Below are 144,179 nucleotides of genomic sequence, written 5' to 3' on the forward strand. Positions count from 1 at the left end.
CATTCTTGGAGATTTATCCCACAGAAATAAAAGCACTAGAACATTACAAAGATGTTTACTGGACAGTGCTTTCTGTTGCTAAAAATTGAAAGCAAATAAATGCCCATCGATCGATTGGGAAATGAAATTGTAGCCTACCCATATGATTACAGGTTAAGCAACCATTAAAATGATGAAGGTAGCTCTGTACCAGTTAACTTAGAGTGATTACCAGGATGTGTTTTTATGTGAGAACAGGTAGATTTTAACAACACAAACTTTTACAATGTCATGCAAGTCCTCCATAGAGATATATTTTATTGTGTATATATATCGCTTTATGAGCATGGTTAAAGTTGGAGGGTTGTTAATTATGTTAATGTTGATTAGCGTGTCTGGTCAAACAGGGAGAAAAAGAAGATAAAAGGAAAAACACTATTTCAAAACTAGTCTGTACTATAAACACATACTATGATTTATGCAAAACTGTGTGTCTGTCATGTGTACACTCAGAGAGTAATATAGAAAGATAGTCACCAAAATTATCAATAGTGGTGGTTTTTCAAGTGTGTTTTATCTCTTCATTATGCTTTTATATATTGTTCGATTTTTTCCCCCCAAGAGACATTGTGAAGAGTAAAAGCAAAACACTGATTTTGATCAAGCCCTTCATTTTAAACAAGAAATCTAAACATCTGAGATGTGTGGTTGAACTGATTTATTTCTGGTCAAATAATAGGGGAATGACAAAGCATGGATCAGAACTTTGCTCCCCACAAGAGCTACCGATCAGCATTATTTGCTGATGCAATAGCTCTGACATCCCTGGATTAAAATCTTAGGGAGAGACACCACATCTTACTCAACTTCCAGTCTCTGGTGCCCTGCACATGGTAGCTAGAACCTTGTAAATGGTATAAAACAAATGATTTTATATAGGAAAAAAAAGCCCATAAATACTGTTTTGAAGAGTACACTTGAATAAAAGGTAAAATGAATTTGTATGCATTTTGTATATATTGGGCAAATGTCTATCTGTAATCCCTTCTCATTGGTTTAAAACAAACAATGAACTTTATCCTATCTGCTTAACTGCCATCTAAACGCTTCTGCAGGATTCAAGAAAGTGTCAGACCTGAGATTATGGTGGAGTCCATTAATATGGCAAACTACTTAAATACTAAGAGATTTTTAGTGTTAGACTGACCTTATCTTTTTTTATTATTATTATTATTTTGCAGTTCATGGGCCTCTCATTGTTGTGGCCTCTCCCGTTGCGGAGCACAGGCTCGGGACGTGCAGACCCAGCAGCCATGGCTCACGGGCCTAGCTGCTCCGCGGCATGTGGGATCTTCCCGGACCGGGGCACGAACCCGTGTCCCCTGCATCGGCAGGCGGACTCTCAACCACTGCGCCACCAGGGAAGCCCCTGATCTTATCTTTTCAATGAAGTTCCAGATCCTAAATATTGCTTAATTTTTTTTTAACCATATTACACTGTTTCATAGGCTTATAGTTACAAAAGTTACAAGATGTGTTTTTAGGCTGTGAATATTTGATGATGTTGCCAATCTTTCTCACTGTAGGAAACAATTTTACAGGATAAAAAGATATTCGAAGAAGTTCTCAAAACAATATTATCAGTCCTATTCAAAGACATTGTTTTTTTTAACACTGATTATTGCCTTTATTAACCTACAAAGTAATCAGATGATTAAAAAATGAAGCAGTTTAATTATTTTGGTCCTGATAATGAGAGTACCCCACCCAATCAGGTGTCAAACCCTAGGTAGTTAGACTCCAAAGCTCAAATTTCCCGCTAATTCTACTATCTGATAACCCTGGTAACTGTTAATGTCTATTAGTTCAAACCTTAATATACATGAGATTGAATCAACTATGTGGTAGCCCCATTGACTTGTTTTGTAATTCCATCCAGGTGACAATTGTATATGTTCTCCAGCCAGACATGCTTGATAGGCTGCTCTCGAGTTTTGATCTGCAACAAGTTAATTACCCAAGTCTCAGTTTCCTCATTTGTAAACTGAGGATGATAATATAACTTGACCTCATGGAGTTATTGTGAGGATAAAATGAGATAATAATTGTAAGGTGTTTTGAATGGTGTCTGACACATAAGTGTTTAATAAATGTTAACTATCATTATTAAACACATAATTTAGATGCCAATCAGTCAGTGGGCTAATAAATTTTCTCATGGACGAAGTTCTTCTTATCAATTACCAATAAGAATAACGAACACCACCACCCATGATGGCATCGAGGAATGTGAACTGTGACAGGCAAAGCAGAGCTAAGTTTCATTGTTCTCAGCTAAAAAGTATTGGGGACCTTGATCTCACTGTGATACAGTGTGACCCATGAGCAGGACCCACTAGTCCAGATGGCCTTTAGGTACATTAGAAATCGGCATCCCTTCCCTGTTCAGGTATACTGATTGTGTTGGAACAGGAAGAATTACCAGCATCCCCCAGAGAGCTGCCATGATAAATATGCAGATCTGTGATGTCTAGTGTGTGAGCTCTCCCTCCTGAGATGTGGCACTGTGTGGGGAGGCTCTGCCTATGAGCCTGGCTCCTGCGAACCTTGGCTTTTAGAAATTGTGAAGCAATCTTTAAAAGCCATGGTATAGCATATCCTCTAAATCTTTGAGGTAGGAAGTGATGTAAACTCACTTTGTTCAACAAGATTTTATACCAGGACATATGTTGGGAGAACAACAAGAATACCTACTTAATAAGCTTTTGACTTAATCGTGAAGAAAAATTGCTTTATTTGAAGTATATTATTCAGTGCTTAATCTACCGAGGATAGCCAAATCCTCGGTAAAGTGATATCCCAATTAAAAGAACTGTTATGCTTATTAAATATTCCCTTCTAATGGTTCTATTTTTAAAATAATGCTGGCTACTAATCATTTTCAAGCTTTATGAAAACTTTGTCTGCACAAAAATTTAATGATTATAGCCTGCTAACACTGTCCAGCCTGGAAATACTTTTTAAAGTCACTGTTCCTGGGGCTTCCCAGGTGGCGCAGTGGTTGAGAGTCTGCCTGCCGATGCAGGGGACACGGGTTCGTGCCCCAGTCCAGGAAGATCCCACATGCCGCGGAGCGGTTGGGCCTGTGCGTCCGGAGCCTGTGCTCCGCAACGGGAGAGGCCACAGCAGTGAGAGGCCCGCGTACTGCAAAAAAAAAAAAAAAAAAAGTCACTATTCCTGTTCTTGTCCTGGTCCAGGAGGGTATCACATGGTCTGGCTATAGATTCTTGCTGTCCATGGAATCAATCCTGAGGGACCCACTTTCACCTGATCTAAACACCTCACCACTTCTGCTCTCAACTGCTGAAGCCACCAATCTCATTTATTTTCCTTTATTTCAGTTCCGTTCTTACCTCGTTCTTTGAATTGGGCATAGGATCTTATCTCCCTTTGAAAATCAGATTGATTTTTCTCTCTCGAGTAACTATCAGGGAACAATTAAGTAATGACCTTCTTATTTGAATTGACCCTCCAAGGACCTTTTCTCCTTGACTCTATTCTATTAGATTGAAAGCTACTTGAGGACAGGGGCTGGGTCACGTCAGTATGTCCAGAGCTTATCATGTTCAACAAGTACATTTCTTGAATGTTGTTGAATGAAATTAGAATGAGTTAGGAGGCTCTAGCAAGAGTCTAGGTTAGAGAGGCAAAGGTGTAAAATGTGAAATAGCTCAGTGTCTATGGAGCAAAAAGTAGGCAACATATACAACTAACAATACAGGATTGGGTGATAGGATATAGTTTCTAGTCTGAGTGACTGAGACTATGCTTGGGAGAATGAAAAGACTTTGAAGAGCCATAGGAAAGATAACCCATTGTCAGTTCACTCATTGACACCCATCAGGCTGTTATGCTGGGATTAGACCTCGCTAGTAAGCATGAACTCACTACTGAAGAGCCATGAACTATAGGGAAGTTTAGAAACGGAAAGCACATACTCTGAGTATATGATGCGCACAAGAGAGTGGAATCTCCCTCAATCACTATTAATCTGATGGACGTAAACAAACAAACAAAAAAAACAACAGAAAATTCAGAGACATAAGTTAGCAGAAAATCTTGTTGGGGTTTGGGTACAGGGTTTAGTGTATTGCCACCTGTCAACTCCTCTGAGCCCCTGATAAGCCTTTCTAAGCAAGTTTCTGTCCTCAGAGCTCAGTGGGATCAATGGAGATGATCCTATCACATTATGGAAATGAATCGTTCCACTTAATGTATGGGGTGTCCTCACAATTTACTCATGTGAACTAGAGCAGCATCAAGCATTATTTTTCAATCCCTTTTATTAAATGTGCTGGGTCTGACTCAGCAAACTGCAGTGCCTCGCTGGCCTCTGGGCCTGAGTGATGAGGATAACTGCATTTATTAAGTTGATAGGTACAATGGTATAGTGCCTCCACCCCTACCTCCATTTGTTTGTAATCTTATCGAGTCCCTGCAAGTACGTGGTTTAAAATCTGATTATTTAAGAAACAAGTTGGAGGAGGTGGTGATTTTAAAGAGGTTTTGGAAATAAAAGCATTGCAAAGTTTACTAATTTTTTTTCCCACTCTTTTCATTTCTTTCTTTGCAAAAGATGGGATGAATTATTTCGTATTGAGGGGAGAAAACGGTTCATTAGAGTAGAACACACTCAAGGTTTGAAGTCAGATGGTGTCTGTTTAAGTCCCGGTTTCCATATAAGGCACTATGTACAAATCATCTATGTAACCAATTTATTGAGCCGTTTTAACCCATGACTGGCACAACTATTGAACATTTTTATAGTCTTTATAATGTTAAGCTTTTATTATCTCAGGGAGATCCTATTGAGTTTTTTTCATCTGTTTTAGGATTTTTTTTTTTTGCGGTACGCGGGCCTCTCACTGTTGTGGCCTCCCCCGTTGCGGAGCACAGGCTTCGGACATGCAGACCCAGCGGCCATGGCTCACGGGCCCAGCTGCCCCGCAGCATGTGGGATCCTCCCAGACCGGGGCACGAACCCGTGTCTCCTGCATCGGCAGGTGGACTCTCAACAACTGCGTCACCAGGGAAGCCCCTCTTTTAGGATTTTTTAAAGTTCTGTTTAGTCAATTTAAACACTTATATTTCACAGTAATTTAAATCCCATCTTATTCCCTTCCTGGGCCCCTAGAACCAGCCAGTTTGGGGCTTGAGTGGCAGGAAGTAGGCAGCATGCAATCTGCTCTGTGACGTCTTCATCTTCTCCCTCACTTTGGTGTGTTGCCTGTTTCTGGGAACCCTTCTTGCTCTTCCTTAGCATGGCTCACTTTCTCTGGTTTAGGGACCTAGTGGAGGAATAATGTGGAACAGACAAATATTTTTTGATTAAATCTCTCTATTGGTTGTCATTGATTCTCCCCCAGATATATTACCAGATACAGCATTTTTGTGGAGCTGGCATCCTAATGGTGATAGTACAAACTCCTGTGTGAGCTCTTGGGTGGGACCCAGGCGGAGAGGGCTCCCCCTGCAGAGTTCCCTGAGGAGAGAGAACTGTCTCTGGTCTGACTTCTTCCAACCCCTCAACAACTGCACACAGTGGTACACTTCACAGCTCTGGGCTGCCCTCCACTGGTGATCAGCCTGCTGAGTAGGGGGCTGGCAAGAGAACTCAGCAGGTTCCTTCGGTGGGCTTCATCTGGTCATGGGGAAGCTAGAGATACCTGCTCCTTGGTGCCTTCTCTCAATCCCCTTTCCCTCTGTTCAAGTAGGAGCAGGTCACAGCTAACAAACCCAGTGCTTGAGCACACAGCCATCCAAACATCCTCTTTCTTGTAGACGTGGCTAATATTTGAAGCCTGCTTCATTTGGATCTTGGTAGGGGAAAATACCCCTTCCTTGCCCTCCTCAAGGAAAGGGCAGAAAGATAGCCATATATCTTCCCACCAGGCTCACAACTTTTGATGCTGATTATTGATTCTTAAGAAGCCCTGAGAGTAGTGTTTATCCCAGTTATTGGCAGGTTTCTTTAGAAATGGGTCATTAAGCACTTCTTTGCCACTTGGTTTGGAGCCTATTCCCCAATTCCAGGGCAAAAGGAAATATCTCATTTAATGTTCTTTTACATTTAATCTCTATAAGCTCAGATAATTTTTTTTTAGGTTTCTGGAAAAACGTGTCTTCGTTGAATGCTGGGAAGAACTGTAACTAAATCCATTCAAACATCATTTCTACTCTTGGGATCATCTCCCTGGGACATCACTCTGGAGCAGATGCAAGGTGTCTTTAGATAGCCTGGACCCTCTGACATGGCCCCTGCATCCTCATGGCCTCTGAGTTGGATCCTGAGCTCTAAAGATTATTCAGGTGACCTAGAATCCTAAATCTACCACTGGCTTTCGTTGTATCTCAGTTTCCCATTGTATACAATTATATCCTTCCTCGACAGGGATTTTATTGGGATGCATTGTTAGGCAATCAAGAAAAGTTATTAGTCTATTTTGTTTGTTTATTTTTTTCTCACACCACGATATTAATGTAAAGACCAGAGACATTATAACACTTAAAACATTAGAGAATTAAGACCACATGTAGAAGGAAGATGGGATATGTGTATGAAGTGTTATTCCTGGTGACTAATTAGGGCACAAAGCCAATAATAAATAGTAAATATCAAATAATAGACTCTAACTTATTTTTACACTGTGTGTTTTAAGAATCTGTGTACATTTTTACCGAGTTGTAAAGGTATATAGTTTATTCTGGGCTTTATGGGAGAATTCCTTTCCTTGGGATGAGAATGCAATTATGCCTGCCATCAATGCTAATTTTAACTCAACTCTGAATAACTTGAGTTCATACTCCATTGTCGGAAAGGGTAATTAATGAACCATCAAAACACAAAGGTTGTATAGCTTCCTCTTCCTTTTCACATGTCAAACAATTCTTTCTTGAAAGCAGAGTCCAGAGCTGAGTCCAGGCACATGCTAAACTGGATTTATAGGAGGTGGATGTTTCTATCTTTGCTGTTGGTTGCTGTGTTGAACTTCCTGGAAAACTCAGTTTTCATTTCCTAGTCAGTGCTACTCCATATCTGCTCTTCAAAGGGATTCCCTGTTTCCAGGGCTGAATAAGCTCCAAGGATGCCTTGTCCCGTTACAGGACAAAGAGGGGATGATGAATTCTTAAGCATCTTTATTAGCATCTCGGGGCTTCCTCCCACCTCAGGGATGGCTTTGGGGCTTGCCCATAAAAAATGGTAAATTAAAACATGTGTCACTTGTTGTTTCCAGACTGTGAGGGTTTTTTGTTTGTTTGTTTTGTTTTGTTTTTTGTGATGAGAAGGGAAAGGCTCTATGGGCAAATGAAAAATATATAAATACAAATAAAGGTGCAATAGCTACACTTAACCCTGATTTGTGAAAGGGTTCCTGCTCTGAAGGTGTCCCAAAATATGGTGGGAGTTGCTTTTTAGAGAAATCAGAGAGTAAACATGGATACCATTTCAGAAAGAACTACTATAAGGTGTGGTGGGAACAAAATAGAGAACTACAGCATCTGAGCTTCAGAGGTTACTGCCTCTTTCTGGGTTGATGGTGCTCCTCTCCCCTTCAAAGTAGAAATGATTTTATTTTTTAAGAGATAGTAATTCATGTCCATTATGGCAATATTAGAACATACAGAGAAAATTAAATGAAGGAAAATAGTAAATGTAATCCTACCACCTATGTTTAAATAAATAACTACCAATTCCTTGTGCTTCAACTTTATTCTTTTCTATTCCCTTTTCAGGTATGCATCTGCATCCATTCTCCCCAATGAAGTAAAAAGCCCCTGACCTGGAGGGCCGGGACCGTGATGCTTTTCATTGTAGATTCGTTAGTAATCATAGCTAATTTTATTGAGCATTTGCTATATGACAGATCTTATTCTGGGGACCTAAGAAGTATAAGCTCATTTAATTTTGACAACATAACTGTAGGATGAGCTTTAATATTATGTCTGATTATAGATGAGAAAACTGAGGCTCAAAGAAGTCAAACAACTAATACTGCATCTCACAGTTATTAAGTGATGGAGGTAGGATTGTGACTCAGAGAAGCCTGGCTTCAGAACCCATGAGCTTAACCATTACACTTTACTGCCTTCTCTGTTAGAGATGCCATAAAAATTATTGATGATGATCTGATTCTGTAAACACATCAAGGCAGAAGAACTGAGACTAAGAACCAAGTCTCATTTTCCACACAGGACTATACAGACCACAGGAGCCTTAATTTTAATTTTTTTTAATGTAAGCTCTACTCAAATTCCTTCTCTTTCCAGGTTAAGAGACCACTGAATCAACAGTGAAGGGATGATTTAAGTCATAGGTGCCCTGATCAGACGGAGGACACAGGACTCAGCTTTGTACATTGACAAAGTTTGCAAACAGTACAGTATTGATTTTGGCCCTAGGAATGAGAACATGAAAAGCCACACATTATATGCCCTTTTGCTCAAATGAGAGCAAAACCTTAATCAGGCCCAGACATTTAGAATCCTATATTAAAGAGAGATGTATAGGTATAAATCCAATAGATGCTTGCTTCTGTCATTTTACTTTAATTGTAATTTTGCAACTTTAACAACAGAAGATCCATTAGGCTTTCCTTCTCAATCAATACATAATATATTATCAGTCTAAACGACCAAAAACGACTTGTATAAAATATCAGCATGTTGAATTTTCATTATGTAAATGGAACTCTGCAGGAGAATTAATTGATTATTCAGTTACTATGGATCAGTCTCAGATGTCTCAGTGAGATAAGAGAGAAACTTATCAAGCCTCTCCAGTGACTATAACTTAAAAGGAATAAGGTAAAAAAAAAAAAAAAAAAAAAAAAAAGGAGAGAGAGAGAAACACAGAGCACATTTCACTTTCATTGGCAGCTTGGGCAAAACCTGTGAAATGTTGAGAGAGAGAAGAAATCCATTACCAAGTTTATTAGTGATGGAGTGTCGAGTGTTATTAAGATGGTTACTGTTTGGGGATCAACATTTTAAAAACCACACAAACAAAACTGCAACCCAGGCAGTGAGAGTCGTCTAGCTGTCTCCCCAGACTCTCAGTGCCCCAAGTAATTCACACCTAGACCATATATAATTACAGCAGGATTGTTTAAGTAATATACTGACCCATTTCTTTTTTCTTGCATGGGTGGAGGCTGGGGAATGAGGGAGAGATTTTATCTTTAGCTTCATGATAGAATGAAGAGGAGATATGAGAGTACAAATGGCCTCTTCTGTCTCCCTTCTCTTTTAAGTATTGAAGAAAAACAAATGTTCCCATGGCTAGTACAGAAGTGTATGTGTTTGGTTTCAAATTGATATGCTTTGTTTTTAAGAAACACAAAAGAACTATGCACATTAGTTTCTCCCTTTGATAGCAGGTTCTGTGCCACCCTTATTCAAAGACACTGCCCTTGTTCAAAAGTGTTTTGAGATCTCTTTTGGGGGCACTGCCTACGGAATATTCTGAACACGTTGTTGAGTGTAGTCTTGGTGGTCAACCTGTTGAGGGTTCTATTTAATTTTTGCAAATAGTCACAATTCTTTACATACTAAGGTGAGACAGTAAGTTATTACTGTTAAGTAATATTTCTCTGTCTCAAAATGAGGTTTTAAAAAGCAACAAAAATGCCTGGCTGTATAATCATAGCAGTTTTTGCAGTACTCTGAAGGCAAGTTTCAAAATACTGAACACAATGACAGAATTAAGGAGGAATATATCATTATTCCTAAAGTGGCCATTTTGCAAAACAGTTATCCTATTTCAAATGTGATGTTTAATACCAATTAAGCTAAATCAAGCCAAACAACTTTATTACTTTGTTTTTACTTTGTGTGTAAGCCAGGCTTAGCTGGTGAGAGCTGGGGATGCTTAGCCTGGGGACAAAATACAAAGTAAGGTATGATTCGCCTTTGCAAGGAATTTCGATGTTGTATTAGTTTCCTATGGCTGCTGTAAAAAATTACCACAAACTCAGTGGTTTAAAACAACACAAAGTTATTATCTTATTGCTCTGTAAAAGTCTGACATTGTTCTGCTGAAATCAAGGTGTTAGCAGGGCTGTATTCCTTCTGAAAATTGTAGAGGAGAATCTGTTTCTTTACCTTTTCCAGCCTATAGAGGCTGCCTGAATCCCTTTCCTTATGGTCTCCTTCCAACTGCAAGGCCAAAACCAGCAATGGCCAGTTGAATCTTACACTGCATCACTCTGACATTGGCTTTTCTCCCTCTTCCCAATTTTAAGGAGTATAGTGATAACATTGAGCCCACCAGATAATCCAGAGTAATCGCCTTATTTTAAAGTAGCAGTGCGGCTACCTTAATCCCCCCACCCCTTGCCATATAACATAGCATTCACAGGTTCTAAGCATTAGAATGTGGACATGTTTTGGCACAGGGATACAGGCTCGGTGTTTTGTGACCGCCTGGAGGGGTGGGATAGGGAGGGCGGGAGGGAGGGAGACACAAGAGGGAAGAGGTATGGGAACATATGTATATGTATAACTGATTCACTTTGTTATAAAGCAGAAACTAACACACCATTGTAAAGCAATTATACCCCAATAAAGATGTTGAAAAAAAAAGAATGTGGACATGTTTGGGGGCCATTATTCTGCCTATCACAGCTAAGGAACAAGGATTACTCTTATTCTTTTGAGATCATGACAGTGAAGTATTTAGCTCCTTTTGAACACTTAGTGAGCATTCAATAAGGAGTAGTTGGAGTATTGATGTTCTCATATTATTATGTTGTTTTCCCGCTACTTCTTAAGAAAATGAGAGTATGATTCCAATGAGTAAAGGGCCTTTCAGCTCCAGATGAAGAAACAGTCATCATAACTGTCTACAGTTAGCTACCACATAAGATGTCTCTGTCCCTGAGGTTGGGCCCTCATAGGCTGGACAACAACTTGGCGGGGTTACCGTCACTTGGTGGGATACAATCGCTGTAGAGAGAATGCTCACATCTGAGTAGATGCTCCTTCTACCCCTGAGATTCCATCTTTTACTATCTACAAAACTTTGCATCCTTCTCAGCTTATACAAGAGCTGTGATGTCAACAGCTCTTTCTATCTTCTCCTGTATTTCCCTCTACTCTCCTCAGGGGTAGCCCCTGCCCTTGCCCAGCACTATGTTCCCTTCGTATGACATGTTGAAGGGTAAAGTGACAGTCGGGTCTGACATTGGTTTGGGAAAGGACTTGGCTATTTTGCATGCTAGGGCCTTAGCAGCAGGTCTGTTGGGGATGGGGAGAAAGTAGTGGCCAGGACCTAATGTAGCAGATATCAAATGAGCTTCCCTTGTGTTTTCCTAGTTAGGATTCGATCTTATTTTGGGACACCACGATCCAGCTAGATAGAGAGAGTTTGGTCTTTCAAATGAGTGTGGAAGGTCCTGCAGTGAATGGACAGGCATACATAATAAAAAAAAATCATTTTTTTCAAAAATGCCAATAGGGGGCTTCCCTGGTGGCGCAGTGGTTGAGAGTCCACCTGCCGATGCAGGGGACACGGGTTCGTGCCCCGGTCCGGGAGGATGCCACGTGCTGCGGAGCGGCTGGGCCCGTGAGCCATGGCCGCTGGACCTGCGCGTCTAGAGCCTGTGCTCCGCAACAGGAGAGGCCACAACAGTGAGAGGCCCGCGTACCGCCAAAAAAAAAAAAAAAAAAAAAAAAAAATGCCAATAGGGTACTTACTCCTCCCATGATAAACAAGAGAGGTAGTAGATTAGTCGGTTGGAATTCAAGCGTCACAAGCTGAAAAATCTTCACGGGCCAGGCAAATATCTCACAGGAGTAAAACAAGTGTGATGAAGGCTGTCGCCAGTTTAGATATCAGGCACTGTTTGAAATGAGCAGCACCTATCAGCTTCTGCAAGTTGTTGCCAGCCAGGAAGTTGGTCCCAGTACTGCTGAATGTTCTGATTTTTTCAAAAGAAGCTAGGTATCTAAATCTTAGGTGAAATCCCCTGTATTTAAATGTTGACAACTAATTCACAAGTTTAGAAATCATTATGCAAGCCAAACAGCATAGTTTTGAGGGATTAATATTGCCCCTGGACCACCAGACAGCTTCTGGGTTTTTTTGTTGATTTTAATCATTAAAGTTCTTAAAGGAATTGGGACAGAGATTTTAGGTCATTAGAGGAATAGGGACAGTGATGTTTGTGAGTGCAAGGGGGACAAGAGGTGCAATGGATAAGAGCACTTATCTTCTCTGCTTCTGGTTCTGCAATTTTCCTTAGCTTTCAGAATCCCTCCTGCATAGTCAATCAACAAACATTTACTGAGTGCATACTATATTTCACTCATAGCGAGTGACACAGCTGACCAAGATGCAGTCCTTTCTCTCAAGAAACTCAAAGCCCAATTAAGAAGACAGAAAATAAGCTGAGGAAAATACTCACACAAGAAAGTCATCACTGCTATAGTGAATAAATATTCTAATACTGTAAATAAGACCTGGGAACTCTCAGGGGAACAAATTAATTATCAGTCGGGGAAGGGGATGGGTGGGAGAGGGCTGAGGGGGCAAGTGGATTTCACACAAGAGATGATATGCATCTTAGGCCTTAAAATAATAAGTAAAATTTAAAGAAGTGAAAATGAGGAGGCATATCCTCTCTTCTAGAGATTTCCCAATAGCCTTTAAAAAAGGTCAAGTCTTTTCCATCTAAAAATGCAAAACAAAAAAAGTAATTTCTCTTTTGACCAAACTTCTCTGTCCAACTATTGCCTGTTCTCTTTTCTTCTCTTCAAAACCAAACTTCTCCAGAGCTGCCTACACCCTCTGGGTCTATGCTCTCTCTTCTTACCCACTTCTTTAACCCAATCCATTGGAGCTTCGTCCTATCTCTTTAGTAACACGGCTCTTGGTAAGGTTACCTCTGCTCTTTGCTTAAAGATCTCTTTCTCAGAGAAACCAAGTCGTCTCCGTACTTAGCTGAGTTCTGTGTGTATGTGAGAATTCTGCATACACTAGCACAATTGATTTCTCTTTATCGTATCAAAACATAACAAGTTAACTTTTACCCATAGAAAGTACTCAATAAGTACCAGATGAATAAATACATGCACATCTTTTGCCATCTAAAATCCCTCTCGCTATTCATCCACTACTGTGGCCAATACATGAAACTGTTGCTATAAGAGTTTAATTTTTTTGAGTTTCAGAAGGTAAAAAATGATGATGAAGTAATCTGGGGGAGTAGAGGAGGCCATATATTGAAATGTTAAATTAAGGTGTGGACTTATATAACTGAGTGTATATCATCCTGACTGACATCTTCTTGGACCAATTGAGACAATTCTATGCCTTGTGAAACTAGCTGAGACAGTCAGCTCGATTGATCCAGTAGAGTCAGAAGGTTTACTGGAAGAAACAGCTACGGCAGTGCTGGTACAGAGCTAGTGAAGCATAATGTATGGCCGTGATGGTTCTGGTGGCATACAGCTGTGTTTTCCAACTTGCTTTTTTTTTTTTTTTTTTTTTAGCGGTACACGGGCCTCTCACTGCCGTGGCCTCTCCCGTTGCTGAGCACAGGCTCCGGACGCGCAGGCTCAGCGGCCATGGCTCACGGACCCAGCCGCTCCGCGGCATGTGGGACCCTCCCAACCCGGGGCACGAACCCGTGTCCCCTGCATCGGCAGGCGGACTCTCAACCACTGCGCCACCAGGGAAGCCCCCAACTTGCTTTTTATTTTTACTGTCACTCAGAGTAATAAATACAATTTCTGTTGCAACACATGCACTTATACACACATAAATGAAGATAGAATGTCATAAAACAATATTTACCATTATTACACGAGATACACTCTGATAGATGCTATTGTATTCAATTTTACTTTTGAAAATACTCATTGTGAGCCATTGATATGATTTCACAACCCATTAATGGGTCTTGACCTGCAGGTTGAAAATGCTAGTATATACAAAGTCCATTTAAAATATCTGCCAATAGTCACCTGTGAAGAATCAGAAGAGAAACAAGGAAAGATTGATGCTCTTACCTCCTTACTTCTGGGTTCTGAAACACCAGATAGAAAGTCTTTCCAACTCTGTTAGTAATCTCTCTTTTCCTTCTTCTGCCTTATATCTGGCCTTCTTGATATGTTCAACCTTCTCTCCCTTTACGTACGCAATGTTTATCCATTAATTCTTATTAAAAGGAAAACGAAAGGAGCCCTGCATTCTGATCTAGACTCTGTCACCCAACTTCTTCATCCATAAAATAAAGGTAGACCAAGTGAGATTATGAATGTGAAAAACTTTTTAAGCTGTAAAACTAAGAGATTGTTATCATTATAGCTGTCAGAAGTGGGCATCTGATGCACTCAGATACAGGCATCAGATATGGGCATCTGGTAGGCTCAAGTGAGGCAAGTACCAGAATCTGAATGTCAGGGTCTGAGGCAGCACAGTGAAATGAAAAGAATATGGGCTGTAGAGTGAACCAAACTTGCCTAAATTCAGATCCAATGCTGTCACTTATTAAGTATAACTATGTGACTTTGAAAAATTTTTGTCAAACTTCTGAGCCTCTTTCTAATCAGTAGAAGGTGGATAACATCTGATTTAAATATAGTTGTTGTGGGGATTACATGAAATAACATATTCAGAGTATTAAACATGTTTAATAATTTAAATTAAGAATATTCAGAAATACAGAGAAGTTTTGCCTAGAGCACAAATGTCCAGTAGAAACATAAAAGAGTCATATATATGATTTAAATTTTTCTAGTAGCCAAGCCAAAAAAAAATTAAAAGAAGCAAGTCTAATTCATTTCAATAATATTGTATTTAACTAAACATGTCCAAATGTAATCATTTTGACATATAATACATATAAACAATGAGATATTTTACTTTTATTTATACAAAGTATTTGAAATCCTGTGAGTATTTTATGTCTACAAGCATCTCAGTAAGAATGCTACATTTTACTAGAAATACTTGATCTCTATTTAGATTTCATAAAATTTACAGGTGAAAAAGCAGCTTCATATACCCAAGCTGTTACAGATATTCTTGAATGTTTTCCAATACCTGAATTAACTGTCAGTTTTTTTTTTTAATTAATTAATTTATTTTTTGGCCACGTTGGGTCTTTGTTTTTGTGCGCGGGCCTCCTCTATTTGCCGCGAGCAGGGGCCACTCCTCCCTGCGGTGCGTGGGTATTGCATTGCGGTGGCCTCTCCTGTTGCAGAGCACCAGCTCTAGGCACTCGGGCTTAGTTGCTCCGCGGTATGTGGAATCCTCCTGGACCAGGGCTGGAACCCGTGTCCCCTGCATTGGCAGGCGGACTCCCAACCACTGCGCCACCAGGGAAGCCCCTGTCAGTTTGTAAATGCACATTAATTAAAATTGAGAATTCACTTCCTCAGTCCCACTATCCACATTTCAAGAGCTCAGGAGCTATCTCTGGCTAGAGCTCACCATATTGGACAACACAGGCCTAGAAAGGGCATCTTCCTTTAACACCACATCAGCAGGATCTGGGAGACCTCCCCACAGTCTTGATGGGACATGAAAACAGAGGGGTCCTCTAGAAGACAGTGAGATTGGGAAAGACAGAGTCTATAAAAAAGGATCCAGAAACATTGCAATTCTCCATGGAGGCCCTGGGAACAGAAGGCAGGAACCAACAATAGTTCATGTCCAGTCTCCCTCACTAGCCAAGCTGTCTTCTCCCTGTAAAATATAAAATGAGGGAAGTAATGTAGGGAGGGGGTTAGATTCTGGTCCAAACTTCAGTGCCTCCTCCCTTGACTAGGGACACAAAGAACAGCCATGAAAAATGAGCAAGGACCTGGCTGATGAGGGGAGCTGACAGGAAATGAGTGTATATTGAGAACATGACAGGGGAAGGCTGAAAGGGAGTGATGTATTAATTGCCCACAGAGATCATCAAGGAAGGGAAAAAAGTGCTCAGAGAGGTCCAAGAGATCATGATGAGAGATCGAAGAATTAAACGCAGGAAAAGAAAACATCAATTAAGTTCAGTATAGGGAAAAGTTCTTGAGTATAGGAGCCATCAGTCTGAGAAACAGGATCTCCAATGCAGAAGTGAGAAAGCCAACACTTAAAATAATAAAACTCAGCCGGTCATAACAATGGGAATGAGGAACAATTCTGTTCTTGCTCTGAAAGATAAGATAGGCTAATAATTCAAAAAATGAAATATATAATTTTACATTTGGAAGGAAGCTCGTAAGTTATCTAGACTAGGGACCCGTTTTGTAAAGGAGAGAGTTTAATTCTATCACACGTCTAAATAGTGATGGGGTCAGGAATAGAACTTATTGATCTAGTCCATCAAATACTCCAATAGTCTGTAGAACTATTGTTCTACTTATTTTCAACAATTTTACTGACATTTATTAGTAAATCTGTAAAGCATCAGTAGAGTATGTCTTTTATCCTTCTCTGATTAAAAGAGGGAGTTGAAGCCTTAGGTTAGTGTAGGTTAGGGGACCTACCTGTGGCTATATGGAGCCAAGCTGTCCAATATGGCGGCCACTAGCCACTGGTAGCTATTGAACACTTAAAATGTGGCTAATCTGATTTGGGCTTTGATGTACGCAGTAAAACACACACTGAGTTTTTTAGACTTAGTACAAAAGATGTTAACTATCTCATTACATCAATGTGCATTAAAATACATTTCAAAATGCACAAATGAAACTGTTGAAAAAATAAAATAAAATAATACATTTAATATTGACTGCATATTGAAATAAAATATTTTTAGTATATTTAGTTAAATAAAATATTATTAAATTTATTCTATCTTTTAAAATATTTTTAATGAAGTTACTAGAAAAGTTAAAATTATATACATGGCTCTACTATATTTTTGTTGGCTTGAGTTGACTAGAAGGTACTACGACTTAAAAAAGCAGCCTGATTTGTTTTATTTCCAGCTTGCTTCCTTAAAGCACAAATTAAATTCTTTGGCCTTCATGAAATTTGAGAATATCTTTAAGAGTCCAAATTCAGATTAATAAATAGCCCATGAAAATTAGCATCTATTCCAAAACCATTAAAGAGAAAAAATAAACCTTTCCATTTGCATTGTTCTTTATTCTCATGATTGCTTAATGAATTAAGATGTCCAAAAACCCCAGTGTGTTTAGCCATAGCCATCCTCCATTTCTTCTCCACAATAGCATTGTATTGTAATGAAGACCATGAAAAAGCATTTCAGAAAATAGCCTCCAATATGAAGCAGCAATCGATATGCATGGTATATAGGATCAAGTTAGAGAGATGTGCAGGAGAGATCCAAATATCTTTGGCCTGCTTAAACACATGCTTTCTGCTTGCCAGCCAACAAATCACTTCTCTATATTACATAAGACTAAATTAATACCTACATGAAGACAGTTTATTGTGGATGATGGATCATGGGTTTGTTACTCATACATGCAGAGCAGGGCCTTGGAAATCACATCATCATTGCATTCCCAGGGAAAGAAATGATTGTCACATCCAGACATGTTTATCATGGAGAGAGAGGCTGATCAGGGCCCATCTACTTCCTGGAAGAACACTGTCACCTCACATGACGAGTGCTCAGAGGGAAGACTTGCTGTTGACTGCCGGATGCCAGCAAGAATATGAGTTCACTATAGGTCCTCCTGGGGGTAATAAAAAATGATCTGGCTATATCCTACAGGCTATATTGTTAGGTTTGGGGGTCCCAAATAAAAGTGTTATTTAACAAAGGCAACCTACGTAGCATACACTCTACATTGGAGAGCAAGAATTATCTGTATTACCCATACTGCAATCAATGATATAATGTAGATGGACCCCAAACCCAAAGGTGCAAGTCCTAGCATAAATGTAGGAGGTGAATGAAGGACAGATTAAACTGAAGGGATGGGTCTCTTTGGCCTATGTCCTGACAAACTGTCTGGCTGCATCAGCAGAAGTTGAGAGCAATCGATACTTATGAAACAACAATAATGCCACAATCAGAGGCAGAGCGGGGTCGGAGTGCTATTACCATAAGTGGCTGAGTCGTTGATGTGAATGTCTATGTCATTTTGCATATCATTTGCATGTTATTTGGTGCAGTCCTGCCAATAAATAAACACAATATATCAACTTGCGCAACCTACCCTGACCCTTGTAAGTACACATGGAGGAAAATAAACTAGACCTGCAATGAATTACTACTTGTTTAGCATTTAAAAAAAAAAAAAGGATAGTTCAGGTCCAGGGAGTAGGTTACCATCTTTAATATTATCACCTAGGTAGAATGCTTCCTGTGGGCAAGGCTACGTTTTAGACATTTTGGTTTCTGGTCCCATTTAATGCTTCATGTGGTAGGTACTTTCTGTGTATTTGTTAATGATGATCTCCCTAAGAAATATGTGTCTGTGTATTGCATACACGTGTCTCTTTCTCTCTCAAACACATTTACTGAGTGCATCCCATATACTAGGCAGAGTAGTAAGTGTTTGACATACACTGTAGTTTAATCCTCAACAAAAATAGTCTAGTTTTACAGGTGATGGAACAAGGCTGTAAGCATTTGGGCAAACTCTTTGGGACACAGAGGTGGTAAGCTGTAGAATCTGGATTTGAACTCAAGTTTATCCAGCTTCAGAGCATGAGTTCTTAGCTACTTAACAATTGTACTGACCCCGACAATATATGATAACTTGATGATTCCCCAGGTTTTACGGCATATAAAATTTAGGGGACCCTGTTGAAGAAAAATGATGCAAAATTATGAATACGACCTTAGATATAAAAGTGAATATTTATTTACAATAAGAAAAGAAATCATAATAAATTAAAACACTACAAACATAATAAAATGCATAAAAGTAACATTTTTATCAATGAGCTCAGTTAATCTCTATACATGTCACAATAATTTTTCCTTAAAGATATTTGCTCTAGCCGCAAGGCACAGGGATATTAGCTCGGTGCTTTGTGACAGCCTGGAAGGGTGGGATGGGGAGAGTGGGAGGGAGGGAGACGCAAGAGGGAAGACATATGGGAACATATGTATATGTATAGCTGATTCACTTTGTTGTAAAGCAGAAACTAACACACCATTGTAAAGCAATTATACCCCACCCCAATAAAGATGTTTAAAAAAAAAAAAAAAAGATATTTGCTCTAAACTCTTTATCATCTTTTTATATGAAAGCAATTTTTGTAATATTTTCTAAATAGAGAATAAAAAGACAATTCATTATTTTCTTCAACATGATTGATCAAAATTTGATTTTCATTATTAGTGGTAAAACACAACCTCACCCATGGAAACATATATATACTGTTTATCATACTGCTACAGGTTCGTGTCCAACAAAAACATAAATTCTATGGTATTTTATAATGGTACATTCTGCAGAAAAATCAAGTATATTTCTTACAAGAGTGGATTTCTATCTTTACCAAGTGTTGATGAGGGGTGAATCTTCTGCTTACAATTTTAGATGTCTGATTCCTGGGAAATTTTTACCATAAACTAACTTCGGATGCTACACCTTTCAAACCTTGTTTCTCTTCTGTTGCCCACCTAGCTCTGGTACAGAGCCATTTATTTATTTCATCCTAAGACTTCCAGCCTGCAGCTTCATTTCATGAACAAGTAGGTCAGCTCAGAGGGCGGTACGGGTAGTCCCGGATGCCATTCCAATGCTGTGCTGGTTAGCAATACCTTAACTATATATGCAGAAGTGATGGCAAACTACATAAATCTACCCCACTAAATCTAACTTAAATACATCCCCAACTAATTTCCCGAGCCCCCCAAATGACCACAGTCACTCTAATGACTCCTGACAAGGGGGAAAGTGTATCGGAGTGGAAGGCAGAGTAGATTTAACTGATGGATGTTAAAATATTTTTACTTTTGCAAATTTTACAAAATCTTATCATCAGGTGAACATTCTCCTAGAGTCCTTCCCAGGGCCTTGGGAGGGGCAATGCAAGGGAAGAGCCCTGAAGCTTAAGTTTCATTAGCTTCTTGGTATGTCTGCCTTTGTACCCACATTCTGCACCGCTTCATAGATGGCAAGGATCTGTCCATTCAGCTCCCTGCCATTCACAGAGTGGACTGGATCTATGACTGTAGGTATAGCCACATGTTCACTCCTCCAATTCCACTCTCCATTACCCATTCTGTAATAGCACATGACATAATTGTTATTTGAGGCTTGTTTCATTTTAATAGCTCCACGTCACTCAAGCCCACCCCATCTGTATATATCCACTCTCCATCAGTGCTTCTAAAACTATTTGGGTATGATGACCCATCTATAGACCTACCAGATTGTGCTCACCCTTGCTTATACTAATAAGTGTGATTTTAGGTATTGTTTGACAAAATACATAAAAGTTACTTTGTGTAGAGCACTTTTCAAGTTTTGTATATTTAGTATAATTAATGGTATACATTTTTCATTGTCATATTCATATTTCAATGTTTTATTTATTACATTATTATTTTAGTATATAATATTTATTATATTTCTTATTTATATATTTTTATTATTAAATGTATTATTTATTTGTTATAAGAGTATCTAAATGCATTTGAAATGTAGAAACGTATATGTGGGGAGCCTGCTTTATATTCACTCTCAGATGATGCTTAGGTATATCTCTGAGCTTTCTGAAATGACTTTCTAGACCTCAGGAATTCTACAACTCACATTTCAGAAACTACTCCCTTAAGCCTTATACTACCTAAAAATACTGCGGGTTGGGCTTCTCAAGACACCCAAAGTTTTAGGTGCAACAAAACAACCAAATCATTGTAGTGGTTACTGCAGAAAGGAATACTATCTAGTGTATAAGACCTCCTAAACTGAATTATCTGGAATCATAAATATCTGTATGAAAAAAGTAGACTTTCCTGTGATTTGGGACAGTTGGTTGAGAGGAAGGCACTGACCAATGTAAACTGAGGTTTGTGCTTCAGGCTTTGGAAAAAATGGGTTTGCACTCTGGTGGGGAGGGAATGTGTGGCCATCTTTCTTCCCCTGGCTGGCACCGCACATTGGCTTCATTTTAAAAATAGTACGAGGGAGGGAGGAAAAACATGTAATGTATTCTTAACATGTTTATATGTCAGCAAAATCCCCAAAACTATTCTATAGATTAATCTTCCTGTTGACTTAAAAAGGATGGATTTCCAGCTATAACTGAGATTGGGAAAAATTGATTTCCATGTTCCTTATGACTGAATAAGATAAAAGCCACCACCCTGGCAAGCATCTCCAAGCCTGGATCCAGACTTCTGGAGGGCTGACTAATTGAAAAGTCACTTCAAATACCAGCCCCGACCCTTCGAGGAGATCTGGAAAATGAATCAAGGGCAGGATTTCCATTTTTCAAGAATGATTTCCAGAATGTTGTTTATTCTCACCATGACTGAACAACTGCAGTCAAAGGTGAAAACACTTTCTCTCCCTGTTCTTCTAACTCTTCCTCATTTCTCCCTTACCGTCTTCTCTTTCTCTCCACTTCTCAAGTTTCTTTTCCTTCCTATGATTTATGTAAAGACAGTTTCAAAATGAATGCGCCTCCCGGATTAAAGCCCTCCTACTGGGGCTTCCCTAGGGCGCAGTGGTTAAGAATCCACCTGCCAAGGCAGGGGACACAGGTTCGAGCCCCGGTCCAGGAAGATCCCACATGCCACAGAGCAACTAAGCCTGTGCACCACAACTACTGAGCCTGCACTCTAGAGCCTGCGAGCCACACTACTGAGCCCACGTGCCACAACTACTGAAGCCTACACCCCTACAACCCATGCTCTGCAACAAGAGAAGCCACCGCAATGAGAAGCCTCCACCCTGCAATGAAGAGTAGTCCCCGCTCGCCACAACTTGAGAAAGCCCACGTGCAGAAACAAAGACCCAACGCAGCCAAAAATAGATAAATAAATGAATAAATTAATTAAAAACAAACCCAAAAAACTCTCTTATTAAAGCTCGAAACAATGGGAAGCCAATTTCTTTTTGAGACCTTAGTTTACCCAATTAAACAGTAGACTTTGCCTCTGTGCATGGATTTATGGTTAACACAAACATTTCCCCATGTAATCCTCATATGATACCTGTGAGGGGCCAATTAGTATTGTTACTGCTATAAAGCTGTCTCAGGTAACTTGCAAATGACATAGAGCCAGTATTTGCCAAACCTGGGACAAGATCCCATATCTGTTTCTACATCTGATGGGTTTCACCCACATGATTAATAGTTCATTGCATCACGAGCATGTTGAGTGAGATGGTTCACGCATTTACTCACTCATTCATTCTTTCATTTCATCAATATTTATTGAGCACCTACTATGTCCTGGGCACCATGCAGTATGAGACAACAACTGTGGACCAGATAGGCAGGATCTTGGCTAGCAAGGAGTTTATCGTCTAGTGATACAGCTGATTTGAATATGAAGTTGAAATATTATGGTGAACTTCAAATTCTTCAGAACATAAAATAGTCCAACTTCTCTAACACCTAGACAATATTCAAAGGGAAGGTCAATTTTAATGGAAAATTACATTTTTTTTAAAAAAAGAGCCTGACTTTGATGAAACAGTCTTATGGGTTATATGGACCTAAGTGCTAATTAGAAGTATATTCCTGATTATATTTTTTATTATATTTTAATTTTTATATTTCTCTGCCATCCCTTTCATGCTCTTTCTTCTTCTCCTTTTAATTTTAAATTTAATGCCCCTCCTGTTTCCTGCCCCACCACCTATCTTCTATTTCAGGTCATTTCAAAAATGGAAACAATTGGTCCTGTTTTGAATCAAAAATAAGATGCCATTTTCCTGGCCAAACAGGACAGTTGCTGTGTGATTTATTTGTATTTTCCAAAGGATTCTATAAAGTTCTCCAAAGCACATGATTCTGAATATTTATGTAGTTATCTAAATAAGATAAGAAATTCTCAATCAGTAGGCTTAATCCTCTGAATCTTGATATGCAAACAACAGCAATAACGACAATAACAAATAATACTAAATAGCACATTCTTCTGAATGTTTTACATGTAGTAACTAATTGAATCTTCATGACAACTTTTTTGAGGTGTGTACTATTTAAATTCCCACTTTATAGATGAGAGAAATGAGGCATAGAGAGAATTAATTTATCCAAGATTATAAACAAGTAAATGAAAGAGACTGGATTCAAACCCAAATCATCTATTTGTAGAGTTTTCTCTCTCAACCATGTATCTACAGCTCTCATAAAATCAGTTAGACACCACTCGTTCAATTGACAACGTTAGCAAATGGCATTTAAATTCTCAGGCCAACCTTCCTAATCACCCAAGGCTGGGGTCAACTGGTATTTTGTACCATCAACTGATCAGGTATTACACCTTCCCTGACTTTATTAGGCACTTATCACTTTAACTTGCAAATTGCAGGGAAAGGGGGGGCGGGAATTTCCACTGGCACATCTCCAGCAATTTCCACTGTGGGTGGATCCTTCAGTAGAGGACTGTTATCTACATGTGTGTTGTATACACACGTGGTGGGAAAGGAAGTATCGAAGAGTATTGCATGTGGAGAGAGGGAAATAGGGTAAAGTAGAACTTATGGCAGTGGTTATTTGTGAGTGGGTAGTTGTGATAACAAGGTTTACTTTTACGGCTTCTTGGTGGGTGTGAGCAGTAGGTAGATGTTCTCATAATGCTAGGGGTGTGGTGTATGTGGTGGTGCTGTTGTCTGTGGGTGGGTAAGTTGAGGGTAAGCATATGACAGAAAAAAAATCCCAGCAACATATTTTGTTCCTCCTCTCTCCCTTACATCCTCCCACCTCTCCTCCAACTCCAAATATCCACAGTGTTCCATAGAAATTAAAATGGCTTAAGTGTGAAGAGGAATTTTTTCTTTTGAAACAGAGTGCAAAACCACACTCCTAACGACCAGGTTCCCTATATAAATCTATTTTTAAGATGATTACAGGGTTTCCATAGCCATTCTAGCTTCAACTGCTGGTTTTGTTTCCTCATCGTCAGTAAACTGTTGGCAGGATAGTGCACCAGAGGTATACTTTTTAAAGGGTATAATTGCATGGCACAGAAATGATCACTTTCTCGACGATGGGTTTCATTGGTCTCTCCCTTTGAGAATCCGGTTTAGAAGCTGGGCTTGTCAGTCCCTCCAAGCACACGTTGCATTGTATGTGCTGGTCTCGCAGCATACCATGCTGGCAACTACTAGGCAGAGGGTAGTAATTAAACCACACAATAGGCATCAAAGGATGAGGAGAAGACACTGTGTTTAAAATAAACGAACACAAGAAAGCACAGCCAGCTTCCCTAGGAAGGCTATCTGAGCAGTGTGGTGAGCCAAGTTTGGTCAGACTTTGCAAAGCAAGCTGGGAAATTCCCATGGTGCCAAGCCATTAGGCAGCATCTGAGGCTATATCCTTCCCAAGGACCTACCACAGGACCCCTTCTCCATGACTAACTTTCTCTGGGATGTAGAAACCTAGAAAGGTGGCTTTGTAGAGCTATATTCTTTCTAATGTCAGGGCCCAGACACTATGTAAATTTAGATTTATTTGGCAGCTGTTCCTAAAAGGCAGGTCTAATAATGACAGGCACATGGACTGTAGTTCTGTTTTAAAAACAGAAGACAGACTAGGTAGAAGTCAGCCTCCGAATTGGAAGTTAATAAGATCAATGCATAATAGGTAAAATTACCTATTGGCAGAAGTAACTGATTCTGAAGAGATGACCATGATGTAATGATAAGACTGAAATACTCCCCAATTTCTATCTGGGGGAATTGAGAAAACTAGCCAGACAGAAGACCACAGTATTTCTCATGCTAACCAAGATGACCAGCATGCTGTCTCAGTACTGAAATGCAAATGGTGTTGAGAAACAAAAGTTCATATAATAAGTACCGACTGCCTGAGATAATTATGTGTAGAGACTGGAATACAGTGAGCTGCAGAGCAAGAAGGGATGGAAATTTAAGTAGTGTTATATGGGGGAAAGGGCATTGGGATGCTAACAGAAGTATCCATAGAGGGAAGAAGGGCACTTCACCTGGTGACCTTGACTAGATAAAAATAGATGTTACAAACATCTAGCAATTCTTGTCCTAAATGTATCTCACCGAGCAAAGTTCTGTTCTGTAACTTGGACTCTGAGTGTCCTGACCTACCAGAAGTGAGAATCCTGAGAATATTTGTTCACTCACTGACTTAACAAACATTTCTAAGTACCTCCACGTCCCAAGTACACCAGCACTAAGGTTACAGGTTAATATGGTTAACATTTTCAAGGGGTTCCTAGTCTAGTTGGACAAACAGAGAATTCAACATAAAATCATAATATGAAGAGACAGGATCTGTTAAAGAGAAAAGCATAGCATGGATTGGGAGTACAGAGAGAAGGTACATTACCCAGGCTGTGGTGGGGAGGAGACAATGAGGCCATATTAGATGAGGGGAGATCCGAATTTATCGTTAAATATGAAGATTAGAAATGGAAATAGAGGATTAGGTTGGTAAGTCAGGGCTGGCATTATGTTTAAATGAAGCAGGAGGGCATATTCAAAGCAGATGTTAAAAGCGTAGGCAATATAAAGAAGACATTGGAGAGCACTGTGTGTTTTGGGAAAATTGGAACATTATTAATAGGTTGTGTGTGAGAGGAGGTATAAAGGAGATGAGGTAGAAAATGGTTATATCGGGAATTGTCTTATTAGCAATCTGCAGGCAGAAAGGAGGTACTGAAAATGTTAAACAGGGGAGTAATATGGTTGAATTTGTAATTTAGATAATATTTCCATACATGTGTCCCACTCCAGGTGAATTGGTATTCTGATGTGTGAATTTGGTAGATGCAGATTTCTTCCCTTGGTTGAGTCCAAGAGCTTGACGATCTTTAGGTGGGCTGGTAAAATTGAGTTTTCAAGACTTCAAACTTGAGGGCTGGACTCTGCACCTATGAAGATCCCCCATCAAGTTTTCACCTGTGAGGCCCTGCTAGAAACTGTCATCTGATCTCTCTTTGACATATCTCTATCTGCAGAAACTTGGGTGGAAAATGGAATATGCAGTTAACATTCAAAACATCATGACATGTCAGTAAGAGATTAGAGCGTGGAAATCATCCTTGGGAAAGGAAGAATCTTACCAGCATAACTTTCTTTATGTGAAATCCTTTATATTTTCTAAGCTTTTAAATGGTTTCTCCTAAAACAGTATGTTTGGCAATAATTAATAAAATGGTGTACCCTTTAAAAAACGTGCTACTGATGGTTAAGACTATTTCACTATAAATCTTTGTCAAGGCCTCTTAGCTAATGGATTATCCCCAGTTCTGAAATGGTATTCCCTATTTTATTTTGTATTAAATTTACAAGCTGTCTACCCAGGGTGAACAGCATGTGATATAAGATCAAACTTTTGGAGAGATGAAAAACAAGATCAAACACACACAAAGTGGGAATTATTCAAGAGGAGACTGAAAATTCATTACTTCAATTAAAATAGAATTTATGAGACACTATATGCTCAAATAAGAAAAAAATAGTATAAGACACAGTGCAGGAGCTAAAAGCTTCAAGATAAAAAAAAATCCAGAGAACAACAGACATGATGTGTGATTCGTGCTCCAGGAGTACAGAGGAGAGTTACAGCAGGTGGGATGAGATTGAGAGGATGGGATTAGATGAGCACCACGAGCTGAGAAATATATTTCCTGAGCACGTGGGTGACAATGAGGATGCTAGCCAAAGTGGAGTGGGGATTCATGATGAAGGCGTTACCCCAGCCATTGGTATGCTGCTTCAAAGAGCACACATGACAGCAGGTAATTGTCACTGTATAACACAGTCAATACTGTGGAGTGTGTTTTTCAGCCTTTCAACATCATCTGACCAGCCTTGTCTAACTAGTCTTATCCTAGTAGGGCTCTGGGCCCTGCCTCTGAGGTATGTATATGCAGATGGTGAAACTCACACAGTGGGAGGGAGTCCAAGCACAGGTTACAAGAGCCCCGTCTCTGATCTGCACTTTGGATAATAAAGCTCATAAGTCATGGAGCCTCATTCCCATCATGTGCTCAACCAAACCATGTCAGTGTCCTGCGTGATGGAGCGGCAGAGTGCAAATATAAAACTACATAGAACTTTAGAACCAGCAGGGACCTCAGAGCCCATTCAGTCTAACCCTCTCATTTTACAGTTGAGGAAATGAAGGTCCCAGAGAAGTTCAGTAATTTGCTTGAAGTCACACAACTAGTGGCAGAACTGGGGCTAAAGTCCAGTTCACCAATCTCTGAGCTCAGTTCTTTTTTCACTCTATCACATTTTTTAAAAAGAAAGCTCTGTAAACATTCAAGATGTTATTCCTCCTTTCCCATATTGAAGACCCTCTTGAACATCTATGCCATCCTTTAAATTCACTACTTTTCCTGTGATGCTCGCTTAATTATCATAGTTTTAGTCCTGTGTAGAACACACATGGCCCCCGTTAGGTTGTTTATTTGGGACAAATAATACAATCTTTCTACCTGAATTTAATGCTTTGCCTCTTTCACAACTTTTATATACATTTCTCCACTGGATTTCACAAAAGTTCTACAAGATAAGCTGGGTAGCCTTGTTCTCTTCATTTGACAATTAAAGGAAATGTACAGAGAGATTTACTGACTTTCTCTTAGTGACGGCATTGAAAGTAAAACCCCTTGATTCCTCAAATGAACAGAGGAGAGCCAATGAGAAGAAACAATAGTTGGGCATGGGCTGAGAGATGATACTTTCATCATAAAGTTCACATTTTGTCAAGCTTTGTTGTTATATACAAAAACTCTGCCCAAGTTTCAAAGCTGTACCATGGAGAGGTCCACAAACCACAAAAGTCGTATGTGAAATCCCAGATCATGCTGCTCTACCTTATACTATGCCTAAGAAGGAAAGCTCCAAGCCTGATGGAAAGGGACAGGATCTGTCAGTGCATTGATGTGACTGGGCTGAAAAAGATTCAAATAGACATGATCTGTCTCTGGAGACAATTAGAAAACAGAGTAGGGGGTCATTTGTTACATCTCTGTCTTTGTTTCAAATGTGGCTGTTTAAATTTGAATTGAATGTGTTTGGGGATTTTCTACAAAGGGAGCCACTTGGAAGGCTGCCATTTCTTGTTATCAGTCACGTTTTACTACTGCGAGGAGCAAGGCCCAGAGGAACTTCAGAGCTCAGGCACAGGTAAAAAAAAAAAAGGGAGGGACTGATACGCAACACTACTTTATTCCCATGGCATCCAGACTTATAGACATTGTCTTCAAGGATAAATTAAAGATTCAGTACAAAAGAAGATTCCAAGGTACTTTAAATGAGCATCATCTGAAAGGCGGAACGAGTGTCAATAAAGGGAATTAATCTACTCATATTTTTTAAGCACTCACCATTGACTGTTACTGCATGAGTTAGAAAGGAATCAGAAAAATCAGACCTCATGGTGGCCCTCAGTAAGTGTACAGCTAAGTTGTACTAGCTTTAACATGCTTCTATCAACTAAAGACTAAATTATAACCCAAGTCACTGAACTGATAAATAAGTGGTACAGAAGGGTGTTGTGAACATGTAGAGAAGATGCATGGTCCATATTAAGTTAGACAGGAAGAAACAGAGTCAGTAGCATCTTTAAAGTTGTGGAGTAGTGTTGGATAATGTAGCAGCAGAAGAAGGAAAGACAAATAAGTTGGTTAGGGACACCTGCTGCTTTCTTACTGCCCCTACCTTTTGCCTTTGCAAAGCAAAATACTTACATGGTCTCCATCTGTGATTCTAGTGCCTAAGTCAGTTCTGAATGGAAGAGGAAAGTCACTTGAACTCTTCATGCCTGGCATGTTCCCATCTGTCATAAAGAGAATCATATTTCTTGTATAGATGCCAGCATTTCGGGAAGTTTAGAAGCAATGATGTTTAGTGAAAGTCCTTTAAAATGTACTAAGTGTTATAAAATTGTGAGGAATTATTACTGGTTTTCTCTGTGTAACTCTGTAAGAGGCAACCACACTATCTGATTAGAATTGGGGCTTGCAGTTTCAATTCGACTTGATCACCCCCAAAAGAGATAGGCTTCCTTATTTCTCTGTGACAAGTGTCTTTTCACCAAGAAGAACACAGATTGGGCAAGGTTTAGCCAAATCTAGTGATAGGTGTTAACACTTGGAGTGTGATTTTAATAGCCAATAGGTATTTATAATTAATGTGCAATAACTCAATTATGTACATGTCTTTAAATTTAATAGGCCCAGTTAAGGTAAGATCATTAAGCACCCAATTGAATGTTAAACATATATATTTGAGGTTTAACGACTCTGAGACAGCTGCAGGATGGATTATGGGATAGTTAAAGGGCATTAGGAAAGTTATTAATATTGTGGGGGTATTTAATTAATGTTTTAAAAAGTCTCTCCTTTGAAATCTGCCCAAAATGCTATGTGAAATCTGCTCGAGGAACAGGAGCATAATTGACAGCATTACTGTTTAAACCCAACCACACTGAAGGAGAATACAGCAAAACAGCCCTCTAATTAGCGTGAGAAATGACAACAACACAACAACAACAAAAAAAAGTCTCCAATGACAGGTGCAGCAAATAACAGGGCTGATGAAAGATTTTGCAATTAAAGATTCTGCTATGAAGATTAATGGAGTATTATCTTAAATTATTGTAAGGCAGGTTATCAGAGACGAGTGTCTGCCTTACAAGCTTCCCTCCTCTTCTACTTCTCTTCCCTTAATTCGTTTCCATGCCTCTGAGTCCTCTTTACTATCCCTCAGTATTCAAATGACTTTTTACTTTATAGTTTCTGTATTCTTTTTCTACCTGCCCATGATCTTTCTTCCTTTTGATCTCATCTCTCATCTCTCTCTCGCTCTGTCTTACCTGGAAGGTCAAAATAAAATGGGTCCAGCTCAGTGTCAATGTTCTGTCTCTTATACCCACCATCTCACTAGGTTCTCTCACTCTACATCTAGAGTAGTTTGAACTGTAAATTCACCTCAAAGCTCAAGGATCACATAACTTTGCAATATTCAAGATGTCCTCCTTTGTTTAGTTTCCCTTTTTATTAGAATATTTATTTTTGGTGTCATAATTTCACCATTCATTCTCTCAATAGATATTTATTGGGCGTATACTACATGTCAAGCCCTATTCTAGACACTGGAAGTATAACAGTAAATAAAACAGAAAAAGTCTCTATATTCATGAAATTTACATCCTAACTGAGAGAACAGAAAATAAATACGAAAACAGATGTATGGCAGGTGGTGATGGATTCAATGGAAAAAAATACTACAGAGAAATGAGGAATGGAATGCCAAGGATAGTGGATGGTATTTTAGAGTGATCTTATGAATAGTGACATTGAAACTGATATCTGAAGGAGATGAGGCAAGGAACTATAAGGAAGCCTGTTTGGTTGGAACAGCATGAAAGAAGTAAGAGATAAAATCAGAGAAGTGATGGGGGCAAATTATTTAAGGGTTTATTGGGAAAGTAAGGACTTTGACTCTTATTCTGGATGATATAGAAAGCGACTAGAGGATTTTGACCATAGGAGAGATATAAGCAAGTTAAGTTTTGGAATCACTATCCTAGCTGCTATGGAGTGGGCCATTGTAGTGGTTCTGGAGAAGAAACAGTAATAGATAATAGAGAAGAGAATTAATAGTGGTTTGGAGCTGGGAGGCTGTAGTACAGGTGCATGACAAGAGGTCAGATTCTAGATGTCCTCTAGAGGTAGAACCAATAGCATTAGGTGACAGATTTATTTTTTAATTGAAGTATAGGTGATTTACAATGTTGTGTTAGTTTCTGGTGTACAGCAAAGTGATTCATATACATATATATTCATATATATATTCATATATATATATATATATATATATGTTGTTTATATATAGTAGTTTGTATCTGTTAATCCCAGACTCCTAACTTATCCTTCTCCCACCCCTTTTCCCCTTTGGATACCATAAATATGTTTTCTATGTCTCTGAGTCCATTTCTGTTTTATAAATAAGTTCATTTGTATCATATTTTAGATTCCACATATAAGTGATATCCTATGATATTTGACTTTCTTTGTCTGACTTGTTTCACTTAGTATGATAATCTCTAGATCCATCCATGTTGCTGCAAAAGGCATTATTTCATTCTTTTTTATGGCTGAGTAGTATTCCATTGTATATATGTACCACATCTTCTTTATCCATTCATCTATTGCTGGACCTTTAGGTTGCTTCCATGTCTTGGCTATTGCAAATAGTGCTGCTGCTTTTGTTTCTATTACCTTGGGAGACTGACCTAACAAAACATTGTTGTCATGTCTATGACATGACACCATTTGCTGACAGATTGAGTGACTCTAAACTTTTAGAACTAAATTAGAAGACTGAAATTGCCATTTACTGATGATGAAAGTTTAGTGGGGAAAAGACTGAAATTGCCATTTACTGATGATGAAAGTTTAGTGGGGAAAATCAAGGATTTCTTTGTGGACATGTTAAATGGAGCTATGAAGTAGGCAGTTGGATACAGGAATCTGGATTTCAGGGGAACTTCCAGGATGAAAGCAAATATTTAGAAACCATTGGCATATGGATGGTATTAGAAGCCATGAGCCTGGATTATATTACCTAGAGAGATGGAGAAGATGGGAGGTCCTGGAACTGAGCCTCTATAGGTTTGAGAAATAGGAGGAAAGAAACAGAGAAGACTGAGAATGAACAGCCAGGCAGAGACAAAACACACTAAGAAAAGAAATAAGAAAGTGTTTCAAGTGGGAGGAAATGATCAATTGTGTCAAATGCTGCTGATGGGATGAGTAAGATGAAAACTGAGAAATGTGTATTGGTCTAGCAACATCACTGGTGACCTTGTCAGGAGCTATTTCAGTGAAGTCTTGGGTTAAAAGACTGATTAGCATGTATTAAAGTGAGACTAGAAGAACTGGAGATAGTGAGAATATAAATCTCTTTGAAGAAAAGTTGCTCTAGAAAAGAGCAAATAAATGGAGTAATACATGGAGAAGGATGTGAGATCAAGAAAAAATATTTTTTTTAAAGTTGAGAGATATTATAGCATATTTATATGCTATTCAGAATAGAGGAAACTTATGAGGTAGGGTAGAGAAGGGGTACTGCTAGAGTATTGTCTTTGAGTAGGCAAGGGAGGAAGGGACCTGTTGCACAAGCCATGGAATGGGGTTTAGATGTGACCATGGTCAATTCATTTATAGCAGCAAAAAGGAAAACAGAGTATGTGGGCATAGATAAGGACAGTTTTGTAAATGCAATAATGGAAGAGTGTGGGCATTCTGTTCTAATTGCTTTTACTTTTTTGTTTATATATAGTTAAATAGGAAGTAAGGTCGTCAGCTAAGAAGGAGAATGAGGAAGAAGGAGCTGGAGGTTAGGGGACAAAGGAGAAGGTAGGAAATACTCATGAGGAAAGAGGAAAAGGAAATAGACTGAGGAAATATAGCAGGATTGCTGAGTGATGTTAATAGTCTACTTGAAGCTAGTGGTCATGAATGTTAAAGTGACATCAAAAAGGATGGTTGTGGGTGTTTTCCTGGGTAAGTGTGGGTGCAGGGTAGGTAGAGAGCTGCATATAACTAGGTTTGGGATTTTTGTAAAGTAAGTGTAATAATGACAGAGAGAGACAATGGAGATGAGGGTATACACAATGATAGGTTTTTAAAAATAATAGGTGATAGAATTTAAGCTAGGTATTGGTAGGAGGGATGAAAGATCATGAGGGGGAGGAAAGGACAATTAAAAGTTGGTATGACCTTCAGATTTCATGTCCCAGTGGAAGGATTGATTGCTAGAATTTGATGCAAGGAGAAGTAAGATGGAAGAATAAAAGGTGGTAGTTAGATAATGACCAAGGTGTCCGAAGATGACTGTAACAAGGAGGCATAGCTGATGGTGTGCACTGATGGCATAAATGTCCTCCCTGGATAGTGTAAAGGGAGGAAGGCTGTTATGATGGTCCAGAAATGGAAGCAGCAAGAGGAGTGAGAAGAGTATCTATCCCACCTGATGGTATTGGGGGAGGAGTTGGAGGGGAAGAGAAGCCTCTACAATAGGAGGGGGTTACAAGGGAACTGATATCCTCAGGAGAGAGTTAGTGTAGGTTCAAGTTAGACCAAGAGAGGAGGATATTTTGAGAATAGCTTGAAAATAGTTTATTTCTTACCTTATGATAATGATAGACATAAAGGGCAAGATGAAGGAGCAAAAGTTCCATAGGACACAAAAGAAAGCTATTAGGCAATAGGCAGGATTTGGAAATGGAGTTCTGTAAGGGATATCCAGAGTATGGGTATTGGAATAAGAGTATTGGGCGGGGGGGGGGGGGGGGGGGTGTGTGTGTGTGTGTGTGATAAATTACGTGAGGCTCTTGTACTGATTTCCAGAAACAGTGATAAACCATTAATCCCGACAGCAAGAGAAATGGTGGCGGTGAGGCTATGGACGCTGATCTGAAGTAGGGGCAGGAAAGAAAGGTAGAATCTTGCCAAGACCTAAAGGAACTTTGAGCCCTCAAATTTACTCCATTCATATGTTCCATAATCTAAGACTAGAGGGGCTACATGTCGTGCTGAGAACCACTGCTGTCAGCACCAGCTGTCCTCCATCTCAGGATATTTTAATGGCCTTGCTCACCACAGCTCAAAAAGTAAGACCCAATATTACCACTGTGGTACATGGCAAATGAGAGGACTACAGAAGCAGGTGATGAGGGGAAAATAGAGTTAATGACCAGAGAAGCTCATAAATGGGCCCTTCTGGTGGCTCTGGGCACTTTTGGTGGGCAGCACTAGATCTTTAGCAGGGAGTAATCATCACAGGTGCCACCAAGGAGGAGTGTGAGTCACTCAGGACTAAAGAATCAGGATAATAAAATAGCATAGTGCCTTGAAGCCAATTACCATTGGCTACCATTATATATATATATAATACACATATGTATTGTGTACATATAACATGTATATTCACATATATATGAATGTGTATATATGTATATATACATGAATATCCCATGAGAAAATAATCACTATAGACTATTTGTAGGCACTAATTCTGTGACTATGTAAAAATAACATGAAAATAACCTTTCACCTCTGTGTGTGCAAGAGTGTATCATGGTAAACTTGCACATTGCACATGTCTAGCTCTTACCATAGGGCAAGACAGTTCTATGATTTGCACTTTCTTTCTGCCTTTTCCAAGATACACAACTGGCCACCAGGAGAGAGGTCAAATTCTGAGTGCCCTTTAGCCTGAGTTGAACTATTTCCACCAAGCTATTCATTCATCTTCAGACTCCGCACACTGTACTTCACTCACTCCCAATCCAGATTGCTAAAATGACAATACAGGGTGACCATGGAACCCATTATTTCACCAGCAACACAGGGAACATTTTTTTACCTGATCAAATGAGATTCAGTTACATGTCAAGGAAAACTGGCATAAGCAGCTTTTCATTTAATAAAACCTAAAGTGACAAGAGTCCTGAATAGTTCCCTTAGAAGCTATTTTAAGTGGACAGCCCTTCCCCACAAAGCCCCGTGAGTGTGGAATAACAAGTTAATTTTAGCAAGCACTTTTTAACCTACATTTGGGGACAAAAATGCCAGGAAGCCTATTATATAATTGAAGTAAAATGAAATCCTCTGGGTGTGACAAAAATGTTGTCTGTCTCAAGTTACTGTAAATGGAAAAATGATATACCGAAGAACTTGGTATTTCAGAAGTCCAATAGTGAGAAACTTTATTTGCTGAGAAGGCAAATTAGGGCACCTGGATGTTAAAGAACACTTGACACTCTGGGCCATGGAGGCTGCTGGAATGTTCCTATTGGCTATTTACTGTCCCAAGTTGTATTAAGCTTTCCACTGGAAACAGTATTTCCATAATGAAGTATGAAGATCCAAATCCTAATTTGTTCATCTGTCAGAACTCCTAAAGGTCCTAGATCTGCTTTAGCCCTGAGCTCTTTACAAAGTAGAGAGACCAGCATAAGGGAATCAAAATTTCATTGTACCTTCCTTACCCGCATTCAGTATTCAAGCTGATTATATTCATAGTTATCTCATCCTGTCCATTCTCTGGCACTACCACTCTGATACCTACCACTTGTCTCTAGCCTCCTGTCTCCTTTTCAGACCTCAGGTGGCACTGTAGAGTGCCGGCTTACCCACTTGAGAGAGGGTGACCTTAGCCAGGTTACAGGATCTCTCTAAAACTCTCTCTAAACACCTGTAATTTGATCTCTATAAACACCTGTAAATAAGTTTGAAAAAGAAGGCAAAAAATGTTTATTTTAAATAAAATAAAATAAAATAATGAAACCAAATCCGGCCTTTGTACCCTGACACCAAGTTAAATCTTGGAGACAGAGTTTTGGGCAAAGTAGAAAAGAATAGCTTTATTGCTTTGCCATGCAAATGGGGCCACAGCAGGCTAATGCCCTCAAAACTGTGTGTCCCAACCTGGAGGGGGTAGTGAGGAGTTTTATAGTAATGGTTCAAAGAGGGTGTGATCAGCTCATGGACATTCTTCTGATTGTTTGGTGGTGAGGTAAGTGGGAGTCAGCATCATCAACTGGTCTAGTGTCTTCTTGTTCCAACTGGTCTAGTGTCTAAGCGCTTGTAGACAGCATACAGTTAACTTCTCCTACCTGGGGCGGGGATTTCAGTATCTGCAAAACAGCTCAAAGACATTGTTATGTATATCCCTTGACGAGGAACCAGGACCCTGCTCCAAGGCTGCACTATTGTTACTTGACTGTTTCTCCCTTGTCTCTCAATCACCTCCCTTCCCTAATTAGCAACTGTTTGAACCTGCTCCTTGGAACTCAGAAAAGGTCATGGAGGCTGAATGAAGCCTATTTCCTGTAATCAAGAATTGGGGGACACAGAAAGGTTTTGGTGCCCAGGAGTCCCACAGGGTCCTGCTTGATTTCAAAAGTATTAACTTCACATTGTTGCTGAGTAAATCAAGTAAGAAAAATATAAGATATTTTGTAAATTATAATATGTTATACAAATGTAAACAATCTTCTTTTTTAATGTGATCTGACTTCTTCAAAAACCAAACTGCCAACCAAATTCCGACCTTAGTCTACTCTCTTCTTGAACTTAGTAACCAGTTTCTTTCCTGATGGAAGTGAATGTCCCTGGAAGATGGTTCTCTTAACTGACCAGAGCTACGTTGTACATAGCTTCCATTCCTCCACTGCCTTAGCTTCGGTCCACCCATTGTCCACCCACAGTTTCCTGAAATGCTCTGTAAAAGTCACTAATATTTTGTGTCCTTCTGAAAAGATTTCATAATACTGGAAACCCCTGCTGTATAAGAAAGCCATGATAAAAAGTGATATAAAAATATATGGCAATTTATCTTATGATCTTTCATTGGAAATCCATCAGAGCCCTTGAGATAGGAAATATTATTCCAGGTTTTCATATGAAAAAAAAAGGAGACTTATAGAAGTTAAACGTGTTGCACATGGACTATATTTTCATGACACTTTCTTGAGTCAGGAAATCTAGGATTTATTCACCAGGTTTCAGCAAGTATCAGATGGCACACACAAGCTAGGTCATTGAAGAAAGTTTAATAAAGGGATTATTTATAAAGAGCTAGGCAAGGCTTAGGGAAGCCAAGAAGGGATGGTGCAGTACCTTGGGCTAAGCAACAAAAGGGAGTTATTACCACTTTCAGACATAAAGGGCAAGAGAGCAATCTGTTAAAGGAACCTGAAGAGAGAGTTATATGGAAAGTCTGTCTACTGAACACAGTTGTGCAGGGAAATACTCAGAGAAGCAAATTCTGCAGCCTTATTCTCCAGTCTCATTCCTTCCTCCTTGATTCCTTGCTGTTGTCTACCATTGTCTGAACACAACTGGAAGCCAGAGGCCAAGGGCCCAGAACAGTATAGCGATGAATGGAAAGAGGATCTAGAGGGACAAATGAAAGCTACATGGGGAAAGTGATCACACTTGCCCTGGAACCTAGATACCACACCAGTTTCTCTCTCTGTCTCTCTTTTTATTTTCAAATAGTTTTAGATTTACAGAAAAAAAATTGCTAAGATAGTCCAGAAAGTTCCCATATACCCAACATCCAGTTCCCCTATTATTTCTTACCTTATGATAATGATACATTTGTTGCAACTAATAAACTAATCTTGATACATTGTTATTAATTAAAGATCATACTTTATTTAAAATTTTTTGGTTTTTACATAATGTCCTTCTTTTTTGGTATAGTATCTCACAGGATACCACATTACATTTAGTAGTCATGTCTCCTTGGATTCTTCTTGGTTATGACCATTTCCCATGAAAAATCCTTAATCCCATCATCTGCCATCTATTTACTTACTTGTTCAATTCAAATATGCATGTATAGTGGTTTCAGAATTTTAACCCAACTCCTATGGGAAACTTTACCAACTAGAGTACAGTGCTTCCGTACAGTTCCCTTTACCTTTAGTATAACAGACTCCACTCATTTTCAAAATTAGTTAGATCAGCACGTTTTTCCCCACTCCATTCCATGAGGTTGTTTCATACGTTTGTAAAACAATTAAATCATCACATTCAGCATTTCATCCTAGGATCCTCTAACCTCCTAAAAAATGATTGCATACATCAAAGTTTACCTTTCATGTGTAAAATTTCTATGGGTGTTGACAAATGCACACTGTCATATGTCTACAATTAAAGTATCATACAAATAGTTTCACTGCCTTAAAATATCCCCTATACTTCATAGATTTAACTTCCCATCCTTCAAATCCCTGGAAATCACTGATCTGTTTACAATGTCTTCTCCCACTGTGTGGCTTGATTTTCATTTTCTCAAGTCTCCTTCACAGAGCAAAAAAGTTAATTTTAATAAAAACCATTATAGCAATTTTTTTTTTTCTTTTCTTTCATGGATCATGCATTTGGTGTTACACTTAAAATCTTATCATCAAACCTAAGGCCATAGAGATTTTTCACTATGATTTCTTCTAAAATTTTTATAGTTCTGCATTTCACATTTAGGTCTATGAATCATTTAAAATTAACTTTTGTATATAGCATAAAGTTTGTGTCCAGGTTAACTTTTTTTTTTTTTTTTTTTGGTATATGGACATCCAGTTGTTCCAGCACCATTGGTTGAAAAGGTTATTCTTTATCCATTGAGTTACCTTTGTACTTTTTTCAGAAAGCAGTTGATTTAAAACTAATAAATAAATTCAGCAAGTTGCAGGATACAAAATCAACACACAAAAATCAGTTGCATTTCTATACAATAACAATTAATAATCAAAAAAGAATATTAGGAAAACAATTTCATTTACAATAGCATCAAAGAGAATAAAATACCTAGAATAGACTTAACCAAGAAGGTGAAAGTCACACTGAAAACTACAAATCACTGCTGTAAGAAATTGACACAGATAAATGGAAAGACATATCATGCTCATGGATTAGAATATTTAAATTTGTTAAGATGTAAATATACCATAAGCAATCTACAGACTCAATACCATCACTAACAAAATCCTAACTTTTTTTGCAAGAATATGAAAATTCAGCCTAAAATTCATATGGAATATCAAGGGACCCCAAATAGTCAAAACAATCTTGAAAAAGAAGACAAAGTTGGACTTCTATTTTTCTGATCAAAAGCTTACTACAAGACATGGATGGGCCTAGAGACTGTCATACAGAGTGAAGTAAGTCAGAAAGAGAAAAACAAATATCATATATTAACACATATATATGGAATCTAGAAAAATGGTATAGATGATCTTATTTGCAAAGCAGAAGTAAAGACACAGGCATAGAGAACAAATGTATGAATACCAAGGGGGAAGGGAGGGTGGAGGAATTGAGAGATTGGGATTGACATATATACACTATTGATACTATGTACAAAATAGATAACTAATGAGAAGCTACTGTATAGCACAGGGAACTCTACTCGATGCTCTGTGGTGACCCAAATGGGAAGGAACTCAAAAATAGAGGAGGTATATGTATACATATAGCTAATTCACTGTGCTGTACAGTAGAAACTATCGCAATATTGTAAAGCAACTATACTCCAATAAAAATTAATTTAAAAAAACTTACTACAAAGCTACAACTATCAAAACAGTGTGGGGCTTCCCTGGTGGCACAGTGGTTGAGAGTCTTCCTGCCGATGCAGGGGACACGGGTTCATGCTCCAGTCCGGGAAGATCCCACATGCCACGGAGCAGCTGGGCCTGTGAGCCATGGCTGCTGAGCCTGCGCGTCTGGAGCCTGTGCTCCGCAATGGGAGAGGCCACAACAGTGAGAGGCCTGCATATCACAAAACACAAACAAACAAACAAACAAAAAACAATGTGATATTTTCATAAAGACAGACATATAGACCAATGGAATAAAATAGAGAGCCCAGAAATAAACCCTCACACTTATGGTCAAATGATTAGTGATAAGGTGCCTTTTAATGGAGAAGAGACAGTCTTTTCAAAAATGGTGCTCAGAAAACCTAGATATCCATATGCAAAAGAATGACGTTGGACACTTACCTTGCACCACATACAAAAATTAACTCAAAATGAATACAAACCTAGACATAAGAGTTCAAACTATAAAACTCTTAGAAAATAACATAAGGGAAAAGCTTCATAACATTGGATTTGACAGTGATTTCTTGAATATGACACCAAAAGCATAAGCAGCAAAATAAAAATATATAAATTGAATTTTATCAAAGTTAAATATTCTGGTGCTGTGTTTTGTGTTGTGCCAAGATAACCACTAGAATACAAGAAAGTATTTACAAATCATATATGTTAAAAGGGATTAATATTTATAATATATAAAGAACTCTTATAACTCAACAAACACAAACAACCAGATTTTAAAAATGAGCAAGGAGTTAAAGAGACATTTGTTTAAAGAATATATACAAATAATCAATAGGAAGATGAAAAGATGTTCAATATCACTAATCATTAGGAAAATGCAAGTCAGAACTACAATGAGATACCATTTCATACCAATTAGTATGGTTATTATAAAAAAAAAAGAGCAAATAATAAGTGTTGCTGAGGATGTGGAGAAATTGGAACTTTTGTGTATTCCTGGTGGGAAAGTAAAATGGTATAGCCACTGTGGAAAATAGCATGGCAGTTTCTCAAAAAATTAACATATAATTACCATATTATCCAGCAACTCCACTTTTAGGTGTGTACTCAAATAAGTGAAAGCAGAGTCTCTAACAGAAGCTTGTATACCAATTCCATAGCAGCATTATTCATAATAGCTAGAAGGTGGAAAACAACATGAATGTCTGTTGACTGAATGGATAAAGAAATTATGGCATATAAATACAGTGAAATACTATTCAGCCTTAAAAAGGAAGGCAATTCTGAAACATGCTACAACACGGATGAACCTTGAAGTCATTCTGTTAAGTGAAATAGCTCAAACAAAAGAAGACAAATATTGTATGATTCCACATATATGAGGTACCAAGAATAGTCAAATTCATAGGGACAGTAAGTAGAATAGTAGTTATCAGGGGTTTGGAGAAAGAAATAATGAATAGTTATTGTTTAATGGAAACAGTTTCAGTTTGGGAAGATGAAAAAGTTCTGGAGATGGATAGTAGTGATGGTTGCACAATGATGTAAATGTAATTAATACCACTGAGCTGTACACTTAAAAATACCTAAAATGGTAAATTTTGTTATTTATATTTTACCACAATTAAAAAAATTAAAAATAAATTAGTTTAGTATATTTGTAGGGGTGTAATTCTGAGTTCTCCATTTTGTTCAATTAACCTATGTGTTTATTCTTTCCCCAATACCACACTGTCTTGTTATTGTAGCTTTACAATAAGTCTTGAAATAAGGTTGTGGTAGTTTTCCAACTTCTTCAGAACATTCTGTATAAACTTTACAATCAGTTTGTTGCTATCTAGAAAAGAGCTTGCTGAGATTTTTATTGGGATTACATTGAATTTCTAGATCAAGATACAAATAATGGGCAAGATATACTTGCCCATCATGTTTTCATGATTGAAAGACTCACTATTGTTAAGATGCTAACACTGCCTAAAGCAATTGTTAGACTGAATACAATCCCTACCAGATTGGGGAAGTGTATCTCTATTTCTAATCTGTTGAGTGTTTTTATTATAGAAGTGTTTTGGATTTTGTCACATGCATTTATTTTGTCAATTGATAAGATCATACAATATTTATTTTTAGCCTGTTGATATGTTAGTTACATTAACTGATTTTTGAATGAGTCTTGAATATCTAGAAAAAAATTATTTGGTTATAGTGGATGATTCTTTTTATACATTGTTGTATTCAATTTACTAATATTTTTTGTTGACTATTTTTGCATCTTGGTTCATGAGAGATATTCATCTGGAGTTTTCCTTTTTTTTTATAATATCTTTATGTAGTTTGGGTATTAAGAAAATGCTGATCTCATAGTATAAGTTGGGAATGTTACCTCTGTATCAATTTTCTGGAAGATACTGTGAAGAAGTGGTATTATTTCTTTTATAACCATCTGGGCCTGGTACTTGTATTTTCTTCTTTGGAAGGTTATTATCAATTTAATTTGTTGAATAAGTATAGAGCTAGTCAAGTTATTTATTTTCCCTCTTGTGAGTTTTTGTAGTCTGTGTCTTTCATGAAATTAGTCCATTTCATCTAAGTTATCAATTTTGGGGGGCATAGACTTGTTTGTAGTTTATTATCTTTGTAATGTCCATGAGTTCAGTAGTGATGACTCTTTCATTTTTAATATTGATAATTTATGTCCTTTGTCTTATTTCTTGGTTTTCTTGGCTAGGAGTTTATCAATTTTATTGATCTTTTCAAAGAACCAACCTTTGGTTTCATTGGTTTTCTCTATTGTTTTTCTCTATTCAGATTCATTGATTTCTGCTTTAATTTTTATCATCTATTTTCTTTTGCTTCCTTTAAGCTCAAATTGCTATTCTTTCTCTAGTTTCCTAATATGGAAATTTTGGTTATTTATTTTAGATCTTTCTTCTTTTCTAATATATGTATTTAATGCTATGAATTTCCCTCTAAGCACTGCTTTCACTGCATCTCACAAATTCTGATAATTTGTATTTTAATTTTAATTTAGTTAAAAATATTTTAAATTTCTCTTGAGACTTATTTGACCTATAGGTTTTCTAGAATTGTGCTAATTTCCAAATATTTTTCAGCTATATTTGGATTATTGATTTCTAGTTTAATTCCTGTTTGCTCTAAAAATATACTTCATATGATTTCTACTCTTTAAAATTTGCTAAGAGGTGTTTTATGATCCAGAATGTGGTCTATTTGGTGATTATTCCATGTGAGATGAGGAGAATATGTATTCTGCTGTTGTTGGATAGAATTTTCTCTAAATGTCAGTTAAATCAAATTGATTGATGGTATTATTCAGGTCATCTATATCCTTACTGATTTTCTGCCTTCTTGATTTAGCAATTACTGGCAAGGATTTTGAAATCTCCAACTATAATGGTGGAATTTTCTATTTCTTCTTTCAGTTCAAGCAGACTCACCCCATGTATTTTGATGTTCTATAGTTAGGTGCATACATGTTTAGGTTTGTATGTCTTCTTGGAGAATTGATCTCATTATCATTATGTAATACCCCTATTGATCTCTGATTATCTTCCTTTTTCTGAAGTTAGCTTTGTCTGAAATTAATATAGCTACTTCAGATTCCTTTTGATTAGTATTAGCATGGAATATCTATCTCTATCCCTTTTTTACTATTTCATATTGTGGTAAAAAAGATATATAACATACAATTTACCATTTTGAGTGTACAATTCTGTGGCATTAAGTACATTCATATTGTTTTGCAAACATCACTACCATCTCTCTATAGAATTTTTCATCTTTCCCAACTGAAACACCTTACCTCTTATATGCTAACCACCTCCATTCTTTCTCCCCAGCCCTGGAAGCCATCATTCTATTTTCTGTCTCTATGAATCAGACAATAATAGGTACCTTATATAAATGGAATCATACAATATTTGTCCTTTTGTGACTGGATTATTTGACTTAGCATAATGCTGAGGTTCATCAATGCTGTAGCATGTGACAGAATTTTCCTCCTTTTTAAGGCTGAATTATATTCTACTGTATGTATACACCACCTTTTAAAAAAATTCATTCATCTATCAATGGACGCTTGGTGGCTCCATCCCTTTATTTTTAGCCAACCTGATTTTTTTTAAAAGTGTTTCATATTAACAACATACAGTAAAGTCTTGTCTTTTTTTTAATCCATGTTGACAATCTGTTTTGTAATTGGTATATTTAAACCAGTCACACTTAAATGATGATTAATATAATTGGATTAATATCTACCATGTTTGTAACTTTTATATCAATTACATTTGTTCTTTATTTCTTGTTTTCTCCTTTTTTCCTGCCTTCTCTGATTTTAATTGAGTACTTGATATAATTCTATTTTACCTCCTCTTTAGCATATAAATTATACATCTTAAACATTTTAGCGGTTTTTCCATGGTTTATAATATACATTTATAACTAATTTAAGTCCATCTTAAAATAACACTATATCACTTCAAATGTAATGTGGTAACTTAGAATATTCCAAATTCTTTGTTATGCTAGTGCTACTATCACCCAGTACATCATTGTTATTACAGTTTTAAACAAACTTATTTATCTATATTATTTTCTTTTTAGTAAAAAAGTCTATTTAGTTGAATACCCACATTCTATCCGCTTTGTGATATAACATATCTCTCAATTTTTTTATATCAGTCACCATAAGCTTAGTGAATCATATCACTTTATAAATTAAAGCCATACCATTTCCCACTAAAAACAAAGATGACTAATAAAGTAATTTGTTTGCCAATGTTATTTTTTCAGACAACTGGACTGGTTGACTTTCCACGGCTGTACAGACTGACCATTTGCGGGTCGATGGTTAAGATCTATTGATTCAATTTCTTCAATCCATTTCAGACATTATGTTTTCTGGAATAAATGGCCCATGTCTGTATAGTTTAGTAGTTATGACAAGCATATCAAACTGATCATTCAGCAATAAATCCTTTGCTTTGTAAGTGGTTCCCAACCTAGAAATGGGTGTGGTTCCAGAAGTTAATTCTAAACTAGTTGTTTAAAACTTAGAATGCATAACCAATAAAGAGGCTTAAAAACAAGAGTTAAATTCTTAACTAGAATGTTGAAAAAAAACAAAACAAAACTTGATTAACCCATGTCTTGTGTTTCTAGTACTGGAGACAAAATATGTATTTTGAGTTGTAATCTGGTAATCGAGGAATGCATGCATTCTTCTATGTTTCAGTTAACAATAATGTTAGCTGTTGTGAAAAACAAACACTAAAAGATATAATTGCTCAAACATGGCATAAATGTATTTCTCCTTGTAAAGTTTAAAAATGATAGTTCTGACTGGCCCTTCTCCAAGCAGTGATTTAGAGTTCCATGTCCCTTCTTTCTTACAGTTTTTTCAATTTTCAACACCTGGCTTCCACGGTCACTGAGTTAATCTGCCTGAAGCTGAGGGATGGGAAAAGTGCATGTAAATGGAGTCCAGTCTGATGAAAGAGGACAAAGGGAAAGTGGGTGAAAAGGTTGCCACTCAACTCTAGTCCCAATAAGGAGCTGAGGTGAAAGCAAACAGAACAACTTATTTTAATCTTATTTGATCTGCCAGGAATATTCAACTCTCGATCTCTATATCCTTCTTGAAATACCCTCTTGGTTTTCACATCACAAGACTCTTCTGGTTTTCTTCTGCTTTGATTTCCTTTTTACCTTCATGTGTTATTTTTCATTAAGGCTTGGCTCTAGGCCTTCTTCACTGTTTACTCTTTATTTTTCATTAGATATGACATCCACAACCTTATCTTCAGTTATCACTTGTATTCAGATGATTCACAAGTTTATATCCCCAGCCGAGAACTTCTCTCTGTATCGACCCTATTTATATAGCTTCCTAGTTAGTATCTCCTCTTGGAAGTCTTGAAAGCCCTTTAAGCTCAACATTACCCTAAAAACCTTACTCTCCACATTTGTACTATATCACCAAGTCCAGTGGATTCTAGACTAGAGTCTGGCTACTCAAAGTGTGTTCCGAGGACCAGAAGTTGCCTCTGTGTGAGGCTTGTTAGAATAGTGAATTCTAGGTCTATCTGCAGGCTCCACGGCAGACCTACTAAATCAGGATCTACATTTTGACAAGATTCTCAGGTGATTCACAAGCACATTAAAGTATCAGAAGCATTGTAACAGAAGACTCAAATCCATCCATCTGACTTCATCTTTACTTCCAGTCCCTTAGCTACCATTCTTACCTGGTCTACTGCAATAGCTTCCTGACGTGAATATCTTCACGTGTTCTTAATTTTCTACATGAGTATTACCTTTCTATCCAGAAGCCAAAACGTTCATCTCTAAAACACAAATAGGATTATATCAGCCCTTTTACAAATACTATATCTTAAAGAAAGACAAAAATCCCAACTAATTATGAGTGCTTCCAAAAATCTGTACCCTGGCAAACATTTCATCTTCATTTCATATCACTCAAATGTCCCATGTATTTTTCCATCACTGGACTTTTGCCTATGATGCTCTCTATGGTTCCCCTATTTACTTTCACCACATTTAGCGCAACTGTATTCTTCAGATATCAATTCATAATTGCCTGACAGTCAAGGTTAGGTCAGACTCATTTGTTACATATTCTTATGTACTATTTCTTTATAGACATTTCTCCCTCAACCCCATTCCATATATATATATATATATATATATATATATATATATATATATATGATAATAATTATGTTTCTTGTAAGTTTTCTCAGTTTCAGATTATACACTTATTAGAAAGTTATTTGTCCCACATCCATCTTACCAATTCTTGCCTCCACACCCACCCCTAGCATCCATCCATGTAATATAAACAATTGTTTGACTCTCTCTTACATCCCCAGAACTAGGAACATTCTACATGCTCAATACCTACCTACTGATGAAATGAAATAAACATGATCACAGTGAGCTTAGGTAGAAAATCAATAGCTCCATGCCAGGCAGGTATCTATGATTCTCTTTAATTGATAGAGCCACAAATTTGCAGAATCTGAACTTTTCAGAATCCAGGCTGGCTTTGCACTACTGCTAGTTCAGGCAAAGAGAGGAGGCTGTTCAGTACTTATACTTGGACAGGCAAAGTCAACCCTGAGAGGTAGGGATAGGCTCTAAAAAGGAGGGACTATCTAATGGTAGTCCTGAAGCAAGTGTAGTTTGAATTGGGGGAGAAGATGTCTTAATCACAAGGGTGAGGAAATTAGAGGGGAAAAAATATCCATCAGAACTGAGTATCCAACAGATTTTGAAGTAGGTTACCCTGCACTGGTGGGATGACTGGATCGTGAATGGCCCTTCAAGCAGCTCTAAGGCTTTCACTTAATTCAGTTAATCAAATTGTTATTATGAGTGCCAAGTGAAACGTTAGTGAGGAAACCAAGAATGTTAAAACTGATTTTATATCCCTTTAAAAAATGAAACTATTACCTAGCTATAGGTCTAAAATCTCAGAGGATGTTTTCCCAGGTATTAATGGTTGATGAGTTCATATTTAAGAAAGCCAATACCAGTTGTTGAGACACAATATTTGAGTTGATCCTGGTCAAACAAATGGTGACAATTTATCTGAAAAAAATTCAGATCATAAACCCATGCTAACAAGAAATAGATGACATTTTTTTCTAGTCACCCAAATTAGCTGTTTACATTGATTGAATGAGTTAGATAATCACTTTCTCAATCAACAAACATTTATTGAACATTTACTCTGTGACAGAAACTGTGCCAGGTGCTGTCAATACAGAGTGCTTAAGAAAGGACCAGTCCCTTCCTTCATAGAGCTTAGAGTGTAGTGGGAGAGATGGACAATGAACAAGTAACATGGATTAGCAGCTGCTGCTCTGACATTTTCTCCTGTTGCAGGCTTAAGTTTAGTTCTTGTATTAGCTTACTAGGGCTGTCATAACACAGTACTACAGACTGGGTGACTTAAACAGAAATTTATTTCCTATAGTTCTGGAGGCCCGAAGTCCAAGTTCAAGGTGTTGGCAGGGTTGGTTTTTCTGAAGCCTTCTCTCCTTGGCTTGTAGATGGCTATATTCTCCATGAGTCTCCACATGGTCTTTTCTCTGTGTTCTCTAATCATCTCTTTTAAAAGAACATCCTCATATTAGATTAGGGCCACCTCAATGACCTCATTTCACCTTAATTACCTCTTTAAAGACTTTATCACCAAATATAGTCACATTCTCAGGTATTGGGTTTAGGACTTCAACACATGAAGTGGTGGTGGTGGGGCAGGCAACAATTCAGCCCAAGACAGTGATTTACCATTTCTAGAAAAATATTATCCAATGAAAATATGTGAGTCACATATATAATTTAAAAATTTCCAGCAGTCACATTTTTAAAAGTAAAAGAAAATCAGAGGAAATTACATTGAATAATATAATTTGCTTAATGTAATATATCCTGAATAGTGTTTCAACATTTAATCAATATAAACAATTAGTGAGATAGTTTACATTTTTTATAAAACCTTCCAAAATCCAGTGTATTTTACACTTATTGCACATCTGAATTTAGACACTAAATATTCATCAGAAATACATGGTTAACATTTAGAGCTAATAAAATTTACAGTTGAAGAAGTAGATGTACATAGCCCTGTTATTCCAAATATACTCTAAAATTTTCTAATAACAGAATCCAGTATCCAGTTTTAAATTTAAATTAGATTGCATTAAATAATATTAAGAATTTAGTTCCTCAGTCTTACTAGCTACATTTCAGGTGCTCAATAGTCATATGTGTTTAGTAGCTATCAAATGGGACAGAACAGGTTCAGAAGCTACATGCCACTGTCATGTGAAATAATAATGCTCTGAATGTCCCAACTTCTCTTAACAACCACCTGCTGTAATCTTAACTATGCTTTTTATGGTAAAGCCCCATGAACAAGAAATCCACCCCCCTTGGTAAAACAAATGGATTTAAAACATATTTGATACTCTCCAACTGCTTCTGATTTTAAGTAGTCAAACTACCTTTATACATCCTAATTAACTTTTCCAGTCCCTCCCAGGAGGTTTATTAAAGACCATCTCAGGGGACTTCTTAGGCTGGGCTCTGAGCCAAAAACTCTTCCACATACTTGCTGCCTGCTCCCCCCCACCCTCCCCCCCACTGGGTGCTAATGAGGATTGGTACAGCTGGAGATCTCACATCCTCATAGCAGGAGGCTGAGGCCTCTTCTCCCCCTCTTCTCATTCCCTCAGTCCTAGTTGAGGAAGAATCCTGGGAAGGATATTTTTGCTACAGATCAGAAAATGGCCCAGTGTCTCAGGCTTTTTGATGAAGGCACTGAAGTCCTCTGATCCACTTGCCCATTTGCATGTTGCTCTCTGAAGCTATTCTAAATCAACAGGGAGTCATTTCTGGGACGTGAAGACTATTATTGTGATTTTCCCTATAATCAGTGGTCCCTCTAAGACAGGAGGTCATTGAAATTCACACTTTGGAAAGAGGGACAGGGTTATAGATCTATATATACATTATTTTTTCTCCAAACTGTCCCAGCATACTTGGGAAGAAACTCCCAAATAAGAAGATTTTGTTTCAGTGAATGATATCAGTTCTCTTTTTAGACAGGCAAATGAATGAAGCTTCCAAACTCAGATTATGGCTTTCAAAATCAGGGGAGCAAAAAATGCAACATTTAATCTTAGAGTTTTCTGGACAACCAAGCCAGGTTTCAAATGATATCATTCAGTTTGGGGCCATCTATTCAATAAAATCCAGTCACTGTTTTCCATGCTTGAAATATATAAGTGGATAAAACTGAGAAAGATTCCCATCCTCATGGTGCTTACATTCCAGTAGAGGAGACAGAGAATAAACAATTATGAAAACATATGTTTACAGTAGTAGTGTCAATACTATAAATAAAAATAAAAGAAAAGACAAAGAAGGTAATAACAAGACAGGGCATAGCTATTCATTTTTTTCCAACAAGTATTTATGTACTGCCTACTCTCTGCTAGGTCCTGCACTACGTTAGGGACTGTAGAAGGATACAATGATGAACCAGACGTAGTTCTTACCCTCAAGGATTGGGTTTTTGTCTAACATTAATACTTACATGCTATGTATATTTGCCGTGTCTTCAAGAAGTTTTTGAGAATCCCAATCTTGCATTTTTTTTCTCCAAGGACATTTAGCAGGTATTATTTATGCAGCATTGTTCAGCAAATCTTTATGTTGAAAAAATGAATGAACAAATGAACAATATGGACATGGGATTAAAAAGGGTGCTGCTGTGAATCTCAGACAATAGTATCAACCATACTGTTTTTTGATGTAGTAGCAAAAAACAATGGATTAAAAATGATGGAATCTCGATTCTCTATCTCCTCCATTTCTTACTATGAGGCCTTGGACATATCTTTAACATCTTTTACTTAAATTTATCCATCCATAAAATGGGGCTAATAATTGTTGCTAAATACAATTATTTCTATAAAGAGCAATTGTGAAAGTGCTTTGTAAACTCTAAAGCTCTATACAAAGTTAAGCAATTATTATCTGTACTAAAGCATCCCTTCATTGGTGTGGCTAATTGAATACCAACTCTGCTAAAGGAAATTAAAATTAAACAGGCTGTATTGGACAATCCAGTGTAGAAACTCAGCATGACAGGGGTTTGCATTAAGCCCAACATAGCAAGAGGAGACCCTGGCAGAGAAAGGCAGTTAGATTTTGCTGCTAATTAGTACTTTTCCTTCAGGAGACTGAATCTTCTCTCCCTTTTACAGATCAAATTACTCATGTACCCCTATAAAAAGCATGTCAAAGTCAAAAGTGCAAGCAGTCCCAGTACAATTCGCAGAGGGAATGGCTGCAGCGAGCAGTTAGCACACCATTAATTCTCAATTAAGTGCCAATTTGCACATTGCTGGGGAAAAAATTGCAAATTCTTTGTTTCTCCCCTTAAAGATGTCATTCAACTCCAATAGAGCCAAAATCTAGTGGGGGAAAGATTAATAAAACAACTACAGATCAAATCAGGTGGTGCCAAATATCAGAAAGGGATCTCCCACATTACCAACTTGCTGAGTCCCTTCCTGTCAGCAGGCAGACTAATAAAACACACGGGTAGGGTAGATATTTATCATAATCCAGATTGGCAAGAGAAAAACTCACTTCTAGCTAGGAGTTTGCAGCTGACAATTTCTCTGATCAAACTGGAGCAAGGAATTGGGAATTTCTACAGAGAAGAATACATTCTTTTCTGATATGGAGTCATCTTCTGTCTAAATCCCAGTGCTTAAGCTGCCCAATAGTCCAGCCTTGGAACCTGTCCAAAGTCAATCAAATTATTTGCTTTTTGTGGCAAAGGACCCAGTAGCAGTAATGCCCTTGTGTATATTGCAGATAGGAGCTGTGTTTCTACACAGGTTCAGGAAAGCTGAACGCAATGGGTGCAACTAAGTCCGCAAATTAGTGTAACTCCTTCTCATCCCAAATGCATTAGACTTGAGGCTTTATCACAATTTTCATTCATTAGTAATTTATTTCAATTCTGTTTGGGACATTGAACTAAAGTGTAGAAAAGAAATATAGGTCTGTTTTTCAATAACTTACAATTTCAATGGACATAAAATACACAGGGCCTTGCTGCATTTGGATCCCTGGTAAGGCCATGTTATCATGCACTTAGGTGTTGGGTGGTGCCTATAAGATGCCTGGTAGCCAAAGCAGTAGGCTGGTGCTAATGCCTCATGCCAACAGCCCTGAGCTGGAGGGAAGAAGTCAAGCAGAACTGTCAGATAGCTTAATAAATGCTTCCCTCTTACCATCTCCTGTCACCTCATCTACTTTCCTAGGCACCAATCCTTGATTTGGTTTTGTCAGTTCTGTATTTGGAAACTCTCAACTTCTTCTCTTGTCTAATGAACTTCTGATACTGGACATTCATTTTTTCTCATGCTACTGGTTACTCACTTGTCTCGTGAATTGAATACCAATCTCATATTGCTTACCAGTTCTCTTTCCTCCACTGTGAACTTCTGGATTTGATCTTGCATGGAGCTGGACACCACATCCCAGAAGTCTTTTGTGTCTTAAAAACTTAGGTTCATCAATGGTACCAAACAGGGTCAGATCTTAGCACAAGGTGGCTAAGCTCTCCTCAAAGCATTCATGACATTTGAAGATAGCCCTGTGTTTTACAGGATGCAAACAGGAGGTGGCATCCACTTTGTTCTAATTATTCTGGGAACAAGTTGCTTCCCCCTTCCTTTTATTGGGAAGTCATGCACAGAATACCATGAGTTCCTTGAAATCCCAATGAGCTGGGTATTTTATATGCCAAGTATAGGTGGCTCTTTTGCCCCTTTTCTGTTTGTTCATCCTTGTTTTCCTCAGACCCTAATCATAAAGATGAAATCACTAGGCAACGTTGAATATAGCTCCTGATTTCTGCTCTACTAAATGTACACAATGCCTTGCCTAACCTTTTGATTCCTTTCGTGGATTAGAAGTAAGAATGAAGAATTAAGTAGTTAAAGAATGACTGACTCTCTACCTCTAGCTTCTCCTTAGTAAATTTGCAGGTGGACCCCACGGGTACAGATGGACCACGAGGGCAAGAGAACATTCAACTGCAGGTGGACCATGCAAGACAGAGTCCCAAGGAAGATTGGGAGAAGTCATCTGGTCATTTAAGCATGCAATAAAACAATGACAAAGAATCTGACCTCCTGCCTTAATGATTAATTGAGATTGTTTTCCATTTTCCCCTTTAAAGATTGCCATGGCTGAGCAGAATGTTCATAAATGGTCTCTGGATATAAGTCTACCTTCTGCCCAGATTGCCAGATTTTCTGAATAAAGCATCTTTCCTTTCTACTAACACTTACCCCTCGATTTATTAGCTGTTGAGTGGCGAGTGGCCGAACCTGCGTTTGGTTACGCAAGCACACTACTCTTTCTCTTGGGATGTGTAAGCACCTCTAACCTGCCTCTAGAAAAACTATAATAGTAAAGGACTCAGATACAGTGAAAGAATAAACAGATCAGAATTTTTGCTCAGCTATTTATCTTAGTTTTGCTAAAGCTATGGGATCTGAGACTACTCAGGAAGCATATGTACAAGATAAAAACATATCAAATTACGCCAAAACTACTGGATGACTGATTAAAACAAAGTAACCAGCTTAAATCAATGGATTCTAATTGTGATGTTTGTTTTTGTACATTCCCATTTACTTGATTAGGACTGTCTGTTAAAGTGGCAGAATAAACACATAATCTGCTCATATGATTTGATGGGCCCTGGGAAGCCCATCTACCTAAAATTATCTCTTGCAATGGCCTGCTAAATTCAACTGTATTAGTAAGTGATTCTCACTGTGAGGCTTTATCACACATTATACCTTTTGATTTTTCACAACCACCAGAAGAAGTAGGTATTATTAAAATTCTAATTTTACAGATGGGACAATGAAGCATCAGAAATGTTAATGACTAGTCCAAGGTCGCTCAGGTAGCAAATGTCAAAGTCTGCATATAAACTCATGTCCTTTGATGCCAAGTTTTATGTTTTGTTTGCTCTCCACTCTTTAAGTTAGAGGGCCATTCCTTCAGTCCTTCTTAAGAGGATGCTCTTCTGAACGATCTGAAAATAGGCATAGCTTTTTATTGACCTCATTTTGTCCCATATTTTGGATATCTAGTCTTGCTACTCAAAATGTGGTTCATGGCAAGTAGCATTGAAATCACCTATGGTTTTATTAGAAATACAGAATGTCAGGATCCAACTTAGACCTACTAAGAAAGAAAAGGAGACAGGGGACAAGGGAAAGATGGGGAAGAAAGAGAAATTCAGAAGTGCCAAAGTAAAACTTTAACCAGTTCACAATTTTTTTTTTAGAGTGATCCACAATTCCTTGCATGAATTTCCTTAAAGTAGAAATAGTCTCTCTACTTCCCCAAATGCCAGGAAACTGAGGAAGTTAGTGCAGTGTGGGGCCCAACCTCTTAACCTGGAGTTTTGTTCTCTGCTCCTTTCAAGGAACTGAAGCAGATTTCATAGAATTAGTATGTGTCTTGCCCTATTTTCCTCTTTTGCTTGGATACCATTGGTGTTTTGGGGACAATGATGTAGCATAGATTAAGTAGCATTTAGATTTTACACAAATTTCACAGATGAATGCTATCTTTAAGGTGGCAAGATGGAGCACAAAGCTAGAGGAATAAAGGGTAAAGCTTGGCGATAAGAAAAATTAAGTATGTAGAAGAAAAGTTATTCTCAATCTATAATTTGTGAAGAAAGTCATAGAGAGGATAGCAAAGAGGGACCAGCAAACATTCTAAGAAGTGTGAATAAGATGGTTACCATTTTTCCATTATCAAATATTTTTTCCAATTGTTAGGCCAATATGTCCCTGTTTGAGGTTCAGAAAATGTGGTTGCCATATGACTATGCTAATCCATTGTCAGGATCAAAGGTGCTCTGGGAAGTTTCACAAGCAGTAGCCATAGTTTGGATGAACTGTGCATCACTCTCACCCAGTTTTCCTGAAGCCAAATAGTCTTTGCAAAAATGATGGCTGTCGTTGGATTAATTAAATTATTAGAAATGAGCATTATCTGCATTTCTACAAATTCAACGGCCTGGGGGGGATGTTAATTAGAAACTTTTAAGTTATGAACTTTGTCAAGGGTCAGAGCAAGTTTTCTCTTAAATCAGTGCAGGCCTTGAGGGAGGTAAGAGATACAGTCTGGATTGTAGCTTCCTCTGCTTATTTCTGGTTAGTCAAGAAGGGTACACTCTATCCCATGTGGAGAAATACGTTCCCATGTCTGAGGATGGAGACAAGAGTCAAAGAAAATCATTCACTTACCTCTCAGCTCTGAAGTTCTCAAGTTGTTAGACCCAGGTGGAAACCCGAGGCTGGATTGAAGAGTCCAGATGTCAGGCTGCCTGGCTCATTACACTTATGACCCACTTCTGGCCACTGGAGGGCATTTCCAGCAGGGACTGTGTACACCACTGAGTCCTCTCTAATTGCTCACTGCCCTCTTCCTTTTTTTTTTTTTTAAACTCATCTCTTCTTTTCTTTTTCTTTGTGCTCTTCACCCCTCCCTAACACAAAGATTTCTCTTTTTTTTTCCTATCTAGAGACCTCCCCAGCACAATTTCTGCTGTGACAGCAATTCACATCACTCACAACCCTGGTGCCGCCTTGTCTTTGCTCTCTGGGGTTGATAAATATGTAGTTCTAGCATGAAAGAGACTGGGGGTAATCACTGGAGACTTCTCAGAGTGGAAACATCAGCGCTCTTTGCAGACACTGCCTAACTGAGAACAGCTTGAGAAAATCAGTACTATGACAAGAAGAAGGGAGGGGAAAGTGATTAGAAAAATGGGAGGAATAAGAAATATGGGGGAAAATCTGTTTTATGGAAAGTGGGACAAAACCACCAGTATTCGTTGTTTAAGAAAATCCTCCTGGAACAGAAAAACTTTTTCCGTACCAAGTTCACCAGTTGAGGAATAGGGGTATCCTGAATACTGGCTTGGTATAGATTTATTTTCTCTATATGTATGAAAAAATACTTTACAAATCTAAGATAATAAAGTGGATTATTAGGGGGCTTTAACAGCCTATTTAGGAGACTGACTCCTATTTTTAAGATAGACATAGTGTTTAGTGCATAGTGCTACTTAATTATAATTGAAACTTGTATATTAATAAAAATCTAAGAATGTATTTTTAAGGACAAAGTACCTTAACATTCTGCTAGCAAATAATCCTAATAGTGCAAGTATTCAAATGCAATAAGATTGTTTTCCATAAAATATATTATTATTCAAAATTTTCCAAAACTTATCCTTCCTTTAGTTTGACTCCGTGATATTTAATTTCCCCAGAAACTGAGCAACAGCTCAAGTATTTGAGCTAATTTTTATTGAGGGTTACAGGGTAGAGGCTGATATTATACCTAAGCTAAAAGGTGTTGGATAATCAGGCTCACTATCTTCCTACAAGGAGATTTCTGCGTAGTGATTTGATATCAGTGACAGTGTTTAACCCCCAACCCCTTCCCTTTTGTCTACAAATTCTCTCATGCCCTCACCATCACCATTTAGCCTAACTTTGTCATATGATACCCATATATTCAGAGGGTAGAATGCTCTAAGATCAACTTATCATACTCACTTTAAGCACTGATTGACCAGTAGGCTTAGCAGAAAATTAGTAAATTAGAAGAAATCCACAAATAAGAGAACTGACAAAAAAATAAAATTCAATAAATAAGTAAACCCTTTGAAAAGAACATTTAAAGCTTATGACTCTGCTAGTCTGCCTGATTTTCCGTCAGCTTCCAAATCCTTTCCTCTTCAATCCTCTAATGAAGTACTGATCAAAGGTTTTCTCACTTCCACATCCCCCTACAAGTTGGCACTTTTTCAGTTCCCCTTTTCTGCTGAAAGCTTTCATGCTTTGTAATCCTTTTTGTTCCAGGGACCTCTGTCTTTTCTGTGGAAGGACATTTAGCCATGAATCCCTAGGAAGCTGAAATTCATGGCCAGCAGGAAGAAGCAACCACTGCTCAAATGCATGCATCAGTAGACACATTGGTGCTTATTCTTGCAATGAAGCTGCAGATTCCTGATGTTCTACTTGCGGGGGGAGTGGGTTGTCTCATAACCATTTGCAGAGATAGACAAGGAAGATTGCATTATAATGTATTGGCAAAGCAAGGGAAAATCTACTTTCTCTTCCAACAATTTCAGCTTTTGGAAAATGAAGTAGGTATCTCAGGAGTTTATGCATTCTCCATCATTGGTGATGTTCACCAAGAAGTTGTATGATCCTTTCTCAGGGTTTTATGGTACATATCTGCTTTTGTGTAGACCTTTAATGCTATTATAACTCTGAGATGTTGAGTTCTCTTGTAAGATATGGTCCAATTGTTGTTGGAACATACTTAGGTTTATTTAGCTCTCAGCTCAAACCTTATTATTTATTTATTTATTTATTGCTAGTTCTAATTCTCTCAAATTCAATTCAATGAGTTTTTTTTTTTTGCAGTACGCGGGCCTCTCACTGTTGTGGCTTCTCCCATTGCGGAGCACAGGTTCCGGATGAACAGGTTCAGTGACCATGGCTCACGGGCCCAGCCGCTCCGTGGCACGTGGGATCCTCCCAGACCGAGGCACGAACCCGTGTCCCCTGCATCGGCAGGCGAACTCTCAACCACTGCGCCACCAGGGAAGCCCCTCAATGAGTATTTCTGAGCATTTATTTGGTACTCTGTGCTGACCTGGTATCTGTAATTATTTTAATAAGGACTCTTTTCTTGTTAATTGTAAATAAGATTTTATAGGTTTGGTAGCAAAACTTGCATATAAAGCTAAGAAGGTTAAACATGACCCAACTGACAGTAGAGACAAATTAGAAATTCTTAAATAACAGAATGCTATTCTTCACACTAATTATAGTGAGAGTTGTTTCATATAAAGAGTTTTAAAGCCAGGCAGATGTCATTTTGAATCTAGGTCTGAATCTAGTAATGTGGTTTTAGTCAAGTTTCTTAATAATCTTAAAACTCAATATCCCCATTATAAAATTAAGACAATATTATTATCAAAATATAAAGGTTAAATTAAAAGATTTAAATCACCTAGTACCTGGATTATACAAGGTTCCAAAAATATATACTGTCGTCCTTTGCTTTATGTAGCCAAATCTGAATTTGGAAAAAGGAAGGATGTTTCCATCCTGGTAGATACATTTACAGTCTTTGTTATCTGCTTTTTTGGTTTCTGGTTGACTGACCATAGAATGAGAAGACCTTCTAAGTCCTCTTGGGATGAAAAGAAGAAACATGTTGGGTGCCTTCCCTTCAGGTCAAAGTTACTGCATTGCTAATGTTATTGCTGGTACTGCTGTCAGTGCCACAGCCCCTCCTAGTCCTGTGTCAACCACTTCCAGCACAGTGCTAGAATCAGGGCAAGATTAGTGCTTTTACCCCATGACAGGAGGATGATTTTAAATACAGAGCTAGAGCACTCCCTTGAGCCGCTTGTCCACAAGTCTCAATCACCAAGCCCAAGTCCTTTGTCAATCAAGACATGGTGATTCCCAGGAGGCAGAGAAGTAGGTTTTGCTACTCAGGACTCTGCCTGCCTCTCTGGGTGCAAACTCTGCCCCACCCTCAGTCAGATCTTTCCATTTGTAGTCTGTATAGTCCACTCTAGTCAAAATTCTTGCACTAGATTTTCAATGTTGGCTGCTTTCTGATTAGACCCTTCATGCTATAAGTCAATGCCTTTTCTTTAAGAACTATTATGTCCTGGAACAACAAACAGAAAACAGTCTTAGGCTTGATATTATTATCTTGGGTAAAATCCAATTATGGAAGTAAAGTTTCAGAAAGAAAGAAGCCATTTAAACTACTAATACAATTAGAGGTACCTTAGGAAGTGCTTAAACCATGTTTAGTATGCATTAGGGCTTAGTAAGTATTAGCCATAACTTATGATAAACCAACCCTTGTGTAGGTATCATGTGAATATACTTTCACAGCCTCATAACAATATTCTAAGTTAGGCATTGCCAAATCTATTTTACAGGTAAGGAAACAGGTTTGGAAAAATAAAATAAATATTCAAAATCACAGAGGCAGAGGAGACCTTCAAGATGGCACAGGAGTAAGATGTAGAGATCACCTTCCTCTCCACAAATTATCAAAAATACATCTACGTGTGGAACAACTCCTACAGAACACCCACTGAAAGCTGGCAGAAGACCTTAGACTTTCCAAAATTCAAGAACATCCCCACCTACCTGGGTAAGGCAAAAGAAAAAAGAATAAACAGAGACAAAATAATAGGGATGGAATCTGCACCTCTGGGAGGGAGCTGTGAAGGAGGAAAAGTTTCCACACACTAGAAAGACCCTTCACTGGCAGAGATGGGGGCTGGGCAGGGGGGAAGCTTCGGAGCCACGGAGGAGAGCGCAGCAACAGGGGTGCAGAGGGCAAAGCAGAGAGATTCCCGCACAGAGGATCGGTGCTGACCAGCACTCACCAGCCTGAGAGGCTTATCTACTCACCCACCAGGGCAAGTGGGGGCTGGGAGCTGAGGCCCGAGTTTTGGAGGTCAGATCCCAGGGAGAGGACTGGGGTTGGCTGCATTAAAACAGCCTGAAGGGGGCTAGTGTGCCACAGTTAGATGGGACGGAGTCCAGGAAAAAGTCTGGGCCTGCCAGAGAGATGAGAGACCTTTGTTTCAGCGTGCTCGAGGAGAGGGAATTTCTTCCCAGTGTGCCCACAGAAGGCAGAGCACCGCCTAAGTGAGCTCCATGGATAGGCATGAGCCACGGCTATCAGCTCAGACCCCAGAGATGGGCATAAACTGCTAACCCTGTGGCAGCTGCCACCAAGAATCCTGTGGGCAAACGCAGGTCACCCTCTGGGGAGCCTGTGCAGCACACCACTGCCAGGGTCCTCTGATTCAGAGACAACTTCCCTGGGAAAACACACGGCACACCTCAGGCTGTTGCAACAACAGCCAGTCTCTGCTGCCTCAGGCTCACCCCGCATTCCAATTATGACTACAATACCCTTCCCTCCCCCCGTCGGAGTGAGTAAGAGAGTCCTAGTCAGCTGCTGCTTTAACCCGCTCCTGTCTAGGTGGGGAACAGACTTCTGAGGGTGGTCTACACGTAGAGGTGGGGTCAAAGCCAAATCTGAACCCCAGGAGATGTGCAAACAAAGAAGAGAAAGGGAAATTTCTCTGTGCAGCTTCAGGAGCAGCAGATTAAATCCCCACAATCAACTTGATAAATGCTGCTTCTGAAGAATACCTTAATAGACAATGAATGTTCCCAAAACTAAGGCAGGGAACGTTGGGAGCAACTGTAGACTTGGGGTTTGCTTTCTGCATCTAATTTGTTTCTGGTTTTATATTTACCTTAGTTTAGTATTTAGAGCTTATTAGTGGATTTGTTTACTGGTTTGGTTGCTCTCTTCCTTCTTTTTTTTAATATGTATATATATTTTTTTCCTTTTTCTCTTTTTGTGATTGTGTATGTATATGTTTCTTTGTGTGATTTTGTCTGTATAGGTTTGCTTTTACCATTTGTCTTAGGGTTCTATCTGTCTGTGTATTTGTTTTTTGGGTTTCTTTTTTCTGTTTTCTTTCTTAATTTTCTTCTGAGGCATGTGCCTGGCAGGGTCTTGGTGCTCCGGCTGGGTGCTGGGCCTGAGCCGCCAAGGTGGGAGGGCCGAGTCAAGGGCATTGGACCACCAGAAACCTCCCAGCCCCACGTAACATCAATCAGTGTGAGCTTTCCCAGAGATCTTCATCTCAACAATAAGACGCAGCTCCACTCAATGGCCCGCAAGTTCCAGTGCTGCAAACCCCATGCCAAACAACTAGCAAGACAGGAGCACAACACCACCCATTAGCAGAGGGGCTGCCTAAAGTCATACTACGTTCACAGATACTCCAAAACACACCACCAGATGTGGCCCTGCCGACCAGAAGGACAAGATACAGCCCCACCCACCAGAACACAGGCACCAGACCCCTACAATAGAAAGCCAACACAAGCCACTGAACCAAACTCACCCACTGGGGGCAGACACCAAAAATAATGGGAAATACAAACCTGCAGCCTATGAAAAGGAGACCCCAAACATAGTAAGTTAAACAAAATGAGAAAACAGAGAAATATGCAGCAGATAAAGGAGCAGGTAAAAACCCACGAGAACAAACAAATGAAGAGGAAATAGGCAGTCAACTTGAAAAAAATTCAGAGTAATGGTAGTAAAGATGTTCCCAAATCTCAGAAATAAAATGGAGAAAATACAAAAAAAGTTTAACAGGCACCTAGAAGAACTACAAACAATGATGAACAACACAATAAATGAAATTAAAAATACTCTAGAAGGAATGAATAGCACAATAACTGAGGCAGAAAAATGGATAAGTGACCTGGAAGATAAAATAGTGGAAATAACTGCTGCAGAACAGAATAAAGAAAAATGAATGAAAATAATTGAGGACAGTCTCAGAGACCTCTGGGACAAGGTTAAATGTACCAACAATCAAATTATAAGGGCCTTAGAAGAAGAAGATAAAAAGAAAATGTCTGAGAAAATATTTGAAGAGATTATAGTTGAAAACTTCCCTAACATGGGAAAGGAAATTGTCAATCAAGTCCAGGAAGCAGGCAGTCCCATAAAGGATAAATCTAAGGAGAAACACACAAAGACACATATTAATCAAACTATCAAAATTTAAATTCAAATAAAAAATATTAAAAGCAGCAAGGAAAAAGCAACAAATAACATACAAGGGAAACTCCATAAGGTTAACATCTGATCATTCAGCAGAAACTCTGCAGGCCAGAAGGGAGTGGCAGGGCATATTTAAAGAGATGGAAGAGAAAAACCTCTAACCAAGATTACTCTACCCAGCAAGGATCTCATTCAGATTTGACACAGAAATTAAAAGCTTTACAGACAAGCAAAAGTTAAGAGAATTCAGCACTACCAAATCAGCTTTACAACAAATGCTACAGGAACTTCTATAGGCAGGAAACACAAGAGAAGGAAAAGACCTACAATAACAAACCTAAAACAATTAAGAAAATGATAATAGGAGCATACATATTGATAATTACCTTAAATGTAAATGGAATAAATGCTCCAACCAAAAGACACAGACTGGCTGAATGGATACAAAAGCAAGACACGTATATACACTGTCTACAAGAGACCCACTTCAGACCTAGGGACATATACAGACTGAAAGTAGGGGTTGGAAAAAGATATTCCATGCAAATGGAAATCAAAAGAAAGCTGGAGCAGCAATACTCATATCAGACAAAATGGACTTTAAAATAAAGACTATTACAAGAGACAAAAAGGGACACTAAATAATGATCAAGGGATCAATTCAAGAAGAAGATATAACAATTTTAAATATTTATGCACACAACATAGGAGCACCTCAACACATAAGTCAAATGCTAACAGCCATTAAAGGGGAAATCAACAGTAACACAATAATAGTAGGGGACTTTAACACCCCACATTCACCAATGGACAGATCATTAAAAATAAAAATAAATAAGTATACACAAGCTTTAAAAGACACATTAGACCAGATAAGCTTAATTTATATTTATAGGACATTCCATCCAAAAACAACAGAATACACTTTCTTCTCAAGTGCTCATGGAACATTCTCCAGGATAGATTATATCTTGGGTCACAATTCAAACCTTGATAAACTTAAGAAAGTTGAAATCATATTAAGTATCTTTTCTGACCACAAAGCTATGAGACTAGATATCAATTACAGGAAAAAAAATCTGTAAAAAATACAAACACATGGAGGCTAAACAATACACTGCTAAAAAAACAGGAGATCACTGAAGAAATCAAAATACCTGGAAACAAATTGCAATGAAAACACGATGACTCAAAACCTATGGGATGCAGCTAATGCAGTTCTAAGAGGGGAGTTTATAGCAATACAATCCTACCTCAAGAAACAAGAAAAGTGTCAAATAAACAACCTAAGCTTAGACTTAAAGCAGTTAGAGAAAGAAGAACAAGAAAACTCCAAAGTTAGCAGAAGGAAAGAAATCATAAAGATCAGATCAGAAATAAATGAAGAAGAAATGAAGGAAACAATACCAAAGATCAATAAAACTAAAGGCTGGTCTATGGAAAGATAAACAAGATTGATAAACCATTACCAGACTCATCAAGAAAAAAATGGAGAAGATTCAAATCAGTATAATTAGAAAAGAAAAAGAAGTAACAACTGACACTGCAGAAATACAAAGGATCATGAGAGACTACTATAAGAAACTATATACCAATAAAATGCACAACCTGGAAGAAATGGACAAATTCTTAGAAAAGTACCACCTTCCAAGACTGAACCAGGAAGAAATAGAAAATATGAACAGACCAATCACAAGGAATGAAATTGAAACTGTGGTTAAAAATCTTCCAACAAACAAAAGTCCAGGACCAGATGACTTCACAGGGGAATTCTAGCAAACATTTAAAGAAGAGCTAACACTGATCCTTCTTAAACTCTTGCAAAAATCTGCAGAGGAAGGAACACTCCCAAACTCATTCTACAAGGCCAACATCACCGTGATACCAAAACCAGACAAAGATGTCAAAAAAAAAGAGAGAGAAAACTACAGGCCAATATCACTGATGAACACAGATGCAAAAATCCTCAACAAAATAATAGTAAACAGAATCCAACAGCACATTAAAAGGATCAAACACCATGCTCAAGTGGGTTTTATCCCAGGAATGCAAGGATTCTTCAATATATACAAATCAGTCAATGTGATACACCATATTAACAAACTGAAGGATAAAAGATTTCGACAAAATTCAGCACCCATTTATGATAAAAACTCTCCAGAAAATGGGCTTAGAGGGAACCTACCTCAACATAATAAAGGCCATATATGACAAACCCACAGTCAACACATTCTCAATAGTGAAAAACTGAAACCATTTCCTCTAAGATCAGGAACAAACAAGGTTGCCCACTCTCACCACTATTATTCCACATAGTTTTGGAAGTTTTAGCCACAGCAATCAGAGAAGAAAAAAAAATAAAAGGAATCCAAATCAGAAAAGAATAAGTAAAAGTGTCACTGTTTGCAGATGGCATGACTATACATACAGAATCTTAAAGACGCTACCAGAAAACTACTAGAGCTAATCAATGAATTTGGTAAAGTAGCAGGATACAAAATTAATGCACAGAAATCTCTGGCATTCCTATATACAAGGAAAAGTCTGAACTAGAAATTAAGGAGGTTAAGGAAACAATCCCATTGACCATTGCAACAAAAAGAATGGAATACCTAGGAATAAGCCTTCCTAAGGAGACAAAAGACCTGTATGCAGAAAACAATAAGACACTGATTAAATAAATTAAAGATGTTACAAACAGATGGAGAGATATACCATGTTCTTGGATGGGAAGAATCAACATTGTGAAAATGACTCTACTACCCAAAGCAATCTACAGATTCAGTGCAATCTCTATCAAGTTACCAATCACATTTTTCACAGACTTATAACAGAAAATTTTACAATTTGTATGGAAACACAAAAAACCACAAATAGCCAAAGAAATCTTGAGAAAGAAAAATGGAGCTGGAGGAATTAGGCTCCCTGACTTCAGATTATATTACAAAGCTACAGTAATAAAGACAGTATGGTACTGGCACAAAAACAGAAATATAGATCAATGGGACAGGATAGAAAGACAGAGATAAACCCACGCACATATGGTCACCTATATTTGCCAATAGAGGAAACAATACACAATGGGGAAAAGACTCTTCAATAAGTGGTGCTGGGAAAACTGGACAACTACTTGTAAAAGAATGACATTAGAACAGTCCCTAACAACATACACAAAGATAAATGCAAAATGGATTAAGACCTAAATGTAAGGGCAGACACTATAAAACTCTTAGAGGAAAACATAGGAAGAACACTCTATGACATAAATCACAGCAAGATCCTTTTTGATCCACCTCCTAGAGAAATGGAAATTAAAAAAAGATAAACAACTGGGACCTAATGAAACTTAAAAGCTTTTGTATAGCAAAGGAAATCTTAAGGTGGAAAGACAACCGTCAGAATGGGAGAAAATATTTGCAAATGAAGCAACTGACAAAGGATTAATCTCCAAAATATACAACAGCTCATGCAGCTCAATATCAAAAAAACTAACAACCCAATCCAAAAATGGGCAGAAGACTTAAATAGACATTTCTCCAAAGAAGATATACAGCTTGCCGACAAACACATGAAAGGACGCTCAACATTACCAATCATTAGAGAAATGCAAATCAAAACCACAATGAGGTATCACCTCACACCAGTCAGAATGTCCATGATCAAAAAGTCTACAGGGCTTCCCTGGTGGCGCAGTGGTTGAGAGTCCGCCTGCCGATGCAGGGGACGTGGGTTCGTGCCCGATTCGGGAGGATCCCACATGCCGCGGAGCGGCTGGGCCCGTGAGCCATGGCCGCTGGGCCTGCGCGTCCGGAGCCTGTGCTCCGCAACGGGAGAGGCCACAACAGTGAGAGGCCCGCGTACCGCAAAAAAAAAAAAAAAAAGTCTACAAACAATAAATGCTGGAGAGGGTGTGGAGAAAAGGGAACCCTCTTGCACTGTTGGTGGGAATGTAAATTGATACAGCCAATATGGAGAAGTATGGAGGTTCCTTAAAAAACTAAAAACAGAACTACCATGTGACCCAGCAATCCCACTACTGGGCATATACCCTGAGAAAACCATAATTCAAAAAGAGAAATGTACCACAATGCTTATTGCAGCACTATTTATCATAGCCAGGACATGGAAGCAACCTAATTGTCCATCAACAGATGAATGGATAAAGAAGATTGGTACATATATACAATGGAATATTACTCGGCCATAAAAAGAAACGTAATTGAGTTATTTGTAATGAGGTGGATGGACCTAGAGACTGTCATACAGAGTGAAGTAAGTCAGAAAGCGAAAAATACCGTATGCTGACACATATATATGGAATCTAAAAACAAAAAATGGTTCTGATGAACCTAGGGGCAGGACAGGAATAAAGATGCAGACATAGAGAATGGACTTGAGGACACTTGGAGGGGGAAGTGTAAGCTGGGACGAAGTGAAAGAGTAGAATTGACATATAAACACTACCAAATGTAAAATAGATAGCTAGAAGGAAGCAGCTGCATAGCACAGGGAGATCAGCTCTGTGCTTTGTGACCACCTAGAGGGGTGGGATAGGGAAGGTGGGAGGGAGACAGCAAGAGGGAAAGGATATGGGGATATATGTATACATATAATTGATTCACTTTGTTATACAGCAGAAACTACCACAACATTGCAAAGCAATTATACTCCAATAAAGATTTTAAAAAAACACCAAAAACAGAAAATCCAAAATCACAGAGCCAGGAATTTATAGAACTAGAATTTGAACCAAGACTGTCTAGCTTCATAGCTGGCTCTAAGTCACTATGACCAGCTACCTCACTCAAATTTGTAAGACATGCAAACCTGTAAATCACATATAGCGTATTGAATAACCACCAAACAATGAATTATTAAAGCATGTGTCCACTCCTTTTCCTGCCTATAAGCACTGTTAGGTTTGGATGTCCCTTGTCTGTTAGGTGGGGTTTGATCTTCTTACGGGTGAGCATTCCCCCAGGTGCTTTCAGACAGTGGTGAGCCACACTGATTTTCAGTAGATGAAGCCCTTACCCCTAATTGTCCTTGATGGTATGCCTCAGTTCAGCCTTTGGAAAGACTATAAAAAACAAGAGGGGCTATATCATCAGTTCGCTCAGTCAGGGTGTAAAACTATAGGGTCACCTTTCCCTGAAGTCTGGAGAATTAGCCTTGTCCTGACTGAAGTTCTAATCTTAGAGTCCAAGGTATTTCCTTGTATTTCCCCAGTGCCCTCAGTCAACCGCCAGAGTATATTTCGATTCCCATCTCAGAATTTCTGGAATAGCCTTTGCAGAGATCATTTTATACTGAGAGCATTTCAAGAGAGAACAGCAATGAAATTCTGGTGGACTCACCATGTAAATGCTGAGCATAGCTTATTATTCACAATATCCACACTCACCCTAATGAAAATTAAGAGTCATGTGCTGCAGGGAGATCAGCTCGTGCTCTGTAATCACCTAGAGCGGTGGGATAGGGAGGGTAGGAGGGATGCGCAAGAGGGAGGGGATATGGGGATATATGTATACGTATAGCTGAATCACTTTGTTAAAAAGCAGAAACTAACACATCATTGTAAAGCAATTATGCTCCAATAAAGGTGTTAAAAATAAAAAGAGTCCTATGTTGGAGTCTCTTTTTTAAAAAACTCAAATATTGACAGGTGGTGAACAGGTGGATCCATGCAGCACTTGTCAGGGTTGTGTCTGAGTGGTAGGCAGAGGAGGAGTGAAGATCTGAGAGAATGATAGTGGCACAGTAGCTCCTTTGCTGTTGTTGTTGAGTGACACTTGGATATATCACTAAACATATAAAAATAGAAGTTCTGTGTCAGCCTTCTTGTACAGGGTGCTGTGCTGCAGCATTTAAAACTGGATGTCAGTATGCCACTATCGTTATTTATAGAGGAGACCCGTATTAACATTTTGAGAGCGACAGAGGAAGAGGGAGAAAGAGAAAAGTTCATGTGAGAGGGAAAGTGCTCGGAATATTGTGTTGCAGTAATTGAACATTTAACTTTATGCCTTTTGAAATAATAAGTCATATTTGTATAGGAATGTACATTTTGCAAGGCACTTTCACATACATCACCATATTGGAGTCTCATAGAGACTCTTTGAAATACAAAGTAGTATTTCTCTTACTGCAGATGCTCAGGAAGACAGAGTGACTCCCACCATGTTGCTCAGCTGGCTGGTAGAAGAACTGGATTTCAGTGCTGCATCTTCAAAATGTAGTTATTCCTTCCCCGTATGTGGCTTATAAAGTAGTAATGTCCCCATACAACAGATGAGGAAATATGGAGTGATAATCTGACAAAACTAAGGCATGGTATAAGTATGGAGAATGGCATGAGGCATTATTCTGGGCACTGAGGATGCAGCAGTGAAAAAAATAGATAAAAAATCTTTGTCTTTGTGAAGCTAATGTCCCAGTGGTTGTTAGATGACCTTTATGATTCTACAACTCCATAATGCAAGTAGAGGTACAGAGCCATCTCATCATATCTTAATCATCATTTGGAAATGATTAACTGGTTAAAAACTCAAAACAATAAAGCACTTTGCATTTTAAAACATTCAGCTAACTTATAGAAACTCTTAGTTTACTCTCAGATATTGACTATTGTAGAGATTCTGTAGTGGTATGATGATATATTTCACATTATGTTCGAGTCAACACTACACCATGAAACATTTGTATATGTGCTCAGTGAAACTGAATGGACTCAGAGGATCCCTGTGGACAGTAATGAAATAGCTCAATAGACTCTGCTAGCATGGCTAGTTGAACCAATAGCTAGAGTAGTCACCCCCAAACTTCTCTGTACCATAGAATCACCTGGGGAGATTCAAAAAATACTGACTCCTGTGTTCTCCTCAGTGAGTGTAATATAAATGATCTAGCATGTGATCAGAATGCTTAAGGTGGTTCTAATATGGTGACATGTTTAGGAATCACTGACCTATGGATGGCTAATGAGATGATGACCATTACTTCCCTACGCAACAGCCATTCCTAATCACTTTCTTCCTTACCAACAGAACTTCAGTTTTGTTCAGGCATTAACTGACCATGTGTACAAAAAGACAGGGACCCTTCCAGTTCAACGGGGTGAATCTTAATTGTCCTTAGGTGTATTCTTTCTGGCAAAAATTAGTTTGGGGAGTAGTTATGCAACCCAACTCTAACCAATGTAATAGGGAAAACTATCTATGGGTGGGGAGAAATTATGGGAAAGTTTTCTTTGCTATTAACAAAAGAGACTTCTGTGAGGAAATAATTCTCTTTTTTTTCTACCTCTGGACATAACTATGTGGAGGACATATGGTAGCTCTAGAGACCTTGGGAGGAGCTAGACAGAGAAAGGATCAAGGCAGCACACTAACAATGGCAAATGACAGATGAAAAGAAACTGTCTTTTTTTTTTATTTAAAAATTAAAAACATCTTTTTGAAGGATAGCTGATTTATAATGTTGTGTTAGTTTCAGGTGTATAGCAAAGTGATTCAGTTATACATACATATACATCTATTCTCTTTCAGATTCTTTTCCCTTATAGGTCATTACAAAATATTGAGTATAGTTCCCTGTGCTGTACAGTAGGTCCTTACTGTTTATTTTATATACAATAGGGTGTATACATTAATCCCAATCTCCTAATTTACCTCCCCCACCTTTTCCCCTTTGATAACTATAAGCTTGTTTTCTATGTCTGTGGGTCTATTTCTGTATTCTTTCTGATAATCATTGTACCACCAAAAGTTAATGAACCCTAATACCAACATATCTCCGGACTTTTTGTTACTTATCATTTATGTTACTTTACTTGGAGTTTCTGGAATGTATATCCAAAAGCATACTAAATGATAGATGAACTCTTAATTTTAGATTGAGTCTCATGAGAAATATAGTATATGCTATCCTAGGACAAAATGATGATTGATCTCAAATTTTTATATTGTCCCCGAAGAGAGATCTGTGGACATTTTGGGAAAAATTATGACAGTTTTCTTACATGGTCACAACTCAAAGATTTTGGATTTATTTCAAAATTTCCTATTTTTTTAAATTAATCTGCTTCAGATCTATCATATAAAATTTAGTAAAATTCTTCTTGAACCTCTTTATATTTTTCCTGTGCCATATAAAATATTAATGAGAAGACCAGAGACAGGAGAACTACAATAAGAAAAACTTACCTATTAGTTAGATTATCACTGACATAATGACATCATGATATGGAACTTCTCAAAAAGGGTCCAAGTATATTTTTGGTACCAGCTTGCAGGATGGAGTCGTTGAGAGCAAGTGACAAATTGTCCTTTACTCTGCTTCCTAACAACTCTCCTCTAGGAAGAGAAGTCAAAAGAAAGGTATGTGGAGATTAATTGGGGCCTCAATCAATTTTTATGGGTGATAGCCCATTAAGTCCCTGTGATTTCAAATTCTGCTTTTCCCTTAAGGATTCTGTGATGCCAGTTTTCTGTTTCCCCCAGGATAGTTTTTGAAGCTGTTAATAATTATTAATAACATTTATTGTATGCTCACCATGTGCCATCCATCATGCCAAGCTTTTTATGTGCATCATCTCAAATAGTCCTCACCACTGACCTTTGAGGACCATGGGTCTTGGGGAGTTTAAGTGCCTTGTGAAAAGGTGCACAGTTACTGAGTAGAAGTGTTGGGATGGAAGCAAGACTGTGCTCTGAGCGCAGTATTGTCTTATATCCACCATGGAAGGTTGTGAAAAGTAAACAAACTTGTCATCTAGCTCTTCCATTTACTACCAGTGTGACGTCGGCCATCTTCACAAGGTCCCTGTGAAGAATGAATCATGCTCTTTGTAAACTGGAAGCCCCGTCCAAATGTAACACATTATTCCAATATCTTGGACATTGAGATTTGTTCAATGAACATTGATAGAGTCCCTATTATGGGCCAGACCTTTTGCCAGGTTCTGGGAATAAAACAATACGTAAGACGCAAGAGTTCCTTCTCTGTCATTCCTGGCCTTTGGTAGTCAGTGTGAGGCCACACTTCCTCTTGCAGACAAGCCCGGGGCTGTCCCAGCTCTGGCTGTGTGTCGCTAAGCCATGCTGGTAAAAGCCTGACGGGAATTGATGCCAACAGCTGCCTCATGTTAATGTAATCAGCAAGAAGCCTGCACACCTGAAGGTAGTTCAGAATATGAGGTGAATGATTAAAGTTTAAAAGGTCGTATACCATTGTAATACCAAAAAGAAACTTTATGATTCATCATTCCTGATGTAATGTCATCTGTTTAATAAAGCCGTGTTTCACTCACAGCTTATTTTTAATGGGCCTATTTAAGTAATGGCATAGGAGTTGGGTTTTTTTTTTTTTCCCTTCCAAGCTAAGAGTGGTTTGTATGGATTATGCTTGAAAACAACACAGTATTTTAGGACTTGGATATTTACAATATCTTTCAGCTTTCAGCTGACTGGGTATTATTTATGGCAAAGCCCTATACTTGGACGGAAATATCAAGCAAAGCCAAACAAGCAGCTGGATATGCTAATACACAAATAAACCATGTCTCCCTTAATTGTATTGATGGGAATTTATATCATGGGAAAATACTGCTATCTGTAAACTACTTTGATGAGCAGTGGTCAGAAGGCATGATGCCCAGGGTGGCATTTCATTCAAGCAAGAGAGTGGAATCCATTGGACCTGCTTGTCTTAAATCAGAGGTTTTCCACTGGAGACAATTTTATAGCCCAGGGGACATTTGGCAATTTCTGGAGATGTCTTTCGTTGTCACAACTGGAGGGGATGGGAAGGGTATTGCTGCCGGAATCTAGTGGGTAGAAGCTAGGGATGCTGCCAAACATTCATTCTGTAATACACAGGACCACACCCCCCCACCCTCAAAAGAGAATTATTTGGCTCAAAATGTCAGTAGTGGTGAAGTTCAGAAACACAGTCTTTGATGGTTGGTTGTGGGGTGGGAGGGGTTGAGGCTGGGAAGGATCAGATCCTGCCGTATCTGGCTGATGTCTCATATAGGAAATTCAAGAAAAAGCCTTGGGGAGAAGTGGTATAGGAGGTTTGAACTTTTAGGATAAGAAGACTCTGGGAGTTTTTGTAATCTCCTGTGATAGTGAAGATGGGTCCAATCTCATTTTCTTGGTCCTCCTTTTTTTTTTTTTTTTTGATGCTATTACTATCTTCCCAACTGAATGTGTTGAAATAGTTCCTCTTCACTTATTAACTTGCATCTTCATGTAGGAGGGGCTCATGTTATGAAGTGAGGATGAGAGAGTGGGAGTGGCTGTAATCTAGAATTTATAAAAATGTTGAAGGCGGAAATGTTGTAAAAGGTTATCTAATCCAAACCTTATAATTAACAGAGAAACTGAAGCTCCAGAAAAGAATATAACTTTTGAAGGTAACCGACAAGTCATGATGTTCTACAATTGAACACTTTATTTTGCTATCTTTAAGAACAATAGATTCTAACTCACACATCACTCTACTTTCTAAATGTAGCACACAATTTAATATCTTCTTCCCTAATCTTCATTTTGTTTTTCTTTTGCTACCCCTAAATTTGCCCACACCAAGATCTGTTTTCAAGTGTAATGCCACCAAACCCAAATTGCTCCTCGCCATTTTCTGCTACTTTTCTCAACAAATTTAACATTTGGCTTTTTATTGGTAGAGGCAACTTTATTTCTGCTCTGTGGCTTTCTCATTTTCTCTTTGTGTTCTTAAATGTTTTTCTTCTTGAGCTTAATAGATGCTCATTAAAGTTGGTTACCATGGTATAAACTTTAATTCATTGTGACCTGTTAGAATCATAAGATGGAGAATTACTGAAGATGCTCAGAAATATCAGGTATAAAGAAGGGGGTGTATGTATTCCTATAACTCACTAGATTGGTGGTGACTGAACTCTTGATTTTCTACCACCTCAAATGTCCCTTTTCCCAAGTTTTCCCATTTGACTAAAATGGCTATTGGACTCATCTAGATGCTCAGGCCAAAATCCTTGGAAGCATTTGTGACTTCTTTTATTCTCTTACTTCTCATATCCAAAGCAGTGATAAATCCTATTGGATCTACCTCCAGAATATACCCATAAACCATGCACAAACGAACGATTTTTTATCACTTCCACTGCTTGCATCCACCCAGGTCCAAGCCACCATCACCTCTCACTTCAAATACTGCAATAACCTCTCAACTGGTCTTCCTTCTTCTGCCTGGCCCTTTGTAGTCCAACCTCATAATGCAGCCAGAGTGATCATTTAAGGTGTTAGTTCGTATCTTAAAATGTCTCCTCATCTCTTTAAAACTAAAATACAAATCCTTACCAAAAGCTACACGACAATATCTACTTTTGCATCTGTGTGACTCTCCTATCTCAGTTCCCAGGACTTTTCCTTTTATTCTCTCTACTTCTCCTTTCTGTCCCCCAACTGTCAAGTGTGTTCTCATTTCAGGGGCTCTGCACTTTCTGCTTCTTATGTCTGGAACATCCTTCACTACTCAAGCCACCTCATGGAGAGGTTTTCCTTCATTCTTCCATCTAAAGTAGTACATTTCATCCCCCACTCTTCCATCATTATGTATCGCGTGATTCTGCTTTACATTACTTCTTGGCACTTACTATCTTCTGATAAAGCATGTGTGTCTGTGTGTGTGTCTGAGAGAGAGAGACAGAGAGAGAGAGAGAGGGAGATCTATGAGGGCAGCGTCTGTGCCTGCTTTGTTTGCTGCTACAACTTTAGTACTTAAAATTGTGACAAGCACATGGCAGGCACCCAGTAAATAGTTTTTGAATGAATGAATACATGCATAAATGAATAGTCCTCTTTTATTGTTTAACTGCCAATCTGCCATGCTGCTCACAAATTCTTCAGCTTCACAACTGGGATAGAGAGGAGCTGCATCCAATTTTTCATATTCAGTAGTAATAACTCTAACTTCCAATTCAATATTTTTGGTGTTCAGTTATTTCTGGGTCCCTGAAATTTGAAAGAGCTGATTCTGTGGTAAACTTTTGGTTTATTTATTTATTTCCATGGATTGCCATTTGGCTGTGTCCATGAACATATATCTACTTTTATTTAATTCCTTTTTCTTATTTGCTTGAACTTCCTTGGGATTTTCTTATATATTTGTGCACCACCCACATATTTGATGATCCTGACCTTATTGTGCCCTATTCAAGGTCAATTATGATATTACTTAATAATCTCAGAGGTGCCACATCCATGCCCAAACTCCTTGCATTGACACTTATCATCAATCTTTTTTCAGTCTACATGGAAGCATTCAAACCCATTTGAATTGGCAAGGGCTGATATAAAATAGCTTTGCCACTAACATTTTGTGAGAGAGCCTGTCGCAAGTGTTTTACTAAAAGGCAGAGATATAAGATCCCTTGCCTTCCTTTCATCTGCTAATTTGAAATTACATTGCAAAAAGCTATGAAGTTTGTCGGGTATGATTTGTTCTTTAAATACCTTTGCTGCTCAGTCTTCGTGAAATCCTTATTAGGATGCTGAATGATCCTTAAACAGATTTTTTAAGGCACAGAAAGAGGACGTGTAAGAATAGCATATCTAATGAGCAGATTGACAGCTATCTGGGATAAGGGGATACAGAGGCCATGGAGGACTCGGTGAACTAACAAAATTCCTCTTCAATTCTTGGCTTAGTTAAAGCCCAGTTTAGGATTAGTAGGTTTAGAAGGGTCTCCTGATATCAATTACGGCAGAAAAAAAAAAAAGTAATAATTATAGAAATATCTCAGATTCAGTCATTTCTCTTGTTTGGAGGACCCCAAGTATTTATAGACATTGTGTTTTTCATTCTTACAATATTTCTCTTTTCTGGTGTGATGCAAAAGATAGGCCACTGGATCAAGATTCAGAAGACCTTAATTCTAATCCTGGATTTGCTTCCAGTGGGTTGTGTGGTTTTAGGTCAGTCGTCAGCAAACTTTTTTTGTGAAGGACCAGATAGTAAATATATTAGGCTTTGAGGTCCATATGTCTTGTCAACCATGAGTCATAGTTGGCCAACTCTTACTTTAGGTAATTGATTCAACTTCTCTGGGCCTTACTTTCTTTGTCAAATATAGGAGTTGAGCTAAAAAGAGTTCAAGTTAAAAAGTTATTTGATTCTTCATCCAAGGACTCATCTTCCAGGAGTTGTCCTAGTGCTTGAAATTGTGATATCCTGGAAGTCCTATTAGCAACCTCAACCAGGGAGCAACTCTTGAGCAGGGAGCTTCCTTTGAAATTCAAAGACACAAGTGGACTTCGTTCCCAGCTGAGTGTGTCAAAAGTGTCAAGAGTCCAAACATGCTACCTCCATCATAAGATGAAGAGTTTTAGAAGTCCTCAGGGATTGGGGCAAAGGGATAATACAAGAAGAGTCCCTGTACTCTTTCTCCCACCCAAGATTCCTTCCTTACTTGGTCCTATCCCAACGTTCACACCATCACTTGGCCAAGTCCCATCATTCTACAATCAAACTCATCAACTTGAACCAAGTCTCCACATGCTCAAAGACGAAATCTTTTGGAGACTTCTCTACACATTAAATTATGAGCACAAAACTGTCACTCAAAATTTTCCCTTTGTGGAGAAGGTAGGAGAGTATGGCAGGAGCTTTTCTCACCTGTCATTCATTTGGAACATAAATATCTTTGAAAATCAAAAGCACATAATTTTCTAAAAACTATACGTTCTTTATTCTTCTCTAATATGTTGTTTTAGTTAAGGGACCACCTGGGGAACAGTCCTACTGGGAAACTTTGAGGAAATGTATTTATTACAGTCAGACCCATGTTAAGCAAACAAGGGTTACTTCCATTCAAATTATGTCACATTTTTCAGTTTTCCAGACTCTTTCAGCTAGGGAAAAATTATTCATGAAATCTTTCTATGCACAAAGTCGTTAGAATCTCTAGAGTAACCCTGTGTTTTGGTAATACAAAACTTCGGTGGGGAAGGAAGGAAAAGTGTTAATGGAGATACTTGAATATATAATACAGATTGCTATCATTTTCGAATTCCCTACTGGCCAGGTGCATTGCATGTAACCTCATTTAATCTTATGTCGATGAAGTAGTTAATATTCTTCCATTTTAAAGATTGGGAAACTAAACCTTAGTGATTATCCAATGTCACAAAGATTTAAAATGATAAAGCAAATTTTTAATCCCACATCTGTCTAAACCCAGTGCCCCCTAAACAATTATTTATACTGCTAGTTTTTCTAACACGATTCTAATGGGGGCTAATTAGATTTATAAGAATCTGATTTTTTTCCAGTGGATACCTATTGTAAAATGGATGACATTTTTGGTGGGAGGGATCTCAATAATAGAAAATGTCATTAGTTTAATAAGTGAAGGTGGTGACTCTGGTCTTCAAATGAACAGTATCCTAGAATGGGCACACAGCACAAGTATTTGCACAGTAATTCAAAAAAATTTGAATGTCATTAAAACTTTAAACTCAATGAGTTAGATGAGCAGTCTCCAGTACCACTAATGCATCAATGCACATATTAGGAAGCTGGTCCAGACTGATCTGCTACTATAGGGTAGAACCAAGACTGGACCCATAGCTTTTTTTTTTTCCTTAAGTTACACGGGCCCCTCACTGCTGTGACCTCTCCCGTTGCAGAGCACAGGCTCTGGACGCGCAGGCTCAGTGGCCATGGCTCACGGGCCCAGCAGCTCCGCAGCATGTGGGATCTTCCCAGACTGGGGCACGAACCCGTGTGTCCCGCATCGGCAGGCAGACTCTCAACCACTGTGCCACCAGGGAAGCCCTCGTGGACCCATAGCTTTTGATTCAAAATTCCAGTGTTCTTTCCACTGAAACATAAATACATATCTCTTACAAAAGGGTTGAGAAAGAAGGTTAGGAAAGCAAAGAAATCATAATAGAGTAGTGTGACTCCCTAAAGGTTGGAAGAGAAAGCAACCTGGAATGGAAGAATAGCCTTGGACTGAGAGATAGAAGGCCAGGCAATAATTCAGATTCACCTTCAATTGGCTCTATGAATTGTAGCTCCCTATGTCTCGGTTATTTATTTACTTTTTGTTTAGTTAAATCTTTAGTAAGTTTTAAGAGTTAGATTAGGGATTACAAACTGGTGACCTACAAACCAAACTGGGCTCACAAATGAGTTTTGTTTAGGCTACACGATGTTTAAATTTTTTTTCCATCTTTTTTTGAGATGTAATTGACATGTAATATTTTGTAAGTTTAAGTTGTACAATGTAATGATTCCATACATGTATATATAGCGAAATGATTGCGACAAGAGGATTAGTTAACACCTCCATCACCTCGCATACTTGCTTTTTTCTGCAGGGGGTGGGTAAGAATATTTAAGATTTACTCTCTTAGTAACTTTCAAGTATTACCAGTATTACTAACTAAAGTCACCATGCTGTATAATACATTCCCAGAATTTAACTTATAACTGGAAATTTGTACCCTTTGACCAACATTTCCCTACTTATACCATCCTTTCTAACCTCTGACAACCACCATTCTACTCTTTGTTTCTGTGAATTCAGCTCATTTAGATTCCATGTATAAGTAAGATCATACAGTATTTATCTTTCTCTGTTTGACTTATTTGACTTATTTCACTTAGCATAATGCCCTTAAGGTCCACCCACGTCATCATAAATAGCAGGATTTCCTTCCTTCTCATGGCTGAATAATATTTTATTCTATATATGCCATATATATATACACACACATACTACATTTTCTTTATCCATTCATCCATAGACAGACTTTTTAGTTGTTTCCATATCCTGGCTATTGCGAATAATGCTGCAATGAACATGGGAGTTCAGTGATCTCTTCCAGATCCTGATGTCATTTTTTTTTTGGATATATACCCCAAAATAGGATTTCTGGATCTTATGGTAGTTCTATTTCTGAATTTTTGAGGAACATCCAGCAGAGCAAAAGAAAAAATCAGCAAAATAAAAAGGCAATGTGGAATGGGAAAAAATATTTGCAAACCATCTATGTGATAAGGTTATCGATAACCATCTATAAGATTAATATTCAGAATATATAGAGAACTCATACAACTCAATAACAACAAAAAAAATCTGATTAAAAAGATCTGAATAGATATTTTTCCATAAAAGACATATAAATTGCTAACAGGTGCATGAAAAGAGAATAAACATCACTAATCACCAGGGAAATGCAAATCAAAATTTGATATCATCTCACACTTGTTAGAATGGTTATTATCAAAAAGAAAGAGACCACAAGTGTTGGCAAGGATGTGGATAAAAGGGAACCCTTGTACACAATGTCTCACTTTTTTGAATGCAGATGAGTTTAGGGAATTCCCTGGTGGTCCAGTGGTTAGAACTCGGCTCTTTCTCTGCTGTGGCTCGGGTTCAATCTCTGGTTGGGGAACTAAGATCCCACAAGCTGCATGCGTGACCAAAAATTAAAAAAAAAAATGCAGATGAGTTTAGGTATGGAATGCACTCTCCAGTCCTCATCGCTCTCACTTGTTTTAGACCCCACTGACCACTTCACACATCTATGTTATCTGCCTGGCCACTTTCAATCCTTTACCAGTGACCAAGGTTTTCCAAACAGCTATTACAGTCTATCATTCTCTAACTTACCTGGCTGGTGAGAAAAGGTCTCAGGTCTAGATTCTAAGAATAAGCTACCTGGAAGTTGGTCTCACAGGAAAAATGTCTTCATTATGAAGCAGAGAAAATCTGCTCTGAACATGCAAAATGTAGACATGCTCTCCTACTAGTGGCAATTTCCAAGACATGAAGGAAAGGACAGTGTTCCTGATGAAATTGAAGCTAGAATGATGAGAAGCTTAATGGAATTATCCAAACTGGAATTTGGCCAAGATTTAGGGCTACCACCTGTGCAAATTAGAATCACTAGACTGAGGAACTGAATGGAGTTTTCTTCTGATAAATAGACATCCCAAAAGCTCAGCAATCTGGAGCCCACGCTGGGCAGATTTGACAGAATACTTTCCTTTGAGCAAGTGCCACTTAGCAAATATCCTCTTCAGAGAACTTTCATCCTCGTGGGTCAGGCCTGCTGACTTCGAGGCAGTGTGTGATTTTCATTTTCATTAGCTTTCTGTCAGTGAATGACTTCAAGTCTAGTTAAAAGGTCAAAGTACCCCTCCAAATTCTTGGGTTAGAAGAGCCTGTGGATCTGTCCTATCTTGCTTCTGACATTTGTGTAGTTTTTAGATGCATAATCTCATTCAACCCTCACAACCAACTAATGAAGTAGGTAGGGGAGTAGCTTTCATCTCCAGTATAAAAGTGAGTAAATGGGGACTCAGAGAGTTTCAGAGCCAAAACTCAATCCAGGTTTCCAAGTTCCCTATGATGTTTCCATTGTACTTTGGCACAAGTAAATGATGTTGTTCCAAGTTTCATGGCAACAAGGCAGGCTGTGTCTACCGGAAGCCAAGGCAACTGGGATAATCTGAGCAAACAAACACAGTTAAATTAGTTATTGGGATTAGTAAACACTGCCACAATATTATGACCTCTTGTGACTGGGCTATCATGACCTCTGTTCTTTTCTTTGCCCTATATTGGTAAACCATGTGATTAATGATCCAATCACTAGTGCCAGAAATCTAGAGGTCATCTTCTTTTCCTCCCACCACCTCATCTTAGTGGTTGCTGAATTTTGTGGAATCTCCACTCTCTTATCTTTTAATGTTGTCTCCTCCCTTCTGCCCCTGTGATCGTGCCCTTATATCAGACCCTGGTATTTCTCCCAAAGGCGGTTGAGATAGTGTCTTAACTGGCCTGTGTTGCTCCTGATTTGTAATTGTACAGTCATTTCACTGGTGATGTCTTTCTTGATTCTCCCTTCCCTTCCCCAGTCAAAGCCTGTACATCCAGGACAACATCTACAATATTTTACTGCAAATGTTATTGTTGTATATCTGTCTCCCCCACCAGAGTATAAGCAACTTAAGGAAAGGGACTCTAACTTATTCCTCACTGTATCCTCTCTGGCTAGCTCTGTCCTCAGCAATAGTAGGTGCTCAGACCACATTTGATGAATAAACAACCAAATATTTAAAACACTATATTTCAGACACTTAGATGTGAAGGATACAGTCACTGCCCCTGTGGAGTTTCTAGTCTGGTGCTGACATTTGAGCAGATAACCATGATCAAGTTTGATAAGTGCTTTCACAGAAGTATGAAGTGCATTCTGTGGGAAAACAGAGTGAGAGCTGGAGTCTCTCTCTTTCCACCATTGGTCCAGAGGGAAGAAACCTGAAGGAGCAGCTTCCTGGCAGGACCCTGGCTACCTTTTCTCTCCTCATTCCCCAGTTCTACGAAGCACGACCCGAGACACATCTCTAACAAGTTAAGCAGAAACATTTCTCTGGAACGTCAGCATCTACTTTGCTGAAATCCATTAATTCTCAGCTTTAACACCCTTGGTCAGCAACAGCTCCGAACCTTATGGGGAAATAACAAAAGCAGACTGTCTGGCCACAGTCACAGGAAGTATATTAATATTCCCCTTCACGGGTATCTCTCTTTCGCTATATCCTTTCTCCCACTGACTGCGCCTCACCCCCACCACCAAAATAAATATTTTCCAAGAATCTATGACAAGAGATTTGAAAGTAAATCAAAACCTGGACAGAGGGTCAACGAAAAAGGATAAAGCTGCCACTTATATGTGTCTAAGGCAGTAAGCGGGGCAGCTTGTTATATTATTTACAGTATCCATAAAGACGAAGCCTTCCTTGCTCAGACAAAGCCCTGAGCTTATTAATTGCCGGGGGGGTGGGGGTCTGTCCCACTCCTAGGGTTTCTGCTATTGATGGGGGAAGGTAGGGAGAGAGTTAACTCACTCTCTTTCTCGCTCTCTCTCTTTCCAAGGGAGCTTTTGGGCCAAACGGAAGGGTTTGTTAAACCTCCAGATTTCTCTGCATTATGTCCAGGTGGCATGACGTGTGAACAGACGAAAGATTAAAATCACCGAGGAAATCGCTCCGTCTGAGCCCAGATCACGACGCCTTTTAGTGACCCGGCGACCCAAATGCTATCTGTCAACTTGTCCTTCCAGCGACTTTTCACCTCATGCTCTGCGGCTGCTACTCCAGGAAAAAGAAGAAAAAGAAAAAAAAAAAAAATCAGGAGTTGGAAGGAGGGGGAAGGAGAGAGGGAGGAAGCTAGGATAAAATACTGCCTTATTACTAAGCACTCGTCAATGCAGGTCAACTGAGGGGCGCGGGAGTCTTTTTAACAAACCAAATACTTTTTCCAGACCCTCACTCCCAATGTTTCCTCCTTCTGTCTCTACTGAGAAGCTCAGCTCCCTCAGGAAATGTCACACCAAGTCATAGGACCTGGTCCCCCAACAAAAACTAGGTCCTAGAGAGTCCACTGAGGATGGAGTTTTCCTAGTTTTCAAAAATCTTTCCACAAAATGTTTGGCATTTGCTTGGATTCTTGATGAGTTCGAAGTATCACCAAGTTTACTCTAGCCTCCAGCTATTGCCAGAGTTAGGTTACTTATTTTGAGAGTGGGAGGTGGGTTTCGGTGAGATGAGAGAAAGGGGTGGAAACAGACACTATGCAGATATTTTAGAATGTTGACCACTCAAATTAAGAGCCTGCTTATTAAGCGCCTGGCTTGGCAGCAGAGCCAGATAGAGACCTTAGATGCCTCTAACAACAAAAAGATAAGGCTGCCCATTCCTTAAAGGCACTAGATTGAATCATATGAAGTTACCTTTTTCTTCTCCAGGTCGAAATTGGCAATTTCCGTAGGGCTCAAAACTAATCCAAAATCTAAGTAGCACCTAACCCTAATGAGGTTGATAAATATCATCTTCTTTTAAAGAAATGGTTCTGTTTTGCTAGCATCCTTGCTTTGCTAACATCTTGAGCATGTGCTTTATCTCCCTACGGAGCTACTCAGCACTGGGGGGTCAATTTCTGCATTAAAATATAAAAGAAAATAGAAATCACTTAGCACATTTTTAAACAGACCTCCAATATTTTTCTGAAAGACTTTGATGTGATATTTTTAAAATATGTGATTTTAAGGAGACTATGTATGAAAATTCAGGACTCTGTTAAACTTTCAGATGCTTAAGAATTTGCATAGAAATCAATGTTTATATGCTCTTTCACTTGGTGCTTTTTCTGTTCCAGGATACTACATTACATTTAGTCTCCTCTTGACTATGACATTTTTCTCAGACTTTTCTTGTTTTTGATGACCTTGATAGATTGAGGAGTACTGTTCATGTATTTTGTAGACTCTGCATACCATTATATATATATATATATATATATACATATATATATATATATTTAATGCAAGAAACATTAAATAAATATTTCATCTGTTTTTTTCAGAAGCATTATTTTTAATGACTTCATAATATTCCGCTGATGACTATGACACTGATTTTTTCCTAAAAAAAATAAAATGGCTTCTTACTGTGTCTTTAAAACTGCTGGAGGTTAACATGGAAAGGACAGAATTCAATGGGGAAAAGTATGCACTTAAACTACATAATCTTGTGGTGAACATTTTGCCACACCTGTTTGACTTCTGTCCCAGGGTAATGTATAAGTGTGGGCACACATGTACACACAAAAAGACACAATCCTGGGACATATTATCTTTAATCCAGACCCTAAATATCTATCCATCAGCACTGGTCTCCTTCCTTGCCTCCTACTCTCATGATTGTAGAGTGTCAGAGTTGCAAAGATAGACTATTAGATCCTTCCCTGTTTGCAAAGTCTTAGTCTATGGAAAAATGATACTTGTTTATTTCTGTAGACTTGTTAAACTTTGGGACTTGAGGTCACTCCGTTGTAGAGATGCTGGTTCACTTTCATATTAAAGGCTTGTAAACAACTGTTTTAAAATATTCTTACCTATTGGGTTTATATTATCATCACCATCCATCCAATTTCCTCATCTTACAGTAATCCTTGATGGTTCTTTCCTTCTCACTTTGCATTGTCAAGTTTGTCAAGTTTATCTCCTAAATATATTTTCTGTCACTCACCTCATTATTTTTACCTGCTGCCTTTGTTCTAACTGCCGTCATCTCTTGCCTGGATTATTATATCATATTTCTAATTGGTTCCTCTGCCTCTCCCTAGGTCCAAGCTTTCTTTACTCAGGTCCATGCCTATATATATATATATTTACATATATATTTACTTATATATGTATATGTATGAATATATATATGTATATATATATGTATATATATATATGATGTATACACACACAGAGCTGGCTCTTCTACTACCTTGCTTAAGAAGATTTTGGTTTTCTCTCAATGTCTTTTGTCGCTCAGATTCTGAACTTGCTCTGTATGTGACCTTGAGCAAATAACCTAACTTTTCTGTGTCTCGGTTTTCTCATCTGTACAATGAAGACCAGAGTACCTACCTGACAGTGTTATTGTAAGGATTAAATGTGACAATAAATGTAAAATTCTTAGAATGGTGCCTTGTCTGTAATACACACTCAATAAATGCTATATATTATTTCTTCTACTACTACTACTGCTATCACCAGATAAAGTCTAAACTCCTTATGGCACTAAAATCTCAACCACAAAGTACTATCTCCCTACATCTTGTATTCTTTCTTAGTCATGACTTTGCTTCTGAATTTCCTCTGCCTAAGACATCCATTCTCTACTGCCTCCTTTCCCACAGCCTCAACCTGTCTTTGATGAACAGATTAAAATGCCCTTTTTATGTGCCTTCTTGAAGTAGAACTAATCATTCCTTCCACTTAGCTTTTTCTACAAGGTAAGGATTACTATCTAGACTTTATGGATAAAAAAACTGAGTTTCAATACAGATAAGTGATTTTCCCCACAACCACACAGCTCAAGATAGGTAATGAAAGTGAGATTCAAACGCAGGTATTTCTGGTACTCTGAGCTTTTCCTCCCCATCACCTATCTTCTACTTTGGAGTAATCCATAAATAGCTGCCCTGAAAAGAAGCCTTTCAAAGCTTTAGAGTCTGGTTTCAATTCTGTCATTGGGCCAAATATTCTAATTTTATTTTGGGAGAGTAAGGCAGAGGTTGAGCAGTGAGAACTCTGTTTCTTCATCTATAAAATGGAAATAATGGAACCATTTTCCTTTGAGTTCTTTCTGTTCTAATGATCTAGGATATTGCCATACGCCTGGATACAGAAATGGAGATTACTTGAGATTTGCTTGAACTTTGGGCTGACCCACTTTTCTTTGTCACCCCTTGGTTCTGTTCTCTTATTCTCAATTTTAAATAATGGGTTTAACAGGAATATCACCTCTGGGGAGTTGAAGAGACACTTCCAGAGCCAGGTCCTGTCAATAATCTCATCTAATTCCATTAGAACCACTTCTATCCCCTGCTGTTCTGATATTTATAACACCCCAGTTCTCAAAGCAAATTCAGCCTTAGGTCATGCCAAGAAACCACTTCACACCCTGCTGGTGTTTATCTGGCTCAAAGGATCAGTTCATAGACCTTCTTTATTCCTCCAAGTGAATTCAAACACTAGCCCTCCTGATCAGATAACAGGCAATCGATATCTTGTCACTCTCTATTCCTACACTCTCAATCAAGCTCCCCTCTCAGGACCCAGAGATAATATTAATTACAATCTCTAATTTAAAAGGGGTTCCTGCATGAAGGTCTCTGTGCAAAGAAAACATTTCTTTTTTTTAAGAAGGAAGAGCCATTCCTGGTTAAGTCACAGAGCCGAAGAGATGCTAAGTATGCTTTGCAATGCTGGCCCAGCCAGCAACAAGTGGGATACACAGGAGTTATGAACACAGATGTGCCTTGCACTGGAAGGGAATCTATAAATCCAACGTTTTCTGAAATGTCTTCTCAGACCATTCTGACCACAAGTAACTTTCTTGTCCTCTAAGCATTTAGTACATGTCTGTTACTGCCACTCCTCTTGCCCTTCTTTATCTTCTTAAATTATATTATATTGGAACAAAGAAACCTTTAAATCAAGTCACTGCTCTGCCCTGTTTTACCTATGTGATTTTTCTCCCATTCACTCAACCTCTCTGAATCTGAATCTTCATGGTCTCTCGTGTTTAAAATGCAGATGACAGAAATTCAAAGTTCTTAGGCTGTTGTGAACATAATGTTAAACTAGTGCTTATTTTCTCATATATTTTAAACCTCAAGAGGTCATTGACTATAATATTGTTATTCTTTAGAGTTCGAGTGTGATGCCTTCTTGAAATAATAAGTTAACTAAATATAGCTATTGCTCAAAAGGTTTTCTGGTGTTCTTATTTTTAACCTAAGCTAGTTGGTGCATTGAAAACCAATGGATTTTTCAGCCTTGTCTACAGCCTACAGCAAATCTAAGTAGAATGCAAGAGAACTGACAATTTATTTCCTCCCTATTTTCTTTTTTATCAATTTATCTTCCTCTTTGGAGCTTTTTCTCTTCCAGCTTGTTCATTTCTTCTTACTCTCTCCAGGGGAGCCCAATGAGACATCACCCTGCCCTCAACCTCTTGCACTTTTCTACGTATCAAATCAGAAAGTTTCCACACAGCAAAATAGAGAGCATGTTAGGAAGTGGTAGGTGGCAAAATACTTCCCATAAAAGGGTTAATAGACAGTAGTTAGAAAAAGTGTGTTATCTCTAAATGCAAGAAAAAAATTACTAAAATCTTTGCACCAAAGGGTAATCAGTGATCTTTACTTTCACATAGATTAGCTCATTTAATTCTCATAAAAATCTATGAGAAACTTCCAGGTCCATAGGATAATGGCAGCAGCCTAAATTAGAATCTCTCCACACAGCCTCAAAAAAACAAACAAAAAGTCCAGATGAACAAGGGGAGCAAATAAAATCACCCTTATCTTGTCTTGCAACATAACATAAAGACAAAGAACTTTACAAACTTTAATTTGCAACTAATTGAGAAAATAAGTGGGGAAAGCAGAGAAGAGAGAAGAATGAGGCAGAACAGAATCAGAGAATATCATTTAAAGCTGACAAGCAGAGTAGTCAAAAATAGGTAAAGAAAAAAGAGACTCTAGACATATAAAGGCATCAGTATGAGGTAACAACTTGGTCATGAATCCAAGCCTTCTTAAATAATAAAAGAAACACAAAACAAAATACAATGTTAAGAAAAAAGAGAGGAAAAAGAGATCACACAGTTCAAGTAACTTTGTAATGAAACAATATGATGATACAGTAAAATAATTGATTGAGCTGAAATGAAACATATTATAATCAATAAATGCAAATAAGCTTAACTCAGGTGTTAAAAGAAAATATTTTCAAATTGGCTCACAAAGCAAAACCAACCTCTCTGCAGTACACTGGAGACACAACTAAAACAAGGAGGTGAAGAAAGCTGAAAAATAAAGAAATGAACAAAGGCAAATGAAAGGAAAATGAAAACAGGACTGTGATTGTGTATCTGATAAGGTAGAATTCAGAACTAAAAGAGATAAGACAAAGAAGAAAACCTTATAAAGGTAATGGCCACAATTCACAGAAAAGATAAGACAGAAACTTTCTGCATATCAGCCACCTTCCTAAAGCAGAAACTTCAGGAAATGCAAGGAGACAGAAGCAAACAAACATTAGAAGACTTTGGCACACCATACTCAGACTGAGAAAAGTAAAATGAATAAAAACAAGTAAGGATAAAGAGGACACAAGCAACATAATAAATAAGATGGACATATTTGCACCCTGATAATAGAGAATAGATCTTATTTCCTAATGCATATTGGATATTTATAAAAATTCACCAATTCTCCACATATTGGGTCACAAAAAATTCAATAAATTACACAGAATATTATACAAAATATTCTCTCATTATTATGCAAAAACCTCAGTTCAAAAGAGGAAATACAAACCTTTATCACAGACATTATAAAAAATAATGGTTAATGGGCTTCCCTGGTGGCGCAGTGGTTCAGAGTCTGCCTGCCGATGCAGGGGACATGGGTTCGTGCCCCAGTCCGGGAAGATCCCACATGCCATGGAGCGGCTGGGCCCGTGAGCCACGGCTGCTGAGCCTGCACGTCCGGAGCCTGTGCTCCGCAACGGGAGAGGCCACAACAGTGAGAGGCCCACATACAGCAAAAAATAAAAAATAAAAATAAAATAATAATAATGGTTAAAGACATTATGTATTGGAATCTATATATCTTTATACAGTTAAAGCTGTGATTGGAGGAAATTTTATAGTCTTAAGTATACATATTAATAAAAATGAAAATATGAATTAAATATCTAATCCCAAAATTTGGAAAACAGAATAATTCAGTTAATAAGGAGAGCAAAATAGAGGTAATAAGAATAAAAGCAAAATATAATGAAGTAGAAAAGAGAAAAATAGCCTTATCATTGTCAATATCTGGTAACAAAAACAAAAATAAACTATCATTCCTAATCTAATAAATAAAAAGTTAAGATTGTTTATGGGATGAGGGTGGGAGAAAACACAAATACACAAGATAAAAAATGACAAAGAAAACCATTGAAAGAGAGGAGATTTAAATAATGCAAAAGTGGATAATTCTCTAGAAAAACATACTTTGCCAAAACTGACTCCATTAAAAAAAAAATAGAAAAAGAAAAAGACCAATTTTTATAGAAGAAATGGAGAAAGTTACCAGAGTTACTTTCTACTCCCCACAACTCACAAAACAGCAGGTCAAGGTGATTTTACAGGGAAATTCTATGGAAATTTCAAAGTCCAGTGCTATTTTTACAAAATCATGAAAAAAGAAGGAAATCAACCAAATCTTTCTGACAAAAAGAATGTAACATTATAAATAAAACTTGATTTAAAAATTGCTCTCCTCAAATCTATAGACAACTCTCAATTATAAATACTGACACAATAGTCCAAAATAAATATGATCACAGCAGCCAACAGTACATTAAGAAAATAATATATGGGGACAAAATAGAATTTATACCAGAAATGCAAGGTAGATTAATATTACAAAGTCCACTAATATATTTCACCCTATTATTAGCTCAATGGAAAAAAGTCATATGTTCATATTCATATATGCTGGAAACACATTTACAAAATTTAATTCACTTTCTCAATAAAAACACATAATAAAAGTAATCGAGGAATAGTTTTCTTAACATGATAAAAGATATATACTCCATCCAAAAGATGACATCTAAAATGGGAAACACTGAAATCTTCTTTCTGATGTCTGGCACCAAAAAATTGGCCAGAAAAAAAAAAAAAATGGCCAGTTCATTATCAATTACTACAGAACTGGAGCTTTTAGATCACATATTCTGATAAAAGTACAAAAGCAGAATCACAAAAATAGAAAGGATGAGTTAAAAATGCCTTTATTTGTAGATGTTATGACATGGTTGTATATATAGAAAACCCATGACAGTTTATTGAAATACAATATAAATCATTTAAAATTAGTAGAGTTGCAGAATATTTAATTATATAAAAAGCACTAGTCTTATTTATTTATTTAATTTTTGGCCACATCATGCAGCTTGTTATCTCTCCAAAGATAACATAGAAATGGTCCACAAGCATATGAAAAGAGGCTCAACATTAGTAATCAACAGTAAAATGCAAATTAAAAGCACAATGAGATGTCACTTCACCCCATTAGGGAGGCTACTCTGAAAAACAAACAAACAAAAAATAACAAGTATTGGTAGGAATGTGGAGCAGTTGGAACTCTTGGGCACTGCTGGTAGAATTTTAAAATAGTGCAACTGTTATAGAAAACAGTATGACAGTTCTTCAAAACAATAACAACAACAAAACTAGAGTTTCATATGATCTAGCAATCACATATCTGGGTATATATCTAAAATAATTGAAAGAAGAGTCTTAAAGAGACATTTGCATACACATGTTCATAGCAGAACTATTCACAATAGCTAGGAGGTGGAAGCAACTCAAATGTCTATCAATGAATGAATGGCTAAACAAAATGTGATATATACATACAATGGAATACTATGTGGTCTTAAAAAGGAAGGAAATCCTATCACCTGCTACAACATGGATGGACTCTGAGGACATTTTACTAAGTGAAATGAGTCAGTCACAAAAGAGCAAATACTGTATGATTCCACTCAGGTGAGGTATCGCAAGTAGTTAACTTCATACATGTAGAAAGTAGAATGGTGGTTAGCAGGGCCTAAGGGAAGGGGCAGAGGATAATTGTTGTTTAACGAGTATAGAATTTCAATTCTTCAAGATGAAAAGGTTCTAGAGATTAGTTTCACAACAGTGTGACTATATTGAACATTAGTGAACTATGCATTTAAAAGGATTAAGGTGGAAACTTTTATGATGGTTCTACCATAATAAAAAAAGTAAAACTTTTTATATATAAACATAATAACAAATTAAAAGAGTTAACAGAAGAACAAAAAAAATGATAAAATACTAAGAGTAAACTTAATTAAAAATGTTTAAAATCTATATGAAGGAAACACTTAAAAAGTCATGGAGGATGCAAAAGTAGTTTTGAACAAATAATTATCCAATGTTCTTCCATAGGGTAATTTGGCTTCACAAAGATGATGCTTCTCCCCAAGTTATAAATGAAAGTGATCCTAACCTAAATAGCTACACTTTTTTTTTTCTGAAACAAGATAAGTTGATTCTGCATTTAATATGAAAAAATAAGTGAGAAGTAATAGCCAAGAAATAGGCCAATAATGATCAATGACTGAGGGTCAATGCTACAGATATTAAAATGTCCCATAAAGACTTTAAAATAAAGATAGTATGGCCCATGAATGGATATACTGAGCAGTGAAACAACAGAGAAAGTCCAGAATTAGACCTTGGAAATTTGGTAAATGGTAAAAGTAGTATATCAAATCACTGGAGAAAAATGACCTATTAATAAACAATGCTGAGACAACTAGATAGCTATTCTGTAAAAGATAAAATTGGTAAACCTTCCACTGTTCATCAACCTAAATTCCAATGAATCAGAGATTAAAATTTTTTTTTAAATATAAGTATTAGGAAACGGGTAAATTCCTTTATAAACTGGGAATAGAGGAAGCCTTCCTGAATGTGACTAAAAATTTAGTTGAAGGACCTACAAACAATGACATTCCATAGAAATAAACATACTCTGAGCCCAAATATTGATTTCTAGATATTATTCTCACTCAAGGGAATATGCACTCCTGAAGAAACGGCTGATTTCTGGCCTAGGTCAGGGAAAGTACAAAATGGACATTTTGTTTTGGAGGAAAAAAGAAAAAAGAAAAACAAAGAGGCACTCAAAAGGGGCCAAGTCCAAAAGCACAGAAGTCATCTTTAAGCTTCCTCCCATCTACTCCCCACCCTAGGCCAAATTTGGGAAAATCTAAGCAGAAAAATAATAATGACTCCAATTAGCCATAAAATGTTGTAAAATAATAGGTAAATAAAAATGCACTAGTCCATAGTGATTCTCTCTGCTTTGTCCAACACCCCTCTTTCTCCACACAAAAGCAAGAAAGACTGATTTAAAATGTCACTTTTATCCCTACAACTCCTCAATGATTCCCCTCTACTCTTAAAATCGAAAATCCTTATTATGATTTCTAAGGCCATGTACTGAAGCTGAATCCGGCTTCTGTACCCCGACACCCAATTAATTTTCAGAGACAGAGTTTTGGGCGAAGTAGAAAAGAATAGCTTTATTGCTTTGCCAGGCAAAGGGGGCCACAGCAGGCTAATGCCCTCAAACCTGTGTGTCCCAACCTGGAGCGGGTAGTGAGGAGTTTTATAATAATGGTTTAAAAGGGCGAGATCAGCTTGTGGACATTCTCCTGATTGGTTGGTGGTGAGGTAAGTGGGAGTCAGCATCATAAACCTTTTGGTTCTAACCTGTCTGGTGTCTAGTGCTTGTGGAGAGCCTACTGTTAATTTCTCCCACCTAGTGGGGATTTCAGTATCTGCAAAACAGCTCAAAGACATTGTTATATGTATGAATTGATGGGGAACCAGGACCTCGCCCTAAGGCTGCACTATTGTTTCTCTTGACTGTTCTTCCTTGTTTTGGCATCCCCTCCCTTCCCTAATTAGCAACTGTTTGAACCTGCCCGTTGGAGCTCAGGGGAGGTCCTGGAGGCTGAAGGAAACCTATTTCCTGTAATCAAGAAATGGGGGACACAGAAAGGCTTTTGTGCCCAGGAGCCCCCGAGGGTCCTGCTCAGTATCAGCCCGAGCTGAGTCTTAACTACAACTTGATCTCACATTTTCTCTTCATTGCTCAGTGCATTCTAGCCCCACTGGCTTCTTTTCTCTTTGTCAAACACTCCAAGCCCCTGTACAACTTGGGAATTCTGTGCCTTATTTATTTCCTCTTCAATTTTTAACAATCTTCAATTATCTTATTTTCTTCTTTGTTTATTTATATCTTACGTGTCTTTCCCAGGAGAATATAAATTCCAATAGGTCAGGGAAGTCTGTCTTTTCCACTGTCAGATTCCAGTTCCCAGTATAGTGAGTGGGAGATAATTGGCTCTCAATGAATATTTCTGAATAATAAATGGAGGACGAATGAATAATAAACAGATAAATGAAATAATTCTTCTGACTTCCAGTTCTAGTCTCTTTCCATGACAAGTTTTTATTTTTCCTTCTTTCTGTGTAGTTTGTCTCTATATGTATATAGACCATACTGCATACATTATGTAGCCTATATGCTTACACAGTAAATCCTTCCATGTAGCTATCAATGAAATGAGTGTGTATTGTTATTGTTTTTCCATTTAGAAGGCTAACACTGGAAAGGTCTTTAGAAATCCCATCAAATCCTCCTGCTTTACAGATAAGGAAACAAGGCCTGTCGTGTGTAAGTTGCTCAAGGTCACACAGTTAACAACTTCTATACTTGAAATTACATCCCAGATCTACACACTTTCTAGTTCAGTAGCCTTTTAAGTACCTTTCCCTTTTCTATAGTATTGGTTTGTTCCTCAACCCTCAGCTCCCTACCTCCTGCCAACATACAACTGGGAATAGAAGGAAATGGTATGAGTGGAAAATGAGGTCCTCATGGTGTCTTAGAATCATCAGTGCCCCAGGGGAGAAAGTTTCACTGAGCTAGTAAGCATCACCGTGCTCCTTAGCAGCATTTTTTAAATCACTAATGTGCCCTCCCAATGAGATTGGCCTCAAATGACATTGTGTCTTAGGAGGCTGTATGCCAAGACATCCCCAGTGTGTGCATTTATGTTGTCTACTGTTCCCTAAGAACCACTTTGCCAACTGTGGGGATGGAAAAATTATTCCCGGAATTCCATGGCAACTATTTCCGAATTTCCCATGTTTGTTCAAATGATAAATGTAAAACCATTATCTATTTTTAAACTCTTTGGGCTTTATTGACTCAAAAGAACAGGAAAACCGTGTCAGGACAATTCTGTTTTATGAAAAATTAAGGGTGGGGACTTTGCATTTCTTTAAATAGTCTAAAAGTGTAAGGTTGTTTTTCTTACACAAGAACTGCGCAGTTAATTGGAATTGAATGGCCTTGCTTTCCCTTGTAAATGAAGCTCATTCCTAAGATTGAGATGCTAAATCTTAATCATGGGAAGTCCCTGAGGCAAGGATGTGTGTTGAAGTATAAGGAACGGTTTAGCAAAAAACATACTATCCCAATGATCATGGGGTCTATAAAGGGAACAAGGCTCTCTTCTGGAAGGAGTTTTACTTTGGTATTCATAAAGGCCCCGTAGTTCCATTCTGGCATCCACTTCTCCTCTAACTATGCTTAGCGTTCATTTATCCAAACTGTTGTGCAGTTTCAGTTATCCATATGGCATAGTACTGTTGGTTATAAAGGACACAAAATATGGGTAAAACTCTCTCCCTTTCATGAAGAAGCAATTTAATAAAAGTTTAACCACCCTAAATTACGCACACTTTCTATTTACCTTTATTTAAGCCACATGGGTGTGGGAAACTAATTGAAGTAGATTCAGAGGATCAGAGTTTGAAAGAAGTTCAAGAGTTATCTTGTCCACTGCTACTGAATGTGAGGTCCCTGGGCCAGCAGAAGCAGCATTACCTGGAAACTTATAAGAAAATGTACAATTCTTGGCTTCACCCTATATCCACTCAACCAGAATCTGTAATATGATCCCCAGGCAATTCCTGTAAACATTAAATGTGAAAAGTCTTGATCAATCCACTGATATCTTGGATTTATTCTATATTTACAGATATAGGGGATTGTAGTTCTGTGATAAATATATATTCAAACTGATAATCTCCTCCTATCTCTCACTCAGTACCACATAGCTTTATTCAACTTCAGCTACCCTTAGGTGAGCACAGCCTTACCTAGATTTCAGAACAAAGGATGAATCATTTGGAGCAATTCCTGGGTACTTGAACATTTAGAAAGAATTTGAGGGGTGGAGAGAAGAAAAAAAGGAGGGAGGGAAAAAAGAAAGAAATCTATCATAATTGCCTACAATTTCATAAATTTTGTTCAACACAGACCAAGTATGATCTCTCCCATATCAAGAGATTCATATCTTTCTAAAAAAAATGTGAGTCATGGTATGGCAGATTGTATTATTGTCCTCAATTACTCCCTTCCCCCATTCCTCTAGTAGGCTTAGTGGAGGGTAGGGGAGTGGGAGGTGTGGAATGGTCAGGAATTTACCTTTCCGGACATCAGGCTTGGTCAAAGGATCTGGTTTAAGATCAGGTTTGGCCAAGGAAATGTGTTTTGAGCTGTCATCACAGAGTTTTGGCCGGCCTTCTTGTTCTTTTCCTCTGCCTTGAGCAGAGAGGGACTTTTCTCTTACTCCAGATTTTGGGATAAAGAAGACACAGGGAGGAGAAGCAGAACAGTCACCAATATGTAATGTGAGTGAGAAATAAGCCTTTGTTGCTGTAAGCCACTGAAATTTGAGGGCTGTTTAACTTGAGGAAAGCTGAATAATGCACAGGGCCATCTGTGTCTTCTAGCATCAAGGGCCATTCTAACTATATTTACTTGAGAAGAAATGTTAAATGTAAAACAGCCTCTGTACAGGGAATTCCCTGGTGGTCCAGTTGTTAGGACTCTGCCCTCCTATTGCAGGGGGCACGAGTTCATCCCTGGTCGGGGAACTGAGATCCCACAAGCCACGTGGCCAATAAATAAATAAATAAAAATTAAACAGTCTCTGTACTATCAACATTTATCATGTAGATAAACTATGAGTAAAACAAAATACAAATAATCTTATTTTGAGAGTCCATAAAAACTAACGAATCCTGGCCGCCCTCCTGGCCGCTGCCTTGGGTTACTTTGTCAGCATTGATGCGTCAGCATTGACGCTCATGCCCAGGAGTGCTTCTTCGAGCGAGTCACCTCGGGCAGCAAGATGGGCCTCATCTCTGAGGTGGCTGAGGCTGGCTGCCTGGACATTGACGTGGAGATTACAGGGCCTGATAATAAAGGAATTTATAAAGGAGACTGGGAGTCCAGTGGGAAATACACATTTGCTGCTCACATGGATGGAGCAGCAGCATATAAGTTTTGTTTTAGCAGTAGAATGTCCAACATGACGCCAAAGATAGTGGTGTTCACCATTGATATTGGGGAGGCTCCAAAAGGACATGGAAACAGAAGCTCACCAGAACAAGCTAGAAGAAATGATTAATGAGCTTGCAGTGGCGATGACAGCTAGAAAGCATGAACAGGAATACATGGAAGTTCAGGAGAGATACACAGAGAAATCAATGACAGCACAAACAGCAGACTGGTCCTTTGGTCCTTCTTTGAAGCTCTTGTTCTAGGTGCCATGACATTGGGATGGATCTACTACCTGAAGAGATTTTTTGTAGTCCGGAAAGTTGTTTAAAAAACCTTTTTCTGATGATCCCAAACTCATAATTCACTGTTTACCAAAAGTCTTGGTTATAGTAATGTCAAAAAAAAAAAGAAAGAAAGAAAAAGAAAGTAACGAAGGTGCATTGCATCTACCTAATTTTGGACATCAAGGAGACTTACTTGAAATTCAGAATGCAGATATCCGCATGCCTGCAATGCACCAAATGTCTGAAAAATTGTTGATTTTAGGGGCTATTAAATAAATATATCAGTTATTTTAGTGCTTTTTATGCCTCCCAGAATTATTATGGTTTTATCTTTAACACATTTCTTCTAAATTAAATATGTCACTATTACCCTGGAAATAAAGTTAACATTTTTCATTCACTTGGTGTAGGAGCATAACCAGAATATTAACATAAAATGACACATTTTTTAAAAAGTTGAATAAATCATTTATAATTCCTTTAATAAAAATTAAATGAGAAGCATCTGCTTTTATAGTAGGTTCGAATTTCTAAAGTTAACCTTATAAACAAATTGATGCTTAGTAAGATTTCCTCCCTATTCCAAGACCAATTTCCGGTGTTGATACAGAAAATGGCTCATATTTTTATATACCTTGACTGAATTAACATGGTTAAACATAAATAATATTTGATTTCTCTCAGTAACCCTTCATAGTGTAGGAGACTATTTGTTAGCTTTCTTATCCAGAGGAGAGCTCAGAGATTCAGCATGTACAAAGGTGTAACCCCAACCAAACAGCTAATGGAGGAGTTTAGGCAGAACAATAATTCATTCTGGCAGCCTTTCCACACCCAAGAGATTTGCCAAATCTACCTACCAATTTATTTCATGTGTTGAAACAAATTTGTAAGATTTAAGAAGTTTTGTACCACTTGGAATTTGTTGCTTTGTTTTTTTATTTTTGTCTACTCTTTCCCTCTCTCCCTACCCCTGTATTTTATAATTCACAACTATCTAAAGTCTTGGGCATATTAAACAATCTTATAAAATAAGCCCTTTGAACAATGTAATTAACCAGTAACAGAAAAGGTCCTTGACACAGCCTCTGTTTTAGCTGTACTGTTCTCTCAGGTCTTGTCTTGATTACCAGAATCCTTCCTCAATGGAAGAAATTACAAATACATGCTTACACATCTGGAATCTATTGACTGAGGATCATCTCACAACCTAACAAAGCCTTATTTGCAGACTCTGGCAGTTTTCATTTTTCACATGCACATACCCTGCTTCAATACAAAGAGTCCTGAGTTTAACACTTTGCAGTTATAGAAAAAATGGAATGAATAAATAAATGAATGAATGAATCAGTTGAGTGAATAAATAGAATTATTGTGTGCTTGGGCTTGGTGCAGTCCCAAAGTGGACTCTATTTGAGTCTTCTGTTATATGTCCACAGTGTTGCTTTCAACCTTGCATTCTCTATTAGCCTCTATTAAAGACAAGATATTCTGCCCAATTAAGACTTTTGTTAATTCAGTGGTTGCTGGATTATTTAAAGTTCTAACTCCTACAAGCCAAAGGTCCTTGACTGCAGTTAGACACAAGCTTTAATCTTGCTTTTGCCTTCTTCCAAGTTGGGGATAGGGTGATAATGATATAACATTTTCGGATGGTAGAAGCGAGTTCTCCTTTCATAAACATCCAAAGTGATTTCGTAGCCATAGAGTGTTTGCCCTTTATACCAGATGTTTCACAACAAAGAAACTGAAGCCCAGGAAGGAATTGCCTCTAAGATTAATAACTAGCATACAGATATCCTGATACCTCATCTACTCTACTTCGTTCCATCCTAATTTGGTTAAAAACATAGTCTTGGTTTTAACTGAACTACTGTACACGTTATTCTGAATGCCTAGTATGTACAAAACATGTTGTTAGATATTATGGGTGGTTCAGGGATGTACAACACTGATTCCTTCCTTGAAGAAGCTTATCAGCAAGTTAGGGAGGCTGTACCAGACATGGGAAGTAAAGTGTTAGTGGAAGTCATAATAGCTGAGAGAGAATTACTATACAGATAATGTGAGCTGCAGGTATTCAGAGAGGTAAGACTCATGAATGCTGGCATGGTCACAGTAAATTTCAAAGAAAAAGTGCTTTCTCCCTAATAAGAAAGCAAACAACCAGTTTTTTTTTTTTAATGGGTAAAAGATATGAATAGACACCTCACCAAAAATATACAGATGGCAAATAAGCAAATGAAAAACTGCTCAACATCATATGTCATTAGGGAAATGCAAATAAATATAATAATAAGATACTACTACATACCTCTTAGAAAAGCCAAATTGAAAACAGTGAAATCACCAAATTCTGGTGCGGATATGGAGCAACAGGAACTCTCATTCATTTCTGGGGAGAATGAAAAATGGTGCAACCACTTTGGAAGACAGTTTGGCAGTTTTTCACAAAACTAAACGTGGTCTTACCATATGATCAAACATACGTGCTCTTTGGTATACACAAAGGAGTTGAAAACTTATGTATATCCACATATGTTTATAGCAACTTTATTCATAATTGATAAAACTTGAAGTGATCAAGATGTCTTTCAATAGATGAGTAGATAAGCAAACTGTGATACAATGAAATATTATTCAGTGCTAAAAAAGAGTGGGCTATCAAGCCATGAAAAGACATGAAGGAACTTCAAATATATATTTCTAAGTGGAAATAAGCCTATCTGAAAAATCTACATACTGTATGATTCCAACTCTATGACATTCTGGAGAAGGCAAAACTGTGGAAGCAGTAAAAAAAAATCAGTGGCTGTAAGGAGTACTGGAGGAAGGGGGGAGAGTCAGATAAGTGGAACACAGGGGACTTTTAGGCACTGAAACTATTCTCTGTGATACAGTAATGATGCTCACATACATTTGTCAAGATCTACAGAATGTTCAGCACAGAATGAACACTGTTGTAAACTGTAGACTTTAGTTAATAATAATGCATCAATACTGGTTCATCAATTGTAACAAATGTACCACACAATAAAGACATAAATAATAGGGGAAAGGGTGTTCAGGGGGGATGGGAGAGGGGTTACATGGGGGCTCTCTGTACTTTCTGATCAATTTTTCTGAAAAGCTAAACTTCTCTAAAAAATTGTCTTGTAATTGTTTTTAAAAAGTGCACTTGGCCTAGTTAAGCTTCATATAAGCCAGAGGGGTTAGATAGGGAGGTTCAGGCAAGGGACACAGCAGAGCACAAAACCTAAAGGGAAAAGGGTGCACAGTGGGTCAGAGAACAATAAATATCACCAGACAGGTCTGTGATTTCCTGTCCCTGCAGCTCTGAGTCTAAAGCCTCAAATTTGGCATAAACATAGCTGCATTTGAATCCCAGTTCTGTTGCTTAAGGGTTGTATGAACTTCATTAAAGCCCTAAATCTTTCTGAACTTCTATTTCTTCAGCTACAACATGGGGAAAATAACATATTCAGAATTGCAGAAAGGCTCAAATAAATTAATGTACATGAATTTCTCTGTGAATTCTGAAGTGCTCTAGAAATATTAGTTGTTATTATCAAAGAAAGAAGCCTTCCCATTTCTTTTATTGCTTTTATGGTGACCCTCGCTTGGCAACTGGCTGCCATATGACAGCACAGATCTATCTTGTTGGAATGGAGTCACCTAAGTCTACCCCTCTGTCATCTTTCTTACAATGAAGTTTCTCCTAAACACTGCTTATTTCAATATTTGGCCAGTCTCTTGCTGACACACCAAGTTTCAGATAGAATCTGACATCCCAAGAGCAGCTTCAGTGGTATGAAGTCCCGGAAATCTGAGATGGCTGTGAATAGTGTCTGGAGAAGATCAGGTCTGGGATAACAGTCTTTGAACTTGATGATTTTCTTCTGTTTACTTCACAGTTCCTTCTCCATGACACTGTACTCTCTATCCCAATCTCCCCTCCAGTAGTGATTTGGTGATATGATATGTTCTGCTCAAAATCTCTATTAAAGATAAAATTAAGTTAAAAAGCAGCTAGAGACAGCTATGGGGACCATTTTTACAGGTAATGTGCTCTTGTGGTTGAAGAGCATTACGTCAGGCAGAAGAGTTCCAAATAGCCCACACTTTATCTTAAAAAAGTAACATGTCCATTACATGAAAAACTAGACGGTGTATAATCATTCCAAATGGGGAATAAAGTTGTAGAGCTTCTTTTCAAAGATCTCATTTAATCTACACAAACCTTTGGTGAAGTGTGCTTCATACCAAATTTTACAGAGAATGAAACAAGCTCAGTATTCTAAGTGGCACCCCCCAAGCTCAGACTCATTTCTGAAAGGGGCAAAACTCCATTCTATTGTACCGCTGACTCTAAGCCGGATGGCATGTCTGCTGTAGCCATTCACTGTTACTTCCCTCCCAAATGATAGACACTGATGTTACGGTTGTGACAGTCACTTAAGAATAAAATCCCAGCCATTACATTGTTTAGGGAAGCCCTAAACAATGCAATTTTACATATTATAAAATTAAATTGAATTAAGAAAAAAGACCACAGTGGGGGGATATAGGAGTGAGACACTCACTTTACCCGGGAATTGGGGAGAGGCCGAAAAAGACTTCATAGAGGAAGTGACCTTTGAAGTGAATGCTTTATTGTTTGTCATTTTTCATGTGTTTGTGTGTAATTTAACTTAGTCCTAAAAGCTGAGCGAATGAATCCTTAAACTGTGATCCTCATGAATTTTTTGTCTCCAAACCCAGATCGTGGTATTAGCTGCACAACACACCCAAATGAGAGACCACACAAGAACGGACAGGCATGGGGAAGGTAGGGAGACGGTGAGTTGCCTTGGTGGTAATCAATAGTGTGGCCGCTGGAAATTTTACCTCTCTGATCATTACTTGAAACTGAGGAAGACTTGGTGATTTCAAAATCATTTTCCATATCAGGATTCTACACAGAATTGCCAATTGCCTATTACCCACATTGTGGGTATATTTCTTGAGCTGTCATTTTAAAGAGTCCCTCTTAAGCTAGCAAACAGCTATACTTCACAATTAGAATATAAACCTAGATTGTGGAATTCACTAATTGCTCCTCACTGTTGTGGTCATTTAACCATAAAATATTTACAGCCTAAGTCTTGTAACCCTTGGCCTTTCTTTCTCATGGGAAGGGGAGAGAATTGTTCAGAAAGATGACCTTCCCACTTGGGTCAACAAGAGCTGCAACTGGTTCTAAGGAGGGTGTCTTATTGCTGTCAAGTTGACCGAAGTTGACACAGGAGAAGCCTGCTGTCACTGTATCTTGCTCAGACCAGCCCCTTAGCTTGCTGAGTCAAGCTGTGCTGACTCCTAGTGATAGAATTTTAATGTGAGAGATGACAGAGGCCTTGGAGTTAATGTGTGCATGGAGGTGACAGTTTTGAATGTCAGCCAAAGCACAAAGGCCTGTCTGAAATTAATTTTGGAGGGGTGGCAGAAAGTCATAGGAAGATAGAGAGACATAGTATGATCGAGAATTGAGATTGGTTGAGTCAAATCTACTGCCATCTGCTACAATGAAAGCATCATTGTGCACAGACACAGAATATTTGAGCCTGGGAGGAATTCACCTCATCAGATAATTCTGCTGGTTTAATTTTTGATCAAAGTAGTATGTAACTTGCCACTTTTAGATCTCTATGATCCTGTTTCCCTTTGTGAAAATGGAGTTGCAAAAAGTGGACATGGATCTCCTGATGATATGATCTAGAATTTAATCATTTAAGGGGGAAATAACAATTTTCTGGTAATGAATGAGCCAAGTGATTTTATGCATCTTAATCTTCCTTTTACATTGTAACTTATTAAGAACTCTCAACTCTAGATAATTTCCCCGTTATCTAGAGGACAAAATTCAAATCTTTAATCTATCTGTCACAGGCAGAATAATGCCCTCTTAAAGATGTCCACATCCTAATGCTCAGAACCTGTGAATATGTTACATTACATGGCAAAGAGGAATTAAGGTAGCAGGTGGAATTAAGGTTGTTAAAATCAGCTGACTTTATGAAACAGAGGCTCTCCTGGATTATCTGGGTGAACCCAATGTAATCACAAGTGTCCTTAAAAGTGGAAAGAGAGGCAGAAGAAAAGTCAGAGTCAGTTAATGTGAGAAAGACTCAACTGGCCATTGCAGGCTTTGAAGGTGGAAGGGGCTATGAGTCAAGGAATGTGGGCAGCCTCTAGAAGCTGAAGGCAAAGAAACAGATTCTTCTTTGCTACTTCCAGAAGGAATACAACCTTGCCAATACCTTGATTTTAGCCCACTCGTATAAATTTATGTTGTTTTGTTATTTTCAGGTATTATGTTTGCGATAATTTGTTAGAGCAACAATAAGAAACTAATACACTTACCTTCAAGGTCTTTCTCAATGTTACCCAGCTTTGTCCTCACTTACCCTAGATGAACCCTCCTTCTGAACTCTGAACATTGGCCTCTAAACATGCTTTGTACATTACACACTTTGTCATTCCATTTCCTGTGTCTGGAGTCAAACATGCTCTCCTCTAGGGTTGATGAGGACTAAACACACCCCACTGAGGGACTAGCTAGTACCAGGACAGAGGGATGGGTCCTGGGGCTGGTTATAGTGAGGTATGCTACTTAAAGTGGGTTGAGAGAGGAGTATTTGTGTCAGGGTCCTTGAGAAAGGGCAGAAGCCAAAGAGGAAACATCAATTTCAAGGCCAAGTCCAAAGACCAGTCCTAGACTTACAAATATGAGACAAGACTGAGATTCTGAGGCCAGATGGCAACAGGAAGAAAGGCAAGGAATAAATGAGATGTTCTGGAGTATCAGGGTCAACAACTTTTGAGGGGCCTATGGATCACTCTTGCGGTGGTCAGTGTGTGGGGTTACTTTGTGTTGACTTAAAGGTACTGTTTATGTGCAAATATGAGTGTCCTCCAGCATCTTCTATCACCCCAGTTCTACCCATCCTTCAAAGCCTAGCTCATGTCCAACCTTCTCCACAATGCTTTTCCTGAATATTCCAGCCCTAGTTATCTCCTCTTCTTTAGAAGTCTTTGCTTTTACTCTTTATATTCCTCCCTCATTTGGTAGTTGCTATTCACAGCCTCATATTTTTAATTACACAAAGCTATTGTATGCATAACTGTAAAAATTCACACAATATAGTAAGCAGACATTTCAGAACCTTACCACCCAAAGACAACTACTGTAACATTTTGGTATTTATCTTCCTAGACTGATATTCATTACTCCCTGCAATATTTTTTATGCACACATGCATATACACAAAAATATATTTAATATATATTCTCCAAAATGAAACTTATTGCAGGAAATTCTACATCATATGAATTATTTTTATCATTTATTACATATTAAATTACACATAAATTATTTGACATTCACAATACCTGTAGTGTTATTCTGACATATAAACTTTTCACCTGTCTATATTTTTTCAACACAGTCAAATATAAGTACTCTGAGGTAAGAAAGAAGAAATTTACATATTTTTTTCTGTCCCCACTGATGCCTAGCATAGTACATTGAACATTTTAGAGGCTAAATAAATATATATCGATTAATTGATTAAAAAGTTGTGACCTGAGGGGCTTCCCTGGTGGCTCAGTGGTTGAGTCCGCCTGCCAATGCAGGGAACACGGGTTCGTTCCCTGGTCTGGGAAGATCCCACATGCCGCGTAGCGGCTGAGCCCGTGAGCCATGGCCGCTGAGCCTGCGTGTCCAGAGCCTGTGCTCCACAACAGGAGAGGCCACAACAGTGGGAGGCCTGCATACTGCAAAAGAAAAAAAAAAGAAAAAAAAGTTGTGACCTGAAAACCCTGGAAAATCTTCCTACCTGGAGATGGATAGTATTTGTTATTGATATGTTTCCAAATTTTTACCAAGGAATTTCAATAATTACTTTTGCACAGAAAATTTTTAAAATGTCGCCTCACACTGCTATTTTCATGGTGGTCAGGTTATTATAAATCTAGAGATTTGTCAATTAGCATTAGAATTACTTGTTAAAATGGGAAAGAAGATAAACAGAGATAGAATTCTTGTTAACTCATTAATATTCCCTATAATGAAAAATGTTGCAAGGAAGAAATAGCCACGGTAATACATGTAATCAATCTAGCTGGGGAAAAGTGATGCAATTTGTTATCTTTACAGAGTTGCTCTGTTCGCTAGTCAGCTAGTTGGCATATTTATCAAATGCCTGGTTGGTGCGTAATAGTGTACTGTTTCTCTGGACTTCATGTTACTTGTGTTTCATTCATTCATTCACTCATTCACTGTTCATTTTTTAACATGCATTTTTGGCAAACCTATTATGTACTAGTCACTGTGATAGGTGCTGGAATAATAAAGCTGAGCAAGACAGTTTTATCCTCAAGACACGCTCAGTGGAGAGAAAAACAGACAAGCATAAATTGATTTTGATGCACAAGCAGGAAGACTATCTCTACCCTCAAATAGTTTAAAGTTAAATAGAAAGAGGATACTACAAAATAGTGTAGTCTTTTTCTCGGATTGCAATGCTAGTCCCGAGAATGGTTGGTTTTGGCAGAAACAGGATCGTAATATAGACTCAGTCATTGGCAAGACTGACAAATAAGGTGCAGGCTTTGCCCATGATTCAGAAGATATCAGAGCAGGTAGAAAGGTAAGTTGCAAAGATTCATGTATAAAAGGCACTGTGTTAGTTTACTAGGGCTGTCATACAAAGTACCACTGATTGGGTGGCTTAAACAATAGACATTTTTTTTCCACACAGTTCTGGATACTAGAAGTCCAAGATCAAGGTGTTGGCAAACATCTCTCCTTTGGCTTGTAGATGGCTGTCTTCTCCATGTCTTCACGTGGTCTTCCCTCTGTGTGTGTCTGTATCCTAATCTCCTCTTCTCACAAAGGTACCCATCATATTGGATTAGGGCCTATCCATATACCTCACTTTAATTTAATTACCTCTTTCAAGACCTTAAACCAAATTCAGTCACAGTCTGAGGTACTGGGGATTAAGACTTCAACATACAAATTTTGGAGAGACAACTCAGCCCATAACAGGTACAAAGGGTGATACTATATCCTAAAATGAAAGCAAATCAAATCCAGACAAGGTAGCTAGTTGGGTACCTTTATGAGCCTAGTTAAGGTGTGGCTTGGTTAAGCTGCATTTCACTTTATAATTTGCTTGCATGCTACTAGATGAGTGTCTATTAGTGCAAAAGAGTGTATGATTGATTTTACCTTTTAAGGTTGCTTTAAACATTCCTTGATGCCTTTGCCCACTGAAAACAACCATGAATTACAGGAATAGGGAAGCTTGGGAAGGGGGAAGTCCCTTAAGCACAGTTGGAATGTGAAGGATTATTAAACCTATTTACAACTCCAAGGAGCTATCCTCACTGAAATTTTACAATAGTCCAATATTGGTACCCTAACCATATAATTGAGTAAATGTTTATATCAGGTAGGATATGAAATGAAATAATAGAAATAGTATTAGATGAAGTAATAGGAAACTAAACTGAAGATAGACTAAAGAAGTATTTCTAAATTTCCCTGATGTTAAGACTCATTGCTTAAAAATCACAATTTCCAGCATCTTGTCTTGGATATTCTGTTTCTGGGGCTTAGAGTAAGAGCCCAAAATTTGTACTCTTAAAATTGGTATCATAGGTGTTTCTTATATGTATAAAAGTTTAGCAAACAAATGGAGTCAACAATATCAGTTTGGATCCAAGCTCTTTCTCTCTGCTCTGACATCATTAGTGTGTTTATCATCAGTGTGGCCATGACACTCTCAGTCACAAAATGGCTGCTGCAGTGATAGGTGTCACAGTTAAGAGCAGAAGAGGAACAGTCTTTTCTGGTATGTTGCTTTGCTGAAAAGTAAGGAGGGAAGGAAGAAAGAAGGAAAGAAAGAGGGAGAGAGAGAGGGAGGGAGGGAGGAAGGAAGGAAGGGAGGGAAGAAAGAAGAAAAAAGATGAAAGAAAGAAAGAAAGGAAGAGTGAGAAGGAGGGAGGGAAGGAGGGAGGAAGGAAGGAAGGAAGGAAGGATGGAAGGAAGGAAGGAAGGAAAGAAAGAAGGAAGGAAGGAAAGAAGGAAGGAAGGAAAAAGAATGAAAGAAATAGAAAGAAAGCGGAAGGAAGGAAAGAGGAAAGGAAAAAGAAAGAAAGAAAGAGAGGGTGAGAAGGAGGGAGGAAAGAAGGAAGGAAGAAAGAAAGAAAATGAAAGGACAGAAGGAAAGAAAGGGTGGGATGGTGGGAGGAAGGAAGGGAAAAGAAAAGAAGAGAAAAGAAAAGAAGGAGGAAGATGAGGAGGGGGAGATGAGGGAGGTGGGGATGGAAAGAGAAAGGAATTTAGAAGTTCTCCAGTGTATCTCTCTAATTGTTTCATTACATGCCTACCATTAAACCATGGAGAATGGAATTACCATGTTTCATTTAGATTATTTAGGATTTACCTTTGAACTGATGAGTTTACTTTCTCTAAGCATATATCTTCACAGAGGTGGATAACAAGAAACAAATAGCAAGAAAGAGTGATAGAATATTTGTTGGGCAAACAATGGTGCCTGCTTCAAGTATGTACAGGCAAATACAATAATTTTACCAGTCAAAGTAGAATTACAATTAGCTAATTAGGGTTGTGAGGAAATAGCTAAAATTTACTGTGCTTATTGTGTGACAGACCCTGTGTTCTAAGGGGTTTATGTTGATTAAATTATTTAAGCCTCACAACTTATAAGTGCTGTTATTATTCACACTTTACAAATGAAGAAACTGAAGCATAGAGACATTAATTAGTTTATTTAAGATCATATAGCTCTTAAGTAGATGATCCAGGATCTGAACCCCGGCATTCTGGGCCCCAGAACTATACTCTAAATAGCATTATATTCTATATGAACAGATAATAAAGCAGAATCCCAAAATACTTAGAGTGCTTGTGTGGAAATTGGTGAAGGTGGCTTGGTGTTTGGTTGCATGGTTGATTTTGATTAAGCACCTTCTATCTGCAAAGAACTATACTAGGAACTAGGAAATTTCAAAAACAAATAAGGAGTGATATGACTTTACTCAAGGAGTTTACAATCTAATGGAGGAAATAGGTTGCAATCAATTAATTTTAATACGATATAAAGTAGAATATAGTAAAAACTACAAGGGACATGTTGGATTGAAGATAAAGGAGCAGTTAATTCCTGTTAGATGGATCAGAAAAGATTCATGGAGAAGAAATGTTTTGCAGATGTGGATGTGGGGGAGAGAGGTAGACATTCCAGACTGAGAAGAGGTAAGAAATAATGGAATTGAGTGCATGTTATGTTGTATTCTGTGAATAGACTGATGTGGCTGTAATGTAGAGGACTTGGAGATATACTGGAAAGTGAGACTGTAAAGATACTAAATTTAAAGGAGATACCATGTCATATGTGAAATTCACCTTCATACTTAGAGAACCATAAGATTATTGGGTAAGGCTATTATGAGGATGTTGGGAGATTTATTTTGACTCTTGATTTCTGTCTTTTGATGATACTCAAGAAAGAGGTTCTCTCCCCTCCTCTACTTAAATAATTCATCTCCCACCTTTAGGGTCAATTTTAATCATTTTTCTTGCTCATTTGGCCTTTATCAAAATCTGTCTTTCACTCCTTTTATACTACTGAGTGATTGTTTTATCTTTTCAATTAGAATGAAATCTCATAGAAGACAGATTATATTTTCAAATATTATGGGAATCACCTACAATGCCTGACCCAGTTTTCTTTATTTAGTATCCAATCAACGCGTGTGGAATAATGAGTCACAATAGAGCATTCTTTTCAGGAGATTTAAGGAATTCAGGTATCTTTTTACAGGGAGTTTGAGAGTGTTTCTTAGCCTTCACCTGGAGAGCTACTCATGGGTGAGTTTCATCTGATATAAAATGACTTATCTACCAGTTTTTACATTTTCCTCTAAAGTCAGGTACAGAGAGGGCCAGAAAGTCCTTCCAACATCTCACTGACAATCTAGGGCATCTTTCAGTGCTTCCAGCATCTTCATTGCTGACTCTCTCAAGGGTTTTCTTGATCTGTTACCATTTTGACGTCTTTTGCCTTAATAACTTTCCTTTGGGGTGCCCATTCCATGAGCAGGCTTGGCTGTGCACTTCTTCCCAAGGCAGTTGCTTCTCTGCTTCCCTCCCTTGGTTGTTTTCATGCCAGGTAGCTCAAACTCCTTAATCAAGACTTCTGCAATTAACTGGTATTATGTCATCATCCCTTTCTCTCAACAGTGTTTAAGTTAATGAGGAATCTTTTCCCTCAGACACTTCATATCATTATTTCTTATCCTCTGACCTTGACTTGTAGTTGCTCCTTCCAGAAAAAATAAAACAAACACAAGCAACCAAAAACTTCCCTGAGATGGGTGTTTCTTATCCACTGGTTATAGAATAGAAAAGATACTCCAGAACCTACAGGCTCCCTCAATGGGTGTTCCTTGCTTGCTGGGCTTTACCCAACAAGGTCTTCATTGACATTCAGGAAGTAGGTGACATTGCAAACCTCTTGATAACCCCACAGAAAACTTCTGTATTTATAGTAAACATTCTTATTCATTCATTTCCTACTTGAAAATTTTTTCCCAAATTAACCCCAAGAGTAAGCTTAGTGAGAAGTTATTAGGACAAAAGTTTTCCAGTGTAATCCTAGAAAGCCAGTTGGTACTAATTCATAGAGGTCTTTTTATCTTCCTATGTGTTTCATGAAAGCAGGGACTATACCTCTGCTATTTACCGTTGTAGTCTCGGTATCCAACAGTGCTTGGAAACAGGTAGGTCAGGAATACAACAAGCTAAAACTTAACCTATTTCTCCCTATTCTTGATTTTATGACAAGCATTACTAATCTATTGTAAGAGTCATTCTACACATTTGTCACCTCTCAACCTTGTCCCAGGAAGCTTCTGCAAATTGATTGGAGTTGCCATGCAGCAAAAGCCCATTTACCATTCTCATAGTTAGTGCTCAATAAATATTTCTCAATGAGTGAAACAATATTCTCCCCTATGCATGACCCCTTCAACATCATCTCTGATAAATTACTATCTTGCTCCTACATAAACACCTCCACATGATGAAGAACATGTTATTCCATCAGTCAGGTTATCCCACTGTGATATAAATTAAACAGGAAGTTCTTTATAGTTTGAAAAATCTGGGCTTTCTAATTTATTAGTCCAGTTTTACTAATATAAAGACCTATTGTTGCAATTGGCTAATGCTTTTGTAAGGATTGGTCTCTATTTGAATACCATCCTGTAAAAGGCAGCCTTATCTAACTTTCTCGATTAGTCTTTCAACGGTGATCATAATCAGCTCTAATTAATGTGACATTTTCTTTTTAATATTTAAAGTAAAACATTTGCAAAAACTAAATGCTGAACAATGAATGACAGGAAGACACTGGAACTCATCAAAAAAGATACCCCACATCCAAAGGCAAAGAGAAGCCACAATGAGATGGTAGGAGGGGTGAAATCACAGTAAAAAAAAATCCCATAACTCCTGGGTGGGTGACTCACAAACTGGAGAACATTTATACCACAGAAGTCTACCCATTGGAGTGGAGGTTCTGAGCCCCACATCAGGTTTCCAAACCTGGAGGTCCAGCAACCTGGGGGTCTGGCAATGGGAGGAGGAATTCCTAGAGAATCAGACTTTGAAGGCTAGTGGGATTTGATTACAGGACTTCAACTGGACTGGGGGAAACAGAGATTCCACCCTTGGAGGGCACACACAAAGTAGTGTGTACATAGGGACCCAGGGGAAGGAGCAGTGACTCCATAGGAGACTGAACCAGATCTACTGCTAGTGTTGGAGGGTCTCCTGCATAGGCAGGGGCTGGCTGTGGCTCACTGTGAGGACAAGGATACAGGCAGCAGAAGTTCTGGGAAGTATTCTTTGGCGTGAGAACTCCCAGAGTCCGCCATTAGCCCCACCAAAGAGGAGGTAGTCTCCAGTGTTAGATTGCTTCAGGCCAAACAACCAACAGGGAGGGAACCCAACCCCAGCCATCAGCAGACAAGCAGATTAAAGTTTTACTGAGCTCTGCCCACAAGAGCAACACCCAGCTCTACCTACCACCAGTCCCTCCCAACAGGAAACTTGCACAAGCTTCTTAGATAGCCTCATCCATAAGAGGGCAGACAGAGGAGCAAGAAGAACTACAACCCTGCAGCCTGTGGAACAAAAACCACATTCAGAGAAAGATAGACAAGATGAAAATGAGGAGGAATATGTACCAGATGAAGGAAAACGATAAAACCTCAGAAAAACAATGAAATGAAGTAGAGATCAACTTTCCAGAAAAAGAATTCAGAAAAATGATAGTGAAGATGATACAGGACCTCACACAAAGAATGGAGGCAAATATTGAGAAGATGCAAGAAATGCTTAAGAAAAACCTAGAAGAATAGAAGAATTAGAACAAACACTTAGAAGAATTAAAGAACAAACAAACAGAGATGAACAATGCAGTAACTGAAATGAAAAACACACTAGAAATAATCAATAGCAGAATAACTGAGGCAGAAGAATGGATAAGTGACCTGGAAGACAGAATGGTGGAATTCACTGCTGTGGAACAGAATAAAGAAAAAAGAATGAAAAGGAATGAAGACAGCCTAAGAGACCTCTGATAGAACATTAAATGCAGCAACATTCACATTATACGGTTCCCAGAAGGAGAAGAGAAAGAGAAAGGACCTGAGAAAATATTTGAAGAGATTATAGTTGAAAACTTCCTTAATATGGGAAAGAAAGTGACCACCCAAGTCCAGGAAGCACAGAGAGTCCCAGGCAGGATAAACCCAAGGAGAAACATGTCAAGACACATAGTAATCAAATTGACAAAAATTAAAGACAAAGAAAAATTATTGAAAGTAACAAGGGAAAAACAACAAATAACATACAAGGGAACTCCCATAAGGTTAACAGCTGATTTCTCAGCAGAAACTCTACAAACCAGAAGGGACTGGCATGATATATTTAAAGTGATGAAAGGGAAGAAACTACAACCAAGATTACTCTACCCAGCAAAGATCTCATTCAGATTTGACAAAGAAATCAAAAGCTTTACAGACAAGCAAAAGCTAAGGGAATTCAGCACCACCAAACCAGCTCTACAACAAATGTTAAAGGAACTTCTCTAAGTGGGAAACACAAGAGAAGAAAAGGACCTGCAAAAAAAAAACCATAACAATTAAGAAAATGGTAATAGGAACATACATATTGATAATTACCTTAAACATCAATGGATTAAATGCTCCAATCAAAAGAAACAGGCTTACTGAATGGATACAAAAACAAGATCCATATATATGCTGTCTACAAGAGACTCACTTCAGACCTAGGGACACATAGAGACTGAAAGTGAGGCGATGGAAAAAGATATTCCATGCGAATGGAAATCAAAAGAAATCTGGAGCAGGGATACTCATATCAGACAAAACAGAATTTAAAATAAAGAATGTTACAAGAGACAAGGAAGGACAGTACATAATGATCAAGGCATCAATCCAGAAGGAGATATAACAATTATAAATATATAAGCACACAACATAAGAACACTTCAACACATAAGGCAACTGCTACAGCTTTAAAAGAGGAAATCAACAGTAACTCAATAATAGTGGTAGACTTTAACATCTCACTTACATCAATGGACAGACCATCCAAACAAAAAATTAATAAGGAAACACAAGCCTTAAATGACACAATAGACCAGATATATTTAATTGATATTTATAGGACATTCCATCCAAAAAGAGCAGATTACTCTTTCTTCTCAAATGCACATGGAACATTCTCCAGGATAGATCACATCTTGGGTCACAAATCAAGCCTCAGTAAATTTAAGAAAATTTAAATCATATCAAGAATCTTTTCTGAACACAATGCTATGAGATTAGAAATCAATTACAGGGAAAAGAAACATAAAAAACACAAACACATGGAGGCTAAACAATACATTATTAAATAACCAAGAGATCACTGAAGAAATCAAAGAGAAAATCAAAAAATACTTAGAGACAAATAACAATGAAAACATGATGATCCAAAATCTATGGGATGCAGCAAAAGCAGTTCTAAGAGGGAAGCTTATAGGAATACAAGCCTACCTCAAGAAATGAGAAAAATCTCAAATAAACAATGTAACCTTACACCTAAAGGAACTAGAGAAAGAAGAGCAAACAAAACCCAAGGTTAGTAGAAGGAAAGAAATCATAAAGATCAAAGTAGAAATAAATGAAATAGAAACAAAGAAAACAATAGCAAAGATCAATAAAAGTAAAAGCTTGTTCTTTGAGAAGATAAACAAAATTTATAAACCATTAGCCAGACTCATCAAGAAAAAGAGGGAGAGGACTCAAATCAATAAAATTAGAAATGAAAAAGGAGAAGTTACAAAAGACACCATGGAAATACAGAGCAGCCTAAGAGACTACTACAAGCAACTCTATGCCAATAAAATGGACAACCTGGAAGAAATGGACAAATTCTTAGAAAGGTATAACCTTCCAAGACTGAACCAGGAAGAAATAGAAAATATGAACAGACCAATAATAAGGAATGAAATTGAAACTGTGTTTAAAAATCTTCCAACAAACAAAAGTCCAGGACCAGATGGCTTCACAGGGGAATTCTAGCAAACATTTAAAAGAAGAGCTAACATTGATCCTCCTCAAACTCTTGCAAAAAACTGCAGAGGAAAGCACACTCCCAAACTCATTCTATGAGGTCACCATCACACTGATACCAAAACCAGACAAACATATTAGAAAAAAAGAAAATTACAGACCAATATCACTGATGAATATAGATGCAAAAATCCTCAACAAAATACTAGCAAACAGAATCCAACAACACATTAAAAGGATTATACACCATGATACAGTGGGATTTATCCCAGGGATGCAAGGATTTTTCAATATATGCAAGTCAAACAATGTGATACACCATATTAACAAACTGAAGGATAAAAACCATATAATAATCTCAGTAGATACAGAAAGAGCTTTTGACAAAATTCAACACTGATTTATGATAAAAAAAACTCTCCAGAAAGTGGCATAGAGGGAGCCTACTTCAACATAATAAAGGCCATATATGACAAATCCTCAGCAAACATTATTCTCAATGGTGAAAAAGTGAAAACATTTCCACTAAGATCAGGAACAAGACATGGATGTCCACTCTTGCCACTATTATTCAACATAGTTTTGGAAGTCCTAGCCATGGCAATCAGAAAAGAAAAAGAAATAATAGGAATACAAATTGGAAAAGAAGAAGTAAAACTGTCACTGTTTGAGGATGACATGATACTTTACATAGAGAATCCTGAAGATGCCACCAGAAGACTACTAGAGCTAATCAATGAATTTGGTAAAGTTGAAGGATACAAAATTAATGCACATAAATCCTTGCATTCCTGTACGCTAATGACGAAAAATCTGAAAGAAAAATTAAGGAAACACTCCCTTTTACCATTGCAACAAAAAGAATAAAATACCTAGGAATAAACCTACCTAGGGAGACAAAATACCTGTATCCAGAAAACTACAAGACACTGTTGAAAGAAATTAAAGATGATACAAACAGGTGGAGAGATACACCATATTCTTGGATTGGAAGAATCAGTATTGTGAAAATGACTGTACTACCCAAAGCAATCTACAAATTCAGTGCAATCTCTATCAAATTACCAATGGCATTTTTTACAGAACTAGAACAAAAAATCTTAAAATTTGTATGGAGACACAAAAGATCCTGAAGAGCAAAAGCAGTTTTGAGGGAAAAAAAACGGAGCTGGAGGCATCAGACTCCCTGACTTCAGACTATACTACAAAACTGCACTAATCAAGACAATATTGTACTCACACAAAAACAGAAATATAGATCAATGGAACAGGATAGAAAGCACAGAGATAAACCCATGCACTTATGGTCAACTAATCTATGACAAATGAGGCAAGGATATACAATGGAGAAAAGACAGTCTCTTCAAGAAGTTGTGCTGGGAAAACTGTACAGCTACATGTAAAAGTATGAAATTAGAAACTCCCTAACACCATACACAAAAATAAACTCAAAATGGATGTGAGACCTAAATGTAAGACTGGACTCTATAAAACTCTTAGATGAAAACATAGGAAGAACTCTCTTTGACATAAATCACAGCAAGATCTGTTGTGATCCACCTCCTACAGTAATGGAAATAAAAACAAAAATAAGCAAATGGGACCTAATGAAACTTAAAAGCTTTTGCAGGAGAAAGGAAACTACAAACAAGATGAAAAGATAACCCTCAGAATGGGAGAAAATATTTGAAAATGAATCAACATACAAAGGATTAATCTCCAAAATGTAAAAACAGCTCATGCAGTTCAGTATTAACAAAACAAGCAAGCCAATGAAAAAATGGGCAGAAGATCTAAATAGACATTTCTCCAAAGAAGACATACAGATGTCCAAGAAGAACATGAAAAGCTGCTCAACATTACTAATTATTAGAGAAATGCAAATTAAAACTACAATGAGGTATCACCTAATACAAGTTAGAATGGGCAACATCAGAAAATCTACATACAACAAATGCTGGAGCAGGTGTGGAGAAAAGGAACTGTCTTGCACTATTGGTGGGAACGTAAATTGATACAGCCAGTATGGAGGTTCCTTAAAAAACTAAAAATAGAATTACCATATGACCCAGCAATCCCACTACTGGGCATGTACCCAGAGAAAACCATAATTCAAATAGACACATGCACCCCAGTGTTCATTGTAGCACTATTTACAGTAGCCAGGTCATGGAAGCAACCTAAATGCCCATCAACAGATGAATGGATAAAGAAGATGTGTTACATATATACGATGGAATATTACTCAGCCATAAAAAGGAACGAAATTGGGACAGTTGTAGAGACGTGGATGGATCTAGAGACTGTCATACAGAGTGAAGTCAGAAAGAGCAAAACAAATATGTTATATTAATGCATATATGTGGAACCTAGAAAAATTGTACAGATGAACCAGTTTGCAGGGCATAAACAGAGACACAGATGTAGAGAACAAACATATGGACACCAAGCGGGGAAGTAGTGGGATGGGAGAGTGGTGTGATGAATTGGGAGATTGGGATTTACATATACACACTGATATGTATAAAATGGATGACTAATAAGAATCTGCTGTATAAAAAATTAAATAATATAAAATTCAAAAATTCAAATAAAAACAAAAAGACAAAACAAAACAAAACCACAGGTGACTGCTGTCAGCAAAGATTAAGTAAAAAGATATTGGGACACACACACACACACACACACACACAAAAGACATTTTAATGGTAAACCCAAAACACACATACTATAATAATTGGAAACAACATTATGAAATAAAATACATAGACAATAATATACATAGACAAATGTCATGAGATTCTAGTGTTTAATACCCAAGATCTTTGCACTAGGCTTTGGTCAAATACTCAGCCATAGTGTTTGGTGTAATGTCTCTACACAGATTCTGCTCTTACCTTCTTTGGTCATCCTGTTTGTTAGTGTCACCTAGAGTCATCAATATTGGACAGGTCACTTTCTACTTCAGAGATGCTAAGTATGATAAATATTTAGTTTCTTCATCAGCAATCCCTCCATATTCTGTCCTTACAGACCATCTGACCTGCCTACATGGAATTCATCAATAGCATTTCCATGGATCACACACTCTCCATTTCTGTTTCAAATTGCTATTGCCCAGCTCTACACAGCTTTCTTTGGGCCATGAGAATGTTGTTGCAATGACAGGGACTTTTTAGAACTCTCTATCTTCATGTGGGGAAAGGAAATATTTCTGTACTAAAAACTGCCTGGAATATTCCCCTATTTGCCCAAAGCGCTTTCCTCTTTGTTTTCTTTAGCTTGTTAAAACTGACCCGACTGAAAATAACCACCTATCTTTGAGAATCAGGGAAATGAGCAAAGCTGGAGCTTTAGTTTTTAAAACTGTTTCATTCTATGTAAGTTGGTTATAATTCTTTCTTCAGTCAAAGTGCTTTTATTGACATTCTTCTTTACCTATCATGGCTAATGGAGAAGGGTAGGATTTTGCTGTCTACTCATTGCTAAAGAATAGAAATAAAGAATATATTTTTATGCATTGATCTTGAATCCTGAAGCCATGTTAACTCATTTATTATTTCTAATAATTTTAATGATTCCTTAGAATTTTCTATATATTAGATCGTGTCATATGCAAACTGAAATAGTTTTAAGTTTTCTTTTTCAACCTGGATATTTTTTTCTTTTTTTAATGATATTATGGTTATGTAGGAGAATGTCCTTGTTTTTAGGAGATACCTGTGTTTTTATGTTCATTTGTCTCAGTATTTTCTAATTCCCTTTGTGATTTCTTTTTTGATCCTTTAGTTATTTAGGACTATGCTGTTTGTGAATTTCCCAAATTTTCACCTGCCATTGTTTTCTAATATTTTTCTGTAATAATCAAAGAACATTCTTTGTATGATTTCAATCCTTGTAAATTTATTGAGGTTCTTTTATGGCCAAACATATGGTATGGAGAATACTCAACATGTGCTTTGGAAGAATATATATTCTACTGTTATTGACTGGAGTGTACTACAGATATTTTTTAAGTCTAATTAATTTATAGTATTGTTCAAGTCTTCTGTTTTCTGTTTATCTTCTGCATACTATTCTTTCCACTACTGAAAGTGAGGTACTGGTGTCTCCAACTATTATTGTTGAATTGTCTTTTTCTCCTTTCAATTCTATCAAGGTTTCTTCATATATTCTGGATTTCTGTTGTTTAGGTACATATATGTTTATAATTGTTAAAACTACCCAGTGAATTAAGTCTTTTATCATTATAAAATATTATTCTTCATCTCTAGCAATATTTTTATTTTAAAGTCTATTTTGTGTAATATTAGTATAGATATTTCAGGTCTCTTAAGGGTGCTGTATATGTGGTATAGCTTTTCCATCCTTTTACTTTCAAACAATTTGTATCTTCAAGTCTAAAACATGACTCCTGTAAATAGTATAATGTTGGATCTTGTTTTCTTTATCAAATCTGACAATCTGACTAATGATTGGATTGTTAAAAGTTTAGTATTGATACAGTTGGATTTACATCTGCCACTTTGTTCTGTCTCATATATTTTTTATTTCTTGTTTTATTACTGCTTCCTTTGGCATTCATTAGATATTTTCTAGTGTAGCATTTTAATTCAGTTAATAATTATAATTTTTTTAACATTTTTAAATTGTTGCTCTAGAGCTTACAATATCTATCTTAAGTTATCAAAATCTACTTCAAATTTATACTAATTTAATTTTAGTGTGATATAGAAATTTTACGCATATATCTCCATTCTCTGTTTTTCTGTGCTATTATTATTACATGTTATGTCTGTATATGTTACTAACCCAAACATATGTTGTAACGATTACCACTGTATTTTTTTCTTTTAAAGAAGCTGAGAGTAGAAAGGCAAGAAAGTATATTTTTATAGAGTGTTCTATTAACCTTTGTATTTACTACTTCTTGTTCTCTTCATTCCTTACTTTGTATTTGAGTTACCATCTATTATCATTTCATACTTCAATACCGTTTTGTTCCCATCTATCTCCTTTGTGCTCTTTTTCCAAATACATTTTCTATATGTTACAGTCCCCAAAATACAATTCTATGCATCTTGTTTTATGCATTTACCTCTTAAATAAAGCAAAAGAAGAAATGAGAAGAATTATTTTTTTATACTGTCATTCATAATTATGTACATAATTACCTCTTCCAGTGTTCTTGGTTTTTATGTGCACATTAAACTTATTTTCTGATGATGCTTGATTTCAACCTGAATAATTTCCTTTAGCACCTATCGTAATGCAATTCTACCAGCAACACAATTTCTCTTTTTACATGGGAAATTTTCCCTTCATTTTTTAAAAATGTTTTTACTGAATGTAGATATCCTGGTTGACACTTTTTCATTTAGCACTTTAAATATATTTCTTAACTGCCTCCTGGTCTCCATTGTTTCTGGTGAAAATCAGTTGTTAATCTCATTAGAGTTCCTTGTATGTAGTGGGTTATTTTTCTCTGCCTCCTTTTTTGTCTTTGTCTTCACATATGGTGAATATAATGTGTCTGGGTATGGATCCTTTTGTGGCTAGCATAATTGGAGGTTTTTGTGCTTCTTGGATGTGTAGACTAATGTTTTCATCAATGGGACGTTTTCATCATTATTTACACAAATTTTTTTTTCTACATCTTTATCTCCTTTTTTCTGATTCTTCCATTATGCTTATGTTGATGCACTTTATTATGCCTTACATTTCTCTGAGGTTTTCTTCACTTTCTTTATTCTTTTTTTCCTATGTTAAGTGGATTTCATAATCCCTATCAATCTATCTTCAAGTTCACCAACTTTTTCTTCTGCCAGCTCAAATCTACTGTTGAGTCCTTTAGTACATTTTTTATTTCAGTTATTGTACTTTTCAATTTCAGAGTTTCCATTTGTTTCTTTTTAATAATTTCCATTTCTTTATTCATATTTGCTATGAGTTATTGCCACCACCCCTTCCTTTAATTTTTTAAAGATGGTTTCCTTTAGATCTTTGAACATATTTATAATAGCTCTTTTGAAATATTATCTGCTATGTACAACTTCTCATCAACTCAGTGGCAGTTTTTATTGCCTGTTTGTCTTTCCTATAGATAGGTCATACTTTCCTGTTTTTTTTTTTTAATGTCTTTTTTGTTGTTGTTGAAAAGTGGACATCTTAGGTATATTGTAGCAGTTCTGGATATTAATTCTTCTTTCTATGGGGATTGTGCTTTTGTATACTTGATTTCTTTTCTTTTTTTAATTAACTAATTATTTCTGTGACTCAGTCAGACTAGTTCAGTGACATCTATTTCCTCTGCAATTTGCAAACTCTAATGCTTGTCCTCAGAGTTTGCATCCTTGGGCATGAGTAAAATGTTCCTGACCAGCAACAATGACTGAGGCTTTAGCTGTGCTCTCTTTGATTTTCTCTTTCTCTAATATCCCTATTAAAATATCGTTGTTCTTTTATTACATTCACCCTCAGTTGTTAGCCTCCATTAATGGCTAACTGATAGTTCTGTTGTTTTCAACAATGCCCTGGAGCAAAAAAATGTTTCTGCAGTCAGTTTCAATCGAAGTCTGGTCCCATGGCAGGGATAGACTTTGAGGCTTGCTCTGATGTTCCCATGGGCAAAACCACTGCACTATGGAAGAAATGGGGAGGAGTTGGTGGGAAACTCTTTACTGACTGATCCACTTGGATCCTCCCTATAGTAGGAGCTGTGTGTGTGTGTATGTGTGTGTGTTTGGGGCTACTGGTGCTGCCACCATGCTGCAGCCAGCTCCTAGTATAGATTTTCCATAGCATAGGCCAGAGAAAGTGGAATTTTCTGATGTTTAGCAGCTGCCGCATCTAACCACAATAGGTCTTCTAGCCTAGAATGATCAGGGACATGGGAATTGCCAACCAGCTGCTGAGCCATTGAGCAGCTATTTGACAGCACAGAGTATGCAGGAAAGAGGAACTTCTTTCTTTACTACCTGCCATGTTCAGATCCTCTCTATATAATATGAGTTTGGGGTCAGGAAATGAATGCAATTTGGGTGCTCTTCAGCTTCCTGACATAGGGCTTCTACAGCATAGAACTATAGAAAATGAGATCTACTGATGTTCATTGGCTGCCAAAAGCACCCAGATTAACTTTCCCAAACAAGGGAGCTGAGAGAGATGGGAAATGCTACTCAGCTGTTAAACCTTCTAAAATAGTTCTTCTATGAGGCTTAGCTGAAATGAAATATCCTCCCATTGTTCTTACAACTTTCCATAGTTTTTTTTTTTTTGAATAAATGATTCTCAATTTGTTGTAAACCCTTTGATCAATTCCAAGATTATTCCACTTTGATTGATTGTCTTTGCTTATTTGACCACTTTAATAGCTTCCTCTTCAGGGAGAGGTTTCCCTGAGCAACACCACCATCCTGGAAATCTTATTTCCTTTTTCTTTTCTCTTTAATGCTTTCCTGAGTCCTTTCCAATTCTACATATTGTTGAAAACTTACTAAATTTCTAATAAACTGTAACCCCTTTCATGAAGTTCTTCATTTCATGAAGTTCTATCTAATTAAATAACTTATTACCCAGTAATCATTCATAATAAATACTGAGCACTTACTATTGGTAAAAGACTCCTAAGAGCTACAGAAGACATAAAATAATTAGATATAATTTTTACATGTAAGGCACTTATAGACTAATAACAGGGTAAAGTTAGATATTATAGCATAGTTATTTAGACTAAAGCCCTCTGGAATCAGACTGATTGGGCTTTATGCCTTTGTTCTACCACTTAATAGCTGTGTGATCTTCAACAATTTGCTTAACTTTTAAAAATCACTTTCCTCATTTACAAAGTGGGAACAATAATAATAGTGTTTCACAGGGGTGATGTGAGGGAAGATCAAACAAAGTACTTCCTATAATGTAGCTAGCATATCCCATAGTAGTGATTTGCACTTGTTAGAATTTCATACATGTTAACTGTTAAAACAATAATAATAATAATAAAAGAATAAATAAAGAGAGAGAAAAGATTAAATTTTATATGTATTCAAAGGTAAAAAAGATTCCACCAGCTGAGAAGTGAACATATATCATGCTTTCATTCTTTGAAGAATTGCATCATAGCAGGCTCTCAATAAATGGCTGTTGAATTGAATTGGAATCAGTTGGCATTATATGACTGATCTTATACTATGTAATAAATTTCAATATTTTCAATTGTCCTTTCAATCAATAGGGGAATATTCAAATATATCATCTAAGAGGTGAACTAATTGTTTTGTTTTTAAAGAGAAAAAATTAAATTTATGTGGAAACACACTGAAATAAATATTAGGTTTCCCAATTTCATGTTCCTGTATTGCTAATAACTATCCATGTGACCTTAGCAAATCATTTCCTTATCTTCTTCATTCTCAGTTGTCTTATTTGTTAGATGAAAGTTGTTCCCAACTTTAGTATGCATCACATCTACCTTTAGAATTTGCTAAAGTACCCAGGTTTCATGTAGTAATCTAATTATACTGGGGAGAATCAGAGATGGTATTGTTTCTGTCTTGACAATTATAAGTAGTGATGTAGCCTCTTCTATGTTGACAATTGTAATTTATGTCTTATCTCCCTTTTCACAGTTTTTCTGGGTAGAGGTTTATCAATTATACTGATCATTTTAAAGACCAGTTCATTAGTTTTACTAATGAATATTTTATTTACCTTCATTCAGACTATTTCTAGCATTCTTCATTTCTTTGTAGAGTTTGAAGTTCCTCTTTTGTATTGTACTCCTTTTGCTTGAAAAACATCAAGATTTCTTGTAGTGCAGACCTGTTAGTAATAGATTTTCTAAGTTTTTGTTTTACAAAAATGTTTTTGTTTCTTCTTTACTTTTGGAAGACATTTGTACTGAGTATAGAATTCTTAGTTGACAGTGTTTCTCTTTCAGCCCTTTAAAAATGTAATTATATTCTTTTCTAGATTGCATAGGTTCTGAAGAGATATTTCCTGTAATTCTTTTCTTTGTTCCTTTGTATACGATGTCTTCTTTTTTGGGAGAGCGAGGGGGGCTGGCTGTCTTCAAGCTTTTCTTTTAATTAGTGTTTTTTAATAATTATGAATATAATATGTTGTCATGTGTATGTGTTTATCTTGTTGGTGTTCTCTGAGGTTCTTCGATCTGTGTTTGGAGGTTTTTCATCAGTTTTGGAAAATTCTTGTCCTTTATCCTCTGAAAAATTTTTTTGCCTCATTTTTAATTTCCTCTTCTTATAGGATTTACATTAAATATATATTAAACTGTTTGATATTATCCCATAGGTCTTAGATGTTCTATTATGTTTTCATCTCCTGTTTCAACTTTGTATTTCAGTATTTTATTTATCAAAATCATGTTTTTATGATTTTATTTTTTATATTTCATCTATTGAAATTCAAGTTCACTTCTGACCCTGTTAAAGTCATTCTTTATATATGTTACCATATTTTTTTTCTCATTTGTTACATTGTCATTTGGGTTTTGTCTCATAATATTCATTCCCTTCTGAAAATCTGTCTATGTATGCCCTTCACTTTTCTACTAGATGCTTTAATATATTAAACATAGTTATTTTAAATTTCCTGTCTGATAATTTCAACATCTTGGTCATAACCATACATTTCTCTATTGATTGCTATATGTCTTAAAAATGTGTTGTTTTTTTCTTGTTTACTTTGCTTATTTTTCTTGATCATAATTTTTGGTTGAAAGCCAAACATCACTGTAGAAACTGAGTTAAATAGTATTTATTTCTGGAAATAAGCACACATCTCTTTCTGCCAGATATTTAATACAGGGGATTGAGTCAGTCTAGTCAGTCATTGATCTGAGATGGGTTTTGTTGTTGACATTGTTACCTTGAATATACCACCAGCTTCAAATTCCTCTAACTTGGTTTGTGCTCTGTGGTAGTTGGGTAAGGGAGCTTTTTTGTTGGAGGATTTTTCTCATGTTTCCTGTTCTATTCTCTGTTTTAAGCTTTCCCTCTGAGCCTTCACTTAGGAAGAAGTTCTCTATGCTCTTGCTTCTCCCTTTGGTAGCCTGCTGATAAATCTTACTCATGTGTACCTGAGGGATTTGAGTCATTCTCTTTTGTCCTGGTTCAGCCTCGATTTCAGATAGGCACCATCTTTCTCTTCTTGGTGTCTTTTTCTTCCTCATCTTTCTGGTCTTTCTCAGTGATCCTTCCTTTCTGTAGCAACAGGGGGTTTCAAATGTTCTGTTTCCATGATAATTTCCTGTTTTTCCTCCAGGGGAAAGGATCTGGGTAGAAATCCTTTCCTGTGGCTTTTGCTGTGCCCCACCTTCCAACTGTACCATGAGGAAGATTTTCTCAGGGCTCTCACCTTGCCCCAATCTTCCTTGTGAGCACCCAGTGAGGTCCATGGAAAAGAACATGTGAGTGATGCAAACTCTCCTTGTATTTTGGCAGTCAGAAGGTTTATACTCTCACTCAAGCCCACACATGACTGTCAACAATTGGTTAAAAAAATTAGGCTGAATTCTTCTTAGCAGCTCATGTGGTGTCTAAAGTCTCTTTCACCTGTGCTCTATCAGTGTTTGGGTCCTATCTTTCCTTGGAGGCATCTGTCTTCCCTTCAGCTTCAAGCAATTGATTGTCCTGTGACCTCAGCTCTCTCATGCGTTCAAGAAAAGTTAAGATTTTGTAGTTTATCTGGTTTTTTCTTGTTGTTAAAATGTTGATTACATTTTTCTATATTCAAAGGGGAAACTGGAAATTTCTTGTGTGGCTTTATGTCAAGTCTGGAATAAATAATTAAGAATAAGTAGGTATCAGGGATCTTTAAAGTAACAAGGAGTAGATAGATAAAAAGCTCATGAATTAAAGAAAATTAGGGGACATTTCTGCATTTTGTTTTTGTATAGATAATTTTCCAAGTTACCGTTATACAAATTATAGATTTTCTACATGTACTCTATGACCCTTAATCTTTATAATAACCTAAAAGAAAATATATATATATATAATGCTCAATTTGCAGATGTGAAGGTTCAGATAGTCTTCAAGTGACTTTTCTAACATCAGTTATAAAACAATTAAGAGACCTAGTCTCGTGCCTGACACATACTAGATGTTAAATAATAAATGACAGAGAAGATGAATAAATGACAAGGGTTCAATGAGAACTCACTTCTCTTGCCTCACAATCTGAAGGAAAATTTTTCTTGATAAGTTTAACACATCTGTAACATTTGTAATAGAAAATTAGTGCTATATGATTTGTAGATGCTGTGAAGCATCTTCCTAATTTGGGAAAAAAGGTACTATTTACATTAAAAGGTATTTACATATATACTTTTTAATTAGATTTTTCTTTACTTTTTCTTTCAATGGGCACCCAGTTTACCACATTTCTCAGTGCCAATGTGAGTAACTCTGTCACTGCCCTTATTCAATTATAGGGGAATATTTGTTTACATGGCTGTCTCACTAAACTACAAGCTACCTAAGGAGAGAAGCCATATTTGATTTATCTTTATAACACCACCTTCCAGAAAGTTCATGACACAAAGTAGACACTTGAAAAATGTTGAAATAAATGGATTCATATGTATTGAATACATTGCAAAGATGATAAATTAAAAAAAAAAAGTGTTTCTTCTTTGGGTGGGCTCTAACTGTCCTGTGAGAGGAACATTCCTAACTGAACTTCACAGTGGAGGATCACACTGATGGTAGCTGTGAGCTAGAAATAGACATGAGTTGACCAGAGATGGCAGCAAGGAGGGAAATCTTGGAAGGTTACTGATTTATCATAATCTTCTTCGGCCCCACTCCATTCTAAAAATATGAATAATGATGTTTTCTTAGTCTTATAATATTTATGAATATTATTTTATACTTTCTATCAGCCACATCTTTCTCCTCCATTTTTAAGTCTCTCATATATAAAAATCCCAGCCAAATTATTACTGACTGGAGCAGCTAATAAAGTCCTACAATCAATAAATTACTTCAATGCCTACTAGGTTATTGAGGGCAACTGGGAGTGGTAATATCTTATTCCTCAGTCTTTGTTTCTTGTTTTAAAAGAATGAGTTATGTGTCATTAGGTAGGCAATAAGGTTGGTACTTTCCCAAATAAGAGTTTTCACTTGACATCCACCATTTGACACTGGAACTTGACCTTTTTCAATTTAGTTAATAATTGAAGCATGTTTTTTCATTTTCTTTATACCAGACACTTTCAGCAAGATCCTGGATCTCACCTGTGTTTCCACCTTATCATGGTTTGGGCATTTTTAGTTATTGAACAGTTGGCCTGGAAATTCCATTTTTATGTTAGAATTCACCAGTGACATTTCTACAACAATCTGTATATTCAGTTGGCAGGTGAGAGAGAACCAGATTACTGGAGCAATTGATTAAGCCAAACCTCAAGGACATGTCTTAAAAAAAAAAACCTGGTATGCAGAGCCTCCTAGAGAATTTATAAAATGCTTAGCCAGCAACTTGAGACATTGAGTAAGAACTTTGTACATAGACAAATAGCTTGGACACTGGAGAGTTATAGACACAGGTCTTTGAAATAATCCTCACATCTCTTGCTATAGAAAAATATTTTTTAACAAAAGTTATTTCAACTTCAAACAACTTTTTTTGTGTGTCTACAAATCAGTGGGTCAAGATTTTATTACCATGAAATGACCTGTCTTGAATATAGACAGATAATAGTTTACTTGTAATGGATAGCTGAGGATTCTCTATTGAACTGATTTTAATGGAAACAACTATCCTGACTTTTGATTCATTTCTCTGTGTGTAGAAATTAGCCACCTCATTAAAGGTTGTGATTGTCCAAAGTCTTGGAGCAACTTGACCACCACAGCTTCTGAATCTCTCTGTCTCTGATAAGCAAATGTGATGAATCTAACAGTAAATGCATTTGGCGAGCTCTCCAGAAAAACCTAAGAGTGATAAATCCCACCTAAAAAAAAAAGAGTATAGAGGAAGAGAGGATATGATTTAATTGTAGTCAGGAACCAATCTTGTAGATGAAAACAGCTACAAGTGTGTTTGAAAAGTAAGAGTGAGAACAGCTAAGACCATGGTCTCACAAGAAAATACGATTCTTATTGCATAAACAGAAGAGACAAAGGGAGAAAAAGAGGGGGGAAAATAATATTAAAGGGGAGACATAGACTGAGAGAAACAGTATTTGTTAAAGTTCAAAACATGACATTCACAAGTGTTTATAAACTAAATAACCATCTACTGAAGTATTATTATGTGCTGAATATAGCAAAAACAAAGGAATACAAAAAACCTTAGTACTTATATAATTATTTATATGTTCTCAAAATACCCTAATTTTTTCATCTCTCATTTTTTTCAGATGAAGAAGAATATAATAATAGCTAATAAAATAACAGTTAACATGATGGAGAGCATACTATGTGGAAGAACTTTATATCCATTCAATCCACACAATGACCCAATGTCATAATTACTTATGACAATATTTTCCTCACATTATGTATGAGGAAACTGAGTCTTTGGGAGGTTAAGTGGCTCCCAGAGGGCTACAAAGAGCTGGACCTGGGGCTTGAATACAAATGTAATTGACTTCAAATTTTCTAATTTTAGAGACCACAGTTTTAATCACTGTGCAATACTTCCTCTCAGAGATGTAAATATTTAGAGACCTCACCCAAAGTGATACAGCTAGCAAGTAACAGAGGCAGGGCTTGAACACAGATTTAAATCCAAGGACATATTCATTCATGTTATAAAGTGGCACTGCAAGTTGAAACCTAGTACTGGTCTATCTTAGGTAAGAAAGTTATCACCCCAGAACTGATTGGAACAAAAATATAGCTCTACTTTGGGGAAGTTTAAAGAAAAGGTGATACAGGCAGATTTTTATTGTAGGGACTCCATAGAAATTACTTACCTAACCCTCCTTTCACTCCTAAAGAAACAAAAAGACGAAGAGAAATGAAAATTTTCAGAATGGTTGCATTTCCATGTTTTAAGTGTCTTCTTTTGGGAATTTGAAAACTTGTCATTCTTTAGAATATGTTATTAGAAGAGTAGCATCCCTTGGACATCTAATTCCTTAAACATTTATCAATTACCATTTTAAACTAGATTATAACAGCTGGCTGGGAAGAAGACCTGATAGAAATAAGAAGATATATGATATACAGCCTGTGAGGACCCTCTGAGATGGTGAGAGGATACCAGCCAATCTTCTTTACTTCCAACTAGTGCTGCCTAGGACCTCCTCTATCCAAAGTGGAGGGCTTAATGGAGCAAAGATGTACAATCTATGGTCTCCAAAATGGCTTTGGGAATCAAGATTTCTTATTGACTAGGAACAGACCAGGTCTTCAGATAGGGCCAACACCAGCCTGTCTGGCACCTTTGTATAGCACAGGGAATGGAAGACACATATAACACAATGCTGCTGACAGATAATATGTGAATAATTTGGTTAGGATAGAGGTAACTCCCTAACCTATAGGTACTAAATTGATACTGGAACAATCATGTCAATAGATGTAAAGGTACATCTGGCTTACAGAAAAGCAATTTTGCAATAATATTTTACATAATTATGATCTTTACCTTGTTTTTTCTAATCTGGACATGTTTCATCTTGCCATAGTTCACCGAACCAAGTCAGTGCCACCATGAATTCAGATTGTGTGAACTCTGATCTTATGACATCTAATTCTAACTCTTCTCTTGGTGCTTTGTAAAATGATGCTCTTTTTATCTCCCCAGGTCTCACAATGCTTGTTGAGGAAGAGCTCCTGGGGAAGAACATCACTAAAATAAAAAAACATGTAGGGGCTTCCCTGGTGGCGCAGTGGTTGAGAGTCCGCCTGCCGATGCAGGGGACAGGGGTTCGTGCCCCGGCCCGGGAAGATCCCACATGCCGCGGAGCAGCTGGGCCCGTGAGCCATGGCCGCTGGGCCTGCGCGTCCGGACCCTGTGCTCTGCAATGGGAGAGGCCGCAACAGTGAGGGGCCCGCGAACCGCAAAAAAAAAAAAACAAAAAAAAAAAACATGTAGATATGACTGTAAAATATTTTCAAATCTATATTTTTGGTAAATAAAGGACTTTAAAAAACTCTGTCATTAATTTGGCCCTCAGAACAATTTTGAAGATCAAATTAATGGGTGAGTTTTTTAAAGTCCTTTATTTACCAACAAACAAACAAACAAACAAAAAGTTATGAAGAACCTAGGGGCAGGACAGGAATAAAGATGCCTAGAGAATGGACTTGAGGACACGGGGAGGGGGAAGGGTAAGCTGGGACAAGGGAGAGAGAAGCATTGACATATATACATTAGCATATGTAAAATAGATAGCTAGTGGGAAGCAGCTGCATAACACAGGAAGATCAGCTTGGTGGTTTGTGACCACCTAGAGGAGTGGGATAGGGATCATGGGAGGGAGATGTAAGAGGGAGGAGATATGGGGATATAGGTATATGTATAGCTGATTCACTTTGTTATAAAGCAGAAACTAACACACCATTGTAAAGCAATTATACTCCAATAAAGATGTTAAAAAAAAAAGATTACATATAAGATTTCTTGATGTCAATAAAATGGTGGGAAGTTTTTTTGTTAAAAAAATAAAATAAAATAAAAAACTATCATTAATTTGACCCTCAGAACAATTTTGAAATATAAGGTCATATCATGTCATTTTACTACTAGGAAAACTAAAATTCAGAGAGGTGAAATTGCTCATGCAAGTCAAGAAGGATCGTTCAACTCCTACTCAATGGGCGTTGCATTTCATCATGCTGCTTCTCATTAGAAAATGAGAAAGATGGGGCTCAAAATACTCATCAATGTGGTTCATGCACCTTGCAACTCTTACTCTTCTTTTTCCCTCTTTTTTTTTTTCTTTTCTTATAGCTTTTCCTTCTGCCTTTCTTCCTTTACCCCTTCTCTCTGAGCCTGTCATTATTGCTGGTCATGAATACAAAAATCAGATGGATAAGCCACATACAAGGAAGAAGCCCTGAGAACTGTTGTTTTCTTACTTTGGAATTTTTTCTTAATGTTCAAAAATAGTCTTAGATTTAAATGATATGTTCTTTAGGATCTTTGTGCACAGTAACCTGGTAAAAGTTGGCTTCAATAAATTTTACTGAATTAAACTGAGTAAAGGTCAGACTTGACACTTAAATAGAAATTCAGAGTCAGAAGTACCAGCCAGCCTGAACATTGCAGCAGAGACAAGCTGGCCCCAGCTTTTGCTAGTTTGAAGAGTATTTTAATCTAGTTTTGCATATGTTTTCAAAAATCAGCAAAACTGCCAAAATTCTGTTGGCCTTGTTCTTATCCAGTTCACTAATGCCAGTCCCTCCTTTTCAACATTCCTATCCCATCAGTTTCCTAACCTAAATGGACCAACATTTGCTTTCATGAAAAACCAACCTGCAATCTGTCTCAGACCAAATCCTATAAAACTCAACAGAAAAAGTAGAGAAAGGATGGGATGAGAGTATTTGGTATAGTTTAGATCTATAGGATCTAACTGTCTCATGCCTAACAAGTGTGTGTTCTAAGTGCATGGTATGTGATATGAAGAACAGGAGGAAGGAGTGAGAGGAGATTAGGAGGAGCCGTAGAGGGATGAGAGGAGTGAAGTATCTTTTTATATGAGAGTATGTGGTCTTTTCACATCTAATTCAATCTCCCCTTAATCCAAATTAAATATTAAGATTCATTTTAGATCCTTGAAATAAGCTTTATAGGCTAGTGGTTTTTTTGTTTCTTTGGTTTTTTTTTTTTTAACTCTTATTGAGTCTGTTCTCCTATTACCTGTTTTTTGCCTTACTTGGACTAGGGTGCTGGAGCTAAACCTTGATGGGTGGCTTTGTTGTGCTGTGGGGCAAGATTGTGACTTATTCCTCCTGCTCTAGAGGAGATGGGGAAAGAGATGGAGGAATAATAATGCTTTCATAGATGCCTAAGATCCTTGATGAACCTCATAAGAAGATATGAGTCTTGAGTGCAGGACATCCTGGGTTTCTGGGCTAGCTAGGAGGAAGAAGATAGGAAAAGCCCAGATTATAGAGCACAATGCTGACAGTGATGTGTGAATCACTGTCTGGGACCAAAGCCAGGCAGGAAAAGCAATAGAGTCAATGGTCCAAAGGTGCTTGAGAGAGAACAGGAATCTAACATTCAAGTGAAAATGAATGAAATATAGTCACATATGCAACAACAGTAAAAATTATTACCATAAACATTGCAGGAAGAAAAGTCACAGAATAATACATATGATTTCTTTCATGTAAAGGTTACACCATGAAAGCTAAAACCATATATTGTTTAATAATATATATAAAGTTGAAGTAAAAAACAAGGCAATGATTCCAAGGAGCAATTAACTGTAGGGTGGGGTGGGGTTGGAGAAAGTCATATAGGTAATTTTTAGTACATTGATAATATTCTATTTTTAAGCTGGGTTTTGGGTACATGAATTTTATTAATATTATCTAAACTATATATGCATATTAATGTGTTATTTTGTATGTAAAAATATGCATGCATGTTTGTATATACACACGGGTGTATTGGTATATCCAAGAAACTGAGAGGTGAAAGTTTATGAGTTGCACTTGAAGTGTTTCAACTGGGAAGTGGAAAAGAGGCTGCAGACTGGGAAATGCCCTGAGCCATAGAATATAGTTATGGCTCCTTTCATAAGGCAGTTAGGATTTTGTGCATGAGCAGGAAGAGAGCTGTTATGATCAATGACCCATTAAGATCGTAAAACATGCAGAGAGGAGGAGGAGAGCCTGAAGGCAAACAGGAAAAAAATTAGAAAGTAGAACTAAAATTTAGAAAATATTTTGTAAAAATAAATGTCCCTCTAACCCTCCCATCATAATGCACTCTAAAGATGAATAAAATAGATGTTTAATTTACAATAAAGCCTGTACATCTGTGGCACTTAGTAAGTACACTGAAAAAATATATAATTAATTAATTGCTATTTGCACATTGAATGTTGATTGAGACTTTTTTCATAACACAAACTGGTTGAGGTATATTGTATTCTAGAAATTCACCATCAAGTTCTCAAGAAGACAAGAAGAATTGGGGAACAGTTAGCATTAAGGTTTGAGATAGGGATCTGTGGGAACCTAGCCTTAATCCTGTTGGCAGATCCCATACTGTGTGTAAGGAATATGGCAAAAACAGATTTGTTTGGGGGTAAATATTGCTATTGGATTGAGTGAAGGGGTTCCATCCAGCAGGCAGGAAACAGGAGTGCCAAGAATTGTACAGACTCTGGGATTATACCCTACTTGTTAACATATTAGACTTCTATAGTTTCAAGGATGCTTGTAGAAGACATGAAACTCCTGGGTCAGAGATAAAACTTTAATATTCACAATAATGATAGTTGCTGGAGTGTCAGCATTTGTGCTGAATTCCATGATGTCCAAATCCCACAGGGTAATGCAACAGGGTCAGTGTCACCTGCACATACAGAGGGGTTGTATAATAGGAAAGAAATTTTGAGCCTAATCCATTTGGGCTGATACAGCACAATATCATAATTTGTGGCTTAAGAACCACAGAAACATTTTCCACAGTACTGAAGGCTAAGAAGTCCATAATCAAAATGCCAGTAGGTTCAGTGTCTGGTAAAGGCCTATTCCCATTTCACAGATGGTCATCTATTTGCTGTAAGTTCACATGGCAAAAGGGACAAGTGAGCTCTCTTGGCCTCTTTTATAAAGGTACTAATCCCATTCTTGAGGGCTCTGTCCTCATGACCTAATCATTTCCCAAAGTGCTTGCTTCTTAATTCTATCACCTTGGGGGTTAAGACTTTAACACATGAATTTTGAGAAGGAGACACATACATTCAGATCAAGCCAAGAACTAATGGGAAGAAATAAGAAAAAAAGAAATTTCTCAGAACTAGAGAGGAGACAAATAGAGGTCTAGGGTTATAAAAGTTGCGAGAACCTTTGCCTGTAGCTTTGGGGTACCATAGGAGGTAAAAATACCTGTAGGCTTCATGTGATTCATATGAGGAAGCTGGATCTAAGACATCAGGGTTCCCAACTTCAGAAAAATTTCCTGTTCCCAAACAAGCCATGGAGAAAGCACAAGAACTGAACTCAATTTGACCATGCTGGCTGGGCCAGTGGATATCTCAATGCTAATCAGTTTGACCTAATAGCTGGAGGACCCTTGCCTAATTTGCCCTTCTGGGTAAGATATCCCAGGACCTTTGCAAATTCTTGGATATTTGAAGGAATATAGTAATGGCTGAAGTTTGATTTCTTCCTGTCTGAGGGCTGGGAGCTTGGAGGCCAGGTTTAATTTAAAGAAAATAAAACCAGTGAACATTTATTGCTTACTGATTTTGTGGTATAAGAATTATATTTATTATATAGTAAGAAGCTCACATAGAAGGAGGAAAACAAAGTAGGTAGAAAATGTTGTAACTTTAACAGAGGTATATACTGCTCAAACCTGTTTCTCAAGATTATATGTCTATTGTTAGCAAGTTATTCTAGATGCATACAGATAGATTGCAGGGCTTCTTGTATATTGCCTAACCTTGTCAGGGTGGTTAAGACTTAGAATGGACTTGAGATAGTGAACATATACTTATCCAACAGTAGGAAGGCAAAAACAGGGAAGGAAATGATTAGGCAAGGAATGAAGGATTTTCCACTGTGGCTCTCATACCTGCCAACAATTTTAGATCTGGATTGTCTGAGAATTGGCTCACAGTTGTTTTCAGGGAAAGGCTGTAGTTAGCACGGGTATGAGTCAACAAAAGCCAGACTGTTACAGCAGGCAGGTAGCTAGATATGATCAGAGAAAAGGGGGCAGGGACCAGGTGGCAAGAAATCATGCATCTTGTAAGCAGTGGGGCTCCATGGGCAGACAAAGAAAAGCAGGAACCTTCAGACTGACAGGAAACCACATATTTTGGGGTGATAAGTGTCCTGGAGGCAGACAAAGAAAAGTGGGAAAAGGCAGGAATCTCCTGCATCCAAATGTAATCTGTTGCTCATTGTGTTCTCTTTACAATGAAATTAGCCTTGCAGATAAGAAGTACCCATCAAGCACTGATGCCATGACACTTCTGATAAATGCTAAACAAAGATAAAAATCTCTCTTATGCTGGGGGAATGTGGAGATGGGATGAAAATCAGGAAATATGACCCCCCAAACCCTTCCTCCCCAGTGAATATTCTGCCCCTTCATTTTTATGCCCCTCATAACTGTCTTGCCAAAAAAAAACCCAGGACAGCTACCCACCTACCACCCACTCTCCCTCTGAGAGTGTATTCTTGCTTAAATAAATCCTCACTTTACTTTCTTGACCTCCCTGTCTCATCTCTGAATTCTTTCTGTGACGAGGCAAGAACCGTAAATTCACCAGGAACAAGATCCTTCTTCAGATGTTGTCCTCTGATGATTTAAAACATTTGGGGGCCACGAATGCTTTGAAATTCTTAGAAAGCTATAGTCCTTCTTTTTGGCAATTGCATAAAATTTTACCTGAAATTTTTGGATTTTGAAAGTCCTTTGAAACCCATCCATGGACCTCATTTAGTAAGCTTCTCAGACTTTAGAGTGTCTTTGAAACACTTTAAAGTGCGGTTACAATGCAGAGTCACATGCCCTACATCCTGAAACCCAGAGTTCATTGGGTCTAGAAGAAATCTGAACCTAAATATTTCAGAAATAATTGACAATTCTGATGCAATTGTATCATGTACTACACTTTGCAGAAGAATACTCTCAAACTTTGTAGACCCCCAAATAAGGAACCATTGTTTAAATGCTTAAGTGCTGTAGGAGACTACTTATAAGCCAACTACTCTTCCCATATCAAGTCTCTCCTTCCTTTGTATACAACCCCAGTATATTCACAGACTAGAGTTAAATTCCAAAGTAATCCTAACTCAAGCTAGAGCTGGTGAGGTTTGATGAGAGAATCAGGTGCACTGATATTAAGGAATTTTTTTACTCATGACTTCCAAGGAGGGGACACCCCATTTTCTCACTGTGTATTTGAGTTGGAAGACACATGGAAACCAGAGATTTGAACTTTCATCAAACTAACTCCCTTTTTCAGCATCAGCAATAGAAATGTGGTTAGTTTGCTTACATGAGAGTCTAAAGGGAAAATAAACCTACTCTTTCTGTTTTCATTTACCTTAGACTTAGGAGCTTGCAGTGGTTCATTGATTTTCTTCAAAGAATTCTACTCTATTGTGAGTCCAGCTGCATGGACTCTTCTGTCCTATAATCACATCTTCACAGGCAGCCACACCAACAATTGTGTGTAGCAGCCCCTGAGCCATGATTACCCTGCAATGATTATTTGCAGTTTTGTCAGTCATTTCCTAAAACTGGATCTTTCTGGCATCTCCCCACACCGCGTTGTGCTGTGTGAGTTGCAGCTGCACCACTAGAGCTTACATCTGTCTCCAACACATATTCATTGTGTTTATATTAGGGACAGTCCAGTAATTTTCTTTATATATTCAATGGGCAATTACAATAATAGGATATAATAGGATGTAGTGTGAAGGAGTTGAAATGCCTATGGGAAAAGGTTAAAAATAAAAAAGAACTCTAATAAAGATATCTATCACTGGATGGCATTGTGTAAGTCTTGCTTTAGCTTGTTATTTTTAAGATTATTCTAGGAGGATTGAGAGTGAGGTGTGGGACAATTCAGCATGGCTGATTAGAAAGGTCTAGAACCAGAAATCTTGCTATGCAAGACAGTTTTGACAGATATCTTCTATTCGTCAAGCAAGAAGTTTAGATAGTCTGAATGAATCAGGCAGGAAGCACAGGACTTCTAGTCCAGAGGGAATATTTGGGAAATTCACTAAGGCAGAAAATGTGAACCAAGTACCTCATAGGAAACATTGATACAGGATATCAGAAAATGTCCAAGAAGCACACTAGGAGTTTAAGGTCACTAAGTTGAATAATGGTTCTAAGATAATGCTGACTTTCCTTATTCATTAATTTATTCATTAATTCATTGATTCATTTTATAAATATTTATTGGACACCCATTATTTGCTGGGTCCTGTGATACACACTATGCCTACAGTGATAAACAAGACAGATAATGTTCCTCCCTTCATAGACTCTAGAATTAACTGTGGAAAAGAGAGAATTAAAATTATATTTAGAATAAAGTATGAGAATAGAGAAAATAAATAACTCATTTATCTATTCAATATATATGAAGTTCACAACAAGAGGACCTAATTTAATTTAGGGGCTTAGGGAAAGTGTACCCAAAAGAAAAGTTTAATAATCTGAAAGATAAATAGTCATTTCTGAATTGCAAGAATAGGATGGTAGAGAGAAAGGAGTAGGATTTGAAAAGCCAAGGAAGTAAAGCGTGTTCCAGATACAGTAAATAACATTGCCCAATAGTTGAGAGATTTGGAGTTTTCAAGGACTAAAAGATTACCATATTTAAGACATAGATTGAATCAAAGACAGTTGGAAAGGATAAAATTAGAGAAGTCAAAATTCAAATCCTAGATTTACTTTTTATCCATTCAATGAATGTTATTTTTTATTTCAACAAATACCTCATGTTAAAAAAAAAAGGTTTATAAGCAGAAGAATAGGATGATGAATTTTACTTAAATGTCACTTTATATTATTGTTTACTTATATCACTTGAACTTCACCATAAGCCTATTGTTAGATAAAGTAGCTATTATTGCATCTCTCCTTTTTCCCAACATATTACCAAAAAAGGATTGAAATAATATTATAGTGAACCCTGATATGATAGGCAAAATAATGACAAACCAAAGATTCCCATGCTCTAAGCCCCAGAACCTGTGAATATGCTATGTTATATGGCAAGAAAACTTTATAAGCAGAATTAAGGACTTTAATATAGGGAAGTTATACTTATAGGGAGATTGCTCTGGATTATCCTGATAAATCCAATGTAATCACATGGGTCATTAACAATGAAAGAGGAAGGAAGGTAGAAGAGATAGATAAGATGGAAGAAGAGATAGGAGAGATCTGAAACGTGAAAGAGTTTTACTTAAAGGTAAAACCCATAGTAAAACCCTTTCTGTACCTCTGACCTAAAGATATGATAGTAAATTTGTACTGTTTTAAACTGCTAAATTTGTGGTGATTTTTTATGGCACCAATAGAAAACTAATAAATTGTGTGTACCAAAATTTCTTTATTTTCACTGCTGAGTAGTATTCTATTATATTATTTCAGTTAATTTCTCAATTCTCCTATTTTTGAACATATAAGCTATTTCTAGTTGTTTAGGTATTATAAATAAAGCTGTGATGAACACTCATTTACAAGGATTTTGTCATCATATGCTTTCATTTTTATTGGGAAAATACCTAGGAGTAGAATTGCTAGGTCATAAGGTCAGCATATTTTTAGTTTTATAAAAAACTGTCAAAATTTTTTTCAAGTACTTGAACCATTTTATATCTCTAACAATGGGTGAGGACCACTTTCTCTATGTTGTTGTCAACATTTGGTCTTACTCTTTTTGATTTTAAACATTCAGGTGAGTATGAGTTTATATATATTCTGGATACAATCCTTTGTCAGATATACATATTGTGACTATTTCTCCCTTCCCCCACTCCTGCCTATTGTTGCATGTTTTTTTTGTTGTTGTTTTTGTTTTGTTTTCTTTTTTTTTTTAAAGGGAGGTAATATATATATATATTTTTTTAATTAATTAATTTATTTATTTTTGGTTGCGTTGGGTCTTCGTTTCTGTGCGAGGGCTTTCTCCAGTTGTGGCGAGCAGGGGGCCACTCTTCATCGCGGTGCACGGGCCCTCCGCCGCCGCGGCCTCTCCCGCTGTGGAGCACAGGCTCCAGACGCGCAGGCCCAGCCGTGGCGCACGGGCTTAGTTGCTCCGCGGCACGTGGGATCCTCCTAGACCAGGGCTCGAACCCGTGTCCCCTGCATTGGCAGGCAGACTCTCAACCACTGCACCACCAGGGAAGCCCTGTTTTTGTTTTCTTAATGGTATCTTTGGATGATAGAAAAATTTAACTATGAAGTCTAGTTTATCAATTATATTTCTGTGAACTGTCTATCAAACCTTTATCTAAACCCAGGTTCTACCTGTAAAAGTTCTAGGGTTTTAGTATTTATATTCAAGTCTATAAAATATTTCAAATTAACTTTTGTGTATGTTGTGAGATTCATTTTTTTCCACATAGAATTCAGTTATTCTAGCACCATTTGATGAAAAGACTTTTCTTTCCCCCTTTGCTCAGGTTCATTATCAAAAATCAAATGCCATATAACTGTAAGTGCATTTCTGGGCTAGGTATTTACTCTATTAATTTACTTTTTAAACTTTATGCCAGTATCACACTATCATGATTATTCTGGTTTTTTAAAATAAATCTTGAAATCAGGCAGTGTTTACTCTACAATTTTGTTCTCTTTCAAAAATTTCCTTGTAAGGAGTTCATTTGCTTCTGTACTTTGATATATTACATTTTTATTATCATTCAGTTGAGAATTTTTATAATATATCATTTTACTTCTTTTGTCCATGAGTTATTTAGAAGTGTATTGTTTAATATCCAAATGCTCAGGATTTTAAAGATATTTTTCTTGATTGATTCCCAGCTTAATTCCATTGTGGTCAGAAAATATTCTCTATATTTTTTCAAATTGTTAAAATTTAAATACACTTGTTTTATAGCTCAGTATGAAGTATATCTTTGTGATTGTACCATGTACAATTGAAAAGAAAGTGCATTCTATAGTTGTAGGGGTATAAGTTTCTATTAATTCCAACAAGAAAATTGATATTGTTTATTTGGATCATTTTTTTCTCCTCAGCCTGAAGAACTTCTTTAGTATTTCCTATAGTGTAGGTTTTGGCTTTCTTTTATCCAAAATATCTTTATTTTTTCTTCATTTTCAAGAAATCTTTTTGCTACATGTAAAGTTTGGGGTTGATGGTTTTTCTTTCAGCATTTTAAAAGCATTACCTTGTTGTCTTCTGGCTTCCGCAGCTTCTGATCAGAAACTGACCCTTAATTGATTTGTTTTTCCTCTTCATGTAATGTTTAATTTTTCTTTTAACACTTTCAAGATTTACTCTTCATCTTTGCTTTTTAATGGTTGACTATGATATGCCTACTTATGACTTTTTCTGTGTGCATTTTGCTTGGCTGTCATTGTGTATCTTGAAATAGTAAATTTAAGTCTTGAATTAAATTTTGGAAATATTTAGCCATTATTTTCTAAAATATTTTCTTGCCCCATTCTATCTCTCCTCTCCTTCTAAGACTCTAATTATACATATGTTAGAAACTTTGATGCTATATAACAGTTCCTTGAAGTTCTATTTTTTATATGTATTTATTCTCAGTGTTCTTCATGTGCATGATTTCTATTGATCTAGCTTAACATTAACTGAAACTTTCCCCTGTCATCTCCATTCAGTGTTTTAGAAAACAGTAATTACAATATTGCATTTCTCAGTTCTAGAATTTCCATTTGGTTCTATTTTATTGTTTCTATTTAAAGAAACATTTCCTTCTGCTGACATTCCTTCTTTTTCATGTACTGCAAACTTATTTTCTTTTACTTCATTGAAAAGTATTTTATTAACCACTTGAAAACCCTTGACTGCTAATTTTAATATCTAGATAGTTTTAGAGTTGGTCTTAGTTGTCTTTTCTCTTGAGACTAGGTTTTAGTTTCATACATAAAGTAATTTGAATTATATCCTGGGCATCATGAATATTAAGTTGTTGGAACTCTGGATTCTATTATTTTTCTCTAATGAGTGTTGATTCTTTTGTTTTAATAGGCACTTAATTTGGTTGGACATAAACTGCTAACTCTTTCTCAGATGGTATTTCTCAATCTTAATTTAAATATTCTTTCTTTAGCTGAGCTTGTTTGCGTACGCTCCATGTATGTATTGTTCAGAAGTCAGCCAAAGATTACCCAGACAGAATTCAGAAATCCCTCTCTGATTTTTCCTTTGAAGGATTCCCCCACCCCAACTTCAGTCTCCACAGTTGCCCAGACTTGGTACTCTGATTACCCAAGCAAGAATGTCTGCCATTATTTTCCATTGGTACTTCCAGTACCTGTATGATTTTGACTGTGTCTGCCCTCAGCCTAAAATCAGTAAAAGTAAGTAACTCTAAACAGTAGCCTCCTTTTAGTGTGGGTACTCCAAAAGAAGCTTCTTGTTTCTGTTCACTTTCCAGTATTTTCAGATAGTTTCTTTTCTTATTTGGCCAAAGTTTATGGTTCTCATCTGGAAACAAATTGGTTCATTATGATCTTATTTGTTACTGAAAACAGAAATATTCTCTTTAAATTATTTTTTTTTAATTTTTTCTTTTGGCCATGCTGTGTAGCATGTGGGATCTTAGTTCCCCAACCAGGGATCAAACCCATGCCCCCTGCAGTGAAAGTGTGGAGCCTTAACCACTGGACCGCCAAGGAAGTCCCTCTTTAAATTATTAATTATTTGCTTTTAGTGGTTGATATTGGCATTATAATGTATATTTTACTTTTCATAGCCTAATCAGAGTTCATATTGTATGACTCCTTGTAAAATGTAGAAACCTATAACTATAGAGGTCTATGTATTGTGCCCCAAATCCCTAATTCTTTATTTGTCACAGATATTAAATCTACATACTTTATAATCTTAGAAGGCAATTTACTTAATGAAAAAGCATACAATTTTAATATATCTAATAATTTAATAATATTATAAGGAAAAGTAACCTTTTATACTTACCAAAATTTAATTTTTTATTTCTTCCTATTGCTTCCCTTCAGTCTGATGAATGTACTTTTGCTTTCCTTGTAAAGCAGATATGTTCTCAATGACTTTTCCTTCTTAAATAGTATTTTTGCTACATACAGAACTCTGCATAAACCATTTTTTTGTTTGTTTTTTGTTTTCTCTTTTTAATTTCACCATGTTAAAGCTATTGGTGCACTCTCTTCTATTGTCTTCTGACCTTCATAGTTTCCAATGAGAAGTCAACCAAACAAGTGATGCATTGTTCTTTCTACATGAACTGTGCTCTTTTTCCTTGGCTGCTTTCCAGCTTTTTAAAAAAATCTATGCCTTTGACCCATCAGACTATGATGTTACTAGGTAAGGTTCTCAAGTGTATTTTGCTTGGGATTTGTTGCATCTTGATTCTGTGAATATGTCTTTCATTAAAATGAGAAGTTTTCTACATGTATTCCCTAAAATATGTTCTACCACATTCTCTGCCTTCCCTCTTCTGGAATGACAGATAAGATATGTTAAGCATTTTGATATTGTTCCACAGGTCTTTAAAACTCTCCTTTCCACTCCCCAAAATAATTTTCCACTTTCTTCTTCAGATTAAGTAATTTCTATTGTTCTCTCTTCATTTTAACCAACTTGTTTTTATCTCTATTATACTTATAAGTACCTACAGTGTTTTGTTTTGTATTTTTTCCAAGTGTACTCATCAGCTTTTATTTTCATCAAAGTAGCTTTACAAAAGCCATCTTCAAAATGACTCTTTCTTGGACTACTTTGAGTTATTACTTTCTTTAGAGCTAAATTGACACTTGCTATTCTTCCAAATAGGTCCAATTTTTTTTTTAGATATTCTACTTTTAAATTCTGGAATTTCCATTCAATTCTTTTTTTTATAGTTTCTATTTCTTTCCTTGGATTTTCTATCATAAAATTTATTGTTAATGTATATTTTTAAAGTATTGAACACAGTTGCAGTGGTTACTTTAGAAATTCTTATTTCCTAATTCTAATATGTGTGATCTTGTAGGTGGTCTCAGTTATTTGTGTTTTTACTTGAGACTCAGTCATTTTGTCCTAGTTCTGTGTATAACAAGTAATTTGAATTGTACCCCAGTCATTGTGAATGTAATGTTGTATAAACTCTGATTTCTGTTGCATACTCTAGTTTCTATTATATTCATTTAAAACATTTTTTATGTTTTCATTTTAGCAGGCAATTAAATTGGTTGGGCTCAAATTCTAATTTTGTGACATGGATAGCCATTCCAATCTGAGTTCAGATATGGTGACTTGGCCAGGATGTTTTGAGTCAATTTCCTGCATGCATAGTTCAGAGTATAGCCAGAGATTCGGAGAGAATTTGTACACAGAATTTGGGAGTTTACCTCTCTGGCTGTCTCTTTTCTGAATTTTTTTCTCACTCTCTAGTGCTTGCCTTAAACTCTGGTCTCTAGTTCTTCAGTTCAGAAAGATTGCTAGATTTCTATTAGAGTTCTAGCTGCTCAGCACAGCACTGACTCTGGCCAGCTGTCAGGCTATAGCCTGTAAAAACAGGAAAATTATCCCAGATAGGCCACTTCTTCAAAAATGTTTCTTCTTTGCTTTTGTTCACTTCCCACTGTCTCCATATTATTATAATATATGTATGTCACATATATATTATTTTCTTTTATATCTTATACTGGTTTTCTATGTGAAATTAGGGTCTAGTAGAAGTTACATTGTTGTATTGAAAACCTATCCTCTCCTTTTTGACAGGTTAGAAAATGTATATGCATAGGGCTTAAGCAACTTGTTCTAGTTGCTGGTTAGTAAGTGGTAGAGTAAGGACTTGAAACCAAAGCTTCTGAGCTTAAAACCTATAAGACCGTTCCATTGTGTCAATCTTCATATTGCTTCTGTCCTCCTGCTACAGGTGAGTAGCAATGAAAGAGTGGATGCTAGAATTCCAGAGGGAAACTTCCTGAGTCAGGTAGGAGTAGGGGGATAAGCTAGGTACTAATAATGCCAAACTAAGTTATACAGAGGACCAGAGGGATGGAGAGGAAAAGGGCAAGTTATACCTATTCTGCTTGGCACTCCTAGGAGTTTCCTATCTGCTCCCTTCCTTCCACGTCACTACATATGGACACTTGACTCTGCTCACAATAATTCAATCTGAGGTTTATGGGTTTGGCAGTCACAATCTTCCTTGGTTGCTGAAATATAAACTGTAAGTATATCTATCAGGGGCTTCCCTGGTGGCACAGTGTTTAATCCTCCTTCTAATGCAGGGGACACGGGTTCGAGCCCTGGTCCAGGAAGATCCCACATGCCATGGAGCAACTAGGCCCATGTGCCACAACTACTGACTCTGCGTGCCACAACTACTGAAGCTCACATGCCTAAAGCCCATGCTATGCCACAAGAGAAGCCACTGTAATAAGAAACCTGCACACTGCAACAAAGAGTAACTCCCACTCGCTGCAATTAGAGAAAGCCTGCATGCAGCAACAAAGACCCAAGGCAGCCCAAAATAAATATAATAAATAAATAAATTTATTAAATATATATATATATATATATATATATATATATATATATATATATATATATATATCACGAGTTGTGTTTACCATGAATGGAAAGAGAAACAGAAGTTTGCTCATGAAGGAAGACTGAAGTAAACACAAAGAAAGGAAAAGGAACAAGAGAAAGAGAGCATGCTGACAGAGTTGGAGTTCCTGGTTGCATTATCTTCTTTAATGCCTAGTTCTATTACTATAATTGGGCTTTCCCTGAAATACACTTATACACTTGTATCCTCATAATACATATCCCTTTGGCTTAAGCTCGTTTACTCTGGATTTGATTGCAACCAGGATTTATAACTAATACATGATTTTTTTTCTCACTAAGCTGTCAGTTCCAGTGCAAGTAAATGTGATATTTTAGTTCCTTAACAGTGTCTGGCACATAGTAGGTAGTCAGTGAATTTGTGTTTTATCAAATAAAATTGAATTGTGAATTGATTACTTTTTACAACATCTACCCACTGTATTTAAAAGGAAAACTCCTAGATGGGAGATTTATTTTGACTTTTATTTATTTCCTTTTTATACAGCAGTTTCTTATTAGTTATCTATTTTATACATATAAGTGTATATATATCAATCCCAATCTCCCAATTCATCCCACCACCCCCCCACCCCCCCGGTTTCATCCCTTGGTGTCCATACATTTATTCTCTACATCTGTCTCTATTTCTGCCTTGCAAACCCGTTCATCTGAACCATTTTTCTAGGTTCCACATATATGCATTAATATACGATATTTCTTTTTCTCTATCTAACTTACTTCACTATGTATGACAGTCTCTAGGTCCATCCACATCGCTACAGATGACCCAATTTCGTTCCTTTTTATGGCTAATATTCAATTGTATATATGTACCACTACTCCTTTATCCATTCATCTGCCAATGAGCATTTAGGTTGATTCCATGACCTGGCTATTGTAAATAGTGCTGCAATGAACATTGGGGTGCATGTGTCTTTTTGAATTATGTTTTTCTCTGGGTATATTCCCAGTAGTGGGATTGCTGGGTCATATGGTAATTTTATTTTTAGCTTTTTCAGGAATCTCCATACTGTTCTCCATAGTGGCTGTATCAATTTACATTCCCACCAACAGTGTAAGAGGGTTCCTTTTCTCCACACCTGCTCCAGCATTTGTTTGTAGATTTTCTGATGATGCCCATTGTAACTGGTGTGAGGTGATAACTCATCGTAGTTTTGATTTGCATTTCTCTAATGATTAGTGATGTTGAGCATTCTTTCATGTGTTTGTTGGAAATCTGTGTATCTTCTCTGGAGAAATGTCTATTTAGGTCTTCTGCCCATATTTTCATTGGTTGTTTGTTTTTTTAATATTGAGCTGCATGAGCTGTTTATATATTTTGGAGGTTAATCCTTTGCAAACATTTTCTCTCATTCTGAGGGTTATCTTTTCATCTTGTTTATAGTTTCCTTTGTTGTGCAAAAGCTTTTAAGTTTTATCAGGTTCCATATGTTAATTTTTATTTTTACTTCCATTACTCTAGGAGGTGGGTCAAAAAAGATCTTGCTGTGATTTATGTCAAAGAGTGTTCTTCCTATGTTTTCTTCTAAGAGTTTTATAGTGTCCGCTCTTACATTTAGGTCTTTAATCCATTTTGAGTTTATTTTTGTATTTGGTCCTAGGAAGTGTTCTAATTTCATTCTTTTACATGTAGCTGTCCAGTTTTCCCAGCACCATTACCAAAGAGACTGTCTCTTCTCCCTTGTACATCCATGCATTCTTTGTCATAGATTAGTTGACCATAGGTGCGTGCATTTATCTCTGGGCTTTCTATCCTGTTCCATTGATCTATATTTCTGTTTTTGTGCCAGTACCATATTTTCTTGATTATTGCAGCTTGGTAGTATAGTCTGAAGTCAGGGAGCCTGATTCCTCCAGCTCCTTTTTTTTCCCCTCATGATTCTTTTGGCTATTTGGGGTCTTTTGTGTCTCCATACAAATTTTAAGATTTTTTGTTCTAGTTCTGTAAAAGATTCCATTGGTAATTTGATAGAGGTTGCATTGAATCTGTAGATTGCTTTGGGTAGTATAGTGATTTTCACAATATGAATTCCTCCAATCCAAGAACATGGTATATATCTCCATCTGTTTGTGTCATCTTTGATTTATTTCATCAGTGTCTTATAGTTTTCTGAGTTCAGGTTTTTTACCTCCTTAGGTAGGTTTCTTCCTAGGTATTTTATTCTTTTTTTTGCAGTGGTGAATGGGGTTGTTTCTTTAATTTCTTTCTGATCTTTCATTTTTAGTGTATAGGAATGCAAGAGATTCCTGTGCATTAATTTTGTATCCTACAGCATTATCAAATTCATTGATTAGCTCTAGTAGTTTTCTGGTGGCATCTTTAGGATTATCTCTATATAGTATCATGTCATCTGCAAACAGTGACAGTTTTACTTCTTCTTTTCCAGTTTGTATTCCTTTTATTTCTTTTTCTTTTCTGATTGCCATAGCAAGGACTTCCAAGACTATGGTGAATAATAGTGGCAAGAGTGGACATCCTTGTCTTGTTCCTCATCTTAGAGGAAATGCTTTCAGTTTTTCACCATTGAGAATGATGTTTGCAGTGGGTTTGTCACATATGGCCTTTATTATGCTGAGTTAGGTTCCCTCTATGCTAACTTAATGGGGAGTATTTTTTATCATAAATAGGTGTTGAATTTTGTCAAAAGCTTTTCTGCATCTATTGAGATGATCATATGGTTTTTATTCTTCAATTTGTTAATATGGTGTATCACACTGATTGATTTGCCTCTATTGAATAACCATTGAATCCCTGGGATAAATCCCACTTGATCATGGTGTATGATCCTTTTAATGTGTTGTTGGATTCTGTTTGCTAGTATTTTGTTGAGGACTTTTGCATCTATATTCATCAGTGATATTGGTCTGTAATTTTCTTTTTTGATAGTATCTTTGTCTGGTTTTTGTATCAGCGTGATGGTGACCTCATAGAATGAGTTTGAGAGTGTTCTTTCCCCTGTAATTTTTGGGAAGAGTTTGAGAAGGATCAGTGTTAGCTCTTCTCTAAATATTTGATAGAATTCACCTGTGAAGCCATCTGGTCCTGGACTTCTGTCTGTTGGAAGAATTTTCATCACAGTTTCAATTTCATTACTTGTGATTGGTCTGTTCATATTTCTATTTCTTCCTGGTTCAATCTTGGAAGGTTATACCTTTCTAAGAACTTGTCTATTTCTTCCAGGTTGTCCATTTTATTGGCATAGAGTAGCTTGTAATAGTCTCTTACAATGCTTTCTATTTCTGTGGTGTCTTTTGTAACGTCTCCTTTTTCATTTCTAATTTTATTGATTTGAGTCCTCTCCCTTGTTTTCTGGATGAGGCTGGCTAAAGGTTTATCAATTTTGTTTATCTTCTCATAGAACCAGGTTTTAGTTTTATTGAATTTTGCTACTGTTTTCTTTGTTTCTATTGCATTTATTTTTGCTCTGACATTTATGATATCTTTCCTTCTCGTAACTTTGGGTTTTGTTTGTTCTTCTTTCTCCAGTTCCCTTAGGTGTAAGGTTAGATGGTTCTTTTGAGATTTTTCTCGTTTCTTGAGGTAGGAATGTTGCTATAAACTTCCCTCTTAGAACTGCTTTTGCTACATCCAATAGGTTTCATATTGCCGTGTTTTCATTCTCATTTGTCTCTACGTATTTTTTGATTTCCTCTTTGATTTCTTCAGTTATCTCTTGGTTATTTAGTAACATATTGTTTAGCCTCCAAATGTTTGTGTTTTTTATGTTTTTTTCCCTGTAATTGATTTCTAATCTCTTAGTGGTGTGGTCGGGATAGATGCTTGATATGATTTCAATTTTCTTAAATTTACTGAGGCTTGATTTGTGACCCAAGATGTAATCTATCCTGGAGAATGTCTGTGTGCACTTGAGAAGAAAGTGTAACCTGCTGTTTTTGGATGGAATGTCCTATAAATATCAATAAAATCTATCTGGTCTATTGTGCCATTCAAAGCTTATGGGCAGAAGACCTAAATAGACATTTCTCCAAAGAAGATATACAGATTGCCAACAAACACATAAAAGGATGCTCAACATCACTGATCATTAGAGAAATGCAAATCAAAACTACAATGAGGTATCACCTCACACCAGTCAGAATGGCCATTATCAAAAAATCTACAAACAATAAATGCTGGAGAGGGTGTGGAGAAAAGGGAACCCATTGTTGGTGGGAATATAAATTGATACAGCCACTATGGAGAACAGTATGGAGGTTCCTTAAAAAACTTAGAATAGAACTACCTTACAACCCAGCAATCCCAGTACTGGGCATATAGCCTGAGAAAACTATAATTCAAAACAGGTCATTTACCACAATGTTCATTACAGCTCTATATACAATAGCCAGGACATGGAAGCAACCTAAGTGTCCATCAACAGATGAATGGATAAAGAAGATGTGACACATATATACAATGGAATATTACTCAGCCATAAAAAGAAATGAAATTGAGTTATTTGTAGTGAGGTGGATGGACCTAGAGACTGTTATACAGAGGGAAGTAAGTCAGAGAGAGGAAAATAAATACCGTATGCTAACACATATACATGGAATGTTAAAAAAAAAAAAAAAAAAAAAGGTTCTGAAG

At 37.3% G+C, this 144,179-nt stretch overlaps 1 pseudogene; it reads left to right on the top strand.

Moving 5' to 3' along the window:
- Positions 1 to 26,713: 26,713 nt before the first annotated feature.
- On the top strand, positions 26,714 to 93,459 carry LOC136141845 (transmembrane emp24 domain-containing protein 2 pseudogene; annotated as a pseudogene).
- Positions 93,460 to 144,179: the final 50,720 nt, after the last annotated feature.

This window comes from Phocoena phocoena, chromosome 1 (assembly GCF_963924675.1).
Source record: "Phocoena phocoena chromosome 1, mPhoPho1.1, whole genome shotgun sequence".
NCBI classification, from domain to species: Eukaryota; Metazoa; Chordata; class Mammalia; order Artiodactyla; family Phocoenidae; genus Phocoena; species Phocoena phocoena.